The 138,871-nt window shown below is 55.0% G+C and overlaps 5 protein-coding genes across 8 annotated transcripts; 2 read left to right on the top strand and 3 right to left on the bottom strand.

Annotated features, from left to right (window-relative positions):
- Window positions 1–43,645: 43,645 nt before the first annotated feature.
- On the bottom strand, window positions 43,646–54,237 carry TSPAN17 (tetraspanin 17). 3 transcript variants are annotated; one of them, XM_058546448.1, is made up of 9 exons: window positions 54,060–54,237; window positions 50,613–50,663; window positions 50,379–50,525; window positions 49,390–49,560; window positions 47,477–47,602; window positions 46,662–46,709; window positions 45,919–46,035; window positions 45,757–45,819; window positions 43,646–45,258 (listed from the first exon to the last, which is right to left on the bottom strand). In XM_058546448.1, exons 1-9 carry the CDS (start codon window positions 54,144–54,146, stop codon window positions 45,028–45,030), a joined length of 1,041 nt encoding a protein of 346 aa, XP_058402431.1. In that variant the 5' UTR covers window positions 54,147–54,237; the 3' UTR covers window positions 43,646–45,027. The 3 variants fall into 3 exon arrangements, with proteins under 3 accessions (XP_058402431.1, XP_058402416.1, XP_058402424.1); XM_058546433.1 differs by having other exon boundaries at window positions 43,646–45,290; window positions 45,758–45,819; window positions 54,060–54,236; XM_058546441.1 differs by lacking the exon at window positions 45,919–46,035 and having other exon boundaries at window positions 43,646–45,290; window positions 45,758–45,819.
- A 1,637-nt stretch (window positions 54,238–55,874) lies between these two features.
- On the bottom strand, window positions 55,875–59,037 carry EIF4E1B (eukaryotic translation initiation factor 4E family member 1B). Its single transcript, XM_058546458.1, is given in 8 exon segments — window positions 55,875–55,986; window positions 55,989–56,047; window positions 56,387–56,526; window positions 56,665–56,778; window positions 57,530–57,593; window positions 58,309–58,404; window positions 58,670–58,863; window positions 58,941–59,037. Coding segments are annotated over 8 exon segments (738 nt in total). The 5' UTR covers window positions 58,959–59,037; the 3' UTR covers window positions 55,875–55,933.
- A 10,457-nt stretch (window positions 59,038–69,494) lies between these two features.
- Window positions 69,495–78,834, top strand: SNCB (synuclein beta). The gene is made up of 6 exons (XM_058546425.1): window positions 69,495–69,725; window positions 70,405–70,534; window positions 73,446–73,487; window positions 73,712–73,830; window positions 78,230–78,319; window positions 78,688–78,834. Exons 2-6 carry the CDS (start codon window positions 70,414–70,416, stop codon window positions 78,718–78,720), a joined length of 405 nt encoding a protein of 134 aa, XP_058402408.1. The 5' UTR covers window positions 69,495–69,725; window positions 70,405–70,413; the 3' UTR covers window positions 78,721–78,834.
- A 9,640-nt stretch (window positions 78,835–88,474) lies between these two features.
- On the top strand, window positions 88,475–100,395 carry GPRIN1 (G protein regulated inducer of neurite outgrowth 1). The gene is made up of 2 exons (XM_058546412.1): window positions 88,475–88,780; window positions 96,442–100,395. Exon 2 carries the CDS (start codon window positions 96,608–96,610, stop codon window positions 99,452–99,454), a length of 2,847 nt encoding a protein of 948 aa, XP_058402395.1. The 5' UTR covers window positions 88,475–88,780; window positions 96,442–96,607; the 3' UTR covers window positions 99,455–100,395.
- A 22-nt stretch (window positions 100,396–100,417) lies between these two features.
- CDHR2 (cadherin related family member 2) lies at window positions 100,418–137,459 on the bottom strand. 2 transcript variants are annotated; one of them, XM_058546389.1, is made up of 32 exons: window positions 137,196–137,459; window positions 126,729–126,795; window positions 126,391–126,462; window positions 121,578–121,717; window positions 121,375–121,428; window positions 120,285–120,374; window positions 118,362–118,451; window positions 117,596–117,721; window positions 117,378–117,524; window positions 117,223–117,298; window positions 117,002–117,117; window positions 116,654–116,887; window positions 115,521–115,676; window positions 115,277–115,438; window positions 114,948–115,009; window positions 114,439–114,682; window positions 111,609–111,848; window positions 109,675–109,744; window positions 108,921–109,526; window positions 108,012–108,083; window positions 107,540–107,589; window positions 106,043–106,194; window positions 105,785–105,893; window positions 105,607–105,695; window positions 105,084–105,149; window positions 104,906–104,983; window positions 104,751–104,811; window positions 104,541–104,665; window positions 103,909–104,022; window positions 103,747–103,827; window positions 103,301–103,358; window positions 100,418–100,709 (listed from the first exon to the last, which is right to left on the bottom strand). In XM_058546389.1, exons 1-32 carry the CDS (start codon window positions 137,322–137,324, stop codon window positions 100,578–100,580), a joined length of 4,068 nt encoding a protein of 1,355 aa, XP_058402372.1. In that variant the 5' UTR covers window positions 137,325–137,459; the 3' UTR covers window positions 100,418–100,577. The 2 variants fall into 2 exon arrangements, with proteins under 2 accessions (XP_058402372.1, XP_058402380.1); XM_058546397.1 differs by lacking the exon at window positions 137,196–137,459 and adding an exon at window positions 134,861–134,963.
- Between the last annotated feature and the right edge of the window lie 1,412 nt (window positions 137,460–138,871).

The raw sequence follows: 138,871 nt of genomic DNA, 5'->3' as shown, positions 1-138,871 counted from the left end.
TATTTGGCTACGTGAGCCAATGAAGTCCCTTTGGGTTTAATCCAATTTGGTTCACTTTCCTGTCAAGTGTAAAATTCCTTTCTACCTCCCACAGGACTCAAGGTTGAGCTCCCGTTTCCTGCCATCCCGCCTCCCAGAGGCCTAAGCCAGCATCTAATGCTCTGTCCTCCCAGTTTGTACCTTGTAGCCTCCAGGAAAGTATTTTGTTCTTCTCAGATTCTCAGGCCATCAGAATACAAGGGCCTCTGTGAGACCTTGGAACTGTGATTCCTGAAGGGGCCAGGGATCCATGGAAGCGGGTCTGCTGTGTAGGCTGGAGCAAGCCTGAGCCCCAGGTGCCCTGGGAAGGTAATAACTCATCCTGGGTCCTCTTCTGCCCTTCCACAGCGCAGTCTGGGCAAGGACAGCCATCAATCCCACTTATCAGGCCTCTTATTTCATCCTTTATCCAGCTGTCTCAGGTGTCACTCTGCATCCTTAACACAGAGTTATGAGAGATTGAGCACTCGGCCTGGGCTGGCTGAAGGATTCATGGGTCTGAGGCTGCCCGTTCATCAGGGATCAGTCTCAGTGATTTTGGGGGTTGGGGTAGAATAGGACTGACTGGGCCTTGGGTGGGGGCTTTGCTGTCAGCAACCAGAAACATCACAGTCACAGAGAGGAGGGCAGTGGGAACGGTGGTGACACTGGGTGAGGAGAAGACCCCCACGTTCCTGGGAAGACAGTTATGTTATGTCAGTTATGTTTCTCAGCCATACACTCAGTTTACTCAGTAATTGTGGGGCTTCCCAGGCAGGAGAACCCTAGAAGGTAAGGAGCCCAACTTGCCCCAAAGCAATCCAAAACATGTCTTAAAAACCTGGATCAGACCATGCTTCTACCCTGCTTAAAACCCCTCCAAATGGCTGCCCGTTACAGTTAAAATAAAATCCCAACCCCCGACCCCAGCTCACGAAGCCCTCCTTGGCACCACACCCCAGCATCTCCAGCCTCTGCCTGTTCTCCAAACACTGAAGCTCATTCTTGCCTCAGGACCTTTGCACTCACTGCCCCCTCCACCTGGACGCACTCTCACTGGGGTCTTGCATGCCTGGGTTCCTCTGTGCATTCAGGGCTCAGTGCAGACACATCTCCAGAGAGACCTCCCTGGCGCCCTCCTCAGTCTCCTGCTGCTGTGTGGCCTGTTTCACTCCCTTCTCGGAGTTTGGCACTGGCTGAAATGGTTTTGTTCCTTTTCCCTCTTCTTGAGTAGAAGCCAACTAGAACTGTAGGTCCTGAGGGCAGGTTCTATCTGTCTTCTCCATCGCCGGGTCCCCAGCCAGCACTGTGCAGGACTGGACGTCACAGGCCCTGGATAAATATACATTACAATGAATAAACTGCCATCCAGCCACATCCTCCATAGCGAAGCCCTAGGACAAGGCGAGTCAGAGAAGGGGCTGCCGGCCGGACTGCAGTCTTCCGTTCAGGGTGCTGAGGGCTCTGCGGGGCACCACTGCTATGGCTTCTCCAGGAGGCAGGAAGAAGGCTGTCCATTTTGGGAGGAATGGCTGTTTAGTGTCGCCAGGAGGTTGCCATGGGAACGCCTTCCTGTGCAGCAAAGACCCCCCTTAAAGTTAGAGATGAGGAGATATGAAGCGATTGCAGGAGTCGATGAGGTATTGGCCAGTAGCCGGGGGGCCCTTGGCCATGGGCGGGTAAGTACCTTTGGGTCACCCCACCTGCCCTCAGCTTCCTCCTGCAACTCCTTTCCCTGCCCTTCGCTTAGCTTCACCCATCCCCAGCCCACTCCCATCTGGGTGGCCGAGCTCCTGCCCAGGGGCCACAAGAGAGAAGTGAAGAGCTGAAGGAGGCCAAGGGTCATGCCAAGGTCATCCCAGGCATCTGTGCCCAACAGAGTAGCAATCACAGAAGTCGCAGATGAGGTGTGACAGCCCACATGTAGGGAGCACTTACGTATGTAAGTCAGACTCGGTGCTTAGACCGCACCTTCAGATCCACAGATTAGCAGACTGAATCCTCACACAGCCCCAGAGGGAATAGTTAATGTGATCCCCATTTCACAGATGAAGAAACTAAGGCTCAGAGAGGTTACATGAAATTTTTGGAAATTCTCATCTAGTAAGAGGCAGTTCCAGGATTTTAACCCAAGGAATCCAAATCCAGACTTCAAGCTCTTAACCACATGGTCATCTCCACAATTCAAAACACAAACAACTGTCATGACTTCTATCTGTTGAATGATTACCCCGGGCCAGGATTCTGTTAGGTACGTACCTCTGTTATTGCAGACGGGGAAACAGGATTGCAGGGGTAAGGTCGTCCATCCAAGCAGTGGAGTGGTGGACTCTGCCCGCCTGTCTAGGGCCCAAGTTCGTTTTCCAACATCAGTGGAGTCCAGGGAAGACCCTCCAGTCTGGCAACCCTGGACTCCAGGAGGGGCTGCTGATCCCCCCACCACCCTGGCCAGTTCCAAAGTTTAAGGAAAAGCAACGACCCCTTTCTTCAAACCTGCCATGACTTGGGCCCAGGGAGGACACCAAGGATGCACAACAGCCTGACCACAACAGATGTCCCTGGGTGGGCTGAGGGTGTCGTGGGACCACAGCCCAGACGAGGACAGCACCCATCACTGCTGATACGGGCAAGGCCCTTACCTTCTCTGAGCCTGGCTTTCCTTGCTGGATCTGTGGAATAACTCTCCCCCTCCGCACAGACTCACAGAGGTGTTGAGGCCAGATGTGACAGTGCTTCCTAACCTGTCACATGGCGAACATGGCTGCTGCAGCGTGGGCAAGCCCACTGTTAGGAAACCAGGTAAATTTGAGAATCACTACCTACCATTGAGAAGCTTCCCCCACTCCCCACCCTCCAACTGGCTTCTCTAAAAAGCATTTCAAATGGAGATTAAATTATAAAATTTTAATCTAAATGCCATTTTCTAGGAATATGCCAACTGCATGCGGTAGCTAAGAGCCGAGCAGCTGCATTGGGGCCAAAACTAGCCCTGAGCAGAGGTTGCCCTGAGCTTGCTGTGAGGACATCTCCCCAGGGCTCTGCCTTCATCCATCACCAGGAAACAGGCATCAGAGGTGGGGCTGGGGTGGGCTGGGCTGGGATCTCATTGTTCTCTTAGGCCATGTTCTGGCACCTTCCCCAAAAAAGAAACCTCTTTCTCCCAGGGCCCCCGGCAAGAAAAGGCATGAGACATCCTGACAGAGGGAAGGTCAGACATCCTTCTAGATCCCAGAGAGCAAAGGGGCTTTTCTGGGGGAATCCTCTAATTTCCTCTCTGATACTGCCTTCCTCCCTCTGCACATCCAAAATGTCAAAACTCTAACTAACCTAGCAACATATTTGTATTGCATTAGTCAGCGATTGCTGCTATAATGCTGTGTAACAGCATTAAAATCTCAGTGACATAAAACCACAAAGATTTGTTTTTCTTGTCCACTGTCTAAGGGTCAGCTGAGTGGCTCTGCTTTGGGCCCCAGGTCGGGTTCAGCTCTGCTCCACGTGTCTCACATGACCAGTGGCATCCAGGGATGCTCTTCTCACGGCAGCTGGAAGAAGTGCAAGAGGGCAATCTAAGCCATACGAACAGATGTGAAGCCTCTGCTCACGTCGTATCCCCTGACATTCCGTTGGCCAAAGCGAGTCATGCAGCCAAGCTCAGCATCAACAGGGTGGGGAAGCGTCCTCAGCCCATTCGAGTGGGAGTCACTGCAAAGCCACGTGGCGCTCCAAAGTCTAAGCCTCTATGTTAAATAAACAGCAAAGAACCGAAAAGAAGAAAGAAAAAGCAGAGTGGCAGGGGGTGTGGCTGTGTAACTGCATTACAGGAGGGAGTGGTTGCAATAGGGCGCAGTGAATTTAGGTTGGTCACTGCCTTTAAGTCCCTGTTCCTTTGGGAGGATTAATCTCTCCCCATTTGGAGCAGCCTTGTTTGTAGATTGAATGGGACTAACCCCACTGCCAGCTCTACAGGTGGTCTTGGACTGGCTCAAGATAATCTGACAGCCCATCCCACGGCTGTAGTCATTGATTCAAGGATAGGCATGTGACCTAAGTCAGGCCAATGAGAGATGCTAAATCTCAGAAAAGAATCCAAAAAATTCCTCCCTTTCTCACTGGAAAGAACAAAGAAACATGGACTCTGAGGAGCTTCTGGCAACCAACTTGTGATCCTGAGGGCACCCAGCCTTGGAATGAAGCTGTGGAAAACAGTGCAGAGAGCTGGAAAGAAATCAGCTCCTAGGGTGATGTAATTCAGCTGGATCAAGCATTACCTGAAACCTGACCTACCACTTGACTTTTCACTTACAAGAGCAAATACATCCCAGTTTTTGTTTAAGCCAGTTGGAGTTTCATCCTCCATCATTTGCAACCCAAATATTCCTAAGTGATAGAGATGCTATCAGAGAAGAGACAGAAGAAGAGAACTAAGGTTCTCCAGCTACTGTCACCCCAAACACACCTCTGCACAAGCACACTGGGCCTAAGAGCATCATGGGATTTGGTCAGCGTGGCTTAGAACATTCAGAGCCAGCCAGTCCCCCTGGCACCTCACTGCACCCACCGTGGGCCTCCAGAGCCCAAAAAATCACCTTCCACATCCAGACCTGTTCACCTTCTTGATGTGGCCTTGGGTCTCTCGCCGGCCCCAAAGCCCCGGGAGTCTGGAGCTGCTGCCTCATACATGAAAGAGGATTTTGCATGGAGGGAAAAATGTAGGTCATTTTTCAATGTGTGTGGCTATCTTCGAGTAACTCTGAATGCCAGAAGTGGGGCTGGGAGGCCGGGCTGGATAAATGGGCGTGGTCTCAGACAGGGCCGCCTGTACCAGCCAGTCTCCCCATCCAAGGTGGGCGGGGGTGGAGGGAGCTGGGAAAGGGGCTGGGACATGTGTTCCCACGTCCAACACACTACAGACTGGGATGAGCTTGTCTCTGTCTGGACCCCAAGCACTGTCCCCAACCCTTAGCCACTGAGAGAGGAGAGAACTTCCCTTGTTATTGTTGTTGTTTTTAAATCCTGTTTTGTGAACGAGAGGAAGGAAAAAGGCAAGTCTATTGAGTCATTTAGTCCTAACACTCCAGCCATCACAAGCTGCTGGAGCTTGAAGAAAAATCAAGAAAATTAGTGATTGTGAAAGAGAAAGAGCTACAGTGTTGGCTGGGCCCTGGGCGTCACAGTGCGGGCGGAGGAGGGGCATGCAGCCCTGCGCCCTGCCCAGCCCCTCCCTGAAGCCCGGCCTCTGCTCACCTCACCCGCTCAGCTCCTTCCTCGCTGTCCTTCCCCCTCCCCGCCCAGCTCCTGCCTGCCGCTCAGCACAGCCCCCCTCCCAGTGCCAGGCCATCCCCCCCCACCTCTGCCCAGCTCCTGCCTACCCCTCAGCACAGCCCCCCTCCCAGTGCCAGGCCATCCCCCCCCACCTCTGCCCAGCTCCTGCCTACCCCTCAGCACAGCCCCCCTCCCAGTGCCAGGCCATCCCCCCCACCTCTGCCCAGCTCCTGCCTACCCCTCAGCACAGCCCCCCTCCCAGTGCCAGGCCATCCCCCCCTCCCCGCTGGAAATCGGTGCTCTGCCCACTGTCAGTTCCACAGCCTGGATGGACAGTGCCCCCCTCAGGCCACACTCAGCCCTGGGCTGTGGGCACCTGCATGACAAAGACAAACACCCCCGGGGGCTTAGGAGGAAGACAGGTGAAACTTCACCGGTGACCCCAATTCCAGATTCGAACCCAGGTCTCCAGAGGTGAGTGTGAAGAAAATGCCTAAATTAAAATGCTAATTACCGTCTTCAGCAATTCGTTACCAGACAGTCGCTTGTATCTATTATTAACAGCTTCCCGCCACAGCCTGGCTCTCCAGGAGACACGGATGATTTAAAGATTCAGGTGCAAGAGAAAATAACAGAAAGCCGTGCCTGTGCTGTGAGGCTCAGCCTGCAGAGATGTCACCCCCTCTCCCCACCCTGCAAAGAGGTGACAAAATGAGAAGCCCCTCAGAGGGCGGCACGACAGCACGACCACACGGCTCCTGGAGGCCCCCGGGGCTCCCCCAGGTGGGAACCTGGGAAGTGGTAAGATCAGCCCGCTGCACAGGATATCCTAAACCCTCGTGTTTAAAAATATCTGCAGAGCCCTTTACGGCCCATGAAGTACCTCCACATTTTCTTGATTAAACACCAGGGTTTGGAGAGGGCAGGAGTTTGAGCTCCGATGGCCAGGTAGGAAGAGGCCCAGGTAAGATGGCACCCGGGCATTAAGGTCGACCCTGCCTGCTCCTGGAATCCGGGAGGGTTTACTGCTGGGAGAAGACGGCCCATGAGCCGCTGGCTCCCAGGTTGAAGCACGCACTGGCTCTTTGGAGAGCCACGGCACCACGTCTCGGCTCCCTGTCTCACTGACCTCCAGAAGTAAGCCAGAGCTGGTCTCAAGGGATGCCTTGGGGCCTTGGCAATGCCCATGGAGGGTTGCCCAGGCCGAGGGCTTAGGCCGCCCGGAGAGAGGAGGCAAGAAATAAACGAGTGTGTGATACAGAGTAGAGAACTGCAGAACGACAGAGCCCGTGAAGCCCGAGAGCTCACCCTCCTGTCTGTTGATGATGCGATGCGCAGAGAGGGGCTGAGCTGCCCAAGGTCACAAGGAACTGCCCAGTCAGGGCAGAGGTGGGTTCAAATCTCCTTCCTAGACTCACAGTCTAGACACCAGAGTGACGATGTACAGAGGCTTTGAGGCCATGTCCGCCTGCACACCACCCTGTGAAGTCCCCATCACAGTAACTCCATCCCACTCTGAGATGATCCTGTCCCATATCCGTGTGTTCACAGAAACAGGGACTGGGTCTGCCCAGTGTCCCTGGAACATGGCTCTGGACATACAGGGGGCCCCATAATTTCTCACGAACCAATGAATAAAGAAATTTGATGCTGTACGTAAACAGCTTCACACACAGGGCGTTCTGGGGCCAGCTCCTACTGGCTCCTAGGAACCAGTTGTTAAATATTCAAGATTCATGAGCTGGTTGTTAAATGATTGGCAGCTTGAAATCAGCCATGGTGAGTATTTACACCACAGCAATCAGCAAATGCTACAAATCAGGGCTTTTTTCCCTACTCCACCGCTACCCCCAGCAAAACACCAATAACCAATCTTCTCAATCTGGGTTAATCTTCTTAATCTCCAAATCTTCTGAATACAGGAAAAGCTGAAATGCCTCCTGCATTTTATCCCCTCGTTCTGTTTTCTTTGGAGCACTAGTCCCCTACGTTCTCAGCGCCCTCCTGACAAGCCCCCGCACCTCTCCTCTACGTCACAAGACCAGGCCCCCTTCTGGGCACAGTGCCAGAAGAGTTAACTCCCCATCACCTCCCACTCCCTCTCAATGTACCACCTGCTATGCCGGGTCTGGCCCCAGGTGGGTATAAACATGCCCGGTGATGAATGGCCCCGAAACAGCACACTGGAGCCCTCTGCTCCCTCCACCACCTGTTCTGTCCCAGCTGGAGGGAGGGGAGAGGAAGAGGGGCTTCCCTCTGAGTCAGAACCATCCATCCTAAGTAATTTGCTGCCAAATAAAATACAAACTCACAAATGGGAGCAGAGGTCCCCCCACCAGCTTCTCTAAACTCCTCCTGCCCCAGGCTTGCCCCGGAGGCTGCTGGGAGGGCCAGAAACCTGAGGAGGCCAGGAAACCATCTGCCAGGGCACAGGGTCTCTTTGCAGATCAAAAGCTAAGACACTTCTTTCAAGACCTCCCCTGTTGGGCCCTGCTGAGCCCAGCCCACCTCTTCCCTCTCAGGGCTGGTGCTCTGGCCTCTACCCTTTCCTCAGCCGGGGAAGGCAAAGTTGGTTTGGCAGACACCATTGGTCGCCTGCCGTGTCCATTTTCTTCTTACCTGATACTGTTCAGGCTGACTCTTGGTGGCCCCATGGCCTGTGTCCCCGATTTGTTCAGGGGGAGCAGGAGTGCAGTCCAGCACAGCCAAGGCCACAGGAAGGGAGGTCAGCCCTTCCGCCTCTTCCTCCTGCGCCCCGGTGAGCAGGTATCATCCCAGACCACAGCACCGTGCCCCCCCACATGGATGGTCAGTGTGACCAGCCCCTTTGCTGGGCCTGGAACCCCCTCCAGGGCCCAGGGCAATTGTCATTTAGTGGCACTGAGGGCTCGGGCAATCGCTTTCCCCAAGTTTCTCTGAACACATCACCCACGTTATTTTTCACTCTGTACCCATCGAGAAACTCTTGAGAGAGCTGAAGGACGTGGCTCAGTCCTGGTTTACAGATGGGCTGTGCAAACGGAAAGGTGGGCACATTTTTCAGGTGCCCACAGTGACAGGGCCCATGTTTGCCAGAGCCTACGGCAGCATCAATAACAAATGGGCACAGTCCGAGGAGGATTTGTAGGCCTTGTGCAGAGACAAGCCTGCAGGGTTGGGCCATGCCAGGGAACAGGCACCACAGAGCCATGGGTGGCCCAGGTTGCCAGTGACCTGAACCCCCAGACACGACAGAAGAGACCCTGCTCCTTGAGAATAATGAAGGGGAACTGAGGACTATGTTCTGGGTCCAGGGCAGAAGCAAGGAAGTCAGCAAAGGAAGGAGAGAAGGAGAACAGAGGGCATGCTGGGCAAATCTTTCAGTCTCTCCCTGCCTCAACCTCCTCACCTGTAACATGGGAAACACAAGTTCCCTCTCCCGGGGCAGCTGGTGACATCGTGGATATGAAGGCATTTAGGGAGGCGGAGCATAGACTGCTAGTTGTCCCCCGATATCCATTCTCCCCTCTTCTGACCTTTAAGGGAGCCCACGGCTGCCTGGAATGGAGACTCTTCCTGGCCTCCCTTTTGGCCATTTTGGCCACATGATTCCAGTCTGACATAAGGCTGTAAGCACAAGGGTAGCGTGCAGCTCTGGGAGTGTCTTTAAAGGGAGGACACACACTTTGTCGCTTTCTCCTCTTGGGGGCTGGAACCAAACAGCCATTGTGGACCATGAAGTGGAAGCCACTTAAAGAAGACAGCTGAGCAGCAAGAAAGAATGATTGATGTTGACTTTGAGAAACTTCTCCTCCAGCCTCTAGGCTCTTGATGGCTCGACAGAGAAATAAACTTCTACCTTTTTGGCACTGTTTTTCTCTTTGGGGTGGTGTCTGTCACTCACAGTGGAACTTAATCCTGGTCCCTACAGACTAGAGCCTACATCTGTCTGTCCCCAAAGCCCAGGCCCATCCACTGGAGACCCCACTGCTCCATCCTAAGTCCTGACGGAAGGCTGTAGAGCTCCGACTGGCTGGGTACCACTAGGGACATGCCAGTGAGAGGCCCAATAGAGCAGACGGACCCCGGCTCCAGGTGACCCTTCAACGTTGAGTTCCAGCTAGAAGGTGCCAGTGGCCGGCCCCGTGGGGTTTCCAAAATGGCTGGAGGTTTGGTTTTTGAGAAGGGCAGGAAAAGAGCTTAAAGAATGGGGTGGCTGAGGACAGAGGACTGGCTGGAAATTACCGACCTCATCCTCAGAGGGGCTGTGAGCGACTCCCTGCACCCACCACGCAGAAAGGACCCACATGGCTCCCCTTCCACCACCTGCCAAGACAAAGTGCCACAGCCCACTGGTGGCCACACAGTGGCTGTCTGTGTTCCAGAAGCCCTGCACCTGTGCACCCTTCTCAGAGCTAACAGCACCCAGCGCTCCCCTGGGCATCCCCACCCTCCTTTCAGCCCACTGGCTTCAAACGGAGCTGACTCCACCCGAGGGTCCAAGGACACCATGGGCCTCAGACCTGGCTGATCAGAGTGCCTATATTCCCCCAGCCATCCTGGTTGGTCCAGGAGGACCACTGACCCAGTAGACGAAATGAGACTCGGGATTTGCCGAGTCTGTTGAGACAAGAGCAGACTTTCTTTCCCGTGAATTGAACCTAGGTGGGTGTAACCCTGGGGCTCCTCAAAGCCATTTTGCTAGCGCATGGAGCCTCAGGGTGAAGCAGAGATGGGCAGAGCCAAGCGACAGGCATCCTAGTCCTAGCTGGATTCTGTCCTGAAGCGCATCACCCGTCACATTTATAGACACCTATAAATTTCTTCTCCCATCACCATCCAGAACTACTTACTTGCGCACATGCTGGTCTCTCTAACTAGAATATCATTTCTTCTCCAGTTGGCAAAATCTCCCCCTCCAGCGGCTCAAGGCCTGCTTAAACCACCCTTCCCCTGAGGAGGCCAGCTCTCATCCTCTGCCCTGGTTGAGCACGGGACACACCAAACGCACCATTTCCACGTCTGCTCCATCCCAGCGCAGGAGTTCCTCAAGGACAGGACCTGCATCTCCTCTAACTTCGTGTCCAACGCCCGGCATCCGGTAGGCGCTCACTAAATGGTAGTTGAATAAATAAATGAATGACTGCAGAGAAGCAAGCTAATCGTTCATCAAGTTTATGGATGACATGAAATTGGGAGCAGTTTCTAGCCAGAGGTTAGAATCGTAAAGCAGATTGGCTTTCACAAATGAGAGTATGATTTCTGCAGTCAGGTTTCAGAGACTGGGGTTGCTGCACCTGGAAGGAAAAGAGAGAGCAAACCATTTCCTCAATGGGCTTTATTGAGGGGCACCTCCCACCCCAGAGTGGGGAAGGTGCCCCAGAAGGGGAGCGATGGACAAGGAGGCGATGGCAGCCCGCCCTGGAATCGGAATTGGATGACGTTCATTAAGTAACTACTTTGAAGAAGCCGTCACCAGAAGTCTGTGAGAGCTGAGGATGTAATGGTTTCTGTGCTCATTCTAAGACAAGCTGTGGGTGGCAGACGGGGTGGAGTGAAAGAAGCTGGCCTTGGAGGGCTGGTCTCCCCGTCGAGGTCAGTTCGTGGGCTTGCGACAAACAAGACCCAGGCAAGTCCTTCTGCCTCCAGAAAGGTCCTCCTAGCTCTGTATATGGGGAGACATAGAAGATGCAGGGAAGCAAGAAAAAAGCATTTAAAATAGTGAAAGGAAAGACGAATGGGATTTCTGCAGTCGGCTTTCAGAGACTGGGGTTGCTGCACCTGGAAGGAAAAGAGAGAGCAAACCATTTCCTCAATGGGCTTTATTGTGGGGCACCCCCCACCCCAGAGTGGGGAAGGCGCCCCAGAAGGGGAGCGATGGGCAAGGAGGCGATGGCAGCCCGCCCTGCCCCCACTGCAGCCTCCAGAGCTGCCGCCACCCCTGCTGTTCACGCTTTTATCGTTTGCAATGAAAGACGATGATGTGTGTGCGCAGTATTGATTGTGCCTCTTAGATTTTTATGTCACTCTGAAAAGCAGCAATTATGCTCCCAGCTCTGGAGGGAGCAAATGGCCGGGGGGGGGGGGGGGGGGGGAGGACGGCGCAGGGCCAGGAGAACTCAGAAGGCAGCAGGAGGGGTCCAGCTCAGGAGCTGGGGGCGTGAGGCAGGTAGGACAGGGGAAGGGGCTGGTTGAGCCTGAGAGGGGACAGGAATCTCACCAGTGGATGCACCATCTATCCTAGGCCATAGACATTTATTAAGCACCTATGGTGTGCAAGGTACTCAAGTCATTGTCCCACACTCCTCTGAAAGCCCTCCAGTGGCTTCTCTTTTGCATTTAGAATAAATCCATCCTGCCTATCAAGACGTATGTCAACTGACCCCCGCCCACCTCTCTGGAATCTCCTCCATCCTCTCCCCTCCTCCCTCACTGCCATCTAGCCATCTGGCCTTCTTCCTAGTCTGCCCACTCACCAAGCTTGGCCCTACCTCTGCCTAGAACGCTGTTCCTCATACTCTCTCCTGTCATTTTCTTCCCCTTCAAGGCTCAGCTCAAATATCACTTCCTCACAGAGTCCCATCTTGTGGACCCAATGTCATGTCCACTCCAGTCTCTCTCTGTCACATTGCCTTCTTTTCTTTGCTTCTTTCTGAGCTTATATCTGAGCACTTTTCACGCTCATATATAATCTTGTTTATTTATGGATTCACTGTCTGTCTCTCCCACCAAAAAGTAAATGCAAAAAGAATAGGGACCTTATCTCTTCTTCACCGCTTTGCCACCAGCACCTAGAGGAGTTCTTGGTACATGACATGAGTGTAATGAATACTGACAAATATTAGCTCCAGTTACCAGTAGAGGAAACTGAGGCTTAGAGAGTTTATTCATTAGGACTGTGTTTGACTGTAAGTAACAGAATATCCAACTAATACCCAGAGGTGGGTAATTGCTGACACTGGTCCAGTTGCTCAGTGATGTCCTCATAGGCTGAGGAACTTTCTGTCTTTGCCCAGTTTTTCTCAGGCCATTACTCTTAGCTTGCCCCTCATGGTCACAAAGTAGCTGCTGCTGCTCCTGACATAATTTGGCATTCAAAGCAGGAAGGAGAGTAGAAGGCAAAATTCTGATCCAGCCAAGTATGTCTTCCTTTTTATTGTACCTTTTCCATTTCCAGAACACCTCTCACTAGGATTCTACTCCCAGGTCATTGGCCTGATCTGTGTCACTTGCTGCAAGGGATATTGGGAAACTGAGCTCTTTGTGGTCCGTGATAGAGGAAGGCAAAGGAGAGGTGGGTTGGACAGGAGTGTTGAGTGAGTCAGCCTCAGTGATGGTGACAGAGAGGTGAGGGAACTTGCTCACAGCCACAACTATCAACAGAAGCACTGGGATTTGAGCCCCCGTCTGTCTGACCCCAGGGTCCATGCCCTATTTGTCACACCCTTGTGCTTCCCTCCCAGCATCTGGGACAGAGAGCAAAGGCACTAGAGCAGATTCCAGAAGTGCCATCGGGTCTTTAGCCTAGGACACGCAGTTCTGCCAAAGATGGCCTTTATCCCAACATGTCTCCTTCCTCCCACAACTCACCCACTGCTCCAGCCACAATGACCCACTCAGGGCTCCCTAACCCCCTCCAGTCTTCTCTCCTCTGTCCCTTTGCACATGCTGCTCTTTGCCCAGAGCACCTGCTACCCCTGCACCACTCTGCTCATCCTTCAAAGACAGCTCAAGTGTCACCTCCTCTAACTCTTCCCCTTTCTCACTCAGTCATGTGCCAGAGAGGAGTGGAGGAGACAGACAGCAAACAAAATAAATAAGACCACTTTTGGAGGAATGGATGTGGTGACACAAACAAAACAGGGTGACTTGTCAGAGAGCCACTGGGAGGTGTTCCCCAGTTGATTTTGAATAATGCCGTCCCCCAAAGATTTTGCTGTCTTAGTCCCCGGAACCTGTGAATAAGTTAGGGTATGTGCCAGAGGGGAATTAAGGTTGCAGATGGGATTAAGGTTGTGTATAATAAGGATGTGTCTGGACTTTGTCCCTGGTTCCTGGGAGGTACCCTCTAAATGTTTGGAATTTTGGAGTGAAAGGGTGTCTTTGTTATTTGTGGTGCCCCCTGGACCACACCTGATAGTTTATTCTAATGAGGTGACTCAGGGTGGGGGCTGGTCATGCCAGAAAGACCAGCCACATGATTAGAGTTGGAGTTTTGAGCCACAAGGTATTGGCCTGACCTCCGTGGAGGAGAGGGGGGCTGGACTTTGAGTTCAACCATGTGGCCAATGATTCCATCAGTTCAATCAATCACGCCTGTGCAGTGAAACTCCAGTAGAAACTCTGGACACCAAAGCTCCAGTGAGCCTCCTGGTTGGCCATGCGTTGTGTATTGTCGCACACTGATGTACAGGGCAGGTGACATGTCTTGACTCCACGGGGAGAGGACAGGAAGCCCCAGGTCTGCAGGCCTCCCAGACCTTGTCCTTTGCGTCTGTCTCTTTGGCTGGTTCTGATCTGTATCCTTTTGTCATCAATCACAAGTATAGTGCTGTCCTATGATTTCTGTGAGTTATTCTATCAAATTATAGAACCTGAGGGGGAGGGAGAACCCCTGAATTGGTAGCCAGCTGGTCAGAATTGAGAGTGTCCTGGGGACCACTGAACTTGCGGTTGGTGTCTGAAGTGAGGGCAGCGGCCTTCACTGTGAAGTTTGGCCTAATTCCAGGCAGTGGTGTCATTGCAGTTGCTAGTCACCTGAGGTTGAGTTGGGGAGATGATCCTGGATTATCCAGTGGGCCCAATAACAAGGGTCCTTAAAAGTGGAGGAGAGAGGTGGAAGAGAGAGGACCAGAGAGACAGCAGCGTGAGCCCAATGTTGCTGGCTTTGAAGATGGAGGAAAGGGCCATGAGGATGGAGGAATGAGGGCAGCCTCACGAAGCTGGAAAAAAGGCAAGGAAACAGGTTCTCCCCGAGAGCCCCCCGAAGGAATGTGGTCCTGCTGACACTTTGATTTTAGCCCAGTGAGACCCAATTTGGACTTCTGACCTCCAGAACCAGTAAGATTAAAAAAGTGTTTTTTTTTCTTTTTTAATTCTTTTATTGAGGTCACATTGGTTTATAACATTGTGTAATTTCAGGTGTACTTTATTATATATCAGTTTCTGTATAGACTGCATTGTGCTCACCACCAACAGTTTGGTTTTTATCCGTCACCATACATATGTGCCCCTTTACCCCTCTGGTAACAACTAATCTGTTCTCTTTATCCATATGTTTATCTTCCACATGAGTGAAATCATATGGTATTTGTCTTTCTCTGTATGGCTTGTTTTGCTTAACATAACAGCCTCACGGTCCATCCATGTTGTTGCAAATGGGACGATTTTGTCTTTTTTTATGGATGAGTAGTATTCCGTTATATATATATCTGATATATATGTATATCACATCTTCTTTATACATTCATAAGTTGATGGGCACTTGGTTAGCTTCCACATCTTAGCTATTGTGAATGAATACATGCAATGAACATAGCGGTGCATAAATCTCTTTGTATTGTTGATTTCATGTTCTTTGGATAAATACCCAGTAGTGGGATAGCTGGATCATATGGTACTTCTTTTTTTTTTTTTTTGCTGAGGAAGGTTGGCCCTGGGCTAACATCCATGCCCATCTTCCTCTACTTTATATGGGACGCCGCCACAGCATGGCTTGACAAGCAGTGCATTGGTGCCCGCCCAGGATCCGAACCTGCGAACCCCGGGCCGATGAAAGTGGAGTGCACGCACTTAACCTCTACACCACCAGGCCGGCCCCTGGTACTTCTATTTTCAATTTTTTGAGAAATCTCCATGCTGTTTTCCATAGTGGCTGCACCAATTTGTATTCCCACCAGCAGTGTATGAGGGTTCTCTTTTCTCCACATCCTCTCCAACATTTGTTATTTTTTGTCTTGTTAATTAAAGCCATTCTGACAGGTGTAAGGTGACATCTCAGTGTAGTTTTGATTTACATTTCCCTAATAATTAGTGGTGTTGAACATCTTTTCATGTGCCTGTTGGCCATCTGTATATCTTCTTTGGAAAAATGTCTGTTCATATCCTCTGCCTATTTTTTGATTGGGTTGTTTGTTTTGTTGTTGTTGAGTTGTATGTGTTCTTTGTATATTTTGGAGATTAACCCCTTTTCAGATATATGATTTGCAAATATCTTCTCCCAGTTGGTGGGTTGTCTTTTCATCTTGTTCATAGTTTCCTTTGCCCTGCAGAAGCTTTTTAGTCTGATGTAGTCCCATTTGTTTATTTTTTCATTTGTTTCCCTTGTGTAAGTAGACATGGTATTCAAAAAGATGTTGCTAAGACTGACGACAAAGAGTACACTGCCTATATTTTCTTCTAGGAGTTTTATGGTTTCAGGTCTTACATTCAAGTCTTTAATCCATTTTGAATTAATTTTGTGTATGGCGAAAGATAATGGTCTACTTTCATTCTTTTGCATGTGTCTGTCTAGTTTTCCCAACACCATTTATTAAAGAGACTTTCCTTTCTCCATTGTATGTTCTTGGCTCTTTTCTCAAAGATTAGCTGTCCGTAGATGTGTGGTTTTATTTCTGGGCTTTCAATTCTGTTCCATTAATCTGTGTGTCTGTTTTTGTGCCAGTACCATGCTGTTTTGATTACTATAGCTTTGTATATATTTTGAAGTCAGGGATTGTGATGTCTCCGGTTTGTTCTTTTTTTCTCAGGATTGCTTTGGCTATTTTGGGTCTTTTGTTGTTCCATACAGCTTTTAGGATTCTTTGTTCTATTTCCATGGAGAATGTCATTGGGGTTGCATCAAATCTGTAGATTGCTCTAGGTAATATGGACATTTTAACTGTGTTTATTCTTACAATCCATGAGCACAGAATATCTTTCCATTTCTTTATGTCTTCTTCAATTTCTTTCAATAATGTCATAGTTTTCAGTGTATAGGTCTTTCCCCTCCTTGGTTAAATTTATTCCTAGATATTTTATTCTTTTTGTTGTGATTGTAAACGGGATTGTATTCTTGGCTTCTCTTTCTGCTAGTTCATTGTTAGTGTATAGAAATGCAACTGATTTTTGTAAGTTGATTTTGTACCCTGCAACTTTGCTGTGGTTGTTGATTATTTCTAATAGCTTTCTGGTGGATTCTTTAGGGTTTTCTATATATAGAATCATGTCGTCTGCAAACAGCAAATAGTGAGAATTTTACTTCTTCCTTTCCAATTTGGATACCTTTTATTTCTTTTTCTTGCCTAATTGCTTTGGCCAAAACCTCCAATACTATGTTGAATAGGAGTGGCAAGAGTGGGCACCTTGTCTTGTTCCTGTTCTCAGAGGGATAGCTTTCAGTTTTTCACTGTTGTGTATGATGTTGGCTGTGGGTTTGTCATATATGGCCTTTATTATGTTGAGGTACTTTCCTTCTATACCCACTTTATTGAGAGTTTTCATCATAAATGGATGTTGGATCTTGTCAAATGTTTTCTCTGCATCTATTGAGATGATCATGTGATTTTTATTCCTCATTTTGTTAATGTGGTGTATCACATTGATTGATTTGCAAATGTTGAACCATTGCTGTGTCCCTGGTATAAATCCCACTTGATCATGCTGTGTGATTCTTTTAATGTATTGCTGTGTTCGGTGTGCCAATATTTTGTTGAGGATTTTTGCATCTATGTTCATCAGCATTGTTGGCCTGTAATTTTCCTTCTTTGTGTTGTCCTTGTCTGGTTTTGCTATCAGGGTAATGGGCCTCATAGAATGAGTTAGGAAGTGTTCTGTCTTCTTCAATTTTTTGGAATAGTTTGAGAAGGATAGGTATTAGATCTTTGAATATTTGGTAGAATTCTCCAGAGAAGCCATCTGGTCCTGGACTTCTATTTTTTGGGAGGTTTTTGATTACTGTTTCAATCTCTTTACTTGTGATCGGTCTATTCAGATTCTCTATTTCTTCTCGATTCAGTTTTGGGAGGTTGTATGAGTCTAAGAGTTTATCCATTTCTTCTAGATTGCCCAATTCGTTGGCATATAGTTTTTCATAGTATTCTCTTATAATCCTTTGTATTTCTGTGGTATCCATTGTGATTTCTCCTCTTTCATTTCTAATTTTATTTGAGCCTTCTTTCTTTTTTCTTAGTGAATCTGGCTAAGGGTTTGTCAATTTTGTTTATTTTCTCAAAGAACCAGCTCTTAGTTTCATTGATCCTTTCTATTGTTTTTTTAGTCTCTACTTCACTTATTTCTGCTCTAATTTTTATTATTTCCCTCCTTCTGCTGACTTTGGGCTTTGTTTTTTCTTCTTTTTCTAGTTCTTTTAGGTGTAGTTTAAGATTACTTATTCAAGATTTTTCTTGTTTGTCAAGGTAGGCTTGTATTGCTATAAATTTCTCTCTTAGTACCACTTTTGCTGCATCCCATAAGAGTTGGCATATTGCGTTTTCATTTTCATTTGTCTCCTTTTGATTTCCCCTTTGATTTCTTCATTGATCCAATGGTTGTTCAAAAGCATGCTGCTTAGTCTCCACATATTTGTGACTTTCCCAGATTTTTTCTTGTAGTTGATTTTCAGTTTCATAGCATTGTGGTTGGAAAAGATGCTTGATATGATTTCAATCTTCTTAAATTTATTGAGGCTTGCCTTGTTTCCCAACATATGGTCTATCTTAGAGAATGTTCCATGTACACTTGAGAAGAATGTGTATTCTGCTGTTTTTGGATGGAATGTTCCATATACATATCTATTAAGTCCATCCGGTCTAGTGTTTCACTTAAGGCCACTGTTTCCTTTTTGACTTTCTGTCTGGATGATCTATCCATTAATGTAAGTGAGGTGTTGAGGTCCCCTACTATTATTGTGTTGCTGTCAATTTCTCCCTTTAGGTCTGTTAATAGTTGCTTTATATACTTTGGTGCTCCTGTGTTAGATGCATATATATTCATAGCTGTTATGTCCTCTGGGTGGAATGTCCCTTTAATCATTATGTACTGCCCCTCTTTGTCTCATTGTCTTTTTTATCGTGAAGTCTACTTTGTATCATATAAGTATGGCAACACCTGCTTTCATTTGTTTGCCATTTGCTTGGAGTATCATCTTCCATCCCTTCGCTCTGATCCTGTGTTTGTCTTTAGAGCTGAGATGTGTTTCCTGGAGGCGGCATATTGTTGAGTCTTGTTTTTTAATCCATCTAGCCACTCTGTGTGTTTTCATTGGAGAATTCAATCCATTTTCCCTTAGAGTGATTATTGATATATGAGGGCTTAATACTGCCATTTTGTCTCTTGTTTTCTGGTTTTTCTATATTTCCGTTGTTTCTTTTCCCCTGTATTTCTCACTGCCATTTCAGTTTGGTGGTTTTCTGTGATGGTTTTCTCAGTTTTCTCCTTATTCATGATTTGTGGCTCTGCCCTGATATTTTGTTTAGTAGTTACCATGAGATTTGTATAAAAGATCTCATAGATGAGATAGTCCATTTTCTAATAGCCTCTTATCTCCATTGGCCTAAGCAGATTCCATCCCTTTCCTCTTCCTCTTCTGAGTTATTCTTGTTGTAAATTATTCTTATTTGTGTTGTGAGTTTGTGACTAAATTGAAGTATTTATAGTTATTTTTGAGGCTTTCCTTCTCTTTATCTTTTATGTTATAATTAAGTGTTTGCTAACCTGCTCTGATATAGAGCTGCAGTTTTCTGATTCTGTCTGTCTATCTTCTTGCTCAAAGCTTTGTCAATCTTTGCCTTTTTGTGTTAAGTAGGAGAGCTCCCTTCATCATTTTTTGTAAGGCAGGTCTGGGGTGATGAACTCCCTCAGCTTTTGTTTATCTGGGAATGCTTTATTTCTCCGTCATATCTGAAAGATAGTTTCATTGGATAGAGTATTCTTGGCTGAAAGTTTTGGTCTTTCAGTATTTTGAATACATCATTCTATTCTCTCCTAGCCTGTAAGGTTTCTGCTGAGAAATCCACTGAAAGCCTGATAGGGGTTCCTTTGTTGATTATTTTCTTTTGCCTTACTGTCCCTAATATTTTTTCTTTGTCATTGACTTTTGCCAGTTTTAATATTATATACCTTGGAGAAGGTCTTTTTGCGTTGATGTAATTAGGAGTTCTATCAACTTCATGTACTTGTAAGTCCAGTTCCTTCCCCAGGTTTGGGAATTTCTTAGCTATTATTTCTTTGAACAAGCTCTCTGCTCCTTTCTCCCTCTCTTCTCCCTCTGGAATACCTATAAAACTTATGTTGTTTTTCCTAATTGAGTTGGATATTACTTGAAGAATTTCTTCATTTTTTAAAAATCTTAGTTCTCTCTCCTCCTCCACCTGAAGCATTTCTAGATTTCTATCTTCTAGTTCACTTATTCTCTCCTCCATAAGGTCAGCTCTATTTTTTATGGTTTCTAGATTATTTTTTACCTCATTAATTGTGTTCTTCATATCCAGAATTTCTGTTTGTTTGTTTGTTTTTCTTAGAGTTTCAGTCTCTTTGGTGAAGTATTCCTCCTGCTCATTAATTTTATTATCCTGAGCTCATTGAACTGTCTTTCTGAGTTTTCTTGTAACTGCTTGTGTTTCTTTATGATAACTATTTTGAATTCTCTGTCTTTTAGCTTGTAAATTTCTGTGACTTCAGGATTGGTTTCTGGAGACTTGGCATTGTCCTTCTGCTCTGAAGTGTTATTGTAGTTCTTCATAATGTCCGAGGAACTGATCCTTTGATGGCACATTTGTGGTAGTATCAGGTTGCAGATTCCACCTGCCACCCATCTGCTGGAAATTGTGCCTGTAGGGCTGCTCTGTGTCTGTGTGGGCTGGCTGCAGACACTCAGTGGGTTGCTCTCATGGGGATGGGGTTACTGCATTCAGCAGGGGACTGGCTGAGCTGCTGTGCTAGGTGGAGGGGTGCTTTCTTTCATGTGGGCTGGCTCTGGGCTTTCTGGTGGTTCAGCTGAGCTGCTGTGCTTGGTGGGTGAGGCTGCTTTGTTGGGGCTGAGCCACTGGCACTCAGTGGAGAGTGATCCTATGGGTGGGGCTGCCACAGCACACTAGGCACTCCTGCAGGCGAGGCTACCACTCTGCAAGCCTTCTTGCATGGGCTGGGCTGCTCCTGCCTCCTCTTACAGTTGCCCTGGCCACTGTGTGAGGATCCCCATCTTGGACCACTGTCACTGGGGAGGGGGAGGGGGAGGGGGTCCACTCACTTAGTTCCACTGCTTCCTGGGGATCCAGTCCACCCACCTTCACATGTATGGCCACATGGATCTCTCAAAAGTCCTGTTGTGCTGTGTAGGGAATCCTCTGCTGGTTAATAAATGTCTCTTTAGTTGTAACTTACTGGGGAGAGACAAAGGGAACAACTCACTCTACCATGATGCTGACGTCACTCCTCTATATGTATAAAAAGTGTGTTGTTTTAAACCTCTAAGTTTGCAGTAATTTGTTACAGCAGCAATGGGAAACTACTATAGGAGTACTGCTTTTGGGGGGGGGTGTCAGGGAAGGCCTGTCTGAGAAGGTGACAATTAAGGTGAAATCTTCTGTCACATTGTTACTGGCTTTGTTTGCAAGAACCTCAAAAATGTAAGCCTTACCTGGCTCAACTTTGTACTGAATCCCTCACCGGAGACCCAGCAGGGATGAACTCCTTAGGAATTTTTCCTCACAGCATTTTTGTTTTGTTTTATTTGTTTATTTCTAAAATGCAGTAAAATGGCCTTTTTGTGTGTATGTGTATAGTCTATGAATTTTAAAACATGTGTAGATTGTGCAACAACCATAATCAGGATATAGAAGAGTTCCATCACCCCTATCATCACTAAAGCTTTGTTTTTTCAAGAGTGTCACATAAGTGGATTCACACAGTATGTAACTTTTTGCAACTGGCTTCTTTCACTTTTACTATCTAATCACAGGAGTTTAAAAAACCCACAGATGGGCCGGCCCCGTGGCTTAGCGGTTAAGTGCATGCGTTCCACTGCTGGTGGCCCCGGTTCGATCCTGGGCGCGCACCAACACACCGCTTCTCCAGCCATGCTGAGGCCGCGTCCTGCATACAGCAACTAGAAGGAAGTGCAGCTATGACATACAACTATCTACTGGGGCTTTGGGGGAAGAAAATAAATAAATAAAATTTAAATTAAAAAAAAAGAAACCCACAGAGACTGGGGACCCACCCAGACCCACAAATCAGACTCTCCAAGGGAGGGGGGGCAATCTGTGTTTTAAAAGTGTCCCCCCCAGGTGCGGGGGACATAGAGCCTCAACAGGCCAGGAAGTGACCATCAGTGCCACAGGTCAGTTGTCATGTCCAACCCCCTTCCTGCCCCCACCCTACTGGGGCTGCGTGACTCTCTAAAGCCACTGGTCACCCTTCTGAATGGTGGTCAGGCCCTGTGTGTCCATCTTAGCCACTCACCACATTTTCAGTAAGTTTTGGAAGGAAGGAAAAGTATGAAATGACTGTGTCTGTTTTGCCCAAGCAAATCCATTTGTAAAGTACAGCACTTGTTTAAGAAAAAAACAACAGTTATTGACAAAATATAAGAAAATAAATTAAAGCAGCAGCTCCTTAAAAGGACCCTGTCCAATAATTTGATTTTTCCCCCTTCTTCCCTCAAAGGCCAGAACGACACAATCGATTTTGCCATTCTATAGGCTGTCTCGTTACAGCTTTTTCTTAAGTGGAGAAAAAAAAATGGAAAGAAAATGAGGTGCTGTCTGCAGCACCGTGACCTCCCACCCCAAGATGGCTCATACTTAGTCCTCCTGTTTCCCCTGCCCCAGCCTTCTTGTCCCGCTGGCACCCTGCCCTGGCCCTCACCCTGCCCCAGCTGTACCCTCCAGATGGGACCAGCATGCCCGGTCAGCTCAGGGATTCTCCTGCCAACCCCATGACCCACAGCCCCTGTGGGGACCCTGTCTTGTCCCCCAGCCCAACGAGTGGGTTCTGAAACAGATTTCTCATCCTGACAGCCGCATCCAAATGACTGATGCTTTTATTTATTCAGCACCTTTATATGCCAGGCACTGGGCTTGGCATTACAATGAGGAATATACAGAGATTCAGAGAGAGAAAGAGAGAGGGTCCTTGCCCTCCAGAAACCCACAGAATCGCGGAGAGGGAAGGAGAGAGCTCTGACTTGCTGGCCTCTGCTGTGCCACACTCAGAGCAGGGGTCTCAAACCCAGCGGTCCCTCGAGGTGGGCAGACCCCTAGGTGAGTGAGGAGGTGGGCAGGCCCCTTCCAAATGGGCTGCAGCCCAAGTTTGCCTGTCGGAGGCAGCTCAGTGTTGACAACTAGTTTCTCAGGAGAAGCTAGAAATCCAGGTATTTATATGAAATCTCCTGGTTTTTAAATACAACTCTGGTTTTCTTTAAATTCACCCTCCCTGGGAGCCGCACAAACCCACCTGCCCCCACCCCCACCCCCCAGGACTAGGTCTCGGGTCTCAAACCGTCTTGGAGCCCATCTCCTGCTTGGGGGCGGAGGGTGGAGAGGGAGGGCCTAGACTGTCCCCCCACTGCAGGGGCCACCCTGGGTGGTGATGCCTGACCAAATAGCTTGAGCTGGAACCGGGCTCACGCCCCTGGGCCTCCAGCTCGGCTAAGATGCCTCCCGGGGGCATCCGTACCCAGAGCCGTTCCCCTCAGGCTGCTGCAGGGGGCCTAGCCAAGGTAGGTCTCTTTTCTCAGCCACAGCGTCTCCCAGGAAGGCCACTTCACCCCAGTTGCTCTGTGGACTTAAATAGTAAATTGCAGCAGAGAGAGGGAATTAAGCAATGCAAGGTGGGGACGTGGGGGCTGGAGGCTGGAGGCTGAGATGCAAAATCCGATGAGGAGTCAGTGAAGTGAAAAGGTGCGGGCGGCGGGGGCCTCCACCGCGGGCTGCGGGGTGGGCAGGGGGCATGTCTCCCAGCCGCCCCATCCCCTGAGCTTAGGCCTGGAGCAGAGCCGCAATGCAGCCTCCATCTGTCAAAACCAGGAATCCTTAAAGCAGGATGAAGCCCACTGCTGGGCCCTCACCCCCTCAGAACACCCTCTTCTGTACGACCCTTGCTCCCACAGGCTGGGCACCCAGGACCCCTTAGATTCCTCCCCCTCGTGGTCTGTCCTGACAGTAGGAGTGGAGGTGCCCCAGGCAGCTTTCTTTCTTTCACCCCTTGCTCTCCCTTTCTCTCCGCAATCCCCCTTCTCTGAGGACCCCCGGGAGCTCTGAAGGGCCTAAGGCTAACATTCATGCCAGAGCAACAGATCAGAGCCGGTTGGGTCACCGCTCTCCAGAGGAAGACCCCAGGCGGGGCGAGCCCAGGAGCGAGATGAGAGGGGGGTTCTGCACCTCCCAGCAGGCAGCGGAGAGAGAGCTAGCACGGGCCTGTGTGGAGTCTGGGGGTCCCAGGGCAGCAGGACTGCACCTCACTGCTGAGGCGAGGCCCAGAGAGAAGTGAGGCCCACAGAGACCCCTCCCACCCGACCCCTAGCCAGCAAGACATAAGAAACTCTCTTAGGTGGGGTCAGGACACACAGGCTTGGGGCAGCTCAGAGGGTCCCCATGTGCCCCACGGAGGCAGAATGCTTGTCTTGGAGTGAGACGGTCACCAGAGTGGCCCTGGAACGTGACCGGGGACTCCAGTGGCCAGGATGGACCCTGGCACAGACAGGACTGGACACCTGGGTAGGAGCCAGTGTGGAGAGCGGAGAGCTCTGGGAATACGGATGCAGCATGGATGCTGGCACAGACACGGGAGGAGCCAGGCCCCATTCAAGGCCTTGACCCTTTGCAGGCCCCTCCCCAACATTCAACACAACCCTAGTCAGGGGGAGAGACTTGAAAGTGACTGAGAAGACCCAGATTTGACCAAGAACACCCAGAATTGACTACATTGATACCAAATTTACTATAACGGAGGCTAAGATAGAAATCAGGTTCAGCTTAGGAAACCTGAGAGCCACTTTTGTTCTCCTGGGTTTTTAACCCTAGAGACTGCCCGGTGCCTGGCACAGAGTCCTCAAGAGGCATTTGGTGTCCCGTCAGGGACTTTACTGAGGGTCTGCTCCATCCTGGGCCCGGGGAGCAGCAGTGAGCACAGCGAGGTCCCAGCCCACAGGCGCCGATATGGGAGGAGGAAGAGCCAGTGGATACAGAAGTGACGGTGACCACGTGCGTTCATCTCGGACGGTGGCGAGTACCATCAGGAGCCTCAGCACAGGGCCCTGTGGTCAGGCTTCAGGACTGCCGTGGTAGGGCCCCAGGAGGGCCTCTCTGAGGAGGGGACACTGGGCTGAGTCTCCAGTGGGGAGAAGGAGCTGAAGGTGGAGGTCGTGGAGAAGGCATTCCAGGCGGAGGGGCCGCAGGTGCAGGGCACCAGGGTAGGACTAGGTGTACTGGAGAACAGTAAGGCGGGGCCCCATGGGCTGCAGCGTGGTGTGGGCAGTGGCAGTGGGCCCAGGAAGGCACCTGCCCTTCACGCTGTGCCACAGGACGTTGGGGCGGGGGAGGAGAAGCGGGAAAGAGGCCTGATCTGATTTACTTCTTTAAAGGATCGCTCTGGGGAAAGGGACAGTCTGCAGTGAAGCACAGGGCCGGCTGCAGCGGGGTCCCTGGCCCTCGTGGACGCACCAGCTTCGTGGGCTCCCTGGCCCAGCCTGCAGCCCCTAGCCCGCTCCATGGGCTTCACCTCAGGAACTTAATTTGCTGGGAACCAAACGTTTCCAACACTAAGTCCTGGCTTCTTTTCTCTCTTCTCACTTTCCTTCCAGATAACCTTCCTGTAGTCCCTTTACCACTCCTGAGGCCTTCCCTCCCTCTCCTGATTTGCCTTTCCTTGTCTTCTCCCCATTCTCTCCTGACTGCTTCCCCCTTCTCACATTAAACATTTGTGCTTTCTCTCCAGGGACTGAGTGGACACTTCTTCCGCACATGCTGTGTGCTAAGCACATACAACATATAACATCCATGACAATTGTCACAGGACTCTCTCGGTTGCAAGTTGCAGAAACCCAAGCCAAGTTGGCCTGGAATGGAAGGGCTTATGTAACTGAAAAGTCCATGAGTTCTGGCTTCAGGTGTAGCTGGATCCAGGGGTGCAAACCATGTTTCTAGGACTCTGTTATGGACTGAATGTTTGTGTCCCCGCATATCAATGTGTTGAAGCCTCAACCCCCAGTGTGACTGTATTTGGAAATAGGGCCTTTATGGAGGTAATCAAGGTTAAATGAGGTCATAAATGAGGCGCTGATTCAATAGGATTAACGTCCTTATAGGAAGAGAAGTGAGAGCACACACTCTTTCTCCCCCTGCCCTGCCCTATGAGGACACGTGGTGTCCATAGATGGCCACCATAGAAGGTGGCCATCTACAAGCCAAGAGAAGAGGCCACGGCGTGACACCTACCTTGCCAGTATTGTGATCTTGGACTTCGCAATTTCCAGAGCTGTGAGTTTTAACCTCTGCTGTTTAAGCCACTCAGTCTGTGGTATTTGTTATGGCAGCCTGAGCTGACTGAGATAGACTCCACTTCTTTCATTTCTCAGCTCTGCTTTCCTCTGACTGGAGTCATTCTCAGACAAACCCGCCCTTCATGGGGGCCCCCAGCAGCTCCAAGCCACCCACTCCCTGCTCACCGCTCTGGAAAGCCAGCTTCTCTTGGCCAATAGTTCCCACAAAGGTGCCAGAATATAGTCTTGTCAGCCAGGCCTGGACCACCTACCCACGCCTGAAGCCAGAGGCCGGGGTCACCTCGGCCTGAACTCCTGGGAGATGAAGGTTTCCCAGATGAGAACCATGAAGTGGGAAAGATGTGGGTCAGGCGGAAACAGCAGAGCCCACCCTGTTTGGGGTGAGGACCTGAGGGCTCAGAGAGCTTAGAACTCGCCCAGGATCCCAGAGCTGGGTCATGCGCCCAAGTCTGCTGATTCCTGGCCCCGAGCCTACATGAGGACATCTCCCCCATCCCAGGAGCCTCTCTGATGACCGTCAGGTCACCCAGCTCCCCTGCCTGCCTCCTGCCTCCCTCCTCATCTCAGCTCCTGTCAGTGTCACTCACCAGACAGACTCCCAGGGCGCCAGAAGGTGGACGGTTCTGCTCACCACTCACTCGCCCCTCTTTACTCCGCTGGAACCTGCATGCAGCCAGACAGATGGGTCCCGAGGAGGGAGAGTAGGGAGGGCACGTGCAAGTCCATGCCAGCGTCCCTCTGCGTGGCCCAGGGTTGGGGGAGTGCCCTGCCATGCCGCCCTGTGACCCCCATGAGAATCCCCAGTCACTGTCTTGCATTAAGCTGCGGGTTGTGGGTATGAATGTTCAGGCCACTAACCCAAGTGTACCAGAATCAGCAGCGTATGTTCCCGCTGTCAGTATTCTTCTTCATTTTGAATCCCTGCTTTTACCCAGCAGCAGCAATAAGTCTTAGTCAGTTCAGTGATGAGGGTTGAAACTCAGTTGATTCAGCGTCCCCCGCCATCTCCTTGTCCCCAGATTCCTGTGAATATGGTGTGTCAGAACATGGTGGGGGGCAGTGGCAGATGGGTCATAGGATGGTGTCGTCCCTGCTGTCACCCCCAAGACATACACAGGGACATCTGGTTCTTGGCTGTCATCTCCCTGCAGCATTGGCAGCCGATGAGGTAGGTGTCTGTGTCCCCATCTGGTCCCTGCTCGTAAGGGCCAAGACAGTGTAGGCTGTGGCCTCCCCTCATCACAACTGGGAGGCCCCTCCAGGCCCTCCTGGGGAGTGTAGAAGCTCCCTCAGTGTTCTGGGGCTAGGAAGCTCACCATGCTGTCTCGGGCCCTCAGTGCAAGCCAACTGTCACCTCCTGTCTACTGTCACCACAGCTTGTCAGGGCACGGGGTACCAGGAAGCTCACTCAGCCAGGAGATCAGACTCGGTTGCCCCCTCAGTCAGATCCCCAACTCCCCCAGGTTAATCTTCCATAGCCCCCAGGGATTCCCACCCGCCCCCACACACACAGGCGAGCCCAGCAGGGCCCGGCTCACTCATCTCACCCCCCGTTGCTCCTCTCTTTCCTGGCCACACAGAAGTTGTGACCTCGTCTGTCTGTGCTGAGGACAAAAAGCATGCTGGGCAGGCAGCGTTCCTATTCATGAGGGGACCTTTGGAAGCTCAAAAGCTGAGCTTTAGCTACTTTTGTTTCTCTTTGCTTCTCTGTGTAGTCTGCATCCCCCAGGCCAGGGTCTGGTTGCTGTGGGAGTGGGGTAGGATAGGGTAGAGAGGGCGTTGCAGGCATCACCGGCCCACAGTGGGGAGGACTTCAGTGTCCCCCACCCCAGGCTGGCTGGGGTGAAGCCACCACTCTGGGATGACAAGGCCACTTCTGGTGACACTGTGTGCTGAGAGCTACACACGAGGTGGGGGGCAGCTACAGAGCGGGTCCCTCCTTCTGGGGCAGGTCCATCAAGGCATCAAGCTGGCCGGTGGGGCGTTCCCAGCAGAAGCCAGGACAGCTGTCCTGCCTGCCCTGCGGAGGCTCGGTGGACGGGGAAATGGAGAGCAGCAGCCAGCGGGTGGTGGACAAGGCCCAGGGCGGTCGGCAGGACAGAGAGAGAGCCCCCGAGGGAGAGAGGGAAACCCAGGCAGCAGCGGTCCAGGTTTAGTTAACGGCAGCAGAGGTCCCTGGCAGGGCTCCCAACACAGAGGAAGGACTGCAACCTCCAGACAACAGCTCGTTGGCCTGGTCTCTTCAGGCAGCATCTCCCGGCCTGGACTCTGAGCCCCTCAGAAGTACCGACGGCATCAGTCAAGGATTTTTCCATTCCAAGAGGCCAAAGCCCCACTGTGCCCGCCAATCATAAGAGGAAATACCCTGACTCACAACTGAAGGTAAAGAGGTGGTCGAGCTGACCACTGAGAGCCTCTGTGAAGGTTAATTTTACTTCTCAACTTGACTGGGCCACGGTGCCCAGGTATTTGTTCAAACATTATTCTGGGTGTTTCTGTGAGGGTGTTTCTAGATGAGATTACCATTTGAACTGATAGATTAAGTAAAGCAGATTACTCTCCCCAATGTGAGTGGGCCTCATCCAATCAGTTGAGGGTCTGAATAGAACAAAACAGCTGACCTCCCCTGAGTAGGAGAGAATTCCTGCTGCCTGACTGCTTTCAGATTGGGACATCAGCTTTTTCCTGACTACAGAGCTGCACTGAAACATCGGCTCCTCCTGGGTCCCTAGCCTGCCGACTCACCCTGCAGATCTTGAGACTCGTCAGCCTGCGTACTCGCGTGAGCCAATTCCTTACCATAAATCTCTCTCTCTATATATATACCTCCTATTGGTTCTGTTTCTCTGGAGAACCATGACTAATACAGCCTCCCTGGGGCCTTTGAGGTCAGGAAGGGGCCTGAAGCTGCCTCACGTGGCCAGGGTCTGGGGATGAGAGAGACCTGGAGAAGCTCCAGAGGGCTCTGGAGCCCAGGGCTTCCCCAAGCTCGTGCCACCAGCTTCTGAAGTTGCCTCAGAAAGCAACTCCTCCCACTGGGATAGCTCGAATCAAAAAGTCAGATGATAACAAGTGGAGAAAAGTAGAGCAATCAGAGCCCTCATGCACTGCAGATGGGAACGTGACGTGGCACGGCTGCCGCAGAAGGAGAAGGGTCTGGCAGTCCCTGCGCAGAGTCACCGCACAGTCCGGCAACTCCACTCCCAGGTCGGGGCCCAAGAGAAATGAAACATACGTCCACACCGAAATGCGTGCACGAATGTTTACAGCATCATTCATAATAGTCAGAAAAAGGTGGAAACAACCCAAATGTCCGTCGATGGATGAATGGATAAACAAAATACGGTCTATCCATATAATGGAACATTATTCAGCCATAAAGGGAATGAAGTTCTGACACACGCTGCAACACAGATGATCCTTGAAAACAAGCTAAGGGCATTAAGCCAGACACAAAAGGCCACATCGTGTATGATTCCATTCACATGAAATGTCCAGACAGGGAGATCTATAGAGATAGAAAGTAGAGTAGTGGCTGCCTAGGGTTGGGGGATGGAGGGCTGTTAGCTAGAGGGTTTCTTTTGGAGGTGATGAAAATGTCTTAAATTGACTATGATGATGGTTACATGTATCTGTGAATATACTAAAAACCATTGAATGGTACACTTTAAATAGGTGAAATGTGTGGTTATGTGAATTATATCTCAATAAAGCTGTTTTGGTTTTTTTTTTTTTAAAGCAACTCTTTCTTGTAATCCTTGCAACTTGACTCCCTGGAGAGTTCTAGAGTCTTTCTCCCAGGATAGAGAAACTCATCTCCACCAGGCCGCTGCCCCTGTTCCCCTAACTCCTCCTCCCCCACATCCCTGAGAGCCAGGCCCCAAATACTGTCCCACGCATGGGGTTTCAGCAGCCCATGGGCCTGGGTTAAGCCTCCTATGCTCAGCTGAACCCTTCGGTGCGTGTGCTGCCGGGGGATCCAGGGCCCCTGGAGGACCCCCACGCCCAGGTGCTCCACCCCCTACCCTGTGCTGGCACCATCCACAGACATGGGCATTGCCTTAGCCCTCCTCTTTGGCCCTGCAGACCAGCTACCCTGCCAGCTGTACAGTGCCCTCTGATTCTGCCCTCACCCTCACAGCCCTTGCCTGTGGCGCCACCGTCACATCCAGGATCATGCCTGTCGGCCCTTTGCCTACCTCGCTGGAACGCGGCCCGCACCTTGTGGGGTCACGCCTGGAGCTCTTGGGGCCCCTCGAAGGGCCAGGTCCCCTCCTTCCACTCTGATGCCTTGTCCATCCAGCTGTTCGCTGCTCCCCTCTGCCACCTCCTTGGGCAGGAACCCAGGTGCGAAGCTTAGTGCAGACTTCCACCTGCAGTCCCTGGGTGGTAGGCTGTGGTGGGGCTGCTGAAGGCTGTTGGCTGGAGCTCCCTAGCAGAGACACTGGGCAGCAGTTGGACAGCATCTCCTCCACCTGAAAATGCATGCCCCTCGCCCTCAGTGGGTCACTGCTCACCTGCCCTCCAGACCCGGGACAGGGGCCCGGGAAGAAGACCAGGATCCGTGCAGCGTGGTCTGTAATTGTGAAATGCTGGAAGCACCCAAGTGTTCATCAGGGGGACACTGGGAGGCTAAACACGGGCCCGTCCTGGAAGAGAGAACCACAGGGCACCACACGGCAGTTCCAGGAAGGATCGAGAGCCCTGTGGATCTACGCACACAGAGCTTGAAAACATTGAGCGCAGAAAAAAGAAGCTGAATGATACAGTACGATACCTTTTAAGAAAGGAAAAAATGCATAAAAGTACTACCTCTTTTAAGGTATCTTTATATTTTTGTAAAATCAAGAGGGAAAAAAATCTTAATAGCAGTTACCTCTGGGGAAGGGGAAGAAGAGGTGTGGTTGGGGCTGGTGGCCACAGGGGGCTTTACCTGGAATGTTCTAATTGTTTCAAAAGGAGAATGGATCCTTGTATGACATGTGTAATTTATCACAACTGAAGAAAGACAAAGAATTCCAACAGAACTGGAACATAGGAGGGGCTCCTATGTTCCAATGCTCCTATGGAACAGAATTCCAACCACGTGCCCCTGGTGCCAGCCCTGCTCTGCCCCCTTGCCCCCCTCTCCCTCACTCCCCCCACCTTGTCCCCCCACCCCTCAGGCCTTCCTTCAGTCCCGCGCCTCTCACCTCTCGCTGGACCCAGAGCTGGAGGCTGTTAGGTCTTCCGTTTAAAACCCCTCATCCGCACTGCACTGGGAGTTTCTTATTCCCTTTCAGATGTAACTGTCTGTCACCAATAATAGTCTTTTTCGATTTCATTTCCTTCAGCTCCTGCCAGCCACTCCGAGAGCCTCCTTCCCATCCCTGCTGCCCCCCCAGCCCCAAGTCAGGAAAAAAAATAGATTTTTGCCCTTACTATGATGTATGCGATCCCATAAAATAGTGAAACAGATATGAAAGGTTGAGAGAAGGTAGATAAATGGCTCCTATTATTCTACCAATCAAATGAAATACCTCTCCACGTCCTCATTTGAATGATAATAAAACTCGGAAAGGCTGCTGGTTTGCTGTTGTCATCACTGGCAGCAGCCGGAGCCACCGAGCCACAGGCCAAGGTAACCTTGGGCTGTCCTCTGCAGCAAGCAGGGCCTACAGCCCCTGTCTCCTCGGCTCTCCCCATACCCGGGGCTCCCCCTCCTCCCCCCTGCATCCTCCTTTCCCAGCCCCGCCACCCCCACCCCCAGCTCACCCACCGGACAGCTATGCGCCTGTCTGCCCAGCCCCCAGCTCCCTCTGTGGCCAACAGGGCAGAGGCAGGGCCCCAGAATAAAAAGCCAGGGTCCTCCTGGAATGCCCTCTCTCTCCACCACAGCCTCTCCCCACCCTTCTCAGCCTTCCTGACCCAGACCTCCTCTGAAGGCCCCTGACCTCCTGTCTTGGCTGACCGCCCGTCCTGGGCATTCCCATGGCACTGGCACATGCCTCAGTGATGGGGAGGTGACCTGTGCCTTGTTCTGTCTCTAGTCCAGGGCCTGTCTGTCTCCCCTGCTCAGCTCAATCCTGGAAGGCAGGGGCCACATGGAATGGGCGTGGCGGTGCCCTCATGGCCTAAGCTCGTGTGCAGAGTTAAGTTCATTCCCACTTTGCGGAGCCCCTCCTATGTTCCAAGCTGCATCAAGGAAAGAACAGGTGGGAAGCTGTTCCTGAGGGCGGCCAACTCTGCAGCTGTGGGGCGCAGGTGAGGCCATCTCCCCTCCTGAGCCCGGCAGTGCCCCAGCCTTACTCATTGACAGTCCAGCTTCTTGCACATCTGCGGGGCCTCCCATGAGTCTTTGCCTGATGACCAGGGGACACGCGTGGCTTTTGCCTTCTCTGCATTTCCTCCACTTTGCAGGGAGCAGCACCTGAGGACTCACCCCTGCCCCACAACAGGCAGTCTTGGCAGGCTGTCAATCACGAGAACCTGTACCCTGCTGGGTACTGACACAGCCCGTGAGGCCAGGCAGGTCACTCTCTGCAATTTTGACTCTTCAGCAGAGTTCCTCATCCTGATGGCCACCCCTTAAAGAGGGTTTTCTTTAAGTTCTTACTACTTAGATCCCTGGTGCTGCCCTGATTTCTGCCCTTTCCTTCCAATAAATTTCCCTTTGCTTAAGGTGGCCAAGGTAATTTCTGGCCCAAGGACTAACCGAGGTCTGGACAATGCCCCCAAGCTGGCCTCCAGGGCACTGGGACTTGCTCTGTCATCTTGCTCAACTGTGACATCTCATTGTCTGCCCCCCTCCAGGGCCAGGGCCCTTCTGAGGCGTCTCCTCCCTCTGTCTCCTCGCATCAGGGACAGTGCCTGCCCATAGGAGGTGGTCAGTCATGGTGAATGAAAGAGGGTAAGTGTGCCCATTTTAGAGAGGAGGAAGATGAGCCCCAGAGGGCGAACTAAGTCAGGACCCAAATCCGTGTCTTCTCTCCCCAAGCCTGGGACCCCTCCCTCTGCACCAGTTGCTCCCAAATACCAGACTCTCCCTCTCCTGGGTTTCTTCAAACCAAGGAAAGTCCAGAGGAAGTGACTGGAGGAGATGAGCCGGCTCTGAGGCCTCGGGCCCACGTGGGAGGGAAATACCAAGTGTGGTATGCAGGGTTAACTGACTGCCAGCAACAGAAAGCTCCTGGAATGCACTGGAAGGTTGTCAGGCAGCTTACTGAATCAACAGCAGGCAGAACATTCAGGTCTGGAAAGGGCCAGAAGCGTCAGGTCTCCCTCTGCTGGGGACACAAAACCCTGGGACGGAGACAGGCACGGCACCCTCCTTTGGCCAGGGTAAGGCCTGCTGGACAGTCCCCGCTAGGCTGCACGTGAGGGAAGAGGAGGATCCCCAAGAAAGAAACTGCTACTTCCCACAAGGGGCGTGCACTTGGGCAGCTGCAGCCCTGCAAGTGGACAAGCCAGGCTGCCCAGACTCTGTCATTCCTGGTTCCCGCCTGGCTCGGCCTCCCCAGGGCTGTTTTGGGCCTGGCCCCATTGCTCAGGCTTCCAGCAGATGTAAGATCACAGACTCGGAGAGCCAAGGACTCCTTGGAGGGGACTGAAACTGCACATTTCGTAGCTGGGGAACCGAAGGCCCGTGGAGAGACAGTGACAGAGCCAAGATCCTTCCCACGCCAGCCTGGGGCTGAGCCCCACTAGGGACCCTCGGGTGTCCACCAGGGAAGAGGCAGTGCAGCTGGGGGCAGGAGCTGCAAGCCGCAGGACCCTCTGCAGGCCACCGCAGCTCTGAGCCCCCATCTCTTCATGTATAATTGAGGCTGCTTGGAGGGCTATTGTAAGGATTGAACAAACGTGAAATTTATCTGCTCTTATGAAAATATCTGAAATGGAAATGAAAACACATGTCCACACAAAGGCTTGTGCATGAAAGTTCAGAGTAGCTTCACTCATAATCGCCGAACACTGGACACAATCCAAACGCTCTGTCGACTGATGAATGAACAAAGAAACTGTGGTGTCCACGCGTTGGAATACTACTCAGCCGTGAAAAGAACAGACTACCGATGTGCCCAATGACGTGGACAAATCTCAAAAGCGTTTTGCTGAGAGGCAGAGCAGCCTCAAAAGGCTGCGTCTGAATGATCCCATGCCCAGTCGATTCTCGTCATTTGTGGTTGTCATGTTCTATGAAGTCACTGCACACGCTGAGTTTGTGGACACTGAACCACCCCTCCTAGGGGAACACAGGGTTCGGTTCCCACGAGCCTCTGGTCACAGCATTTTCATCAACAGATCAATACATAACTTTGTTGTATGTGTGATTCTGTTCAAAGATACCTTGTTTAATACATATTGTTGATTCATTAACACTGAGCCCATGGCCAACAGTACTGTAACTCGTCTGAATCAAGCTTATCTGACACACGCATTTTCTCCGCAAGGCACACCCCAGCCTCCACACAGCACTGCAGCACTATGCTTGGGGGCCATTTCAAACAGCAAAACCACCAACAAAAAACACAAAAATGTGGAAAGCGTGGCACTAACTAGGCTACAAAAGGACGCTTATTTACAGGATGAGCTGAAACAAGAAGGCAGGATGTTGCCTTGGTCAGCCTCAGCTGGGAACGTGTGCATCAGATGAATTCAAGTTTTCACCACTCTGTGCACATCCACGAATGACCACAAAAGCATGGCAAATATTGATATGGGCGTTACAAATGAACTTTAGCAAGTAGGCAAGTTCGCAAATACAGAATCTGCAAATACTGAGGCTTGACTGTACGTGAAACTCTAAAGAAAAAATCTAACCCAGGGTGACAGAAAGTAGATCAGTGGTTGACGAGGAAGGCCACAGGGCACCTTCTCGCTGATGGAAATATCCTCTGTCTTAGTTGTTGTGGGGGTTACACAGGGGAATAAATTTTTAAAACTCATTGAAATACACATTTTAAATGGGTACATTTTATCATTTGTAAATCATACCTCAGTGAAGTTGACTTTACAAAAAGAACTCAGCATGATGTCTGATCATCCTTCCGTTCCTCTTGGGATCTTGGGCCAGCCCCCTTGGGAGTCAGCACAGGATGAAGGAAGTGGCAAGGAGTGCCGACGTGGGCTCTGTTTGGAGGCTGTTGGTCCCCGCACCAGGAGACGGCATGTGTGACCGAGACCCTCAGCTTCTCCCACCAGCTTCTCCCGCTCGTTCCCACTGTGTCAGTCAGAGCTCCTTTAGTTGCAGACGACAGAAACCCGATTCGAAGCAGCTTATACAAAAAAAAAAGAGAAGGGAGTATTTATTGCTTGTGTCATTGGGAAGAGCAGGAAAGCTCTGCCATCAGACGTGACTAGATCCAGGGCTCACGTGTGGTCACCAGGCCAAGGCTGGTCACCCTCTCCTGACTCTGTTTCCCTGCGTCAGCTTCACTTCCAAGGCAGGAAGGTGCTCACCAGCAGCCCCGTGTCCAAGGAGTGGGAGCTGCTCTGTCTCAGCAAACTCAGGAGCAGGTGTCTTCTGTCCAACTCTCCACAGCCAAGGGGATGGAACGTCCTGGCTGGTCAGGCCTGGGTCGGGTTCCCCTTGAAGAACATGGACTTTTGAAGAACATGGATTTCTCCCCAAAAGAAAACCCAGGTGCCATTTCCAGAAGACGGGGGAAGAGACGGGGACCAGGCAGAGACAGTAGGTGCCCAACACCCAGTTTGCTTGAGCAGGGCTGCTTTCTCTGAGCATATCATAGATACACCAAGAGCCCGAATCTGGCAGGGAATGGATGGGAAGTGGGAATTAAACTCAATATTCTAGGACCCCACAGAAAACAGCAGGATATTCTGACTCTAAGTATCCCAGGAGAAAGAGCAGAAGGATTTCCTGGAGCCCACGCCTCTTATCCCTGCAGCTCCCCTTGGCTGGAAGATACTTCCTGGCTTTGCTGCCCCAGCTGCCAGCTCCCAATGCAGAATCCAAGTGCGTCTACTCCTCTTGCCAAAAAGATTCCACTGACCAAAACATGTCATCCATGTTTTGGGACCAACACCAATTATTTTGAAAACTAAGTCTTTTCCTGGCATCTTAAGAGCTCCCTCATTCAGTTCTGGTCTTAGGGAAACACTGTGCTTCTCTCTTTTTTGCAGGACTGTGATCATGGACCCTCTGGAGCACCAGTAAATTTTCTCAGACTCTTGCTTTTAGAGGATCAATTCTGCCTCCGCCTCCTTCAAGAACCTTCTTTAAGGATGTACTGAATTTTTCTTCAACTTAGTAAACATTTATTAAGCATCTGCTTAATTGGAAACAAGACGAAAGTGATGGTCCGTGCCCTTGTCTCTTCCTGTCTAATCTTTATAGTTATTTACTTTCTTGTGTTATAGCATTGGCTAGGGCTCCAATACAATGAGGAATGGTAGCACTGATAGCATCCTTGTCCTATGACTGCTACTAATGTTTCACCATTAAGAATAAAGTTTGTTCTGTACGTCTGGTAGATGCCATTTATCAGGTTAAAGAAATGTCCTTTTATTTCTAGTTGATAAGAGATTGTGATTTTTAAAAAATCATAAATTGATGTTAAAATTTATCAAATGCTTTTCCTAGATCATATTTTACTGGGATCTATAATCCAAAGGCTGTACTACACTGAGCTCTAGTAGACGGTCAGCAGGAGCCTCGAGGAGGGGGCGAGAAGGATCAGGGACGGCCAGGGACGTGGAGGAACATTTGAGTAGGTCCTTCAAGGATGTGAGGAAAATGACCAGCATCAATGAGGGGGATGGCATTGTGGGTAGGGGGACAATCTAAGCAAGGGTATGGGGGTGTGAACATGCCTTCAGAGAATGGGGACTCACCTGGGTGGTCCTTTCATGTGAGACCCCTTCTCTAGTTTGCAAACGCCTGCCCACTGTGGGTCTGGGACACACCTCAGCCCCGCAGGAACAGCAACTTGGGCATTCCACAGTGAAGTCAGCACATGTGGCAAAAATCAAGAGAACAGTCAACATTACTCTTGGAAATTGCTTAAATTGCCCATAAAAAACATATGTGGGTTTTATGTCTAAAACCCTGTAAGAAGCCTAGAGGGCTCCTGCTTGCCTGCCAGGCTGACTCCAACCCCCTTCCCTATGAAGCTTTATCCTATAACGTTAACACTCGTTAGTAGATTTGTTGGTCGCTGGGACGATTACCTGAGTTGTATCTCAAGTCGGTTAGAAGTTACACGATGCAGGATGTCACTGTGCCATGCAGGCAGCAGGGACCAGACGCCTTCTGCCAGAATGGCCAAGAAGGCCTCTGAGTCTCCTTGAAGGCAGGCTGAGGCTGGCCCAGACACCCTGGGCCCGCCCCCAGCCTGCGGCACAGCGACCAGACAGTGATGGGAGGCTTCCACGGGGAACTCCGGCCCAGCCAACCCAGGCAGGACCTTACTCTCTGCCTTTGTGTGGGGCCAACAGCACCTCAGGAAAAGTGTGCCGTCCACCAGGACCCCACAGACCTGGCAACTGGCCTTCTGGCCTTGACCACGACCCTCTTTGCTTTATTGCCGCCAAGTTCTCAGCTCATCTCCTCCTCGTGGGCCACACTCCAGCCACACTGGCCACTTCTTTTTCCTCAAACCCCCCAAACATTCCACTCCAGGACTTTGGCACTGCCTGTTCCCTTTTCCCTCTCACTGCTCAGGTCTCAGTCACATGCTGCCTCCTCAGAGAGGCCTCCCAGGCCCCTTCCTAAAGGAGCACCTCCATTCAGTCACCCTATCACAGAACTCTGTTTATTTTCTTCTGAGCATTTATCACCATTTATTACCATCTTAAGTATTTCCTAGTTACTGTCTATCTTGCCCCACCCATGGAAGGATCTTTACTGTCTTGATCACCTCCCAGCTACCCAGTGCCTGGCACACAGTGAGCACTTAAATATTTGTTGACTGACTGTACGACGGAATCCTTGTTTCTGGCCCCATGACTACCTGATCCAGCTTTGGAGTGCCTCCCTCCCTCCCCAACACATGACTAAGCGGGGACACCGCCTGCCTTACCTTGGGGCCCCGATGCTCATAGCTTTCCTGCGATGCCGTCCCGGAACGCTGGTCGCACTTCCTGGACTGGGCCCTGCCCCACTCCAGCAGGCAGCTGAATCCCAGAGCCCCTCTGCCCATGTGTGTGCTTGTCCTGCCCCAGGGCCCAGGTTGGGGCCAGATGGCAGCCTTGGGGGGCCCGGGCAGGGGCAGCTTCAGACTCTCCAGCTGAATTGAGGGCCCGCCAGGCGCATCTCCATCTCCTGCCCACCTCTCTGCCCTGTGCGGGCCTCCAGGTGAGCATCCCTTGGCGGCACCTCCCGCCCCATTCATCCCCATTAGCCGCTGTCCACACTGGGCTGGAGGGAGATCAATTACCAGCACTGACCACTGAACCGTGCTAATGAGGATGTACGCTTGCCCGGCTGGTGGTGGGGATGGGTGGGAGGGGCAGAGGAGGCAGAGGGGCAGAGAGGGGAGATGGGGTCTACCTAACTGAAGGCTTGGAGGGTGGGACTCCTCTGGGGGCCATGGAAGAAGCCTCCTGCCGAGCAGGGACCCTCAGGAATGGAGGTTTAGCTCAAGCTGTGAGAGGGAGCAGAGGAAACAGCTGGCTGGGGATTAGGGACTCCAGGAGCAGGGGTGACACTGGAGGACATGAGCGTCCTCAGGCCTGGCCAGTCCAGCTGCCCCCTGCCTGAGCAAATGCCTTCCCCTCTGCCAAGAATGCCCTCCCTGCGTCCACCCCACACCCCAAGGGCCAGCTCGGAGGTCACCACCCACAAGGCTCCTAGACCGCCTCCACCTCAGCCCAGACGGAAGAACCACTCCAGCCTCGCGGCTCCCCAGGCCCTTTGGACCTGGCTCTGTGCGATTCTGACTACACCAGAGCACGCCGATCTGTACGAAAAGACACGGGCCTTTCTCACAAGAGCAGCCCGTGGAAAACCAGGGAGAGGCGGTTCTCCTCTACCAGATCGGCAGAGATGGAAAGACCGATAAAGGCAGTGGTAGCTCTGGCTGTGGAGCGAGAAGGGCAGGTGCCCCTTACTAACTGGGTGGGACCTCTCAGAGGGCAGTTTGGCAATAGCTTTCTAAACTAAAAACGCACACACTCTTTAACCCAGGCATCCACTTCCAAGCATTTATCCTCCGAGATACAAGTGTCCAAAGATAAAAGTACAAGGTGCTCACTGCCTGGAAACACCCTCCATGTTCACCAGGAGCGGCTGTGAAAGCCAATCAGGCCGCAACACACCCGGCCCCCTGGCTGTCAGGTGAGATGAGCGAGTGCCCATCGCCGAGCTGCGGGAGGGAGGAGGTCAGTTAATATAAAGGAAGTGCTTAGAGGAGCATCTGGCACACAGTGAGCATAAGTTCTGGCTATTATTATCAGTTGGCTGTTGTTGAAAAGAATTGGGTGGATCTATACACACTGAGGTGTAATGGTTGTTGTTAGTGCCGTGGAGTCAATCTGACTCCTAGCGCCCCTGTGTCCAGCAGAGCGGAACCCTGCCGGGTCTTTCTGTGCCATCCTCTCACCTTCCAGTGCTATATCAGACAATGCTCCACTGCTATCCATAGGGTTTTCATGGCCAATGTTTTGGAAGTGAGTGGCTAGGTCCTTCTTCCTAGTCTGTCTTAGTCTGGAAGATCTGCTGAAACCTGTTCACCATGGGTGACCCTGCTGGTATTTGAAATACCAGTGGCAGAGCTTTCAGCATCATGCAGCCGCCACAACACGACAAGCGGCAGACGGGTGGTGTGGTTCCCTGACTGGGAAACAAGCCCCAGCCATGGTGGTGAGGGCACTGAATCTCACCCACTAGACCACCGGGGCCAGGATATGCAATTATCTCCCAGAAATGCTGGTCAGTGAAAAACGCCAACAAAAGAGTGTGTGTAGAGGCCGTCGTGGTGCAGTGCGTGAGTTGGGTTCTGGCTCGCTTTGTTTCTGGAGGAGATCTGCTTTTGAAAGCACCGGCTGTCTCCGGGAGGATGCAGACAGGACCGACAACAGTGGCTGCCTCTGGGGGAGGGGAAAGAGACCAGGAGACAGGGGTGAAAGGGAGATTTGACACATCCTTCCATGCAGTTTCCAGTTTTTAACCACATGCCTGCACCATCTAGTCAAACAAATAAATCTCTTGTAAAGACTGATGATTCACTTGTGTGCGTCTCACAGACCACGAGCCCCCTGAGGACAGGAACTGTGTTGGAGCTGCTGCCGAATTCCCGGTGTCCAGCACAGCCTGGCACATGAAGATACCGGGCAAATGGTGGCTGATAGGCAAGCGGGCTGGGATTCCACACGGCCCCTCTGCCGGGAACAACCCCCGCACCCCTGGCCCCGGGCGTGGTTCCCATGAGACTCCTACAGATTGGGGGTGGAGCATACTGGAGCAGCCTGGGGAGGGTCTGGCCTGCGGGGAGGCAGACCTGGAGAACTAATTTCCAGAGAGGGTTATCCCCGGAAGCAGGACCGAGGTGTCAGGTGTGTCCAGGCTTCGGGGTGGCCAAGGCAGCCCCCCATCAAGGGCTGGATGCACCAGCCATAGGGGATGCCCTCTGTATGCAGGGTCCCCATCTGTCTGCAGAGCTGCACAAGGGACCAGGGAGGCATTACCGTGGCAACAGCCTTGGCGGTGGCAAGGGGCTAATTGTGTGGCTATCACACCTCTGAGGGGCTGCATTCCAGGCCTCCAGTTCTGTGGTAATACTGCCCATCAGACCAATGCCTGGGCTGAGGAGCAGAAATGAGGCCCCTGGGCCCAGAAAGGGACCTGCTGGGACCACCTCTGCCATCAGCCGCAACTTGGGGCCACCTCACCTGTGGCCCTTGTCCTCCCACGCAGAGAAGCACAGTTGCTCCCGCCGGAACCCCAGGAGAGATGGCTTGGCCGTGCCTCCAACAGAGCCTTGGGGTGAAAAGAGCCCCAAAGTGGAAAGGGCTTGACTGTCCACCGTCCACTGGGGAAGGGACAGAGAGGCAAAACACCACAGCTCATCCCTGTAGGGAACCACCCCACGGTCACGCGAAATGGAGCAGTTTCACATGCATGGACGTGATTAGGTCTTCAAACACATCCTGGGGGGCGGAAAAGCAAGACGCAGCAAGATGGGGACAGCACCCCCCACACTTAAAGCAGACACAAAATGATACTGGACATTTTCTACAGCTACATAACATGAGTGCAAAATTTTAAAAATGTAGAATGTCTGGAAGGATCTATAGCTCCCAGCAGTGATGACGCTGGGGGGGGAAATGGGAGGGGAACTGAACAGGGTGGTGAGGGGACCTTAGTTTCTTCCATTTTTAAAGTAGATTGGGTTCCTATTTTACCTGTGTTATCAAAATAATTTAAAATTAAGTCTCTGCTCCATCTCTCTTTCTCAGCGAGGTCCCCTCTGACCGCCCCATTTAACCTCGAGGCAGGCCCCGCCCCCCCCAAAGCCCCCTGCCTCTGATATTTCCACAGCACCCACCCTCCCCCAGGGGAGTGCTCATTATGAGGCCGCTGTGTGGGGTCTTCTCCCTTCCTGGGGGGAAGGGGGCGGCAACTCCAGCCCAACAGGCGAATCCAGCCACTGCGTTTTTATATAGCTCCAGAGCTAAGAATGGTTTTGTTTTTTAATGGTTGAAAAGCAAAAGAGGGATAATATTCTGTGACACGTGATAATTACGTGAACCTCAAATTTCAGTGTCCAGAACATTTTACTGGAACACTGCCACGGCCGTTTGTCTGAGAGCTGCTTTCTGCCATAAAGGCAGAACTGAGTGCTTGTATGGCCCAAAAACCTTAATATTTACTCTTTGGCCCTTTGCAGACAAAGGTGGCTGACTTCCAGTCTGGACTATGAGCCCCAGGAGGGTGGGGGTCTTCACGTTGTCCCTTTTGTATCCCAAGTGCCTACGACTGTGTCTGGCATGCAGTAGGTGTCCAGACAATCTGGCTGGCTGAGGGAATGGAGGCGTGTGTGGTGCAACATCTTGCTCTGGCCACCTCGAGACAGTGAGTCCCAGCTCTGGCTGGCAGACGTCACTGCCTGGGCCGGGTCTCCCTGAGCACGGGGAGAGGCATCTGTGGGGCAGGCAGTGTCATTTGCTCCAAGTCCCCGGAGGAGAGAGGGCAGAGGGTGGCAAGGCCTGGATTTGACACCAACAGGGTGGGCCCCTAGGTCTCTGGAACAGTGGCATGTCCTTGCTCAGCCATATGGGCCTCCCCCCAGTGACCCCCACACCCACAACCCCTCCCTGCCTGAGGCTGATCCTGCTGTGCTGTGCAGGCTGCACTCTGGTGCTCTCTGGTGGTCACCGGAGTGGCTCCCTCCTAGGCCTGGGCTGCCTTAGCCTCATCAGCCATCCTCTGAGGTGACCCTGGCCCAGCCTCCCTCGCCTATCTGACTTCCTAACCTAGAGTTCCAAGGGCTCACCAGCACAGCCTCTGTCGGTTCCTTCAGGTCCCTCCCTCTGGCTCTCTCTCTGGGGTAGCCTGATGACACAGGATGTCCTCCCTACAAGGGATGGGGGAGCTGCTGGCAGCCTCTCCTCTTAGACTAGGTTAGACTAGGCTAGACTAGGCAGGCCCACGGCTCCTGGGGGCTCCCAGGCTGCTGGACAATGCCCATCCATGCCATCACCAGTATGCACCCCTTCCTGACAGAGGGTGGGAGTGTGACCTTGCTCCCCATGGCCCAGGGACCCACCTAGAAGGATAGGCAGGGGGCAGCCTTAGGAGCTTCCTTGTGTTTTCTCCACATCTGGAGATGTCCCCATCTGGGTAAGGGCTCCTCGGTGCAAGGAAAAGAACTGCTCTAAGTTCTACTCTGGGGACAAGAAATGTGTCTCTAATTAGCGTGAAACACCACCCAGCAGTGGTCACCACGTGCTTGTTACCAGGTACACGCTGCACCACTCGCAACTGTTCATCTGCCTCTGCCAAGAGATCGTGCGCTCCAGGAGGGCAAGGGCACATCTGAGCTGCCCTGCCTCCAGCCAGGGCCTACCTGAGTGGACGACAGTGGATGGGGGATAAATGGATGGATGGTTGAATGAATGTATAGATGAGCAGGTGGATGGGTGGATGGATGGATGGATGGACGGATGGACGGACGGACAGACAGATGGATGGATGGACGGACGGGTGGATGAGTGGATGGATGGATGGGTGGACAGATGGGTGGGTGGACGGATGGGCGGGCAGGCGGATGGGTGGGTGGATGTCCTGTAGCAGAACCAAGCTTTGGAGAACTCTGGGTTCCCAGCCAGGGTCACGACCACTCCTATCGGTCATTCCTATCGCATCTCATCAATCCTATTTCCAAACACATCCTGGTTCTACCACTTCCGTCTGTCTGTGCCCTCTGCCCCCCACCTCTCCAGCACTCCAGGCTCCTGGGCCTCTAGGGCAGCTGGTACCAAACCTGGAACACCGTTCCCCTGGAGCTTCCCAGAGATGGCACCCCCTCGCCTGGCCACCCTATCAAGGGGACCCTTTTCCCAGGCCCCCTGGCTGTCATATCTAGCCCATCACTCCGACTTTCTTCATCGCATTTATTACTAACCCAAATGCTCATTTGCTTGCTTGGTTTTGTGTCTCCCCTGTGAGAACGCAGCACAAAAGCTGGGCCCTTGTCCTCCTCTCTCCTCATCACCCGAGTGGTGGGCACTTGGGGCACAGGTTTCTCCCGGATGGAGCAGAAGGGCAGGACAGGTGTGGCGCAAAACTCCACCCAGAGGGGTCAGATCTGTGCGGCCCCTCCCGCTGCGTGCTCTGGGCAGCTCCCTCCCCTCTCTGAGCCGGCAGTTTCATGAGGAAAAGGATCTCCACCTCACAAGGGGGTTTTGAGGTTTGAAGGGGAAAATGAAAGCGAAAGCGTTTGAAATTAGAAAACGCAAGACATGTAACATCGTGAGCCGCATTTATTGTAGCGCATATACACCGCCCACGGCCGGCGCCTATCAGGGACCCCAGGGACATCCAGCCTGTGTCTGGGAGCCAGTGGGTGCGTGCCCCCAACCCTGCCCCCCAGCAGCAGCTCCCAGCATCCCTGAATGGCAGAGCAGCCAGGGCCCCGGAGTGACTGACCCAAAGGGATCTATGGGAGCACAGGGGCCCAAGCTGGCCCTCAAGCCTTTTGTTCAGCTTGCAAGGTTTTTAAAATTTTTTAATTAGTTGCCAACAACTTAAAAATCAGGATATTTCACACAAAAATCTGGATTTCTGGTTTCTCTAGACTTCTGCCATTAGCCCTGCATTCCCACTTTACAGCAATTAGCTACAACTGAATGACAGCCACCAACTTCAGATGGGGATCTATGTTTTGCCATAGTCCCCACCACACCCTATCGTCTCTCAAGGCCAACTGCCATTCTCAACTCAATTGTGCAAATATTTCTCCTGTCACAAAAGCAAGGTCTCTCTGTGTCCCATCTCCAGCAACAGCAAGAAAGTCCAAGTTGCACTGCAAAGGCCTCACAACTCAGAGGCCTACTTCATTCATTTCTATAACCTGCCTGGCCCCGAGGTCATCTGAGTTGGAAATCTGGGAACTAGTTCAGACCCCTCCTTTCATCCACAAGGCACAGCCCAGGGAGGGGTGCAGCAGAGTCATTCCATACACACCCCTTCATGCAGCTAAGAGGCAAAGCTGAGAGCAGCAGTGATATTTTCCAAGTCTGAGCCAATTTGCTCCCTTAGAAGTTTTCAAATTCCCCAAACCCCAAAGCACTAGTAAGCAGGATGGACACACCAGGCGCTCAGCCGTACCAGGATGAGGTTGCTGCAGGAAAGAAGCCAGGCCCAGGGAATGCTGTGCTGGCGTGCCCTCTGGTGGCCACGAGGCAGCTCTGCAGGCCACCAGGAAGATGCTAAACTTGGTTCCAAGCAAGAGTCCAGGAGTCAACCACCGATGGCGCCCACATCAGGCTCCTCCCAACCCCACGGGTGCCAAGCCCTGGGGTTCCAGCTACTTCCTTCCCAAAGCCTTCCTGATCTCCAGCCCACTCCACAGCCACTCTCCTGGGCACGCTGGCACCCTCTCAGTCCCCAGGAGGACCAGGCCCCTCCCAGGCTGCCTCTTCAGGGCAAGGTCTAGCCTCCCATTCTTCACATCCCGTGCCTCGCTCCAGGCGTGGCCCACAGGAGCCTCGTGGTGTCGGCAGGGAGTAACCCCAAGGGGCGGGGGAGGCCAACTCCAGCCTATAGGGGTGGGCAGGGCACTTGGGTGAGCAGAATGGGCCAGGGGCCCTCAGGGCACAGGACAGGCATGTCCCAGGAGACACTGTCACTGAAGAGTTGCTGCGGCCAGACAGCCAGCCTTCTTGAGAAGCCGGGGATCTGGACTTTTATGCAAAATATACGAAATTTTAAAGGTTGGCTCAAATGTATACACTACCCGGGCCAGGAAAACACGCTGGCAGGGTGCGTCCAGGTGGAGAGCTCTGCTGAAGACCTGCGCTGACAGAACCTCTGAGATGGTGGGTGGAAGCCAGTGGTTTTCAAGGTTTTGTTTATTTGAGTAGTTTGTAGCCATCATCATGTTTGATCCTGAGAGGCAAGCAAGGGAGAGAAAATTCTTGGACCCATTTTAGAGTCTGAGACACTGAGGCCAAAGTGGGTTCCTGGTAGGGTCAAGGTCACAGCTAGTAGACAAGAGAGCTCTGAAGCTACATGAGACCCTGTCCTGGGCAACAGCAGGCCCCCAGGCCGCCCCAAACAGCCATGCACGGAGAAGTGTGTCCCAGCCTGCACTGTTCCTAGTCCCCTGGAGAGCCCACCACCCTACGGCAGCCGAGACAGGGGCCCCCTGTGCACACCCCGCCAACACACCCCCCCTCCACGCACACAGCTCAGGACAGGCGGGCCAGGCAGAGGCATGCAGCCTCTGGGCACACAGCAGACACACATGTGAGCCCCTGTGCGGCTCAGATCCAAGCAGCAACACCTCCTGCAGCCCCACGGGGGCCCCCCTGCGTAGGCCAAGCGGGCCACCGTGGCCGGCGTGGCAGCCTCACCAGCTGGCTTTCACTGCCTTGATGTCACTCACGAGGTTCTGCGCCAGGCAGATACCGAAGATCTGTAAGACAGAGGGAAGGCGAGGGAGAGGCTGCCAGCAGGGCGGCAGGGCCGGAGCAGGGCCGGGGCAGGGCCGGGGCATGCAGGGCCGTGGCAGTACCTGGAGAAGGGCAACGCCCACAAAGACCCCAGCCACGACAGTCAGGTTGTCCTGCAGCCACTTCTCGAACTGGCCCACGCAGCCTTTGGTATGGATGGAGCCCTGCTGCTCCAGCTCCTGGGGACACACAGGCACTGGGCTTGGCGCACCCACCCCTGCAGGCCTCACCTCCGTCCAGCTTGCCAAGCTCAGCCCTGCCCCAGGGCCTCACACCTTGGCACCTGCTGCCTGGAGCTCTACCACAGGACCTTTGCATGGCTGGCTCCCTCTCATCACTGGGGTCTCAGCACAGACGCTCCCACCTCCAAGAGGCCTTCCTGACCTCCCAGCCCCAACCCCATCACCCTTATTTTATGTTCTTCCAAGCTCTTAGCTGAAAATGTCACATTACTGTTCATATTTATTTATCCACGTCTGTCTGTCTCCCTCCACAGAGTGGGAGCTCCTTGAGAGCAGGGCCTCTGTCTGTCTGTCTGATAGCATGAATCGCCAGTGTCGAGGGCAACGCCAGGCACCCAGCGGATGCTCAGCAGAGCTGGAACGGGCACATGCACACGTGCCCATGTCCACAGGCCCACTGCCCCTGTGTCTGGCAGTACCGAGCCCCACATGCCTCCATGGTCCCTGGGACTCGGCACCCCTCCCCACAGACTCCCTGAGGCCTTTCAGAGGAGCTTAGGGGAGGCCCCCCTTCCCATCCCAGTGCCCCCAGCAGCCCCCAGCGCTGTCCCCACCCCTCTTACCAGTTTGAGCCGGACATCGTAGCCGCACTGGGTGTTGAGGACATCTTCCTAAGGAGAAACAGGCCAATGAGTGGCTCGGTGAGGGGCGCCCAGCACTGCAATGGTCCTTGCTTCTCAGGGGAAGCAGACGGAACCGTGGATCCTGCACGTCCACTGCTCCCACGCGACGCTCGCCAAGGCCCGTGCACCTCTTCCCTTGGCGCCAGGGCACACGGCTGCACACGCCAGCATGAGCTGCCTCCTGTTTAGGAACCCTGCCTGCTTGAGTTTTATAAGAACAGGAAGAAACTTGGCCCTCAGTGTGCTGGGTGGGATGTCATGGCAAAAAGTTTCGGCTCTGAAGAGAGCCAGAAAGGGATCAGAACCCTCACCCCCTGCCACCCCAGCATGGCGGCCCAGCAGGGTGGCCACTGACTGGGCACTCACGACTTGAGGGAAAGCGACCTAATCCCCGGCCCTCAGACCACCGCCCGGCTGGCCAGGAGCAGACCCCGCCTGGAGCTGCACTTAGTCGGGCACACAGGGTGTGTGAGCCCTCTGGGCCAGGCCCTGGGCCGGGCCCTGCCGTTTCCATCTCGCTACCATCAAAGAGATAGGTTTTGCTGAAGAGGTGCAGCCCCCACTCCAGCAGGCCTCAGTGTGGCCCATGGACACAAATATCCCAGACTAGCAGGGGCGGCCCTATGTAAAATGACTGCCCCAGACACCCACGGCCCCCAGAGCGGAGCCGAGCCGAGTGAGCCCTGCGGTGGGTTTTTCCCAGACTGGACTGCATACCACAATACTCTCGCCCCTCCTCACCAGGCCCCACTCACCGCAGGGTCCCTGACGCAGCAAGAGAAGGGCACCCCGCAGCGCTCCCGGCTCGGGTTCACGTCAGTGCAGTTGAAATAGATATTGAGGTTCCAGTCGTTGGGCCCTCGGGCTCCGCAGCAAGACCACTAGGGGGCGGGAGGAGAGCTGCAGGTGAGCCAGGCCCACCCCAGGAGTCCCATCCTGTTTGGGGACAGGCCCTAGCTGAGGGAGACAGGGCTGGGCTGGGAGGGGTCCTAGAAACAGCCAGGTAGGCAGGCACCTCCTCACTCCACTCCCAGGAGACAAAGGGGCCTGGGTCCAGGGCCATCAGGGCAGCTCTGGACTGCCCCCTGGGTTGGTGGGGGTAGGGGGAAAGGGGGGAGTGGGAGGGGGCTCCTGAACTTGTCCCTCTAACACAGGAGCGGCTGAAAAAGGAAGAGAGGAGGCACGGATGTTGGCCCAAAGACCATGGCTTCCTCCAGGCCACCCTGAGGAACAGGAGTCTCGCCAAACCCTGTGGGGAGAGGCGCCACCGAACCTGTCTCTGCTGGGTCTCCACACACCCGCCCCAGGGATTTTACAAAGCCCTTCTCTCTTCGTCTCTGCAGGGACAGGGGGGCAATTCTGCCACCCTCATAATCCTGCCATTTCACTTCATAAACGCTGCTGTCAGCAGCCCCATCCCCATCACCCCATCCCAGACATCGTGGGCTGCCTCCCTAAGCGCGGCCATGGCGTGTGGGGCTGCGATGAAGCAAGAGCTCATGACCCAGCAGAAGAGACGCGAGCATGCAGCCTTGACTCCCTGACACGGCACAGGCTGCTGGAAAGCCGGCCCACAAGGCACCAGCTCAGCGGTGGACGCAGGCAGGCCCCGGGGGCCGAGCAGGGGGAGTGAGGCACGGCCGCGCGGCTCTGCGTGCACGCAGCCTGGCCCCCGCCTGCCCCCTCGCGCACTGTTCAGCACCTGCTGCTTCATGGCCCGCTCTTCCCCTGCTCCGGTGTCGCCCCCGAGGCCTTCCCCCTCTCTACCCTTCCCCATGTCAGCCCTACCACGATGTATAATTTTACACACACACACGCACACACACACACGCTCATTTCTGTATCATCTGTCTCTTTCCCCAGACTGCTATCCCCACGAGGACAGGCCCCGGCCTTTTTCACCACCGAATCCCCGCACCCAGCCCAGGGCCTGGCACGTGACAGGCCTGTAACAATTCTGTGTTGAATGAACAAATAAATCGCATCCTAACCACCTGGTTGGATGTCTGCCTCTACGCCAGGTTGAGACCTGCTCAAAGCAAGGACCAGCTCTGGTTCATCTCTGGATCCCAGAGCAGACTCTTGGCGTGGGTGGCGTCAAGGGTGTGTGACTGTGTAAGTGGGTGTGACTGGGTGTGACTGAATGCATGACTGCTTCTTCACAGGGATTAGGTTTGCAAGCTTGAAGGCAGAGCTTCCCTCGGGAGTCTCACACTCTAATATGTTCAGAAACCAAACAAACAATACAAACAAGAGAAGAGGGCCGACAGGTGTAATAAAATAGAGGGGCGGGGACAGTGGCAAGCAGAGAGCCCCTGTACCAGCAAAGGGGACAGTGGCAATGCAGCCCTGGCCGATACTGTGGGCCCAGAGTTCAGTAGAGGGGAAATCTGTATTTTTATGCCAAATTTCCTCCTTTAAGTGTGTTGTAAGCCCTGGCCTAGGATTCCGGTTTGGAGCCTCTGTCCTCTGTTCCCCAACCCCGTGTCCCTGCAGGGACCACCAGAAGCTGGCTTCCCCTGGGACAAGGGGACTCCTGGCTCTCTTCCCTGGGGCCTGCCCGGCCTGAGTGGGCCGGGGAATGGTCCCAGCACACAGGGAACTTGCTCCCTCACTCGCCTGCCTGGCAGGTGTTTCGTGTGTGGCCCCTATTGGACGCTAGACTCACGTATTCCTGAGCAAAGTCAATGAGGTTCTGGAGGTCAATGTCGTCCCGATAGGCCTTGACGTTGTTGTTGATGAAGAGGTTGAGCTGGTCTCGAATCCAGTCCTTGAAGACAAAGGCCAGGATCCCTGCAGCCAGCTCCAGGAAGAAGATGAGGCCGAGGAACACAGAGAACTGGGGTGGGGGGCATACAGACGTGGGGGTCAAAGACACAGGGCCTAGGGGTGCCATGGGGCAGAGCGCTCCCTCCCACCGCAACGCCAGACAGCCCAGGCCCCACTTTCCGTTGTGTTACTATTGTTTTATGGTGGCGAAGGACGCACTGTTCTTACCTACTCACCCATCCCCCGCCTCTGGTAATCACGCCGTTTCCATACATATACTTTCAGTTTACACGGTTCAAGAGCAGCCACCTTCATCTTTTGCCCCATTCCCAGACAGATGACTGGGCATGCGCAGGAGCCCACCAATTAGAGCTCTACCTCCCCTGTGAGCTACAGGGATTGGTCCAGAGCTGGCCAATCAGAACCAAGGAGATGCAATTAAAGGGCTCTGGCAGAAGGGTTCGGAAGAGGGAGCCTCAGCCTCCAGGAGGAGTTCCTGGGAGGGCAGCATGAAACGATCACCCACCCATTCCTGGGCATCCTTCCACCCCGTGGGGAATGGAGCCAACCCAAAGGGACAGAGCCAACAAACAGAGACCCGGCCAAGTGACACTGTGGTGGGCCCTGGATCCAAACGTACAGGTGGCCAGCACACCCCTGGGCTGTTCTTCATGAGCCCTAAATACACGTTTATGCTTAGGCCACCAGGTTTCAATCACTTACAACATAAAGGATACTATAAATATTGATAATACGAATCTGATGATTATTGTTATAATAACATAATAACAAAACTACTGTTATTAAGCACAAACTCTACGCAAGTGGGTAGGAGGAGGTTGGGGTCCCCAGTGGATCTAGGCAGGGGTGGGGGTGAGGGACACTCACAAACTTGAGCAGGAAAGTGTTCTCCCGGAGAGCCCCTATGCAGCCAGCAAAGCCCAGCACCGACATGACGCCTCCAACCACTACAAACAGCCACACAGGGTCAAGGCCTCCCAGATCCGTCAGCGCCGAGATGTTGGAGAGAACGCCCTGTGCCAGGGGAGCAGAGGCAAGTGGGGGGCTGACCTCCCACCACCTCAACCCACGGCAGCTCCACACCCTACCCCACCACCTTACCTTCTCACCCCAGGCCCAGAGGCCAATGGCCAGGAACAGGGCTCCCAGCACCTGCAGGAGCAGCAGCAAAGAACTGAGGGCTAGGGAACCAGCATCTGTTCCCACTCCCAGCAGAGGCCCCTCCCCACTAGTACTCAGGGTCTATCAGGAAGCCAGGGGGAGAGAGGAAGAGGGGACAGGGCTGTAAATGGGATCCAGGGTCCTTTCCACCTTCCCAAGAACACATCTCAGTGCTCCTTCCCCATAGGACAGCCTGAAAGACTGAACCCTCCCTAGCCCTGGGACAGACATCAGGGGCCCTTCCTGAACTCAGAACTGGAGCAGAAGGCGGCTGAGACACTCCCAGCAAGCAGCAGCAGCAGGGTCCTGAGCCTCTACTCCCACCCCAGGACCATGCTGAGTTCCGGACCCTGGCCTCCTCTCTGCCTCGTCCCAAATCCAGCCCTCCTGCTGCCTGCAACTGTGACCGCCCACCCACCCAGTCACCCCACCCCCGTCCCACCATTTCAACCTCCATCTACAGAGTCCAACCAAAGACCCCTGAATGACAAGGAAACTTGATGCAGAGCAGGATCCAGCTGAGGGGCCCCAGCCTAGACCAGTGGCTGTGTCCTAGAAAACATCCTGCCACGGCTCTGCCTGGACCTTCTAAACACCACCCACCATGCTGCCTTAATTTCTTACTGGGAAGAGCCCTGGAGGTCCAGGCCAACTGCCTGACCCTGGGCAGATCCTTGGACGTTCAGGCTCAAAGGGAGAGCACCCCTCCTGCCCAAGCCCAGGGCCATGACCCCACCTGTTCAGCCCTCCCCCACCCACCTGCTTTCTCTACAGGCTCCTTGCCCTCAGCATGTGGCCTCAGTCACCTATGGTCACTTCCACCCGTGACCACTCACCTTTAAGGCCTTCCCCTCTCTGAACCCAGGCTCCTCCCACTGCTGTACTCTTTCTCTAGAAATGTCTTTTTTTCCCCCTTCTACACTGGATCTAGGATGTGAAACCAAATATCACTTCTGCCTCATCCCACTTGACCCATCCATGGCCTTTAGACAGGTGACCGGCCACCACTTTCTCCCCCCGAACCTCTCCGTGGTTAACTCAATGCCATTCCTCCCCGGCCGCTCCTCAGCCTCCCTCCTAGGACACTCTGCTCCACCTGCCCCATGCACACGGTCACTCCCCACCAGGTTCCACCCTCAGCCTCCTGCCCTTCCTCCTCCTCACACTCACTTTCCCCCACAGCAGAACACTGGCATCTCCCGGATCTCCACCCAAACCACCCAAACCTCTCCCCGGCTCCAGACTCCTATCCAGCTGCGTGCTGCAGACCCCTCCCGGTCAGGCTCTGTTCCACACGCTGGGAACACATCAGCGAATAGGACAGATGAGCTCCCAGCCCTCACGGAGTCTACACTCCAGTGGGGGAAACCCACAGTGAGTCAACAAGGCCATTTCAGATCCTTTAAGGAAAATCACACAGAGCGATGCAGGGGAGGCCTGTAAGTGGGAATGTGCTTTACAGGGTGTTAGCAAAGTGGTGACATTTTAGCTGAGGTTTGAACGATGAAAAGGTGCAGCAAGAAGAGAATGCCGGCAAAGGCCATGAGGTGAGATCATGTTCGGTGGTGCAAGGGACAAACTGAGGGCGGCAGGGCCAGACTCCGTAGGGTGCTGGAGGCCATGAGGAGGAGTCTAGACCATATTCTAGGATCAGTGAGAAACCACTGGAAGGGTCTGAGCAGGGCGACACCAGGATCTGCTTTACATTAAAACAAAAAAACCTCTGGGCTAGCTTCATAGGCACCTCCTGCAGGCCACCTTGACCCAAACTCGAAACCCTCCCTCCACCCGTGAGTGGCCCAGTCCTGTCAATCCAGCCTCATAACTTCCCCTGGAGCCTTCCTCGCCTTTCCCAGCCCCCACCACCCCAGCTTTGCCCAAGCCCTCCTCCCTGGTCTCCTCACCTCCAAGCCTGCCCCTCACCCACCCTCCCCAAGGCAGCAAGGCAGATCTGCCAGAACAGACCCACCCCTCTGCCTCGAAGCCCTCCCTGCTCCACACTACCCTTAACACAAACTCAAAGTCTCAGCCCAGCCCCGAGGGGCCATTCGTGCTCTGGCTCCCCACCCCCACTCCCCTGCCCAGGGGGCCCTGGAACAAGCCGGAGTCTCTCATGCCTGTCCTCCCCTTGGCATTCCGCGGCTCCCTCTCCTCAATGCTCTGCCTCACCTCCACCCACTGCCCACTAGGCTGTCACTTTGACTCTGTACTTACTGGCTGTGTGACCCCAGGTTAAATGACTTCACCTCTCTGTGCCTGTTCCCTCATCTATAAAATATAGACAATAATAAAGTAGATGCAAGAATACAGTAAGTTCATTTAACCTGCCTAACAACCCTGAGAGACAGGCTTCATTATCACCGCCTTGCAGGCAGGGGAGCTGAGGCCCTGAGAGAACTGACTAGCCCACAGCCTCACAGCGAGGCCTGCTACACCCAGACCGCCAGACTTCCCCCACCCTCCAGAGTGGAGTACTGCTGGGGCCAAAGGACACCCACACACGAGTGAGCACACCGGCCACACGCGGGGAGAGGCAATGCACTGAGCTCTGCTAGCAAAAATGACTAGGCCTGGCATTTTGGCCCAAGGCAGCAGGAGCCAAGACTGCAGAGGCAGCAAGCAGCCCTGGAGAGATGGGATGGGGGAGGGAGAAGAGAAAGATGACTTGGCAGGGCCCAGGGGCACAGATGCCACCCCCGGAGGGGCACCAGCAGCTCCCTTCTCCGGGCAGGGGCAGCCCCGCCCCGGAGCCTTGGTTTTGTCAGCTGTGAGATGTTGAATTCTGTTCCCCAGGGCCAGCTCCCGGCCTCTCAGCAGGGGAGATTCCCCGCCCCCGTTGAAGACTAGGGCTATGGGCCCTCCCTGCCAGAAAGCCGCTCAGCATGGGGCTGGGAGGGGGGCCTTATGACCAACCCCCTTTGCAGGAGCTTAAGGCGAGGCAGCAGGCCCAGGTGCCAGAGGGGCAAAGGGACGGGAGAGCAAACGCAGCCCTTCCCTTCGTAGCTCTCTCCTCCCTACGGGGTAAACCAGGGGTGGGGCTCCGCGTGCACCCCACACCCCAGGGTAGCAAGGGGGCTGGGCGGAAGCCGGGGCGACCCGCACCAAGCGTGCCCCTGGGGCCTTCAAGGAAACACCTCCCCTTTTTCCGCCAGGCCTTAGGAAGACACAGGGAACTCCCCTTCCCCACCCCACCCCCAAGCAATCCCCCTGCAATCCGGACCACTCCGTAGTTCCCTCGGGTGGTCCGGGTGGTCCTGGGGGTGGGAGGAAGAAGTGGGGGGACGATCCCAAGCCCTTGTGGCAGGGAATGGTCTCCCCCTAGTAGAGGACTGAACCTCCTTCTCCTGCCACCCCTAGCACAGGGCCCGGAACCCACCCTGCGCTCACCCAGAAGACAACGTTGAAGCCAAACAGGAAGTATTTCCCGCAGCAGCCGACCTCGGGTTCCTGGAAGTGCTGGTGCTTGCCAGACATGGTGAGCTGCCGCCCGCCGGCCCGGGAACCGGCGCCGGGGGCCAGGCCCAGCCCTCCGCGGGCCGCCCGGGGCCTAGCCCGGCGGCTGCGGCTTCATGGCCGCGGCCACACAGAGCGCCGGTCGGGCCCCGCCCCGCCCGCCCCGCAGGGACCGCCCCCGGCGCCCAGACGGCCCCGCTCGGCGCCCGCTGGGTCCCCTCGGAGCCCCGCGGCCTTTAGGCCTGCCTCCGCCCCGGCCCCAGGCTCCGCCCCCTCGGAGCCCCGCCTCTGGGTGACTCCGCCCCGCCCTGGGCTCTGCCCCCCGCGCTGGCAGCCGAAGCGAGCGTGGTTGGGATCTGCCTGTGACGCTTGCTGATGGCCCAGCAAACCCCAGGCACCAGGGACCCCTGGTTCCCCCCCGCCCCGCAAGGTTCAGTACCAGCGCCACCCCAATCCCCGGCCTTGCTGCGGAGCTCATCCCTGAAGAGGAGTAAGCTCTAAGCTGATGAGCGGATGGGGATGGCGATCTGGATCGTGTTTTTACCACACGTGCAGGACACTGTATTACGGTGGAGTAGAGTCAGATGCGCCTTTCACTCAACAGAAATCCAGCCCTGCGTATACTGGCTCAGACTCGGGCCAGACGGCACCTGGGTCTTCTGAGGGCCAGGCCTGCTGCTCCCTGCCCCTTCAGTCCTGCCAGGGGCATATACCCCACCCCCTGGCTCAAACCCCTTTGGTAGTTGAAGCCCCCAAGTCTTACCCCTCTCCCCACACCAGCTTAGGCCCTGCTCAGCCTCCTTGGAACCTGGGAGTCTCACATGAGCCCCTTTCAAGGCAGGACAAGAGCAGATCAAGGTTTTGGGGGGCCTGAATCTTACTCAATTTTAGAGCCCTCCTTAAAAGTCATTCCAGTTTTGTTCAAAGTGAGTATTTATTTAGAACAGGAATAAAGGGGCTAAGTTAATCCATCTCTAGCAGAACCATAGTGAGGCCTGACCACCACCCTCCTCTCCTGAGTCAGGGCCCCATCCACCCCCCTCCACTTCAGCCTGGTCCTGAGGCAGGCAAGGCTCAGACCCCTTGGCCACAGCTGAGGAAATGGCAAGAGGCCACGCAGGGCTCTCTCACTCCTCAGCCCCCACATATCCCTCTGTGAGACAGTGTGCACCTCTTGGCCGACCCCCCAACCCCAAGGGCTGGAGGGTTGGCCTACTCCAGGGAAGGGACAGGGTACAGGGTGGGCTCCTAGGCTACAAATCAGCTGAGAGGCAACCCACAAAGGTTTTTAAGCAGAGTGATCAAAGAGGAAAGGCCCCCCACTCCTGTCCCTGCACTCCAGCTCTCAGAGTGTCGGTGGCTTTGAGCCCCCCCTTCCCCAAAATAGAAGATTCTGGCCCTCAGGCCCCCTAGCCCCCTTCCCAGGTAGGCACAGAGTAAGTGCTGGACCAGAGGATCCTCTCCTGTCATCTTTCCACCTGTGGTTGAGCCCTCCTTCCCCCCATGACCCCCCCACCCCTGGGTGAAACAAGGAAATCTGGGGGTTTCCTCCACCTCTCCGCCACCCTGGGTCCTCAGGCTAGCCCCTCCACCACAGAGGTGCCCCTAGGCCTGGGCCCCAGTCGTGTTCGAGTGTCCATATTCTCTCCAGGACAGGTGAGAACCAGGTGATCTACCCTCCAGTCCTGCCCAGCTTCATCAGCATAGCCCGACACCCCCTCCACACACACACACACACACACACACACACACACACACAGCAGTGCAAGGCTCAGAGTGGCTGCGTGGGGATTGGTGCCAAGGCCCCCTCACACCACAAACTTGTTCTTGGCTAGGGAGTTGCTCTTGGTAGCCGTGTCTGGTGGGCCTGGTACCCAATGACAGTCTTTGTAGAGAGGCCCAGGCGTTCTTTGTAGACACGCCTGGGGGTGGGTGGGGGAGGAAATGAGACAGGCAGTCAGCAGCAGGTCCTGGAGATAACCTGGGACCCTGGGTCCTTGGCCCAGAGCTGCTACCCTGGTTCCAGATACAGTCACCCCTGTTTTGTGTGTCTTACCCATTTGGAAACCCAAAATATGCCTCTAAGGCAAAAGAAAAGCGTTCTGCTAGAAATAATTTGAAATCTAGATTCCAAACCCTTTATACGGGTGGGTAGGGAAGAATCAGGAGGTCTACCCTTGCAGACCAAGCCCCCCCCCCACATTTCACCTTCTCCCCTAGAAGAGACCCAGCCCCCACCCCGTGCCAGAGACGCCCCTCACCCAATGTGCAGCACGCCCGCCTGGTTCTCCGCCTCCCGCGTCCACACGGCGATCTTGTCCCCCTTGGTGCGGATGTTGACGACAGCCCCACACACCTCCCGGCTGTGCTCCTCAAAGCTCTCCCCGATCAGACACAGCAGCTGGGGCCAAAGAGGGGGACAGTGAGACCTCCAGCTGTGGCACACGGATTGCCATCCTTGAGACCACTGCCACCACGGGACTCATAGCAGCCCTACCCCTTCCCTTGGGGACCCTCCCCGCCCAGCTCCCACACTCACGGTCTCCAGCCACAGGCGGTCCAGCTCACTGTGGCGCTGCTGCTTGGTGAGGCTGACCAGCCAGCGGCCACCGCGCTTATTCCTGCTGTCTTCCCACATGGGCTCGATGCCGTCCTGGGAGGCGGGATGGCAAGTCAACTGCCTCCCTTTGTTCCAAGGGAAATGGGTCCCAGCCAGCTTCCAGGCCCAGCTCCAGCCCCTCCCCAGGCCTCCACAGGCCCCGTCCTCTCTTGCCTCCATCCCCTCTGTACAAGCAGTTTCCACCACTAGCCATTCAGCCCCCAGACCCTCCTCTGAGCTCCCACAGGCCCCTGAGTCTCAACATTTGTCACCTTTTATAGCCTTGTATGTGTGTGTGTTTGTCTCCTTTACTGAACCGAGTTCCTTGAGACAAGAGTTCAAATGGGGGTGATCAAGGACGCCTCTGGGGCACTCCCAGTGTGGGCAAGGGCAGACATCCCAGGCTTGGCCGGGCACAAGTCACCTGGGGAAATCTTTAAACACTGATGTCAGGGCTCCACTGCACATACCTCCAGGGAGGGGCCTGGACACTGATGATGAGTGTCCTCGGGCAAGTCTGATGTCTGTCCCCAGGTAAGGAGCCAGGCCGGAAACCTGGGCTCCTTCCTTGTTCCACCTTCTCCCCTCCCCTTCCAGACTCTTGAACGTCCTCCAGGATGCAGCTCAGGCCTGACACTCTGTCCAAGCTTCTGGACAGCATTTCCTCCCATCAGAAATATATCCAGGCTCTGAGGGAGGCTGTCCTCAGCACCCCACCCCCAGACCCCCTGTGAAGGAGGATGCAGCAGAAGCCAGGAAGCATCAGGCCCCCTGTGCTCCTGGGGGGCGGGGAAGCAGCGCTTACCTTGAACAGGGCGTAGTCACAGCCGGAAGAGAGCTTACTGGCCAACTGGATGTGACTGTACATCCTGGAGAGAGCCCCCACCCCAGGCTGGAAGTCCAGGCTTTTTAGGGCCTGCTTCTAGCTGGCCTCAGACCCCTCCACTTCTTGCCAGAGCCCACTGCTTTTCACCCACCTTCTGGCCTCCAAGCGTTTGCTTATACTGGTGCACCCTGCCTGGAATCCAGCACTACTTACCCAAACCCTCAAATCCCACCTCCTCTCTGGAGCCTCCCCTGACCATCCACGCCCCTGGAGAGGCGTTTAGCCCCCTGGTGCAGAGTCTGTTTCTGGCACCCCTCCAGCTGGAGCCTGGGGCTTCTCACCCGCCCCTAGGGTTTGCACAGCACCTTTCCGATCCCCTCACTTGATCACCCATGGACACTCAGGCAGCCTAATCCTCACTTTGTGGCTAAGACAAGCTCAGAGAGGGGAAGGAACTTGCCCAGAGTCACAAAGCATGGAGTAGCAGAGTCAGGGTCAACTCCTTGCTTCTCCCACCTCCCAGGCTCTCTCCCTAAGCCCCAAGAAGGCTTCACGGGGGCCTGTGCCCCAGCCCCAATGCCCCCCACCACCTCCCCACAGAACCCACCAAGCCCCAGCCCTCAGCAAACACTGCCAGACCCCAGGGAGTGCTGGGAAAGCTGTGTAGGAAGCAGCCCCCTGGAGGGGTGGAGTCTGGGGAGGATCTTGAGCCCAGAGCCCCCCCACCCTGGCCTCCTTCATGAGGGTCAGACACTCACGCCCAAAAGTCCTCCACGGTGTCAAACTTGGTGACCAGATGCAGGTTGTCTTGCCAGGCCCGGCTGCGATCATTCTTGAAGAACCACAGAGCCCACCTGAGGGGCAGGGGTGGCCAGGAGGAAGTAGAGAGCCACCCATGCCCACCCCCAGCAGCTCCTAGGCTGACAGGGAAGTCCTGCCCTTCAAGGACAAACAGGGGCCCCCAACGTGGCTGGAGTGGGTTACCCTGAGGGGAGGAGTGGGGGCCTGTAGCTTGGGCTCCAGCAGGGCCCAAGTCTGAGGCCAGCTCGGGCCTTCCACAGATGGGAACTGGGGCCGGAGAGGAAGGGGGTTCAGGGCCACAGAGGGGCCCTGCCCGACCTGTTCCGCAGCGGGTGCAGCTCCAGCTTGACCTCCACCGGGTCCTCATCCTGGGCCTTCTTCCTCGGGGCCCGCAGAGCCCAGGGCGAGCTCGCGGCCTCTTCTCCCGCCCATGCCCCCACTGCTGCCTCCTCTTCCTCTTCCTCCCTCTTCTCCTTCTCCCACTTTCGGATTCCACCCTTAGCCTCTCCAGCCTGACCAAAGAAAGGAGTCAGCGTGGGCTGTGAGCCCCAGCCTCAGCGCTGCAGGAGGGGTGGGCAGGTGGACTTACAGGGCTGGCGGTAGCCATATGGCTGTAGCTGGGCACCTAGCTTCCGACGAGGGTGGAGGGGAGGGTCCCCAGCTGCTGCCTTTTAACCCACTAGTGCCCCGCCCAGGTCCGGGAAGGGGGAGGAGCCAGCGTGGGGGAAGGGCTTAGAGGTGGAAGGGCGTCCACAGTTCCTTCCATCAGCAAGCCTTTAGTGAGCGCCTTCTGTATGCAGGCCTGGGGCTGGGGCCACAGCTGTGATCAGGCAGACCCAGCCCCACCCACGTGGTGCTGGCCCCGTGGGGGCCGAGACAAGAAAGTAAGGGTCAATATGAGGGGTCTGCCCTTAGTGAAACCGCATCCCACCCAGAGTGGGTCCTGGACTTAGAGCAGGCTGCCCCAGAGATGGCAGAAGCAGTGCCTGACATAGCGGGCCGTGGGCAGGTCAGAGACCTCATACGTGCATGTGGCGTCTGCTTGTTTGTCTCTGCTGCCATTCACCCCCTCGATTTGGCCACCAATGTCCTCTGACACAGGCATTTATCTGGGCTCTGGAAGAATCTGAGTTTTCCAAAAAATATAATCATTTAGAAACAGGAAGACTGTATATTAAAAATCCACATTTTTGATTATTCTGAAAAATTTTGGAAGGTCTGGCAAGACTGGGGCCTCCACCTCACAGGTCCACAATCTGCCGCAGCTGAGGCTGCCCTTTGGAAGGGCAAATGGGGTTCAACCCAGCTCTGCCAGCCTCCCCCCCAGCTCATGCTTCTCACCTCCTGGCTCATCGAGGGTTCTCCACCTGGGCATTGATGGTGAGGGGCAGTGCGACAGTCTCACAGCCTGGGTTCAAGTCTTCCCTGCCCTCACCTCAGCCCAGTACCTGAACCTCATTGAGTCTCAGTTTCCCCATCTGTAAAATGGGAATGTTAGTGACACACAGCTGAGAAGCTTATTGTATTAAATGATATAAAACATGTAAACCCCATAGAACAAGGCCTGGCTCAGTGGTCAATAGAAGTCAGCTGAGGGCTACTCCAGGGTGGGGAAGGGGTGGGGGGGAGGGGAGAGCGAGGGAAGGGGAGGGAAAGCTCTGGCCCTGGATACCCTTTCCCAGCCTTCTGAACAGCATCCTTTTCTGCAGGGGCTGAAGCCTCCTCAAGTTTCTTAAGGTTCCTCACCCTCCCCTCAGCCACTTTTAGGGCCCCAGGGCTGTAAGGGGACCAGTCCCTCCCCCTCCCCCACACCGAGGGAAGCCCATGACCACCTGGAGGCTGACAGTCAATATCTGTTCATCAGGCTCCGGGGACCTGCCAGCCACAGGGCTAGCTGCTGGGAGGCTCCTGTGCTCCAGTCTGTTGGGGAGCCGGACATCAGATAATCTCATAGAGACTGTGTGAGCACAAGAGTGGACCTCCGAAAGAAAGGGATTCGCAGATGGGAGAAGAGAGAGTCCATAACTTGAACTGGGGGCTTTAGAGCGGCAGTTCTCAAGTGCATGGGTCAGAATCACCTGCGGGGCTTGTTAGACTCAAACTGCTGGCCCTGCCCCAGAATTTCTGATTCCTTAGCACTGGGCTTGGGCCTGAGAACTGGCATTTCTAACAAGTTCCATGATGACGCTGGTCAAGGACCCCATTTCGAGAACCACTGGCTTAGAGGCAGTTCACAGAAGAGGTGATGTTTAAGCCAAGACCTGACGTGTGAGCAAGAGTTGACTAGGCCAGTGGAGGGAGGCATCTCGGGGAGTGGGAATAGCATGTGCAAAGGCTCTGGGGCCACGAGAACATGGAGTACTAGAGGAAGGGAAGAAAGACCAGTGTGACTGAAGCCCAGAGGAGAAAAGAATGGTCAATCTTGATCCTATGAGAATGGAGAGCCGCTGAGTAGTTCAAGTGGGTACAGATGGGCTGGGAAGGTAATCAGATGGGCTTTCCAGGGAGTTCTCTGGGCTACTATGTGGGAAACACATCCTGTGGCGGCAAGAGTGAGTGGAAGGAGATCTGTTACGATGCTAACACAGTTGTCCAGGTGACACATGGGGCGGCAGGGAAGATGGAGAGTTCATGATGGATTTCAAAGGTATTTAGAAGGGAGACCCGGTGGTTTTGGTGATGTGTAGGCTCTGGGGAGGTGGGGCATGGTGTCCAGCTACCTGTTGCTGTGTGACAAACCACCCCAAATTTCGTGGCTTAAAACAACAATAATCATTTCGTTTGCTCACAGATCTGCAATCTGGGTGGTGCTCAGCAGGCACAGCTCTTCTGTGCTCCACAGCGCTGCTGGGTGGGGTGGCTCACGGGCTGGGGCTGGAGTCGCCTGCTCGTGCCGATGCTGGTGCCAGGCGGGGCCGCGGCTAGGGGTGTGCCCGGGACAGCTCTAGCGGTCTCTCCATGTAGCTGCTTGGCTGCCTCACAGCACGGTGGCTGGGTTCCCAGAGCGAGCGTCCCCAGAGACAGGGCTCAGAAGCGGCCAGTTGAAGGCCCGGGCCTGCAACCTGGCACGTCACATCCCCTGCGTGCTGTGCCAGTCCCAGGGCTCACGTTCAAGGACGGGGGCACAGTGCCACCTCCCCGTGGGGAGTGTGGAAGAGTTTTGGACAGAGGAAGCCCTGGACGAGGGCCAGGCGTGGGGAGACATCATGAATCTCCATCTGATGGAGGAAAAGGGAGAAACGACCCTACTCAAGTGTCGGGCATGGTCTTAGCTGCCCTAGAGTCCGGGCCCAGAGCCTGGCATGGAATGACCCTGCCAGCCACAGCACCCCTTCCCACCATCTTCCACGTCTTCCAGCCTGGGATGATTAAGGAGAGACCCTAGGAGCAAACTCCCTGGCCCTACTGGGGTCCTGGTCCCTACCCAAGGCCCTCCCAAGTCTGTCTGTGGGGGACATCTTCACAGTGGGGTCAAACAAGCAGGGGCTCTTGAAGCCCCGTCCTGCCAGTCTGTTCCTAAAGTGTCTTGACTCTGCCCGTTCCTCTCCCTCCCATGCCCCACCCCAGGCGAGTCCTGCTGTTTCTGGCCTGGGCCACTGCCCGGGGCTCTCCCAACGCTCTCCTTGCTTCCACTCTTTCCTTCCTACAGAACATTCTCCATGTGTCTCAGAGGGATCATGCAAAATATTAACCTGATCACTTAACTCCCCTGTTTAAAACCCACCAGGACACCCAGAATGTGATTTAAAGTCCAGGTTCTGGGCCTGCAAATTCCTGCATGATCCAGCTTCACAGTGCCCCAAGCACACTGATCCTCCAACAGGCCAGATGCGTTCCTGCCTCAGGGTGTTTGCACATGCGTTCCCTCCACAACTCTTTACATGACTGACTTCTCCTTGTCCTTCAGGGCTTAGCTCAAATGTCTCCTTCTTAAGAGGCCTTCCTTGACCACCCTGTCTAAAGAAGACCACTCTCCCCCATGCACTCTTTAACTCATCACCCTGTTTTAGTTCCTTCTTAGCACTTAGCACCACTCACTCGTTCATTCACTCAGCTATTCATTCACAAATGCTAACCTAGCAGTTCTTTTGCACCAGGCACTGTTTAGGCACTGGGGGACACAGATGCGAACAAAACTGGTGGTTCCTCCTCTTTGCTTCAGAAGGCAACAGGACTCAGCCCTTGGGCCTCCTCACTGCTCTGTCAACTCTTGCTGTTTCACCATCTCATCCCGTCATGGGCGTGAAGTGCCACACACACAGTGACATCGCTGGCCTCGACCTGAAACCCAGAAGAGCATGTCCACCTGCGGGCTCCCAGCTCCACCCGGGTATCTAATGTGCGTCTCAGGCTTACTGCATCCAAAGGTGAATTCCTGACCTTCCCCTGTCCCCAGACCTGCTCCTCCCACAATCTTCTCCATCCTTCCAATTGTTCAGCCAAAAGTCCTGGAATGGTCCTGGACTCCTCTTTCCGACCCATCAACACATCCTGTCTTCAGCTCTACCTTCGAAATATATCCAGGATCCGACTACTTCCCTCCGTCTCCATGGCCACCACCCTAGCCCAAGTCACTGTCATCTTGCCTGTATTGTGGTGGTGGCGTCTGAACCAGTCCCCAGGTCCCACCCTTGCCCAAGGTCAGTCTCCTCCCTACACAGCGACCATTAAAAGTGAAAGTGAGATCGCAGAGCAAGGGTCTGCAAGGCCCCGTCAGCTCTGCCCTCCTCTCCTGTGCGCTCTGCTCCAGCCACACGGGCCTCCCCGCAGGTCCTCAAACACGCCAGGCCCGCTCCTGCCTTTGCCCTTTCCGCTGGCCGTCCCTCCATTGCTGGCTCCGGTGAGGCCTTCCCTGCCCCCTGTGTCTAACTGCTCAGGCCCGCAGCCCTGCTCCAGGCTCTCCACACTTCTCTTCTTCGTGTTCCCTCCTAGCGTTTATCACCTCCTGACACACCATAGACTTTACTTATTTATTTTACTCATCATCTGCCTTCTTAGAACATGAGGCCCCCAAGGCCTCTTTTGTTCACGGCTATGTTGTCCAGCGCCCAGAACAGGGCCTGGCTCATAGCAAGTACTCGGAGGTCAGAGTGAGGAGGGACAGTTGACCATTAGACAGCGAGGTGAGCGTCGCTGATGTTGACAAGAGCAAGACAATCTAAAGCATCTTATTTGGTCACTAGTTCATTTGTTAATTTGTTGCTTCCTACTAGAAAGGTACGTTCTGGAAGAGCAAGGACTTCATTGGTCTGGTTTTCTGCTGTCTCTCAGGTGCCTAGAATAGTGCCTGGCACACAGTTGGCGCTCCAGAAAACCTGATTGACAGAGCAGAGCCAATAGGACGTGCCCTCTCCGGGTGTCAGTTCCCTCCTCGGTAAAGTGGGAGGCCTGCCTTAAAGGACTGTTTCGAGTCCTTTGTGATATAATGGCTCTGGGGCCTGGCACCCAGTGGGTTCTCGGTAAATATCCCCCACTCCTCGCTCGGTTCCCAGCACCCTTCCTGCAGGCCTGGCTTCCTCCCCACACTGAGGCCCCTGGAGAGCAGGAATGTTGATGAATGTTGAGTCACATGTCAGGCACCACACACACAGTGAGAAAGACACAGCTGATCTTTGCAGGACCCAGGCAGGGCTGGGACTCCCAGAATCCTCTCAAGAGAACACCTTCTGCCCCAGCTGCTCCAGCTGGGACTTTCTCCCAACCCCTTCCCCACATTCTCCCCCCCTCCCCTGAAGCTTCAATAGCCAATCTCCTTTAGTACATTCTTAGGAGGGGGAGAGGGAAGAGAGGGATGGAAAGGCCCATTTTCCTGGGGGAGAGAGGACTCACAGGTCCAGGGTCTGTCCAGAAAGAGACCCAGGGCCTGGGCTCTGCTGTCCCAAGCCCTAAAGGGGGGCTGGCAGCATTACATGAGTACAGAATCCTTTGTGCTAGAAAGTGGTGGCCCAGTAACCATGCTGCCTTCTTCTGGGGACAGCATATATCGAGAGAGAGAAAGAAAAACGTAGCAAATGTTAACAATTGGTGAATCCAGGTGAAGGATATTCGGGTATTCGTTGTACTAATATTGCAACTTTTCTGGAGGTTTTGTTCATTGTACTATTCTTGCAACTTGTCTCTAGGTTTGAAATTTTTCTAAATAAAAAAGTTGGGGGAAAAAAATAGAGGTGCTAGTGGCCCACTCGGTAACCATTCTCCTCTTCTTGTACTTTGATTCTAGGCTAGCTAGATCTAGATTGATCTAGCCTAGCTAGATTACCATACTTTTCCAGCCTCCCTGCAGTTAGACATAGCCAATGAGACGTAAGCCCAAAAGTTGTTGGCTTCTGGGAAAACTCCTTATGAAAGAGACAGACAACTAGCAGGTGTTCTTTTTACCCTGCTTCCCCTCCTACTGCTTTCTGCATAGACATGATGGCTGGAGCTGCAGCAGCCACCTTGGGCCATGAGGTGGCCTTGAGGGTAGAATCCATGTACTGAGAATGGTGGAGCAGGAAGGTAAGAGTCTGGGTCCCTGATAACTGTGAAGTCATCACACCAACTGTGGACTGCCTACTGCTGGACTTCTTTAAGTGAGAGAATAGACACCTGCTTTGCCTAAGCTTCTGTACTAACAGCCAAATGAACTTCCCTCCTGATTCAGAGTTTATCCTGTTTTCTGTTCCCTCTACACTCTGGACTTTTCCACCTGCCAGATCCTCTGCTGGGAATGCTCACCACCACCTGTAAGATCCTTCTTACCTTTCAAAACGCAGCTCAAATGTCACTGTCTCCCAGAAGCTTTCCCTGGGTTCCCCTTCCCTTCTGACCTCCCATAGCCCCTGTGCTGCTGTTCAACTCCCCACAGCCACTAGCTGCCAACCCGAGGACTCTTCACTACTCACGGCTTTGGCCTTTCTGTAGCATTTATCCAGCAGTCCTCTGATCCCCTTGGAGTCCCTGCTGCCCCTCTCTCCAGCCTCTCCTCTCTGTGCTGCTCCTTCTCAGTCTTTTCCCAGGTTCCTCTGTCCCTGGCCATGCAGGAAGATTCCAGTGCCTCAGGATTCTGTTCTGACCCTCTCTTCTTTTCACCCTCTGTGTTCCCCTGGGCAGTCGTGTCCCCCCATGGCTCCAGCCATGTCCTCTATGTTAATGACTCCAAATCCAGTGGTGTACGGGGCTGGCTTGGACCAGCTCGTGAGAACAGTTATTAAAGTTTCAGGAATTTTGTGAGCCTATTGTTAAAGCCATTATTAAAAATTAAATTATATAAACTTATGATTATGTAAATTCTGTTAAAAACAAAGATGATAAACACTCAAAAGGTAACATCCTATTTTTTTACTATTATCTATGATCTTAAGATTATTTTTATCTATTTTATCTGTATGGTGAAGATATTATGTAAGGGTGCGCTCCCGTGCATCTCTTCCCAATTCTCCATTCAGTGACATCACATTGACAGCTTGAAATCAACCACAGTGGGAGAATTTACACCATGGGTATTGGCAAACTCGACAAATTGAGGTGTTTCTCCACTTGCAGAGCCGTGTATTAAAGATTTCCCAGTTCACCGTGGCCCAAATCTTATACCTGAAGCTATCGCGGAATGACTCAGGGGCTCTGGGCTCAGATATCCTACTCTCTGCAGGACATCCCCTCCAGTTTGTCTGCTAGGCACACACATTCAGCATGCCCCAAACAAGCTCACCGACACCCCCCAAAGCTGCTGCACACCCTCAATGTCTGTTTCATTTTGCAGCAGCATTGCTCACCCTGTTGCCCAAGCCAGAAACCTGACAATCGTCCTAGACCCATCCCTCCCCTCTTCCCCAACACCTAGTAAGTCATCTCCTAAATTATCCCCAGATCTCGCCCTCTGTCCTCTTCCCACCTCGCTGGGGCTTCCCTTGTGCAGGCTTCGCCATCCTTCCTGTGGATTCTGCCCAGGCCTCCTCACCATCTTGCTGTATCTAGCCCTGTCCCTCTCCAACCCACCTCCCTTGGCCCCCTAAAATGCAAATCTCATTTAGGTCTCTCTTGTGCTTAAAATCCTTCAGTGACTTCCAAGTTCCTACAATAGGAAGGGTGGACACCCTTCATATGTTCTTTCTCTCTTCCTCCTCTCCTCCCTCCTGTTCAGTCCTCCTTCATCACCTGCTCTGACATTCAGGGGTCTTAGTCGAGAGTCACAAAAATCACTTCTGGCTAATTTAGGTAGAGGAGTTTATTCACAAATATACCGGGCAGTGCAGAAGCTCTCTGGGAAGGCCAGAGATTCCTCCTTGGAGACCACGCAGCCTGGAATGAGGCCCCACATCACACACACGGCCTAGCAGGCTCAGGAAGGCTCCCAATGCCACAGCTGGCCTTGTCAGTGCCGGACGCTCCCAGCAGCAGGGTCACTGCTGCCCACGGTCCCTGGCAGGAGCTGCCACCACCACCACCACCCGTCCTCACCAGAGCTGCTTTCTTCCCTGCTGCTTCTGGCACTGGCTTCAGGTTCTAAGTCTGGGGCTGGAGTATCTGGGGGCTGAGGTCACATATCCTGGCTGCAAAGAAGGCTGGGAAAGCATTGTCAGCTCCTAGAGGGGACTGTGGGCTCTGCCTCAAGGGGGGAGATCCCCCAAACATAGGAAGGGGGCAGCTCCAATGCGGAGATGACAGATGTTCCCTCATGCTAGCATCTTAAATTATACAAGTACAAAAATACTATTCAAGGTAAAATAATCAAACAGCACAAGAAGGAAGGCGATGAAATGTGAAAGCTTCTCCCCCTGAAGCTCTCAGTCCCCTTTGCCAGGGGCGACTGCTGTTGACAGTTTTGTGGAAGTCCTTGCAGATGTGTTCCGTGTATACAGATGTAAGTACATATTTGTTAGAAAGGTGTCTATATAATGTGTACAGTATGTGATAAGTGTGTGTGTGTGCATAAATTTTCTGTGTATCAACAGTGGCCTGTCCCCCACATCACAGTTGGGCACCTTGCTTCTCTCCCTTCTCTCTGTATCCTGACAGGCCCACTTCAGCACAAGGTTTGTTTCTTTGGGTTTTTTTTTGTTTTTGTTTTTTGTGTGAGGAAGATCAGCCCTGAGCTAACATCCACGCTAATCCTCCTCTTTTTTTGCTGAGGAAGATGGGCTCTGAGCTAACATCTATTGCCAATCCTCCTCCTTTTTTGTTTCCCCCAAAGCCCCAGTAGATAGTTGTATGTCGTAGTTGCACATCCTTCTAGTTGCTGTATGTGGGACGCGGCCTCAGCATGGCCGGAGAAGCGGTGCGTCGGTGCGCGCCCGGGATCCGAACCCGGGCCGCCAGTAGCAGAGCGCACGCACTTAACCGCTAAGCCACGGGGCCGGCCCTGTCAGCACACGGTTTGGCTCATCATTTCTTTTTTTCCTTTTTTTTCTTTTTTTTTTTTTCTGAGGAAGATCAGCCCTGTGCTAACATCTGCCAATCCTCCTCTTTTTGCTGAGGAAGACTGGCCCTGGGCTAACATCCATGCCCATCCTCCTCCACTTTATATGGGACGCCGCCACAGCATGGCTTGACAAGCAGTGCGTCGGTGCGCGCCTGGGATCCGAACCGGCGAACCCAGGGCTGCCACAGCAGAGGGCACGCACTCAACCGCTTGCGCCACCGGGCCGGCCCCTGGCTCATCATTTCTAATGCCAGCGTAGCATTTCCCTGGGTGGCTGTGCCGTAATTAACTAGCCAGTCCTCTACAGATGAACGTTGAGATTATTTTCAGGTTTTTGCTACAATAAACCATGCTGCAGTGCACATTCTTGCACAAATGTCTCTGTGCACTTGTGTGAGTAGAGATCCAAGGGATAAATTCCTGGAAGGGGAACTGTTGGCTCGAAAGGAGCCAGCATTTACGTCTCCGGTAAACACTGCCAAGTTGCCTTCCAAAAACCACGCGCCAATTTGCAGCTCTACCAGCAGCCTGTGAACGTTTTTTCCCAGGCCCTGCACACTGTGGCTGCTAGCTGCACCCTCACATCACCACCCACCACTTACATGCCCTGCATTTCCGCCACAGGGACTTTGCCCATGCTATACCCACAGACTAAAATTCCTTTCCTCCCTTGTCTGCCAGATAGAATCTTACCTGTCCCACAAGGCCCAGCTCAGATGTCACCTTCTCCGTACAGCCTTCCCTGACCCGCCTAAGCGGTCAGAGTCTCCTTCCTCTGGGATCCCACAGCTTCTTGGGCATAATTCTGTCATAGCCCAGACTGAGGGCCTATGTGTGCCTGGCATTCTATGGCCATTTTCACAATCCCCACCATAACAACACAAGAAAAGGGTTTTATCCATCTTCTCTCTCCTCACTGGCTCGCCAGCTGCACCGTCTTCTATCTGTTCCTAAGCACGGTCCTGCCTCAGGGCCTTTGCACTCCCAGTTCCCTCTCTATGGATCTTGGCCTTGGTGCCTCTCTGGGGTCTCTGCTCCTGCTCCCCTCCTCACAGAGGCCTTCCCTGGCCACTTTGTCTCCAGCACCCCTCCTCTGGTCGCTCTGTTACATCACCATGTTATTATCTTCTTAACACTTCTCACAAGCTGAAACAACCTTGTTTGGTTTAAGTGTTGACACATGTATTTTCAGTCCTGTGTCCCATCACACACACATTGTGTGTCCCACAAACACACCATTGTAAACTCCCTGAAAGCAGGGACCTGTTTACCTTGCCCACTGTCTCCAGCCTCAGACCTGCCTGGCACCTGTCTAAGCGCTCAATCCACGTTCGTTGAATGAACCATTTGCATTTTACAGGAGAGGAAACTGACATTCAGAAAGGAGAGCTTGAGTAGCCCGAGGTCCCACAATTAACGCAAAGCACAGCCAAGATTCCAACCCATCTGAACTCCAAAGCCAATTGCAGTATTTCTTCCCTACTCTTAGCACCCCACATTGTCTCCCCCACAAGACTAGGTTCTCGGCGGCAGGACGCGAGTCTCACTCCCCGGGGTCCCCAGCGGCGCGTCAGGGGCCTGCCCGGGAGGCTAGAGGGCTCCGGGGAGATGTCACCCTCCCTGTCCCCTGTCAGTCAGGCTGAGGGGGCGGTGCGGCCGCCAGGGGGCCGCTGAGCTCAGAGCTGCCGCAGCGCCGGAGCCGGAGCCGGAGCCCGAGCGCGCGAGCGAGCACGGCGCAAGTCGCGAGCGGTGGCTGGCGACGCACCCAAGGCCGGGGCACTGCTGCGCCCGGCTCAGAGCCCGCGCCCCGCCTGCTGCAGACCGACCTGAGCGCCTGGCCACTGCCCGACCCCCCACTGGCCCCGAGCCCTCCTAGCCCGGCCTAGCCGAGCCCTTTCCTTCCGCCCACCGCAGCCGCAGCCGCAGCCGCAGCCGCCGCTGCCGCTCCATCCCCAGCCCGGGCCTCGCATCCAGGTGAGGCGGCCGCGCTCCAGGCGCCGGGGATGGGGAAAGCGCTGGGAATGGAGAGGGGACTGGGTGGGATGGGGAAGGGGCTGGGGTGGATGGGGAAGGGGCTGGGGTGGAGGGGAGACTGAGTGGGATGGGGAAGGGGCTGGAGAACAGAGAGAGGGCGCCGGTGGGTGCGTATCAGAGTGCGCCCCGGGATATGTGTGTCTGCTGCTCTGTATCTGCAACTGCCTGGGTGGCCTTGTGGACGTGCGTCCGCGCCCGTGTGTCTGTGTGTGTCGAAGTATCCGTGAGCGTTTGAACGTCTGCGTGTCCTGTATGTGCACATGAGCGTGTCCGTGGAGTATATTTGTGTGCATGGCTGTATGACTCTGTCGTGTGTGTACAGGCAGGCCCAGAGGCTTCGTGCCGAACCCAGCACTCCGGTTCCGCGGGGCTGCAGGTTGCAGGGCCCCGGATAACCGAGGCGGTGGCCCCTCCCGCGTTCCCAGCTTTCAAGGACGCTAGGACTCGCCGCGGCCCTGTGGCCTCGCGCTGGGGAGGGGGTAAGGCGGGAGGGGGTTCCGGGCCGGGAAGGGCGCCACAGTCTCAGGAGCGAGGGGAGGGGGCACCCGCATCCCTCGGGAAGGGCTGGGGTGCGGGTGCGGGGCCAGCGCCCCCGTGCCCGTGTGTTCCATCTCCCCAGGCCACCAGAATGGACGTGTTCATGAAGGGCCTGTCCATGGCCAAGGAGGGCGTCGTGGCCGCCGCGGAGAAAACCAAGCAGGGGGTCACCGAGGCGGCCGAGAAGACCAAGGAGGGCGTCCTCTACGTCGGTGGGCCAGGGGCGCGGCTTCTGGGGCTGCAGGGTTCTGGCATCCTCCGAGGGAGTGAGGCCAGGGTCCTTAGAAGGAGGTTGGGCAGGGGGCGGGGGGGTGGGGTCTGGGCAGGAGAATATGAGTCAGCAGATGCGATAGGGTCAGCAGGGGTCACTGGGGACGTGGCCAGCGGTGGAAGCCTGGGTCAGGGATGAGACAGAGGAGAGGAGGATGGGGAAAGTGTTGGCGAGGGTGGGGTTCATGGAAAGGCCAGGACCCATGCAGTGATCCAAGCAGAAAGCCTTCTCTTCCTTATTCTTTTCCGCATTATTAATAGTTGCCTGGTGTTGAGCCCTAACTCTGCCAAGTACTGCACCGTGCAGAGCGCCGGGGTGCCCACCGCCTAGTTACTGCTCCTGCCCGTTCCACAGCCGGGACGCTGGGGCTCCGCAGCTCTGACTGTCTTGTCCAAGGTCACACAGCCCGCAGAACCTGAGGCTGGAGTGTTCGCCAAGCTTTCTGGTCCCAAAGCACCACCTGTCCCCTTGTGGGACCTCCTTCCCGTGTTATTCGGGGCTCCCTTCCAGCCTTCTTCTTCAGCTACTTTCACCTCTAAGTTGCTCTCCAGGTCTCCCTGCCTCCCAATGCTGTGGTTCCACCATCATCATTTCTTCTCTCAGTCCACCCAGCTTTTGGACGCTGTCATTAGGAGAAAGACCAAGTGGTTAAAATTTCTCACCCTAAGTGTGGGAGAGGGAGCCTGCCGGGTCATTTGCATAAAGGGAGGAACAAAACCCATAAACTGACATTTACTGAATCCACATGGTGCTTGGGGCTTCTTTGTGTGCAGTGGGTAGAATTCTCCCCGATGCAGGCTGAAGGGGGCTGGTTCACTTGCCCGGTGTTGTGGTAGATTTGGGATTGTGGTAGTTTGAAAAATATTTATTGACCAGGTACCATGTGCTGGTTGGTGCCGGCTCTCCTGATAGTGGTACAGAGCATCCAATAGTGGAGTCTGACATCAAGTGGCTGGTGTGGGGACCACTTTGGTAGGGTAATCAAAGAGGTTGGCATTTGAGCTGAGCCCTGAAGAAGGGCAGGGGTGGGGGCTGGAGAGGGGAGGGCAGGAAACAGTGGTTGGAGATGAGATCAGACAGGGGGGCAAGAGCAGGTTCATGAGGGAGCCCTTGCTTGTAGGCCAGGGCACAGCATTACTATAATTGCCACGGGAGATTATAAGCTAGGGACTGACGTGATCTGACTTCAGTATAGAAAGACCCTTAGGCCTCTGGGGACACAGCAAACTGCAGGGAGGCCTGCTAGGAGGTCGTGAAGCCACCAGACAAGTGTGCTGGAACTAGGACAGGGTGATGAGACAGAGAAGGCTTGAGCCCACACCTGCCGGGCCCCAGCTCTGGTGTCCCTCCTGTCTCCCCCCCCCCGCCCTTTCACTCCTGTGGACCCCTGGCACCCCGACACGGTCTTCCTGCTATTAGTCTTGCCCCCCTTCTCCTTAGATTGGCCCCTCCTGCTCCTCCCATGCTCAGGAACTTCCGATGGCCCCTGGTTCCTACAGGTTAAAGCCTCAGCTCCCTGCAGCCTAGCATTCAATGCCCTGCATGGTCCTGCCTCAGTCCAGATCTCCATCGCTCCAGGCACACAGACTGCGGTGATGTGCTCCGTGCAGGCCACCTCCGTGAAAGGACACTTCTCTGTGCCTGCATGGTTCCCTGTGCCTGGAATACCCTCCCTGGTCTACTTTCTGCATATCCACCTGCTCCCCATTTGTCAAGGCCCAAGCAGTGCCCCCTTCCCCGTCACATACCCTCTGGAGCCTGGAAGTCCACTCCTCACTACTTGAGGTCCAGGGCACTGAATCTGCCCTCCTCTTACCCCATGCGACACTGAGCAGTTGGCCTGGGGGCCTGGCACAGAGCAGGTGCCCACAAATGTTTGTGGGAGGAATCAATGGGTGCACATGCAGCCCTGCCCCCCCATCTCTGGGTCTGCCTGGCCTTCGGCCTGAGACTCCTGTCTTCCCACGCCAGCCTCTCCTCCTCCCACCAGCCTCAGCCTGCCCAGACGCCCATTTCTGAGTCAACCAGCTGTTGTCTGGGTTGCCAAATCCTTAGAATGGGCGACTCGCCGTCTCAGATCAGGCCCCCAACCTTTCCCAGCAGCCCCACATTTTGATGTGACCAAGTAGCTGCTCTCCTGGGAAGGCCCAGCCAATGCTGCGGGTGTCAGGCACAATCTGCACATCACCCTTAGACCCATCCTGCACCCTAGACACTCTCCACCCCGACCAGAAGGAAGGATGGCACCCTTGTTAGGAGAAGAGAGTCTTCAGAAGAAATGGGGTGGGGGTGGTGGATGTGGGTGTCCAGAGGTGCGATGGGGGCACCAGGGGAACCTTTCAAATACACAGCCTTTTTGCATCCCCCGGCTTCACCCCACTCCCACCCCACCTGTTCCCATCCTGGGCTTCATAGAGTGGTAGCTGGAGTTTTGGAGTCAGACCTGAACTTGAATGTCAATTCAGCCACTTACTAGTTGTGGGAGCCTAACTGAGCTCTGTTTCCATCTGTGAGTCAGGGACGGTCACAGCACCTGCTCCCAGGGCTGGGAGAGGATCACGTGCAGTGGGGAGAGGAGTGCTGGTGCTCGGGCACCAGAGGGGTGCGGGTATCATATTGGGGGGGCGGGGGGAGACTGTGCAGAGAACTCAAAGTTCTGAGGATGTAGGTGTGGGGGGCTCAGTGCGGTGATGAGGGGGGCCCTTGGTCTTTGGGGGCCCAAGGAAGCAGTGATGGGGCCAGAATGCCCACTATTGACTGGGTCCCTCTGCTCGCTCTGTCCCCACCATGCTTCCAGAGTCTCGGTTCCTCAGCTCCGAGCCCTTAAATGTGCTCCTTTTTCCTCCCAACAGGAAGCAAGACCCGAGAGGGGGTGGTACAAGGAGTGGCCTCAGGTACCAGCCGAGCCCTGGCACAGCCCCCCTCCCTCACCCCAGCCTCTGAGCTGGCCAGATCCAGAGGGTGGGAGGAGGGGACGGTGGAAGAGGGCACCCCCAAGGCTTGGTGGGGGGGGAATGTTCCACAGGAAGGCAGGCCCTGGGACACTATGGGAAGGGGGGCATCTATGCCTCCTTCACCCTTGCCCCTAACCCCTTTCCCTACTCTCTCCCTGCTCCAGTGGCAGAGAAAACCAAGGAGCAGGCGTCACATCTGGGAGGAGCCGTGTTCTCTGGGGCTGGGAACATCGCAGCAGCCACGGGCCTCGTGAAGAAGGAGGAATTCCCCACCGACCTGAAGGTGAGCGGTCCTCCTACCACACACGTTCACGTGTGCATGCACATGCACACACATGCCAGAAACACCCATAAACCTGCCACTAGGCTCCCTGTGCCCTCAGCCCTGCACAAAGCTCCTTGCCTCATGGTCTGCAGGGCCCTGCTAGACTCAGCTGAGGATGAGTCTGCATGGAGGTGTGTATGGGCGTGGCACTCCCTGTGACAGTGATCCAGATCTGGCTGTATACATGTATCCTGCTTGTGAGTGTGGCCTGGACCACTTCTGGCCGCGTCTGCATGTGTCACTGATTATTCATTCATTTCTTTTCACTCAAGGAGTATTCATGCCAGAGAGGAATTGTTCTAGGGGTAACTGCAGTGAATAGGTTCCTGCATTTGTGGAGCTGACACTGTACTAGGAGAAGACAGTAAAAAGCCAACCAAGTAACAAGATGATTTCAGACAGGGATAAGTGCTCTGAAGAAAAGACAAGGGTGAAGGGATAGAGAGTCAAGGGGTGAGGGGGCTACTTTAGCTGAGAGGAGGTGATATTTGAGCTGACACCCAAGGGATGAGGCAAGCCACGTGGGAAATGTATTTCAGGCAATAGGAACAGCACATGCAAAGGCCCTGAGGCAGGCATAAGCAGGTGTGGGCCATGGGGTCGGGGTGAACTGTGTGTCACACGTTTATGTAGGCATGTTCCCCCAGGGGAGTGGTGGTGGCTATCCATGTGTACATGAAGACAGACACTTCCATTAAGACACGCTGTAGAATAAGATATGTGAGCTCTAGAGCCCCACAGAGCTGGGTTTGAATGCCAGCTCCACTACTTCCTGACTGTGTGACCCTGGGCAGGTCCCATCATGTCTCTGAGCCTGATTCTTTGCCTGTAAGGTGTGAGATGAACACAAAAGTGCTCTTATGTAGATTAGAGATAATACAGATGAGAGGTTCTCAAAACTGAAGTGTGCATCAGAATCACCAGGAGGCCAGGTTACAATACAGACTGTGGGCCCCATCCCTAGAGTTTCCGATGCAGTGGGCCTGAGAGGGGGCCCAAGAATTTGCATTTCTAACAAGTACCTAGCTGATGCTGATGCTGCAGGTCCAGGGACCACACTTTGAGAACCACTGATAAAAAGCCTGGCTTGCATACCGTGAGTGCTCAGTAAGAGACGGCGGCCCCATGATCATGTGAGCGGTCCACGTCTGCCCACAGGGGCTTGTGTGACCACAGGTGTGTGTGGAAATATACCACCGTGACGGTGCACTCTGTGGGCCTATAGGTCTGTACAGACATTCCTCTAATGGGGTGAGCCATGTCTGTCCGCGTACAAGTGCAGACTGCCTCCGTGGGGGTCGGGGCTCCTTCCCCAGCGTTTGGTCTGGGAGATGAGTGTGCATTCCACATGAGTGTATCCATTGGGCTGTGGGAGGAGACCCCACACCATCCTTCACGCCAGACATTTTGCACAGCTGGTTCCTTCCCCTGTCAGAAGTCTGAGACTCGACTCAGCAGTTCTGGGTCAAGTCCTTCCTGTGCATTTTACCAGCTGTGTGACTTTCCAGGTCTTATCATTACACTTCCAGTGGTCACTCCCATCATTGAGCTTCTGTATGGGCAGGCACTGTTCTAGACATTTTACATGGGGTAACTCATTGAGTCTTCACGGTGTCCCTAGGAAGAAGGCACCACAATTAGCCCATTTTACAGATAAAGGAACTAAGGCTCAGAGAGGTGAAGTGAATTGCCCGAGATCCCAATTCCTGCCTGCCTCCCTGAGAAGGTGGTTGGGAGGATAACCTGAGCATGTCTTCAGAGTTGCTTGGTGCTGACCTGGGGCCAGGCCCTGTGCTGAGAGCTGGTGTGCAGAGAGAGGCGGGTGTGGGCCTGAACCGTCAGCCTCCGTCAGCCTCCAGGCTGTCCTGAGGGGCCTTGCACAGAACCATCTCTCAGGCGCCTTCCTTCCCCACTTGGCACCTCAGCCTCCTCTCTCAAGGGAGCTCGAGGTCGTAGATTCACAAGCCAAACAGCAGCCCTTTGGGGCCCCCGGGCATGGGGGAATGTGTGCAAGCCCAGGCTGCACACTTCCGAGTGTCTCCACCTCCCAGCCTGCTCAGGGACAGCTGTCCCTTGGGATCTGCCGGGAATCGGTTCCAGGAGCCCCGCCCATACCAAAGGCGCGGATGCTCAAGTCCCTTCTATCAGATGGCGTAGTATTTGCATATAACCCACGCACACCCTTCCGTACCCTTTAAATCATCTCTAGATTACCTGTAATACTAATACAGTGTAAATGCTACGTAAATAGTTGCTATACTGTATTGTTTAGGGAAGAATGACAAGAATGAAGAGTCTGTACGTGTTCAGTACAGACGCAGCCACGGCAGGCCTTTCCACCTGCTGTTGGTTGAACTCTCCGATGCGCGACCCGCGGATGCGGAGGCCGACCGTACACTGTCAGGGAATCCTCCCCGTACTCTTACAAAGCAGAGAGCACCGTCCTCTTTCCCATCCTAGGCAGCTGAGCTCAGAGGTGGTGAATTGCCTGATCAAACAGCTAGTGAGTAGCCAGGAGGGGCTGTTTTTAAGTGAACTTTTTATTGAAGCCCAACACGCAGGCAGAGAGCAAGCAGCCCCACGAAATGTTCACAAAGGGAACCCCCCCCAGCAGCTGGCCTCAGACGCCTTTCCAGTCCCTAACCGCAGGGCCAAGACTAGGGTGAGATGAGTGAGGTGTCTGGGGCACATTCAAGGGGGCACTCATTCTGGGGTCTCATTTGCACGGCTCTGAGAGTGGGCACCTTACTCACCTCACCTCACCCTCCAAGGGTCGCTGCTTCCTGACTTCCATCACAGATGGGCTGGGTGTTTTTAACTCCAGTGAATGTCACCCTAAGTTCTGTACTCGGCTTCCTTCGCTCAACAGTGAGGGCGAGATTCCACCACGCGTGGTCTGTGCTGTCGTTCTCCGTTCTTGTGCGGCACCCGTTGTGTGCTCAGACCACAACGCACACATCACAGCACACATCACACCGCCGTTCTCCTGTTGTTGGGCATGTGAGTCGTTTCCAAACAATGTGCGGGGGCTGGGACCTTAACACTGTTTCTTTCCCGGGCTCTGGTCGTGGCTGGGTGACTGAGCAAACTAACATTTCCCCGCCTCCTGGGCCGTGGTGTGCCCCTCTGTGCACTGCGGCAAGTGAGCCAAGCTGGGAGCTGTGAACTCCTGAGCCTGGAGGGCCCACCTAGCCAGGTCACGTGAAGGAGCTGAAGCTGCCTGGATGGGCTGGGGCAACGAGGCAGAGGTGGTCAGGGCAGGCCTTTCAGCGCCGGCCCTCCAGGGTCTCAAGATTCGTCTCTCTGCCCAGTTGGGAGGGACAGAGGTTACCTGTGGAAGTGGGGGAGGTGGTGTGCCCCCGCCTACACATTGCCCCAAGGGTCCAGGCGTGTGCCAGTCCACATGTGGGCTTGTGCATGAACCCTAGGTTATTGTCTGTGCCCGTGTGTGCAACCAGCTCAGTCCCGTGTTTGTGCATATATATGTGCTCACCTGCAGGTGGCTGGCCATGTTTGGCAGCCCCCCACTTGCATGCCTACTGGTCTGCACCCCTCTGGGCAGCAGCTGCAGGGGGGAGGGGAAAGTCTTAGCTCACACATCCAAGCAACACCACGGAGCTGTTGCTTCCAGCTTATCTTAAAATAGCAACAGCTGAAGAAACCAGGCCACACAGGGCCCTGGGGGAGGGATGGGTGGAAAGTGGCAGGGGAATGGCCCAGAGCCTCTGCCCAGCCCTGTCCCTGAGTCTCCATCTCCCTCCAGCCCAAAGGAGCCTCCAGGGTTATCCCTGGGGTCCTGACGCCACGCACAGAGCCTGACACAAAGGGGGCAGAGATAAATGGGTGACAGTGTGCTGTCTCCCCATCCCATCCAGTCCAAATGATGGAAGTACAGGAGGCTGCCAGCTGCTGGGAGCCCCGCTTCCCCTCCCCACCCCAGCTTCAGCCTGATTTGGAGGGATCTCACTCCTCATACCTTCATCCCTCTTCCAAGGCACTCCAAATAATTTAATTAAAATTTCTGGTTACACTGCCAACAAAGGCTAGCCTTCCCCTAATCAGTCAGAAGCCTTCCAGGGCAGGAATTTGGGGGGGCCTCCCCAGCTGCCCTCACAGGCCCTGTTCCTTTTTTTTTTTATAATTTTATTTATTTATTTTTTCCCCCAAAGCCCCAGTAGATAGTTGTATGTCATAGCTGCACGTCCTGCTAGTTGCTGTATGTGGGACGCGGCCTCAGCGTGGCTGGACAAGCAGTGCGTCGGTGCGCGCCCGGGATCCGAACCTGGGCGCCAGTGGCGGAGCGCGTGCACTTAACCGCTAAGCCACGGGCCGGCCCCTGTTCCTCTTTTGCCCACAGCCAGAGGAAGTGGCCCAAGAAGCTGCTGAGGAGCCGCTCACCGAGCCCCTGATGGAGCCGGAAGGAGAGACTTATGAGGAACCGCCCCAGGTGAGAGGCGGCAGGGCTGGGTGGGGCCTTGGGCATCCCCAAAGATTGCTGCCGTCCAAGCTGGGGTGGGAGGTCTCTGGCAGCGTAGGGTTGGGCAGAGAGCTTCAGGCTTCCCTTTTCTAGGCCCCAGGCCCCAGAAGGCGGAAGCAGGGAGGGAGAACAGAAGGGGCCTAGCACTGGGTCTCAGGCACCCCTGCCCAGAGACGTCCAAGCTGTCCCCAACTTCCAGGTTTCTCCCTTGCCCAGGGGGAGGGGCATGCACTGTTCCTCCTTGAGGGGGAGGGGTCTCGGGCCGGGGCCTGGTCAGGTGGTCTGCAACCCCTTCCTCTTTTGCTCTTCTTCACTCTACCCCCATCCCTCTAATGCAGGAGGAGTATCAGGAGTATGAGCCAGAGGCGTAAGGGCCCAGGACGGCCCCCACCAGCAGCACAATCCCTTCCCCGCCCCCCCCTCCCCCGAGCCAGGGTTGTCCTTCTACCCTTGCCCCCCAAACACGAGATCTTCCTTCGCTCCGAGGCTACTCTCGGAGGCTGTGTTTGTGTCTGTCCATCTGTCTGTCCTACCTGCCCGCGTCCAACCCCGGGGGATGGACAGGGCCTGGGCTGCGGCCGCGGCTGGGAGCCTCGCCCCACCTATGTTGCCCTCTCACCGCTCCATCCCGTCCAGTGTCTGAGCGGATGTAGCATGTTCTGTGTGTTTTTAAACGAAGATCGGAAAGCGACGCCTTCCCCCCACCCCCGACAGAGGCTCTCCAGGGGCCCCCGGTCAGCCCCAGAGCTCCCCACCCCACTCTCACATCGACCCCAAGAACCTTTTTTTTTTAACCGAAACCAGGAGCCAGGCTGTGCCATGCCCCCTCCCCCAGCCGACCCCGTCTGAGCGGAGGCGTCGTGTGTCGTGATTGTGGCATGGAGAGTCCCCCACCCCCTGTGTGAGCGTGTCCCGGGCGAGCGGGCCCGACCGCCTCCCGCGTGTCCATGAATAAAGCCAATCTGTCTGTAGCCGGCGCCGCAGGGCAGGGCTGGGGTGGAGGGCAGGTGGGGTTGGCCGACGGGCTTCCAAGTCCCAGCCTGCTCCACTCCCCTCTTTGGGGCCCGGCATACTCAGCCCAGGTACACGACTGACCACCTCGGGCCTCAGCTTCTTCATCTCCTCCCCTCCCCGCAGGATGACCTGGGGGAAGGGGGTCCTCCCGGGCTGGGACACGCAGTTGGCTAGGAGGCGGAAGGTGGCCTCGGGCGCCATCTGCTGGACCGTAAAGCACCTGCTGGGGGTGCAGGGCGGAGGGGAGCCCCGCGCCGCCGCAGCGCAGGGTGGACCGGCTCACACCTTGCCGCACACGGAGCGCGGGCACGCGGGTGGCCACGCACGCGCGGACATGCGTGCACGTTCGCTGGTCCACGAGCGCCGCCCCGGGTGTCCGCACCGCAGGCCGAAACGTGCAGACCCGCGCGCGCACTCACAGTGGTACGCGCGCCGCGGAGAAACCCTCGGAAACCAGCAGCGCGGGCACTGAACGACGCTGTTACGCGCAGACATACCTCTCCCCTCAGGACGTTTACACCTGTAGCACACACCCCTGCGCACACCTGCCCAACGCAGAAAAACCCAGCCAAGGGGAGAGGGAATGGGTAGTTGCCTCAGAAGGAGGCAGAGCTCGGGCATCCTCCTCCTGGAATGGGGCCCGAAGGTTTGCGGCGGCCTCGGCTGAAGTCGGCGAGGGTCCGCACAAAGCTGGGAAGCTGGCCACGCGCCTCGAGCGGCTCGAGATCAGCACTAGAGGGCCCCCAACACCGCCTCGGTGTGGGGAAGAAGGGGGCGGAGACGCCGCGGTGCTGCGCAGAGCCTCCGCCTCCGTCACGGGCCAGGCGCTGTTCTTATTGGCACAGAAGCTCCCGCGCCGAGGCCCCGCCCCCATCGATGCGGCGCTCCTGCCCTGTGTTGCCGCAGCGGCCCTCAACCCCGGCTGGCACAGAAGCCCCGCCCCCGCCCCTGCGGGAGCCCCTCTATGCTTTGCTGCAGGGGCCACCAACCTCGCCTGCGCCAGACTCCACCCCTCCCCTGCTTCGGTCCGGCCTCCTTTCCGACTCTAGTCCCAGGGCTGGAAGGAGCTTACTCTCCTCAATCGACCCTCAAGTGTCAGCGCCTCCTCCTTCCCTGAATCGTTGGGGGGGAAGGTGGTGCCAGGCTCGGGAAGGCCTTGAACGCTGCGGGAGACCGGTCCACTCGGGTCACCTTGGCCTGCGGTGTAGGAGCCTTTATTCTGGAAGAAGGATGCAACTGCAGACGTGTGTGTAGGTAAAATAAACCGGTGGGCTTGGATTCTCTGCTTCCAACGTGCCGGTGCCAGGATCTGCAGATCCCTGTGGCTGAATTGACACTATTTACAACCCACAGTCTGCGGGCGTTGCAAACTCGTGGCCCTCACGTTGAATTTGGCCTGTAGAGACTTTTAATTTGCTAGCACAAAGTTTAAAATTGTTTTCATTTGATTTCGCTTAGCAACAGTCCTTTTCCCTCCCTCTTGTGTTCCTCCCATCCACTTCACTCATTTTCATGAACCGTTTGGCCTCTAAAGAATTTGAGAGCCACCTCCTCTCCAGCTATCAGCACCCAATCCCCATTTTTAGATGCCAAAACCAGGTTCACAATCTGGCTTGTAGAGAGGTTTGTTCCTCCTTCCCAGGTGCCAAGCCACGCACCTGGTTTTCTGCCCAGAGACTAATGTTCTCATCTGCCGGGGTCACTTTAAATATGTTCCAGGCACAGGCCCAGAAGCGTCAGCAGAAGGTGCCAGCCCTGTGTCCCACGGCAGTCCTGGCTGTACGTGTGTGTGTGAGAACACACGGCTCATGGGCTCCTTGCTCGTGACAGGGACAGAGCCATTTCCCAAGTGCCCAGTTGAGTCCCAAGCATCCAACACTTGTCTCCACTGTTTTCACTTGAAACCATCCTCAGGGATTCCTTGTTATCAGCCCCAGTTTACGGATGAGAGAATGGAGGCCAGAGGCAAACTTACCTGCCCTCGGTCACAGTGCTGGGAAATGGCCAAGGCCACACCAACCTCAAGCCTGACTCCAAAGCCCAGCTCCTTTGGAATTTTCCAAAAGAGAAAATTACTTACTTCCTTTAAGGGGAGACAAACAAACAAAAAAAAACACCAACAATAGGAAAACGTGGAGGCAGCGGAGCGGAGATGACAGGCTTGTGCAATTTCATGGAGACTGCAAGTGAGATTGTGGGGGGCGGTGAGCTGTGTGTGCACACTTACATACGTGATTTGGGTGTATCTATGCTCACGCATGTACAAGGGTGTCGTCCCTGTTTGTGGGTGCCTTTATGCAGTCATTCAACAGTGTGTGCTGCACACCTGCTCTGTTCTTATAAGTGAGGGCCTGTAGGGAACAGCCCTGCAGGTCGCTGCCCTGACAGAACTCACATCCCATGGATCAACAAACACACGAAACAGGATCATTTTGAGTTTTATGAAGAACAGAAAACAGATGTGATAGACTGTGACAGGGCGGGAGTGGTGACCAACATTAAAATGGGATGGTCTGGTCAGGCGTCTGAGCAGGCAAGGTTGGAGCTGAGACCTGAATGAAACGGAAGTGGCATGGAACATCTGGGAGACGAGCCTCACGGCAGAGGAAGAGCCCACCTCTCTGTGTCTGCGTGGATGTGGGGTGTGTGGTCAGCAAGGCTGAGGCCTGCCAGGCCTCCCGAGATCCGTGGGTCTAGCCCCACCTCGTCCAATCCACACCTTCCCTGCCTTTGCCTGTGCTCTGTCCTCCACCTGGAGGTCTGCCCACAACTCCACCTGCTGAGCTCTTTCCCTCTTCTGAGCTTTCTCTAGTCCTCCACCAGAAGTGGTTTCTCCTCATCACCCCCATCCCGCCCAGCTGTCCACACAGAGAGCCCTCCCTGGCCCCCCCCCCATATCAGCACTCTGCAGACCTTTGCGGGCTGGCTAACCTGAAAACCTCCCTTTCCCCTTGAGGAAGGGCTGGGGGCTGTCCCCGTGTCCCCACCATTCGCCCATCTCCCTCCCAGTATCCCCGCCCCCACCCCCTAGTAATGTGGCTCCACAGCTTTCTCTGGAACTTTATTTTTGTTGTCTCCTTTCCGTATTTATAGCTCTCTCCCCTCCGAACCATCCCTGCATCCATCCCGTTGCCTAGAAACCAGCTCTGGGCTGAGGGTGGGGGAAGGCCAGGCCGAGCCCAGGCAGGGGGAAGGCAGAGCTGTCACCCACTCCCCATCTCAGCACCGCCCCCAGGCTCCCAGAAGCCCACCCTGCCCTCTGCCCAGCATCCATGGGTGTTTTTAAAAGATAAAACATAATGTGAAAAACAGCAGCCTTTGTGAAGTCTTTCACGGCTTCTAAAGGGCATGATGCACGTGATTGCACTGGCACCTCTCAGTAGCCCGCCCTCCCAGAGGCCTGGACCTATTTTTTCAGATGGGGAAACTGAGTCTTCGGTCCTATAGCTCAAGTTTTCTCGGTAGAAACTGCACAGCTCTGGACTTGTTACCCTTGGGATATTGGCCTAAAACACTGGAAAGATTTAAAAGCGTAAATAATTCCATAATCCATTAGTTGCAGAAGGGTAAAAAGAAAAATGTTGTCATTATCCTGCCACATGCCAAGCCATCAGTCACACCCCCGCCATACACTCCGCCATGCCCTCCACCATGGCCCCACCACGCCACCCCACGTTCCCGATAACATGCCCCGCCACGCCCAACTGCAGCTCGACCCCTGGCCCCAGCGCTCTCCTTCCACAAACCGGACCAGGAAGCCTGAGCTTGCCTCCTGGCGCTGGCACTTCACGGTGTGACCCCGGAGAGTTCATGCGGCTTCCCCCACGCTCGGTTTCCTCCCTCAAAAGTAAGGATGCTAATTTCCACCCCACAGGACTGTAAAATAGTTAAGTGTGATCCTGATGAGAAAGTGCTTTGAAAACCGTAGAGTGCTGTGATGTGTTAGAACAGTTAATGTTGTTGTTGTTATTAGGGCCGAGAGGGGGTGCAGGGGAGCCGAAGTGGACCCTGGCCTTACAAGGGGAGCCCTGGCCCGTGTCCAGGCCCCTTTCTCTGGCAGAATGAGGGGCATGATGGGGGCTGCCTGAGAGCACCTGCAGGCCACTGAGGAGTGGAGGGCCCCAGAGGCACTCTTGTGCTGGACTCCTCATTCCCCACCAACCCCATCCTCTACTGCCCCGCTCGCTGTCCCCCACCCCAAGGCCCGCCTCTGCCTTCAAAATAGGCTCTCTGGGCAGAATGGGGGAGAGGGCTGCCAAGGAGCAGCTGGGCCATGATTCAGCCTGAGTCACCCATCCAAACCCCAGGGCCGCCCCCAGCTTGGCCTGGGCCTGCAGCTGCTGGGGGTGGGGATGTGGAGAGGGAGGGAGGGGCCTGTGTGGGCAGCAAGCTGTGCTCATGTGCCCAGGCCAGGGCACACATCAGGGCAGCACTGTAAGGGCCTGGGAGTGGTGTGTATGAGGAGGTTGGAGTTGGGAAGGTGACCCTATGGATGTCAGTTATCTGGGCTGACTGAGGAGGCAGGGTTTTTGTGTGTATGTGTGTGCGTGCACACCCACGCATGCATGGGGGTGTTGCAAGTATATCTGAGTAAATGAAGAAGGGTTAATAGTGTGGGCTGGAGTTTGGCTTCCAGCTTTGTCACTTTCCAGCTATGTGACCCTGGCAAGTTACTTAACCTCTCTGAACTTCTGTTTCCTCGCCCATAAAGTGGGAATAAGAGTAATATCAATCTCAGATGGTTTTCATTAAGGATTAAATGTAATGAGATGACGACTGTAAAACAATTAGGCAATCAGTAAATGGTACACCACCACCATTATCATCATCTAGGGTATATCGGGTTATATGCTGCATGCATGAAAACAGGTACATATCTGAATGTCTGTATTCAGGGGTTTATCTGTACAAGCCTCAGAGGCTAAGGGGTTTGGGTGAGTGTTTTCTGAAGGAGCTGGTGAATGCGTATTGTGTGTGCATCTCTGAAGCAAACACAAGAACTTTCCAGAAAGTTGGTTTTGTATGGCATTGCCTGCCATATGATCCGCACCTCACCCACACACACACATACACACACACCCCTTCCCTATGGGCTGTGATTTGCTGAAATTTGGCCTAGACCTGGACCAGTGTCCAGGCAAAGGGATCAGGAGCCATGGATGCCGTTGTATTGGGAATCTCAGACATTCTCAAAAGCCTCAAAAGCAAAGCTGGAATGGGGGTAACTGGCTCGGCCTCCAGGGTGGGTGTGCGTGGGTGGGAAAGGGGGACTGTGTTTGATGAAGTGGACATGAACATGACATGAATGTGAGAGAGCATGACATGTGTGTGCGTGTGTGTGTGTGCAGGGGTGGCGTTGGGGGGTGGCTGCCGTCTCTGCTCTGGTACAGTCTGCTTGTCTCCATGGCGCCTGTTGCCACACACGCTTGCCTTTCAGAAAGTGACTGGGATTGTTTATTCCGCCCCCAGCCTGGGCGCCAGCCAAGGAGCTGCGGGCACTTGTTTATCTTCTGGTGCGTACGAGTATGTATGGCTTCCCAGCAGCAGACCAGCCCAAGAGACACGCGCACACACACTCACACAGGTGTGGGTAACCATGCTGGTTGAGCTCGAACCCCAGGAAGAGCCACAGCCACAGCCCAGGCAGACTCGCCCCACTTGGGGAAAAAGATGACCCCCCAGCAGCTCCAGGAGGACACACTACCGATTTAGCAATGCCCAAAGCTCCAGGGAAGTGTGAGAGCCAGTTGCCCTGGCCAGTGCTCTGCACCCCCCACCCTTAGAACTAATCACCGCCACACCTGGGTCACTGCTCACCCCTAAAGCTGGCAGTGGGGTAAGTCCCACCCCACCACTTGGACTGGAGTTGGGAGGTGGTTCCCCAAGGGAAATGGAGGTGCTATGGTCAGAAAAGGATGTGCAGGGCGGGGCTGGCCATTGCCCTGGTGTCCACCATGAGTGCGGCGCTGTGCCTGGTCCTTTTGTGTTGTTGTTTGTATTTTCTCCCTACATCCTCCTCAGAGCTCTGAGAGCTAAGAGTTACAGATGATAATGTTGAGGCTCAGAGAGACCTCGATCAAGGCCACACAGCTAGTAACCGGCGAGGTTGGGATTGAACCCACACTGCTGCCTCTGTGCCCTTTTTAAGCTCCCACTCTGCCTTAGGAAGTGTTCTGTTTGCTTGTCTGGAAATTTTCATTTTTAAACATGTTTTTATCAACAAGTCTCCACAGAACAAGAGTGGTTGAAGAGTGTGGCAAAGGGCACAGATGGAAAGAGGCTCTGACTGTGCCCTCATAGCAGACATGGCCAGAGCTCTGACCACATCCCCTCAGATGACCTTACCATTCCTGTGCCCACAGCAGGACACCCAACAGCCAGTACCTGCATCTTTGTCAAAGAGCTGCCCCCGGGCTGTGGAACCCCCTTTGCCCACATGCACTGTGGGCCAGAAGTGCCTGGGAATTAACACACAGCCCCACGGGTCAGCTCTCCACCAATGTCTGCCAGGCACGGGGATATAAATACACCAGCTCCCTTGCCCTTGGCCAGGGAGTTCTGAGACATGCACTTACCCCATTTCCCAAGACTTCCTGCAGGATTAAGCTTCACTCACCCACTGTGGTAGCTGGCTTAATAACCACCTCTTATTGGATGCCTTCCCCTCCTGGGTCACCTTCCCACTCCCCTGCTGGTGTCCCTGTACCTCCCAAATAAGCCACATTCCCTCAATCTTCATTTCAGGGACTGTGAGCTGCCCCAGGGTGCTGGATGCCATCCTATCCTTCCACCATGAGCATCTGGGCCCAGCCATCATGCCCTCCCTTCCTGGCATCTCCCCTTTCCCTCTCTACAGGCCCCTCCCATCAGGATTCAAATACCTCCAAGTCTCCTCCTGTCCCCCTGTAGAGACGATCACATCTCTTTTCTCCTTCCAAGCCCAAACTTGTCGAGAGGGTCATCTTCTTGCCCTCTCCACTTCCTTACTCCCTTTTACTCATCATTTGTCCCCCCAAGTCCGGCTCAACCCCCACCACTCCATGGACTGCTTTCATCAAATTTCTGTTAACTTCCGTTCAAGTCCGGAGGACATCTCTCAGGCCACATCTTGTCTTCCTGATGTGGGTGTGCTGGACCTCCTTCTGGAACATTCTCTCCCCTTGGCTTCTGAGACATCACACTTGCCTGGGCTTCTTCTGGTTCCTCAGACCACTGTTTCTCATTCTTCTTTGCAGCCTCCTTTTCCCAGCTGGTCTCTTAATGTTGGTGTTCCTCGGGGTGTCCGGGGGCTCTCATCTCACCCTATTTGGCCTATACTCTCCCCTCACATACTGACACCCCTCTCGTGACTTCCATCACCAGCTCCCTGGTACCTCTTTAGCCTCGGCCACTCCAGAGCTCAGTTTTGGACCTGGATATCTCAGCGTGGCTGTCCCACAAGCCCCTTCTTTACCCAGGGCTCATCGGGTATCTGTCCTCCATCCACTTGACTCCCCAAGGCAGAACCTCAGAGAGGCTCCAAATCCTCTCTCCTCTCACAGCCACATTCGCCCCATGACCAAGGCCTGTTGACTTTACCCCTAAGTAGGTATCGAATCTGGCCCCTCCTCTCCATCCCAACAAACGCTGCCATGGTGCAGGCATCATCATCTCTCACCTGGACACCTGCCACGGCCTCTTCCTCATGCCCTGGCCCCGCTCCTGTCCACCCTCGCCCTGCCCCAGGGGGAGCTTTGTAGATTACACGTTGATTCTTGCCACTTTTCATGTCTTGTGAACCTCCCCAAGCCTCGATGTTTTCATCTGTATCATGGGGCCAATAATGTTTACCTTGAAGGGCTGTAGGGGGAATAAAATGAAACGATGAATGTCGACTAGGGTTTGTAAACTGTGAAGCGAAGTGCCCTTGTGGGCAGCGAAGGAGCAATTTTTAGCACCGGAAACATTAGGAAGCAGCTTTGATGCGGGTGTTGTCCGTGGTGCTGAAAATTTGTCCGGCACTCCGCGGTTTTCTGCTTCCGTGGGATGTTGGCGGCAGGCGCCGATCTGATAGATGGTCTTCATTTGCCATCCAGATTTTTAAAAGAATTTTATTTTAAAGATAATGGTGACTTATGGTTCACTAGGTAAGTGAGAGTTAAGCGCGAGATTTCAGGAGTTAGCTCCACCACTAACTAGCTGTGTAAGCACAGACAAGTGACCTATCAGCATCTCAGTTTTCTTATCTGAAAAATGGGGATATAATACATTAATATTGACTTGCTTCTAAGTGATTGGAAATAGAAATTAGATGAAACCTGTAAACTAAACTTGGCACGGTGTCTGCCCCTAAACAAGGTTACATTGCCATCAGTCATTACCATTTTTAGTAGGTGGTTTCACAGTACAGGCGACACGGTTTTATGGCCTCTCGGCAATCACAGAATTATTTTCTCTCCTCTGGGAAGTCGAAGAGGAGGGCACTATTTCTTTGCCGAGAAACGTCGGGGGAGGGCAGCAAGTCCCCACGTCCTTGGCAATTCAGATTCAACTGGAAGCCCCCGAACACCTACTTCAGGCTCCTCATCCTTCCAAGACCACTGTGAAGTGATTAATGTTAGTCCCATTTTATAGATAGGGAAACTGAGGCTCAGAGAGATGAAATGCCTTGCTCGAGGGAACCTAGGGGTAGGAGAACCGGGCTTGCACAGACTAGGGGGTAGGCGGGCACCCTGGCTAGAGAGGCAAGTAGCTGGGATATCGAAGGCGCCTCTCCCCAACCCTCTCCACTCGCGGGAGCGTGGGCGGCGGCGAGACAAAGGGACGGGGGCGGGGGAGGAGGCCGGAAGTGCGGCCAAGGCGGAGGCGGGAAATTTCCGCGCAGGGGGAGCTCAGAGATCGCGCCGACCTGGGTCCCCATCCAGGCGCTGCGTGTCCTCGGACAGGTGGCTTCCCCTCTCTAAGCCCCAATTTCCTCCTCGGTTAAACAAGGAGAGGGCATTCGCGGGGCTGGATTGAGTGAGATCCGAGACAGCGCGCCCCGCCCTCAACAGGCGCGCGGCAAATAGGCAGCCGCTCCGCCCCTCAGTCTCCTCGTCTGTGAAATGGGAACCCGGTCCAGGAGGGCGAGGAACCCAGGACCCCAGGGGCTGCGGTGAGGGGCGGCGCGAGGGGTCCCCTCCCTCCGGCCCCCGCTTCCCCGCCGGCACCGCCCCCTCCCTGGTTCCGAGGCCGCGAGTCGGCCAGCGCGCATGCCCGGGGCGGGGCGCGGGGCGGCAGCGCGGAGCCGGCGCGGGGGACGACGGCGCTGAGTCCGCGGGTCCGCCCGCCAGCCCCGCCGGAGGCAGCCGAGGCCGCTCGGGTGGCAGCAGCGGCGCAGCGGCGGCAGCAGGAGCCGGAGCGCAGCGCGCGGAGGAGCCAGAGCGACTGCACGGCCGGGTAAGCGCCGCGCCGCGCCCGCACCTGCTGCCCTCGCTGGGCGGGCGGCGTCGACCCCCTTCTTCCTCCCGCGGCCGCTCGGGAGCCGCTGTCCAGGGTCCTCGAACCGCCTAGGTGGCGGGGCTCGGGCTCCGCGCGCGGCGTGTCCGGCGTGCGCCCGGGTGTGTGTGCGCGCGCGGCCGGAGGCGGCGGGTGTCCATTTCCAGGCTCCTCGCCGGGGCGGGGCGGGGGTGGGTCCCGCAGTCCGAGCCAAGCAGCCGAGGGGCCCTGTGGGCCAGCCCGCCCTGTGTGTGTGTAGGACCTGGGCTCGCGCCCGGCTTCACCGCAGGCTGCCGCTTTGTTCTGCACGGCAGTTCGGGAGGGGGCGCTTCCCGCCACTGCAGGAAGGGGGTCCACCCGTATTGATTCATTTCCCCGTTGGAGCGAGCTCCTCGGCGCTCGAGTGGCTCTGTTGGCATCACTGAGCACACTCGCTGCCGCACGCTCAGTGTGGCACACACTCTGGGGCCCTGTCACATACTCACAGCGCGAGGCCATGGGCCTGCGCGCACACACACTATGGCCCTTGGTCATTCCATCAGACTCATACACACGGCCACCTGTGCACCCACCCAGTACACCAAGTGGTAGCCTTGTGTACACACCCAGGCATAGCTACGCACTCACACCAGCCATTGCCTATCAGAGCACACTCAACTCAACAATACTCCCTGATCACAACACACTGGCAGCCACCCTGCTCTGGCCTGGTTGTGCCTGTTCACACCTGCTCATCATGGTGTTCCTCATGTACCCCCAGACCCTGGAGTAGGTTGTCACATGTGCACAAGCTCCTTGTTGCACACTGTCTCTTAGCTTGTCAGCCCCCTGCCCACATTCAGCCCAAGTGTGCACACCCCCGCACGTCCACTCTTGTCCTCCTGTGGATGGATGGACCGATGGCCTGGGAGCCATTTCTGGAAGAAGGTCTGCCTATCACCCTTTGCTAGACACCTTCTTCTCTCCAGCCCCAGGCAGGAAGCTTTGCTGTTCTGAGGGTGCTAGGAGATGAGGGGACAGGAGGGCGAGGGGCAGCAGACCACGATTGTCAGACACACACACAGGCGCACATTCACGCCTGCCAAAGCCCCACAAGGCTTGTAGGTCTTGTCACCATGGGAGGAGATGTTTGCAGGTGCCTGGCAGCCCTGGCTCCAGTTGGGAAGAAATCCTGGAGAAAAAGGAACAGGCTGGCCAGGTCTCTGGGCTGGAGTGGGCATTCACCTGGACTACTCTGCTCTGGAACTGGGCACAAGCACCTATGCACACACCCAGGCCAGCTCCCCCATGAGTGAGTCTCTGAGGCCATGTGGCCACACATGGGCACACCGCAGGGTCCAAGTGGCCTCACAAGCACAAACACACAGGCTGTTCTGCACATACAGGTTGCACATGTGTGCACCAAGCTCGTGAGCAGGATGCAGGAGCCGGGTCCCGGCTCCCCGGGCTGGCCTTAGCTGGCGCAGACATCCACAAGCCATCTCCGTGCCCTTCTGCAGGCCAGGTGAGCCGGCCCACACACCTCGGGGCTCATCTCAATCAGGCTGCACACGTGTGCAGGCTCCTCTGTTCATAGGGGTGCCTGTTCCTGCAGAGGGGTGTGTGCACGTGGGGACACTCTTGCTTCCTCTCCTGGACACTCCCTGGCACTGTTGCCTGTTAGGACCAGGGGATCAAGACGACCCTTGGCCTGACCTCAAAGAGCAGAAAGGCGTTTGAAGACCCAAGCGTCAGTGTCCAAGATCTTAGCTGATACGAGTGAGGAGAACCCAGGCTTTGGGTTCAGACACAATAGGCTTTGAACCACAGCCCCCTCTCCCCCCGCTGCTGTGTGCCCTCGGTCAAGTCTTTTCTCACTCTGACCTCAGTGTCCTCATCTGTGAAATGGAATGATAATGCTCCGTCATGAGCTCGTGTGGAGGCCAGATGATAGGGTGAGCCTGAGAGTGCTGGCCTGGGGCTGAGCATCCAGGGAGTGAGTGATGGAGCTGGGTTCTAGTGGAAGGGTGGGGGTGAGGAGGTGCCACCCCAGGCCTGGGCTGCCTCTTGGAGAAGTGGCTGGAGGATCCTGAGGCTTCCTCAAGAGCCAGGAAGGGCTTGGCCGAACTGTGAGCAGCAGAGCCTCTGGGAATGGGCATCTCTGCAGATCTTAAACCCAGGGTGGGCCAGCTCTTTTAGATATAACTACATCCCCTTCTCCATTTCACAGATTGGGAAACTGAGGCCCAGAGTGTGGAGAAGCTCACCCAAAGTCATGGAGCAAGTCAATGCCTCAGCTGGGGCTTTACCCCTCATCTTTCTAACTCCCTGGCCAGGCCTTCTGTCCCTACACCAGACCTTGTCCCATGTCAGGAACTGCGAGCTGGGGACTGGAAAGCCGACCTCTTCTAGGAGGCTTCCAGAAGGCGCTTGTTCCCAGCTGGGCCATGCCTGCCTCTCAGAACCTCAGTTTCCTCCTCTGGAAAATAAGAACACAGCACCTGCCTGGCAGGTGTACGAGGTCTGCACACAGGAAACGTAGTAAGGGCTTGATGTGTGCGAGGTCACCTCCTACCTTCTTCAGCATCAGGGTCAAGGGTCAAAACTCAGGTGGCTACAGGCCAGGTGGATGACATTCATGAGGGGCTGGCTACAAGAAAAATGACCGTGCAACTTCAGTGATCAGAGGCAAGGGGCCATCAGCCTCCGTGTGCAGGACACCATAGGGAGGGCTGGAGACTGTGGCTAATCAGGGAGCGTGTCACTGTCTAAGGAGGCAGCCATTGCTCGGCTCCAGCTGACTGCTTCGTGCAGGAAGCGCGCTCAGATTGCCAAATTTTAGTTTTCCAAGAGAAGCTGGAAATCTGATTTGCACATGAAATCTTCTTATTTTTAAATGTTAATAGTTAATTTCTTTTTTTTTTTCAATTTTTCCTCTTTTTTTTTCAGCCCTCTGGGTCAAACAAGCTTGTCTGAGGGCGAGGTTTTGCCAGTTTGTGCCTCTGCTGCCTGCCGCCTGGCCCGGCCCGGCCCCCTCCTGGGAGCACAGCTGGGCTCTGACAGGCTGAGCAGATAAAAACAGGCCTTCCATGTACACAGCCCGGCCCTAACGTGAGCAGAGCCGCACACCCTCATCTCCTCTAATTCTTACAAGCTTGCGGGGGCAGGGGGTGGGTCTGTCAGGGTCCCCCGTGAGGAGAAGGGACTTGCCTGAGGTCTCAGAGCTGGTCAGTGGGGAGCTGTCCTGACTTCCTGCACAGGCCACACCCGGGGGGGGCTTGTTGGAGGGGCTGGTGTGAGGGGACCCAGGGCTGGGCTACCAGGGTAAAAGGCGGGGTGGTGGAGACTCAGCGCATCCCTCCCACTGCCCTGCTGACTCCTTCCCGCTCCAGCCCCAGCTCCCTGTGCACCTGCCAGGCAGCTGTTGAATGCCTGTTTTCCAGAGGAAGAGCCCGAGGTTCTGAGAGGCAGGCGTGGCAGGCAGATCTGAGTCCTCACTAGAACCTGGGCCCTTTCTCTTGCGCATCTACCCAGTCAATCTGGCTTATAGCATCCTTTTCCACCGCGCCAAGAACCAGATGGATCAGAGGTCGCAAACAAATGATCTGGGGGTCAGAGTTGGCCCACAAAAGTGATTTCTTCAGCCTGTGTGGTATTTTAAAAATTAGCCAAAATTTAAAATATAGAAAATCCAAGTTTATGACTTTGCTCGAAAAATTAGGAGACCTGGCTACACAGGAGCCACATTTACTTCCCTGCTTAAAACACTGCAGGAGTTTCCCAGTACCCTTAGGATGAGCCCCTGCTCCTCCCCCTGGCCCTGCATGACCGGCCCCCACCTCCTCTCCCCCCTACTCCTCCCTCTCCTCCTTCAGACTCCACTCCAGCCACTGAGGCCTTTCCATGGCTGGCGCAGGTGTTACCTCCTCAGAGGGGCCTTCCTTGACTATGTGTCTAAGCCAGCCGTCCACTCCTTTGTCTTCACAGCATCTATTATTATTTGAAATTAAATTATTTATTTATTTACTTGTTTGCTACTCTCCCCCCAGTCTTTCCACACCTGGAAGGCAGGGACCATGCATTTCTTATTCACTGCTGTATCCCCAGTACCAAGAACAGTGTTTAGAACATTGCACATGTGCTCAATAAATGTTCAGTTAATGGATGAACTCCTAATTGGCCACAGTCAGTGGAAACTGAGTGCACCTGCCCCTTTAGAAGGGGACAGTGCTCTCCAGTTTGCCACAGTCTCCACTACTCCCTCTTGTCTCCCTCACTCTGAGGATGTCAGGAGTCGTCAATCATCTCCCTTGCTCTGTAGTTTTTCTTATGGGAGAAAGATACTTATCTGTGTCCATATCACCATCAAAAGGCAAAAAATGAAGACGGACCCAGTCCATACCACTCAAACCTGATGCCTGCCTGACCTCTGTAGGCCAGTGACCTTCCAGCTCCTCATTTTTATGCTGCTGAAAACGAGATCCAAAGAATTCCAGCCAGACCGCCCCGGTCCTTCAAACCTGTCTCCCGGCTGCCTCCCGGATGTCCCCTCTGTAAGTCCCACAGGCTCCTCATTTCAACTTCCCTACCGTCCTCTGCAAAACTGCCCCTCTCTCCATGTCCCCATCAAGTCCCATAGGCCCAAAGCCTGGGGGACCCAGTGGTGAGCAGTGTCAGCTGAGTCCCCATCAGGGAATCAAGGTCTCAGCAGGGACCCAGAGATGTAAAGGGCTCCATGCAGAGTGACGAGTCTAGTTAGAGGAAGAACGAGAGGCCATGGGAACCCCGAGGAAGCTGGTGGGCAGAGAAGGCTCCCTGGAGGAGGAGGTGTCTAAACTGCAGCCTAAAGGTTAGTGAGAGCCAGGCAGGAGGTGTGCAGAGGCCGGGATGGGAGAGGATATGAAGCCATGGAGGAACCTGAAGGGGCCGTGCACGTGTCTGTGTGTGTGTGCGCGTGCGCGCTGTGGGAGAGGGAGTGTGTAATGGAATATAAAGCCCAGCAGGTGAGTAAGCACACGGGGGCTTGGAAGCACATTATAGAGGTGGACTTGACCCTAAAGGTAATAGGGAATCATTAAAGGTTTCTTTTTGTCCTGTTTTAAAAAAAGGTAATAGGTGCACACATAACCAAAATTCAGACACCACAAAGGGGCAGGTAAAAAAATCTCTTCCACCTCTAGATCCCCAGTCTCACTCCCCAGAGGCAGTTGCTGTTAAAAGTTTCATTGGTTTCCTTCTAGAAATGTTCTCTTTATAACTAGCCCGTAGATGTGTGTCTGTCCTTTTCCTTGGCTACGTGCAGGGGATCCCACTAGCCATGTTGGCCTCTGGCTTTTTTCACTTCATTTACCTTGGGCATTGTTCCTCATCACCCCCACACATTCTCACAGCTGCAGGGGCCCCGTGTGGTTGTCCTGCATTTCATGAACCCGCTTCCTGGTTTTCTTCTCATCACTGGCCATGTTCTCGCGCACCCTTGGTGCACCATCATTCTATCTTGAAGACCATCCCTGGAGCTGGGCTTGCTGGCCCAGATGCCGTGTGCATTGGAAACTCTGATAGAAGCTGATAAATGTCCTTCCCAAAAGATTACAACCAATTTACTTCCCCCAAAAGAGTGAAGAGGGTTTTGAGTCAAGGAGTGGTTGGACCAACATCTTAGAAAGATCATTCAGCCATTCATTTAACGAATATTTATTGGGAGCTGCTTGCTTACTACCTGCCAGTCATTGTTCTCCATCCTGAGGATACATCACAACAAAGTCCCCACCCTCCTGGAGCTGACCTTCTAGTGGGAGAGACAAGTCATAAACAATAAACAACTGTATGTAATATGTCAGATGGTGACAGGTACTGTGAAGAAAAAGTGAGCAGGGCAAGGCGGATGGAGAGCGCTAGCCAGTGTTGGGGAGGAGGCTGTTTTATATAGGATATTTTATCAGAGAAAGCCCCAGGGAGCAGACCTGGCAGAGATGGGGAGGGAAAGCATTCAAGGCGGAGGAAACAGCCAGTGCAAAGGCCCCAAGGCAGGGGGTGTGACTGAAACAGCCTAATCCGGCAACAGTAATGGGAGACAGGCCAAGAGAGGTGACATGCCAGAAAATGCGGGGACCTGTGGGCCATCGTAGGGAGTTTACTTTTGCTTGGCATGAGACAGGGAGACACTGGGTGGTTCTGAGCAGAGGAAGGACGAGATTTGCCTTGGGTTTTACTCAGATCCCTCTGGCTGCTGGGTTAAGAAGAAACTGAGTGGAGTGAAGGAAAAAGCAGGGAGAATCCAGATGGGAGATGTTGGGGGTCTGGCTCGAGGTAGTGGCCAGATTCTGGATATATTTTGAAGGTCAATTCATCATGTTGTGCTGATGTGTAGGACGTGAGGGTGAGAAGGTCAAGGGTGACTCCACGGATTTGGGCCTGAGCACTAAGGAGACGTTGTGGAGAAGATGGTGGGAGGGGCAGGTTTGGGGGAGTGGGGAGCTCTGCTCGCGCTGGCGGCTGAGCGTGTAATGGAACAGAGTTTCTCGTAGATGCAGCTGCCTGCCAGACCCTCTCCCTGCACGTCCCTCAGGCACCACACACTCGGCTTGTCCAAAAGGCAACTCCCCCTTTCCCCAGATCTCCTGCCCCGCATGCCCCCCACAAGCCAGAATCCTGTGGGCCACCCCCACCGTCACCCCCTACAGCTGCTGGTTCCTGTCAGTTTTCCCTCAGGTCTCTCAGTCCTGCTGCCTCCATCCCCAGGGCCTTTGCTGTACCATCTCTCTTCTAGACTATTGCAGAGAAGGGGTTGGGTGAATGAATGAAGAATTGGCTGAATGAGAGATTGAATGAATGATTGATGGGCTTCCTCATAGGTCTTGGCCAGCCCCCGGCCTCCAGCCCAGCCTCAACATCATCCCAGAGCAATCTTTGAAAACACACATATCGGACTATGTCCCTTCCTCGACTGTGAACTATTCATGGCTCCCCAGGACCTACACGCACATAAACTGGTGGCCCACAGACAGATTTTATTTGGCCCACATAAGTGGTGGTGGTTTTTTTTTTCATCTTGAATTAACTAGGATATTTTACATTAAAGCTCTGCATTTCCCACTTCTCGCTGGTACTACCAGGTTGCATTTCTCCAGAGTGGTACTTGGCTGGTGGAGCAGCGGATCCCCCTTAGACAGGGCGTGCACTCTCTGGTTTGCCACAATCCCCAGCACTCCCTATTGTTTTATACCCAGCCTGCTTCCCTCACTTAAATTACCTACCTGGCCCCTATGGCATCAGAGTTTGTGACCCGTGGCCTAGAGGACAAAACCATAACTTCTGGGTAGCATGCTGCATGGGGAGGGCTAACAAGGGAGGGGTGATGGTAGGAGACGTTGAAAGTTAGACTGTGGCCAAGTTGTGAAGGGTCCTGAATGCCATGTTAAAAGTCTGACCTTTATCCAGAGGTCCACTGGGAACAGGGGAGTGACATGGTTGGGTTTGTGTTTTTAGCCCAGGCCCTCTGGACAGGAGGGACCCAGACAGGGGCAAAGAAGCAGGTGAGGAGGCCTGGAGGCTGGAAAGAGGGTGAGAGGGAAGAGCCCCGGAAGGGGGCTTCTCCCTGCTGGGTCTCCCTTGAGTCTGAGTCTGCTCTCTCTGTGTTTCAGAACCAGACAGCAGCCTGGGGCCCAAGCATGGTCAGGAGGGCCGTTGGGCAGTGCTGAAGACCCAGCCTGGCTCCAGCTGCTTCGAAAGGACTCCAGCCCCCCAGGACCCCAGCCCACAGCCCTCTGCTGCCCACAGGATGGGAGCCTGGGCGCTAGGAGCCTGGCCATGAGGGACTGCTGCCCCTCCCAGAAAAAGGCCAGCCCTGCACCCCCCAGGCACACCCCTGCCCAAAGCCCAGGAATGGACTCTAGACACAGCAGCCCCAGTGGAGCTGGGGATGGGGCCTCCTGCTCTGAGGGCCCTGGCGGGAGCTTGGCCTACCCCTCCCTGACCTGCATCCCTTCCCAAGAGGCATTGGGGGCACATGGAGCCTCGATCTCAGGGACACCAGAAACCACCTTCTCTGGGAGGCCAGAGCCTGTGTCCTCAGTGAAAACTGATCCCTCATCCTCGGAGAACAGAAATCCTGTGGAGAAAATGGATTCCAAGTCTTCAAAGCAGGCAGATTCCACTTCCATAGAAAAGGAAGGTGCTGGGTCCTTGAGAAAGGCAGATCCCACCTTTATAGGAAAGACAGAGCCTACAGTCTCAGGAAAGGGGCATCCTGTGGCTTCTGGAAGGATGGATCCTGTGAGCTCAAGAAAGGAAGATAGTGGATCCTTGGTAAAGGTAGAGCCTACGTGCTCTGGCAAGGTGGATACAGTGTCCCCAAGGAAGGAGGATCCTGGATCCTCGGCCAAAGTGGATCCTGCATTTCCAAACGAGGAGGAGCTTCCTCTGTCCTCAGAAGAGGTGGGTCCTGCATCTCCCAGAAAGGCAGATCTTGTGTCCCTGGGAAAGAGAGATCCTGGGCCCTCAGGAAAGGTGGATTCCATGTCCTTGGAAAACATGGATTCTGCATCTGCAGGAAAGACAGATCCCAGGTCCTTAGGAACACTGACTCCAGGCTTATCAGGCAAAACAGAGCCTGTATCCTCTGGAACAGTGGCTCTGGGGTTATCAGGAAGGGTGGATCCTACATGGCTGGAGATGACAGATCTTGCATCCATGGGAAATGCAGAAACTGTGTCCTCTGCAAAAGAGCACGCTCAGTTCCTGGGGAAGATAGATCCTGCCTCCTCAGGAAAGGGAGATCCTGTGTCTATGAGAATGATAAGAACTGTGTCTGCTGGACACGTGGATCCTGTGTTTTCAGGAAAGATGGATCCCACATCTTTGAAAAATGTGGATCCCATGTCTTCAGACAGGGTGGGTCCAGTCCCTTTGGGAAAGGTAGATGCTGTGTCCTCAGGAAAGCCAGAGCCCTTGTCTCCTGGGCAGGCAGAACCGGCGTCTATGGGCAAGACAGAAACTGTATCCTCAGGAAAGGAGGACCCGGTGTCCTCCAGAAAGGTGGATCCCATTTCTGTGAGAAACGCAAAAACATCATCTTCTGGAAAAGTGAATCCTGAATCTTCAGGAAAGATAGACCCTGTGCCCTCAGGTCCAGGGAATCCCGAGTTCTTGGGGACAGTGGGACTCTCCTCCTCTGTAAAACCTGAGGCAGTGCCTGGGGGGAAAGCAGATCCGCTCTCCCTGGAGAAGGCAGGTCCTGTGGCCTCTGGAAAGGTGGGTCCCACAGCCTCAGGGAAGGCTGATCTGGCCACCTTGAGCAAGGAGGATCCTGTGAGCAGGGAGAAGGCAGAAATTGTTCCCCCTGGAGAAGTGGACTCCGTGTCTTCAGGAAAGCTGGCCCCTGTGACCCTAGGAAAAACAGTCCTGGCATCCTGGGGAACAGCAGAAGCTGTCCCTGAGGGAAAGGTGGATCCTCTGCCTCTAGAGAAGGGGAATCCTATGAACTCCACAAAGGTGGATCCCAGGGCATCAAGGAAAGCAGAACCCAAGCCTGAGGGCAGAGCCGAAACAAAGCCCCCTGGGCAGGAGGATCCTGCTTCATCAGAAAAAGCAGAGGCTGCATATCTGCAGAAGCCACTGGCCTTGGACAAGGGGGATCCTCGATCATCAGGAAAAGCAGACCCTGTTGCCTCTGGGAAGGTGGAGCCTGTGGCCCTGGGGAAGGCCGACTCTGCCCCTCCGAGAAAAGCAGAGCCCACACCCTCGGGGAAGGTAGCCCCCCTGACTCTGGAGGAGACGGAGGCCCCCTCCATCAGGCAGTCAGATGGTAAACCCTGCGGCTCAGCCGCCTCTCCCGCGGGTGCTGGGAGTGGCGGGGGCCGCGTGGAGCCAGCGTACAGCAAGGAGGCCCCTAGCCTCGGCCAGAAAGCCCCGGCGGCCTCTGGGGCCGGGAGAAGCCCTGGCCCCGAGGCTGCAGCGCCCCCGCCAGGGCCGCGGACTCGCGACAACTTCACTAAGGCGCCGTCGTGGGAGGCGAGCGCCCCGCCGCCGCGCGAGGACGCGGGCACACAGGCGGGCGCGCAGGCCTGCGTGTCGGTGGCCGTGAGCCCCATGTCTCCGCAGGACGGCGCGAGTGGCCCGGCCTTCAGCTTTCAGGCGGCGCCGCGCGCGCCCAGCCCGGCGCCCAGGCCGCCCTCGCGCCGTGATGCGGGCCTGCAGGTGTCGCTGGGCGCCGCCGAGACGCGCTCCGTGGCCACCGGGCCCATGACGCCGCAGGCCGCAGCGCCGCCCCCCGCGCCGCCCGCCTTCCCCGAAGTGCGTGTGCGGCCCGGCTCCGCGCTGGCGGCCGCCGCGGCGCCCCCGGAGGCGGCCGAGCCCGTGCGCGACGTGAGCTGGGACGAAAAGGGCATGACGTGGGAGGTGTACGGCGCCGCCATGGAGGTGGAGGTGCTGGGCATGGCCATCCAGAAGCATCTGGAGCGACAGATAGAGGAGCACGGCCGCCAAGGGGCGCCCGTGCCGCCGCCCGCCGCGCGCCCGGGCCCGGGTCGTGCGGGCTCAGTGCGCGCCGCGCCCCCCGAGAGCGCGGCCAAGCGCCCGCCCGGCCTCTTCCGCGCGCTGCTGCAGAGCGTGCGCCGACCGCGGTGCTGCTCGCGGGCCGGCCCCACGGCCGAGTGAGCTGCTCCCCTTTTGTACGCCGCGTTTCCAACCTTCTCAGGCTCCCTCCTTGATCCCGGGCTCCTAGAAGGGATTCCTTCCACGCGCGACAGGCCTCCGAGGGGTGGGCAGCCTCTAGGGCCTTCTCATCCCCTTCTTTTCAGCCCCCGTTTTCCAAATACACAAATGAACCCCCTCTACCCAGCTCCCTCGTGGTCATGAGCCCACGAACCCAGCCCTGGCACCCCACTGTCCCCTCACAGCCCTCAGCTCCACCCCCTGCCAGTCACACCGGGTGACCTCGGAGACCTGCTCAGCACCCCCACCCCCAGCCATGAGAGCTGAGGCAGGCTCCCAAGAGGTCCAGACTGGCGTGCGGGGACTCCAGTGGCAGCCAGGTCCCGAGAACGGGAGAGACTGTACAAAAGCTCCGAGTGTGCAAGGATTGGTGTGTGAGACCCCTGAGTGTGCAAGCCTCTGAATGTGAGGCCTTGGGCGTGTGTGAGTGCATGTCCATGTGGCGGGCTGGCCCCTGTGGCCCAGGCATCTCTTGCATGCTGGTAGTCGTCCCCAATTCCTGTCTCCCATCACCTGGCCCCACCTCCAGCCCTATCTCCGCCCTCACTGGCCGCTGGTTCCCAATCCCCAGACAGGGAGGGCAGCTGCGGGAGTCGCCTGGGGGGCAGCTGAAAGGAGAGGTCCAGAAAGGTCAGAGGCTCACAGAAGGTCTTGGGCCCAAGCAGGCTGGGTGACAGCTGGTCGTGGGTGGTGGGGCAGGACTGAGAGCCCATTCACAACACAGTTGTCCTTTAAAAGCCAGCCTCTCCAGCCCCTCGTCCCCTGTGTGCTGTGAGCCCCACAAGTTCCTTGTGACCACTCAGTACCCCTGTCCCATGTCCCCGCCCTTCCAGCCACAGTTTTTGGCTACAAACTGTCACAATATACATTGATAATAAAATTTTCCCCCAACTCTTGTCAGCTGTCATTGGCTATAAGCAGACAGGGGCAGAGCAACAGGAATGTATTATTACTTTCCAGGAGAGATAGGTACAGTGTGAGGGTGACAAGGCCTCTTCGGAGGTGGACCGGAAGAGTGGGAGCCCACATGGGGCTCTGTGGCAAGGGTCCAGTGGCAGGGGCCCCGTCACAGGTCTGTGGTGTTGAGGCCCGCCTCGGTGAAGGACAGCTCCTGTCCACCTGTGCCTGGCTTCCTTCCTGCCAGCACCACGCTCAAGGGCTCTGGATCTGGCTCCGTCGGACTGTGCAGGGGTTTCTTCTGTGGGGAGAGGGAGGTGTGAAGGGCAAGGGCAAGGCGGGGTGAGTTCCCTGGTCCTTAGGGGAATGGGTGGGCCTTCAAGCCCATGACCAGATGGCTCCTTGGCTGGGTCCCACCTGCTCCTCCTGGGGCCTCAGTTTCCTGGCTGTGTCCCAGAGGTGGCTGTGGGCACTGGTGGTGCAGATGGGCTCAGGTGAAGGGGTGGGCCTAGGGGGAGTCTACTCACTTTTGCCCCACCCACAGACACAGCGGAACTTTGGTGTTCTGCCCAGTCCTTAATAATGCCCGAGCCTCTGTCCCATGCCACGGAGCCAGTCCAGCACAATTCCTGCCACTTGCACTCCACGGCAGGCACCGTGCTGGGCGCAGTCCATCCATTACCTGAAGTATCCACAGGAGCCCCCTGAGGCAGGGATCATGTCCCCCATTTTATAGATGTGTAAACTGAGGCTCAGAGGGCTCTCATGGCCAGGAAGGGGCAGAGCAGGGTTTGGACCACTGCTCTCGCTGGCTCTAAAGCCTCTCCACAGCACAGTGCTGCCCACGGTTGAATTTGGCATCTCCTGCCACCCTCAGAGGGACATGTCACCCCAGAGTCCCACCTGCAGTTCATCATGGTGCACACTCATCTCCCTGCCTTTCCTCTTCGCCCTCCTCCTGTGACCTGCCACACAGCACCTCACAAGTACGCCCTCCTGCGGACCAGCCAGGTCCCCAGGCTCAGCTACTCCCACAGACACCCCCCGGGGGAACCCTGCTGCCACCAGCCTCCCCAGGGCACTCCAAGGAGTTTTTCCAGATCGGGGCTGTTCTGGTGCCTGGTAAACAGTGGAACATCTCAGGGGCCCCAGGAGGGACTCAACATTCTGCCCCTGCTCCCCAGAGCCCTCGCCACAGACCCCCAGCGGGAGCTGTTGGCACAGCGCAACCCAGGAACATGCGACCTGGGCTGGGAGACAGGAGACCTGGGTTCTGGTCTGCTCTTGCCTTGCAAACTTTCTGACCTTGGGCAAGTCAGCACCCCTCTCTGGCCTTGGTTGATTGAGAAGGTTGGATTGGATGACCCTCAGGTCTGTCACACCTTCCACACAAACATTTACGGAAGTGTTGGGTGAGTCAGGGCACAAGGGATCCACAGAAAAAGGCCACACCTGTGTTCCCCACCTGGAGACCCAAGGCCCGCCTACTGCTGCAGGAGAGAGGGTGGAGCCTGGGGCAGCTTCTCAAGTTGTAACATCCCCCTGCTGTTCCAGGACAGTCTTGGCTCTTTCCTGGCTTTGAAGGCTCTCAGTGGTCTGGCCCCCCTCCCTCTCCAAAATCTCCTCTCAGAGCTCCCTGCCCCTCCCCAGCCCACAGGTCCACCACTGGGGACCCTGACTCTACTCCCCTCTGGGGGTCAGCTTTAGCCTCCACCAGGGGTCACCTGCCTGGCCACAAGCTCTGGCAGGCAGGACTGTTCCCTTCTGCCTCAGTTCCCCCCAGACATGTTCATTGGAGTTTTTGCCTCAAACCATCTTCAACCAGAGATGAGCCGTCCACTTAGGGGCCTCCACCACTGCCTGGTGGCGTGGATTACCACCCATAACCTCTGTCCTCGGGGGCCCGTTTGGTGACCTCCATGTTACAGCCAGGTCCCTGTGCAACATTCTGGTATTTTAACAGCCACGAGAGGCTGTGGTTGACCAAATCTTTCCAAGAAAGGGGTCCTCAGGGGAAAATAAGTCCTGAAGCATGACAGAAGGCTGGGAGCCCTGGAAGGCGGGCCCCAGAGAGTGGGGGAGAAAGTAGACGGTGGGTGGATACCCACCCACACACACAGAACTGCAGACTTGAAAGCTCGATGGGCCTTAGAGCTTCTACTCCAGTGGGGGTTTTCAGAGCGGGGAGGAGAGAGGGTGGTTCCTCCTGGTTCTGGCGCCCTCCCTCTGGGGAGAGGACCCATCCCCCACTCCACCTGTTGGCCTGTACATTAGAACCCCCAGGAGCTTTAACAACATATTCATGCCCAGGCTCACCTGGCTATCGGCTCAGAATCTCTGGGCTGTCACCTGGCATAGGTATGTCTAAAGAGCTCCCCGCGTGATTCCGATCAGCCCCAGGCTGTGTGAACTCTTGATCTAATTGAACCAACTAACCTATTGAACAAATGATGATACTGTTGCTTACTTGAGCCTACCTTCTGTCCTTTGCTAGATGATGTTCAGCTCCAGCTCTCTTCCCCCACCCTGCCAGCTTTTATGTAAAGGATATAAAGGGAAGGAACCAGATTCTTGAGCACTTGCTCTGTGCCAGGTGGTTTCTATACCCGTTCTCATGTCTTCCTCACCACAGCCCTGCATGGTTGGTGTTCTGATCCCCGTTTACAGATGAGAAAACCGAGAACCAGAGGGAAGAAGTCACCCACCCAGGGTCACAGTGAACGAGTAGAGGAGCAAAGATTAGACCTCATTCCAACGCCTAGGGCTTCCCAGGGCCCAGCGCAGAGATGTGCCAAAGTCAGCAGCAGGTCCTTCAGCTCTGTCCTGAACCCACCCCTTCAGAGAAGGACCCCAAGTCAGGAATCCCAGGCACCAACTCATCCCCCATCTTGCCTTGATTTTCTGCTTGTCCTTTTCCAGGTCCACGGAGTTGTCATCCAGGGAGCTGAAGCTGTGGGGTAGATGTTGGAGCTCAGATAGTTGGCAGGCCCTGTCTTCCCTGTCTGTGACCAAGAACCACCACTGCCTCCACCACCATCACCACTACACCATCACCATCACCACTATCACCACCACCATCACCACCACCATCACCACTGCCACCGCCACCGCCATCGCCACCACCGCCACCACCGCCATCACCACCAACAACAACACCATCACCAACACCATCGCCATCACCACCGCCATCACCACCACCATCACTATCATCATCACCACCATCACTATCACCACCACCATCACCAACACCATTGCCATCACCACCACCATCACCACCACCACCACCACCATCACCACCACCACCACCATCCAGCCTGGCTTTGAGGAGCACTGCTCACCTGATCTGGTCCAGGTCACTGGAGGAGGCTTGGGACTCGAAGCCTAGGTCCTTGGTGGCGAGGTTCAGCATGGGATTGGCCCTGGAGAGAAGGCCCAGTCAAGTGGCCGTGGACCTCAGCTGCCCCATGGGGCCTGTTACCCACTCTCTGACCCCCACTTACCGCTCAGTGGTGTACATGTTAGTTCCGGGGATGGCGGAGACTGAGGGCATCACCCCTGCCACTGTCCTCCGGGCCTCCTGGGCAGCCTTCATAGCCCAAAGCTTCCGGTGGTAGCTGTGGGGAACCAGGAGGGGGGTCACTCCTTTCCCTGCACACACTGTGTGCCCCAGGCAGGCCCTGAGAGTGGAACTTCACCACGACACCGGCAGGTGAGAGTGTCAGCTCCATTTTACAGAAGGTACAAGTGAGAGCCAGAGAAGGGAAGTGATTTGCCAAAGGCCACACAGCTGGCCAGTGGCAAAGCCTAGACTCAGGCCCAGGTGTGGCTGCTGACTCCACACGTATTGGAAAGGAGAAAGAAACAGAATCCATCCAACGCATAGTATGTGTCAAACATCACGCTGATGTGAGATTCTGTTGCTTCCCGAGTGCTTTGAGGAAGCTAGTGTCATGCCTATTCTGCAAACGAGGATACTGAGGCTCGGGAGAAGAGAGGACCTTCCCAGAATGTCACAACAGGTCACTGGGAACTGAGTACAGATACACCTGACGCCGAACCTCATGTCTTCCACCCCCAGCTGTCTTGGGTGGTGGGAGAGCAGAGGTTGGAGACGGAGTGATGGGAGCCGCACCTCTTCCGGGCACACACGAGGGCCGCGCTCATGATCACGATGACCAGCAGCAAAACCACTACCAGTCCTATGATGACGCCACTGAGCACTGTTGGCGTGTCTGACTCCTGGCTCTCCTGGGAGCCCTGGAGGAGGAGGAGTGTGAGGGAGGCTGTGGGCCAGCATGCTCCCTTCCCACGCCCCCGTCACCTTCGCCCTGCCGCCACTCACCAGCACCACCAGCCCCAGCTGCAGCAGCCGCGTCAGTGAGTCCTGGTCGCTCCGGATCGTCCTGGCCACAGAGCCCAGCTCAGGCCCGAGGGACACTGGCGTTCCCCGGGCTTCCTGCTCACCCCGCTCCCCTCTCCAAGGGCAGCCCTACTCACACACTCAGCTCGTTAACTGTCAGGGCTGTCCCATTGGGGAAGACAAAGTAGGCATCGAGGTAGGAACGGCCCCGGACCCTGGAGTGGGGCAGGCGAAGGGTCAGCAGCCAGAACCAGCCACAGGCACTTCCTGCTGCTGCCCCTCTTCCACGCCCGACGCCGGGCCCGCAGCACTCACTGAGTGGATTCTGCATCCTGGATGCTCACAGTGTAGACAGTGGTCCTGGTCGCCTGCGCAAGAGCCCTGCAAAGGGGACAGGTGTCACAGACGCCTGGGGTAGGGGCCTTAACCCGGGCCTGTGGCCAGGGCTTTGCCCATGGGATTAGGAATTGTGTGAATTAGAAAGGGACACCTCTTCTGGACAATGCCATTGGCTAAGCAGGTAGCACCTCTGTGCAAATTAGACAAAGAAACCCCTTCCCCTGGCACTGGGTTTACAGCTTAGCAAGCAGGGTGCCCTTGTGCAGTCCACAGCCTTCACAACTGTACATGGCAGCCCTGTTTGGGCCTCTCTCTGCCCAGCCATCCGTAAGCTTCTGGGGACATGCAGAAAGGAAGTGCAGGTACAGGGTCAAAGATGGGACAAGGTCAAGTGTGGGTCAGGGACAGGGTTGAGAGGCGTTTCATCCAGATCTTGTCAGGGACCAGACTCACAGGCCCTGTTCTTCCCCACAGTCCCTCCGAGGGTCCCCAGACCTACGTCGTAATCTCCTCCAGGTTGGCGCCCACCTCCTCCTTGTTCGTGGAGAACTGTAGCCTCACACGGTAACTCTGGTCCACAGTGAAGAGCTGCGGGTGGAGGGCATAGGAACAGATGAGACACGAGGCACCAGGGGCTGGCAGAGGGCCCTGGGGGCTGGAGGCAGGCTGACACTCACATTCAGGGCGATTTGGGCTTCCTGGGCAGGACCTACGGAAGGACTGTCCTGGGCCTGGACTGTCACGTGGTAGGTGCCTTGAAGAGTGGAATCAAGGCTGGTCACCAGCCTATGGAAGGTAGGAGCGCACAACTCAGACCTAGAAGCCAAGCTGGAGTCCTCTGGAACCCACTCTCACACCTTCCAGGATGGGGAACTCACTGCCTTGAGGCCCCCTTTGACTCCCCCCACCTCCATCTAGGGGCGGCCCACAGTTACTCAATGTTGCCAATGAACACGTTGTCCTCCGAGGAGGTGGAGATCCGGAAGAAGCCCTGGAAAGGGGTCCTAGCTCCATCCTTAACGATGAAATCCACTTGGAGGATGGAGAACAGGATGGCCCCGTTGTCCCCTGAGTCATTGTCTCTGGCCTGAGGGCAAGAGTGGACAGTGTCTGGGGGCCAAGCCAGGCACTCCTCCACTCCCAGCAGGAATCAGAGGCTAGAGTGGCCTGGGGGGCTGGTCCGCATCATCCCCATCAGCCTTCCCAGGGCCACCCCAACTAAGCAAGTGTGTCGGACAGCATGCTGGCTCTGCAAATCCAGCATTGGACAAGTCCCTGCCTCTGGCCCTCTGGCTCAACAGGTCACTGCTCAAAGTCCCTTCCATGTGGAAATCCTGCCCTGCTCCTCCCCACCCGGCCCGCTACACACACACACACAAGCACGGGGACGCCTCAGACTTCCTGAGCACCTACTGTGTGCCAGGCACCTTCGCTTAGATCCGTCGTTTCAGTGCTTACTGACATAAGTACGAATTCCCCAGTGGACCATGAAATGACTGGGGGAGAGGGCACGAACATTTTTATTCATTCTGGTGCCTCTTAGAGAAAAATACAGCCAGCACTCAGAGCCACAAGTCCACTGACATCAGTGTTCAAGATGAGGCCACAACTGGTGTTTAAGCTTCAAAAAGGAGTTGATTTAAAGAAAATTGTTCAAAGCCGTGGCCAGACTCATGACACTGGAATGCAACAGCCTGGGATTGGGAAATTGACTGTTTAAGGCTTGAAAGAATCTAGAGAGGGAGAATTACTATCCCATTTTATAAGAGGAAACTGGGGCTCCAAGAGAGACCCTGTCCACCAAAGAGGCAGCCCTAAGTGGGGAAGGCGGCCCGCCAGCCTCCTACACCGTGCCCTTTCCAGGCACAGGAGTGCCACCCAGAAACCTCCCTCCTCTTAACCCTAAGAGGTGACTGTCAGGGACGGCCACTTCTTGTGCAGCAGGGGAAGTGAGTGTCAGAGAGGCGGATAAGAGGCGCCCAGGCCTGGCCCAGGCTATGTGGGAGGCCTCACCCCCGCCCCCAGAGTCACCACCCTCTAGTAAACACACCCACGTCCAACACCATAAAGGACTGAAAGTATTTTTATAATTTTGCTGTGGAAATTATTTAACTACAAGTAACTCATCTAATTTACAGCTGCTGTGATTTCTCTGTAATACTCAACAATTCTGGCATAGTGAGAAAAATCTAGCCAGCAAGTGGTTTTTATGGTCATGAAATGTTTATGAATACTAAATTTAACAATTAATGAAGTTTAATCATATCAATCATATCAATTTCCATTCTGGGGTTTTCTTTTCATATGTTGGAGCCAATAAATTTCCTTTCTAGTGTTAGAACATTTTGAGGGAGGCTGCAAGGCCTGAAGGCTTTGGCCCTGGGTCTCCTGGGGCTAATGTGACTGGACAGAGGCTGGAGCCGAGGACTTACCCGGACAGAAGCCACTTGCTGGTTGGGCATCACAAGTTCTGGGATGATCACTACAAGTGTGGACAGGAAGGGGTCAGCGGGGGCAGGGCCATTGCCCACCTGGCCTCATGCTGGCCACAAGCCCAGCTCAGAGCTCATCCCCCCAAACTGCCCTCAACCTCTCTACCACCAGCGACTCCCTTACAACCACCCCTGAGCCATTAGTTAGCAGCTCATCCACACCCATCGTGCAGACAGTGAAACTGAGGCCCAGAGAGGGAGGGCCTGGCCCAGGATCAGATATGAGTTGGGGCAGAGCTGGGGTGAAAACTCAGGCTTCCCTCTCATTGAAACCCTGGGGGAGAGGCAGGATTAGAGGCCTTGCTCCCTTTCTAGGGGCCCACCTGGGGCCTGAGGAGGGTCTCTGGGAGTTGCCAAAAGGTAGTCCGGGCAGAGTATGGTGCAGGTGGGGAGCGAGAGGCTCACTGCTTACCAAAAGTCTTATTCTCAGGCAGAAAGTAGGGTGCGTTGTCATTCACGTCCTCGATGGTGATGGGGAGGCTGCCTAGGGGGACAAGGTGGCTGGCTCTGGTCTCTAGGCAAAGGCCTGACCCAGAAAGCCTGGGCCTCAGCCATGCTCCCAGCAGCCTCCCTCCCATGCGTCACCCATGCTCAGTCCCCTCCCCTGCTCCCGACCTGGGACGCCCACTCAGTCTCCCCCGCCTTTGTGAGAGGGAGTATCCTCCCCAGACCTCAGAGAGGGTGGATAACTTGTCCAAAGTCACATAGCAAGAGCGGTGGGCCAAGATTGAGCCCAGCCCACTGTGTCCCACCTGCCCAAGACATTGTACTGACACTTGCTAGCTGCATAAGCCCGGTTATTGACCACCCCTCTGTGCCTCAGTTTCCTCATCTATAAAATTGGGTAGAGGTCCCCTACCTCATGGGCTGTGTGAGGCTAAAATGAAGAAGTGCTCGCAAGGTGCCTAGCCTAGCTCTTGGCTGTAGTAGGGACTCACCCTATGCTAGCTCTTAATATGGTTATTGTTGCTACTTGGTGTCAGAGGTGGGACACGCGTACACATCTGACCCTGAAGTGTGCTCTCTCCTCTACAGTGCCTCACAGAATAGTGGCATTAATTCAGTGCTGACTGTGCCAAGCACTGCGCTAAACACCCTACATGCATGTTCTCATTCAATCTTCACAGCCAACTTCCTACCCAACTCCACTTCAAAGATGGGGAAACTGAAGCTTGGGGAGGTGTCACGACCTTCCCGGTGACACAGCTGATAAGGGCTGGAGCCAGGATTTGAACCCAGACTTTGTGGGTTCCAGCCCAGTGCTCTTTCCCACACCCCTTCTGCTGCAGCCTGCCGAGCCCTGCAGGCCAGGCCTCCTCACCATTGTCGCTGTAGGCCTGGAAGCGGGGGTCCGTCGTGAGGTCATAGGCCCTCACGACCAGCGTGACCAGGTCACAGGTCTCATAGTCGATGGCCTCACTCTGGTTGATGAACACAGAGCCATTGGCCAGCACAGAGAACCAGCCGTGGCACAGGCTGCCCACGTTGACTCCTGCCTTGGTACAGATGACGTTCACAAGCTGTACCTCCAGCTGGGCCATGGTGTCCACATCTCGGGCGACCACCTCAGCCACCAGGCCATGCTGCGAGCCGTTCTCAGCCACACGGATGCCCTGGAGTGAGGCCAAGTCCAGGGTGGGTGGCTCATCATTCACGTCCTCCACAGTCACGAGGATTTCTGCCGTGGCCTCGGCCCCCTGGGGGTCTGGGTTCTCGGCATTCACTGTCAGCGTGAAAGAGGCCTGTGTCTCGTAGTCCAGGCTCACGTCCGCGGGCAGCGAGAGGCGGCCCTCAGCCCACCCAGACCCCAGCACGGTGCCCCGGAGCATGAAGTTGTTGATGCCATTGCCCGACAGGCTGAAGCTGATGCGGTTGTTAGCTTCTGTCTGGTCTGCATCCGAGGCCGCCACCACGCCCACCAGCACCCCTGTGGACGAGGGCCAGAGTTCCGAAGGGCCCCTGGCCTGGCCACTGGAGGCTTCCTCTGCCCTCAACTCCCTCGGGCGCTCCAGGCCCACCCTGGGCAGGGTCGGGTGCCCCAGCCCGGGTGCCCAGCCTGCCCAGGGAGGACTTACCTGGGTCCCTCTCCTTCACCAGGAACGAGTAGATGGACTGGTTGAAGATGGGCAGATTGTCGTTGATGTCCTGCAAGCAGAGGCAGCTCTGAGCGCAGGGACTGCAGAAGCCCCCAGGGTTGAGCCTCCCCAGAGCCACTCTGAGCCAATACTTCCTCTGGCCCAAGGCACAGACTCCGTCCTGCCTCCTCAGACATCACTGCCGCTTCAGAGATGAGGATGGCCTTTGAGAGGACGGAACTAGCCAGGTCACACAGCTGGGGCTCAGAGGCCTGTGCTGGGACTCTGAAGTCAGTTAGACACTTTCCGAGAGCCCCCCTCCTCCCTGTTTCTCTGACCATAGTTCAGAGCTGTCTTAGACCCTGCTTTCTGGAAGGATGGTTCCCGGTCCCCATCTGTGTCCCTGTCTGGCCCAGCTTGGCTCCTCATCTCGCAGATTTGTTACGTTGGAACCAACAGCACAATGTTTCTGCGAAGGCCCTGCGGCCCGCGCTTTCCCTCGCCCCCTCTGCTCTCCTGCCCCTCTTGCCCTCAGCCGACCCCACGGCACTTGCTCTGTGTTCGGGCAGAGCTGGGCTCAGGGCACCTGCTGGGCCTGAGACCTGGTCCTGCCCTCAGATGCCCGCTGTCGCCTGTTCTCGCAGCCTGTCCACACCAGCTGCCCACACAGGGGCTGCTGCACTGTCAGCACGGGTCGCCCACACCGCCTCCGCCGTCTCCCTAACACCGGCTGTGCTGGCGACGCCCTTGGCTTTCCCAGCCCTTCCCTGGGACGGGCCACAGGTGTCTGCCTTTGCTTTCAGCTTTTTCTAAATAACAGTGGAATGGACATCTTTGAAAACAAAGCCCTCTCCCCGTTAACGAGATGTATTTTCAGATGCAGATTTCCTGGCTCAATGCACACGCGCCAGCTACGTCCTCAGGGTTGGCCTGACTCACAGGAGTGGCTTCGAGCTCGGCTCTGAGTTAAATCTGGCTCCGCCTTGGCCTCACGTGTGACTTGGATCTCTCTGGGCCTCACTGTCTTCACCTGCAAAATGCGCTTGTAGTTCCTACTTGTGGGGCCATTGTGATGACTAGCTCACGGGTGTGAAAGGACCCTGCTCACTCAGTAAATGCCATTCTGCTTTCTTGCTTCTTTGTGGCCCACTTCCACCCCAGGGACAGCTGACAAGTCCTAATTCAGCTTCTGTTTCTCCATTTTCCCTGAAGTCTCACTCTGATCCTTGTAGGAAAGCAGCACACCCCAACCCAGTGGGAAACAGGGCTGCTGTGTGGGGTGGTGCAGGCTGTGCACTGCACAACCCTAGAGGGCACCATCCACACACGGACATTGTAGAGGTGCATATTTGTCACCACACTTTTCTAGAGGAAGGTACCTTGTGGACTGATGGTTGCCTTAGAACCGGACAGACTGGGTTCAAAACCCCATTCTGCCACCCTAGGCAAGCTACTGAACCTGTCTGTGCCTCAGTTTCTTGCTCAATAAAATGGTAATAACCATTCATACCTTGCAGGGCCAGTTGTGCAGGAGACACTGTAAATGCTGATCTTTGCCCTTGAATGGTGGTGGGGAGCTAGGAGGGTTTCAGGCAGGACTTTGTGACTGGTAATTAGAGCCGAAGTTCACTGAGTGCCCTCCGTGGGTCAGACACTCTTCTTCAAAGCACTTTCCATTTGTTAACTCACTTTATGTTATTTTCATTCCCATTTACAGATGATGAACTAGAGGGCACAGGGAGGTTGGGTAATTGCCTAGGGCCACACAGCCAGGGAGCCAGGATTCTAACCCAGGCAGCCTGCTCCAGAACTTCCTACCCAGCGTCCTGCAAAGGGCAGAAGTGTGACTCTCGGGGGAGGGGGAGCTGGCCATCTGCTCAAGGCCCTAACACAGGGCCCGTCCCGGCACCTGCCCCTGCTGAGCCGGGCCTCACCTCCACCGTGATGGTGACGTTGACCTCAGTGCTGAGGACAGGCACGCCACAGTCAGCCACACGCACGGTCAGCACAATGCGGCCCCCCAGGCCGGGGTCGATGGCCTCTCTGTCCAGGGGCACCAGGTTTCTGAGGGTCCCATCGTCGGGGTCCACTGAGAAGTTGTGGCTGTAGGGGCCGGCCAGCAGGCTGAAGTGCAGGAGGCTGTTGTTGGTTTCCGGCTGGTCGTTGTCCTGAGCCTGTGCGGATGAGCAGGGTGGGGCATTGGCCATCAGCTGCCCCTCGTCCCTCCCTTGCGGCCTGGCCTCCCTCTCTAGCACTCCCTTCTCCCGCCACAGCCCGCACTAGGGCAGTAACTGGGCCTGAAGCCAAGGGGACCCTGGCCCATCTCCCAGCCTCAGCCTCCCATCTAAGAGGGTCAGATCAACAGCTTGCCAGAGCTTCTGAGGTCGTAAGCACTGAGGTCATTCATTCAGCCCACAATGTTGACTGCTTACCTACCATGTGCCCTGCCCTGTTCCAGGCACTGGAAATAGAGCTGTGATCAAGACGGTTCCCCTATGGAGCTGGTATTCTAGGGGGAGGGGGCGTGGGGGCAGCATATCATAGACATGCAAAATTTTAAAAAACAAACCAACATAAGTGTGAAGTCCAACAGGATGCTGATTTTCCCATGATGACTACTTCAGTGTTGTATTTTTTTTTTTATAATTTTATTTACTTATTTATTTTTCCCCCCAAAGCCCCAGTAGATAGTTGCATGTCACAGCTGCACATCCTTCCAGCCGCTGCTTGTGGGACGCGGCCTCAGCATGGCCGGAGAAGCGGTGCGTCGGTGCGCGCCCGGGATCCGAACCCAGGCCGCCAGCAGCAGAGCACGCGCACTCAACCGCTAAGCCATGGGGCCGGCCCAGTGTTGTATTTTTAAAATAGCTGATTCTTTACCCAGTTTCTGTCCTGTCAGGGTCCTGAACACTTGCTTGGTTTGCCTTCGGGGTGATACAACATGGAGAACACAACAGGTTCTCCACGCTACTGAGCCTTTGCTCATGCTGTTCCCTCACCCTAAATGCCCTCTACGCCTTCTCTGCCTGACTCCAAGGCAGACTAGTGTCTCCCTGGGCCTCCACACCCCTGTACCACCATCAACACAGCACAAGTGACACCCTTGGGTGGCTGTCTGGTGCCCTCTCCCTAACTGAGAGTCACCTGGAGGCAGGAATTATGGTGGATTCATCTCCGGGACCCGGGGCCCAGCAAAGGGCCTGGTGCATGGCGGGTGCTCAGCAAATGTGGCTTTGAATCCCGAGCTGGGCTCCTCTGACTCAGAACCAGTTCTTTCCGCTCCCTCCCTGTCCACTCCCACCTCAGCCGTTTCATTTCAGCTCTGTGGGGATCTTGTTTATTAAATGCCTCCTTTGTAGCAGCCAGAGATGGTGTTTCCCAAAGTCTGACCCTGTCTGTTCACCCTCGGCACTCAACTCAGGCCAGTGAATTCACAAGTGCTTGTGGGGCTCACACCGTAACCACGGTTACAGCAGCAGATGTGAAATGCTCCTGCCCCCAGGAGCTCTCAGAGCGGAGTGAGGGTATCAAGGAGCAAGGAGAAAGGCCCAGGGTTCAGGGCAGAGAGCTCTGGGCTCCAGCCCCAGCGCTGCTGTTCACTAGCTGTGCAACCACAGAAAGTTGCTTAACCTCTTTGAGCCTCAGTTTTCTCCTTCTGTGAAATGGGGACAACTAGAGTATCTCTTCAGAAGTTGGTCCAGAGATCAGGGATGGGAATGTGCTCTGGAAACCACACAGCCCCAGAGAGATGGGAGGGCTCCGTGACCTCGTGACTGTCATTCTGATGACCTGTTCCTCACTTCTCACAAGACTCTCTTTCAGCTTACTCAGAGAAGCTTCTCTCTGGTGTTTCTCGGGAGCCAATGCTGGGTTTTTATCTCATAGATTGTGAACCTGGCCACTGATCTCATTTTGTTTTTCGCTTTGGCCGTTAGGAAGCTCGGAAGTGAATTTTCAGCCCAATCTTAGCAACTGTGTGGCTCTAACAGTTGGGTTCTAACTATACATTTGTGCCCTTTAACAATACCATCCTTATTTTCTCTTTTCTCTTATTTCTTCCATATTTTTATCTTACTTTTTAATCTAAGCCACCTGAAATCCTTTTTAGAATAAGGCAGGAGCTTGAATTAAAAGGAGCACTATGTTGGGCCGGCCCTGGGGCTTAGCGGTTAAGTGCTCACGCTCTGCTACTGGCGGCCCGGGTTCGGATCCCGGGCGCGCACCGACGCACCGCTTCTCCGGCCATGCTGAGGCCGCGTCCCACATACAGCAACTAGAAGGATGTGAAACTATGACATACAACTATCTACTGGGGCTTTGGGGAAAAAAAAGGAGGAGGATTGGCAATAGATGTTAGCTCAGAGCCGGTCTTCCTCAGCAAAATGAGGAGGATTAGCATGGATGTTAGCTCAGAGCTGATCTTCCTCAGCAAAAAGAGGAGGATTAGCATGGATGTTAGCTCAGAGCTGATCTTCCTCACAAAAAAAAAAAAAAAAAAGAGCAATATGTTTTTGAGGGCTTGTTCTGTGCTAGGCCTTACCCTGAGCACTTTATATCCATTATCTTATTATTCTCCAATGACCCTGGGAATAAGTACTATGACTGACCTTATTTTCCAAAGAGGAAATAGAGGTGCAGAGAGACTGAGTGACTTTCTCAGGGCCACACAGCAGAGCCCAGATTCCAACCCAGGGCCAGCATGACTACAGAGCCAGGCTTGGTCCCCTTCTCCATACCACCCACCAGGTCCAGGCTGGCTCGCACCTGGATGGTCACGGAGACATTGTCCTTCTCCTCCTGGACGAAGATGCTATAGGAGCCGCTGACCACGGGCTCATTGTCGTTGACGTCCAGCAGGAAGATCTGCAGTGTGGTGGAGCCGGACAGGCCCCCGCCGTCTGTGGCCTGCAGCGTGAGGTAGTACACGGCCTGCTTCTCCCGGTCCAGCAGTTCGCTGTCTCTCACTGTCACCGTCCCCGAGTCTGGATCCACCTCAAAGACGTCTACCCTGTGCAGGGGGGCCGGATTTAGCAAATAAAAATACAGGATGCCCACTTGAATTTGAATTTCAGATAAACGATGAAAAATATTTTAATATATCCCATGGAATATTTGCAACCTACTTATACTAAAGAAAATTATTCATTGTTTATCCAGAATGGAAATGTAAGTGGGTGCCCTATATTTTACCTGGCTACCCTAGCCCCGCGGCAAGGCAGAGGCAGGCCTGGGCCCTGCTCGCCCCCCCGGCGCCCGCCCACCCAAGACCTTACCCATTCCCTGGAAGCAGGCTGTAGGTGATGCGGCCCCCCTCGCCCGTGTCTGGGTCCAAGGCCTGTGCGGCAGAGAGATGGATAATGGGACACTGTTCGGAAGTGACACTGTCAGCCATGCAATTGATGGGGACAGGGCTGTCCTGCTTCCTGACACACTCAGATTCACACATAGACACTCACACCCCACACGCACTCACGCACACACACACATGCATGTACACTTGCTGGGACCTGGGAACGTCCGGCGGTATAGACACTTGGGCAGGGTCCTAGTCCCAGGTCTGCCCTTCTCCGTGTCTCTCCCAGCCCCGCCCCTCAGCACTCACATGGATGCTGTCGGTGACCACAAAGCCCTTTGTGCTGTGCTCAAAGACACTGAGGTTGTACACGCTGTGGGGGAATGTGGGCGTGTGGTCATTAATGTCTCTGAGGTGGATGGTCACCGAGGCCACGGAGGCATTCCCGCTGACCGAGTCAGTAGCCACGACCTGAGGACAGGGAAAGAGGCAACAGATGGAGACCAGAGCACCCCCTGACCCGCGCTCCCCGGCGCCCCAGGGTGCCCCTCACCTGAACCAGCATCACCGTCTGCGTCTCGTAGTCCACCAGCGACGGCGCCCTCACCAGCACCTGCACGTCGGCTGAGCCCGCCGCCCGCGAGGGGGAGACACTGAAGGCTTCGGCGTCAGGGCCCCCCAGGGACAACAGGAAGGTGCCGTTGCTGCCCTGCAGAGGTGGGCTGTATGATAGGGACCCCACCCCTGCAACGCACCCACCTACATCTTTCCCCCAATCCCTGGCCACAGGCCCCTGCCTGCTGGGGTCCTATGAGAGTCTCAAAAGACTGAGGCAAGAGGGCCCTGGGAGGGTGGGCTGGTCCCTAGTCCCTGTGGGGGGCTCATTAGAAGACTTCCCTTAGTACTGTGGGCCCCAGGCCTGGGCCACAGAGACAGAGCGTGGACACAGACCCCTCACTCCCATAAAGTATTACCGGGAGCCTTCCTACCTCTCACCACCGTCCACCCCCCACACCAACACCAAACCGCGCGACACCCAGCATCACCCATTACCCATAGCCCCCACTCCACACCACCCTTCCCTCAGCACCAACTACCAACTCAACACACCCACCCACTTACCACTGCTCAATACCATCCTCCACTCTATATTCTGTACCAACTCAGTGTCACCGGATACTACCAAACCCCACCCACAGGTATTCATCACTCCACACCACCCCTCGCCACCACGCAGTACTCACCTCCACTTAAGAATACCCTCCAATTCGACACACACTCAGACCACTCTGTGCCCCACGCTGCCCAGTCCCCCAGCGTCCAGTACTACTCAACCCTCCCCTTCACCATCCATCCATCACCACCCTCTACTCAGCCCCACAGAAGATCACATCCCACTCCATATTACCCACAGCCAGCACCAGCCTTCACTCAGCACGGCCTGTCTGTTCACCACCACCCAGCACCGCCCTGAACACAAGACCACCCACCAGCTCGTCATAACCCAACGCTTCCAAATATCTCCCCCCACTCTGAGTCTCACTACCACGCACGATCCGCATCCACTGCTCACCTCCCCAGCACGCACCTTGGTGCCGCGCTCTCCCAGTGACTCCCCATCTCCCTCCCCCAGCCTCCTCCCGCCGTCAATGCCGCCCCCACCACCCCTTGTCTGGGGGCACCTGCCTTGTCTGGGTCGTAGACCACCATGGTGAGGTCGTCAATGGGGATGCGGGTGGAAGCGTGCTCCTCCACGTAGCCAGTGAAGTTGTCTTGGGCTTCTTGGGGGGTGAAGGTGCAGGCTGAGAGGCTGCAGTTGTAAAACTCAGGTTTGTGGTCATTGACGTCTGTCACCCTCAGGGTGACCCATATGCTCACCTTGGCCTCCTGTCCATAGATGTTGGGGTGCATCTCCGTGGCCTGAAAGCAGAGCAAAGGCCGGAGGGCAGAGGTCAGAGAAGCAGCACTCAGAGAGAGCTGAGATCAAAGGTCAGAGGTGGGGGGTACAAAGGGGGCGGTGGACCCCTCACTCACCGTGACCTGCACCTGCACCTCCTCATCCTCCTCCAGCAGCTGTTCACGGTCCAGGGAGCCGTTGACTCTGATCACCCCGTCTGACCCAATGTCAAACCAGCCGGGCCTTGTGGAGTCTGGCAAGAGGCAGCAGGAGCAGCTGCTTCCAGTGGCTCTGACAGAGCCCCCACCCTCCCCTTGCCCCAGCCCCAGCCCCAGCCTGGGGACGCCCCGGTTCTTACTGGAGATGCTGTATGTCACGGGGTCGTTGATGCCTTTGTCGCTATCCACAGCCTCCACCTTCAGCACTGAGGCTCCCTGCAAGGAGGCCTGGTCAGTGGCCCAGACCCTTTCCGGCCTCTCACCTCCGCCCAGACCCCTCAGGGGCCCCGCACACCTGGGGTGCGTCCTCAGCCACAGAGGCCAAGTAAGACACCCTGACAAACTGGGGGTCCAGGTCCGGCTGGTCAACCACAGAGATAGACAGGAAGACAGGCGAGGAGCACTGGATGACGAAGTTGTTGTTGTACAGGCCGCCCGAGTCCTGCGGAGAGATGGGGTCCATGAGCCCAGCCCGGGCCCGGGGCCCCCGCCCCCGCCTGCGCCCCTACTCACACAGGCCTTCAGCTCCAGCTGGTAGAAGGCGCTCTTGTTGTTGTAGCTGAGGCTGCCGTTGAGAATGATGGAGCCGTTGGCCAGGATCTCGAAGAGGTGCCTGCTGTCCCCGGTGCTCGGGATGACCTGAGGCGCAGCGCGGTCAGACTAGGCCCCCGACAGCCCCGCCCCTGAGAGACCTGGGGTCCAATTCCAGCTCTGCCCTGGACCAGCCCTGTGACCCTCACCAGGTCACACGACCTCTCTGAGCCTCGGTCTCCACCTCTGGGCAGTGGGTTCGGATATCGCCTCAGTGGGCTGAAAGGAGGGTCAAGTGAGCTAAGGTAGGTGCCCGGCACGGGGTGGGTGCTCAGTAGGCGGGACCTATGGCCAGCAAATTTGTCTTCATGAGGACTGGGGTCACACCCCCTATTGTCTGTGTGACCTTGGACAACACCCTGGACCTCTCTGAGCCTCGGTTTTCTCTCCTGTGAAGCCAGGAGTGCATCAGCCATCAGGTGGTGTGACACGAACTTGGCAAGGACCCTAACAGTGCCCAGGACAAGAAGGAGGGCAGAAGGGTCCAGTCCACCCTCCTTAGGCAGCTGGGCCAAGTGAGGTCCGGAGGGGGCCAGCGGAAGGCTTAGAGACCAGGGCTGGGCCAGGACAGAGCCGCCGTGCTCGCCCCAGCCCCCAAGGTCCCTGCAGGTTGTGTGGGAGATGCTGCCCCCTGGTGGCCGTGAGGAGCAGTGGGGCCCACACTGCCCGCGTACTCGCATACGCTCACCTCCTCTATGGAGTACACCACTGCACCCGCGGACCCCGTGTCTTTGTCCTCGGCCAGCACGGAGAACACCACGGAGCCGACCGGCAAGGTCTGCAACGAGGGACTTGTCACTTATGAGCTCCAATCCATCTCCGCCACGCCCGCGCACATCATGCCCCCTCCCTGAGCTTCAGTGCCCCAACCGTACCACGGAGACAATGATGGCAACTTCCAGGGCCTGAGACCCAGCGTTCCACAGATGCCCCCCCTTTCCTTCCCACCTGGGCTAGGCCTCTGGAGGCAGCTGGGGGTGGGGCCTCTGCTCCTGCCCTCACTCAGCCTCGCCACCGCGTGAGCTGGCTGCTGATTTACAGAGCCCCTCGGGACCAGGAGGGGGCGTCATTCCATAACCCAGACATGCCACTCCCCTGCTCAAACATCCCTGTGGACTCCCCGTACCTTACAAAGTGGCTTCCAGGTAGCCCCTTGCAGAGCTGGAAGGTTCTGTGGGGAGGCCCTTGCCCCCTGGGACCTGGCCCTGTGAATCCTGTCCCCACCCTCACTATCTCCACATGGTGGCCAAAGAGATCTTTGAAAATCATGAATCAGACCACATCACTCTCGTGCTAAAAACCCTCCAATGACTCCCCCAGTCCCCCCAGAATACGGTCTAGACTGCCTCCATGGCCCTCCGCTGTCAGGCCACTGCCCCACCTCTCTGACCTCACCTCTTCCTCACCCTCAGCCTCGGTCCACACTGGCTTTCTGGCTATGCCTAGAACACTCCAAGCTCATCTCCACCTCAGAGCCTTTGGATCTGCTGTTCCCCTGCCTGGAGCGTGCTTTTCCTGGAGCATCCCAGGCTGGCTCCTTCTTGCCGTATAGGTCTCTGCTCAGATGTCACCTACTCAGAGAAGCCTTTCCTGACCGCTCAACCTGAAGCAGCCCCCCCCCAGTCACTGTCACTCACTTTGCCCTGTTTATGCTCTTCGTGGAGCTCAACCCCATCTGAAATATCCTGCTTATTTAATGTTTCTTTGATAATTGTGCTCTTCATTAGGAGGTGAGCTGCTGAGGGTGGCGACCAGGTCTATCTTGTCACCAGATGTCCTCAGCACCGAGGCCCTGGCTCTTAGTAGGCACTCCATCAGAGCCTGTCCTGTGGCACTCTGGACCTCACCAGCCTTGTGTCTGGCCCAGATGGGGCCCCACACCTCGAGGGTCTCCGAAGCCACATGGTAATGAAGGTTCAGGAGTGGTGTTGTGTTTGCCGCTCAGGGACCTTTGGGAACATTCTCCCCTCCATGCAGTTCAAGCTCCCCTTACTTGCTAGAGGGGAAGGCCCATGATGCGGACCTAGCCAATCGGAGCGTTCCATACCCCTGATTGATGGGCACATGACCCAAAATGGGCCAGTGAAGTTACCCCTGGGGTTTTGGCTGGGACCACTGAGAAAGAGACAGTCTGTGTTGAAGTTGCAAAGCTGGTGGGTCGTGAGCCTGGAGCTGCTAGGGGCCACTTTTATCACCACAAGGGAGAACTGCCGCCCACCTCAGGATGGAGGCAATGAGAGAAGTAGAGCTGAGAGGTGAAAAGAAATCTCTTCTTGATGACGTGGTTTGAGTACCTGGACCCAGCCGTGTCTGAAGTTAAATATACCTCTAGATTTTTTTCAGATGCATGGGAGAATCAATTCCTCCTTTTTTTAAAAAAATTTTTATTAACTGAAAAAATGTCAATCCAATCTGATTGATTCCAAATTGTTGCCGTAACTCTTGTTCGTGGGGTTACATCCCCTGAAAGTGGTTCCTGAGCTGCCCCTTCTAGGAGGTGCTTCTCCCCATCCTGATAGACCCCTGCTGGCTGTCTCTGGTCCTTCTCCCTTGGAGAGGAGACTCTGGGATGCCCACCTCCTGCACACACCCCTGTTAAGGCAGACATTACCTCGCTGATGCTGGTGGAGAAGCCAGTGTTCTGGAAGACGGGGGCGTTGTCATTTCTGTCCTCCACAATCACCTGCATGTCCTTCTGCACCTGCAGGGGAGAGAGCATGGGTGAGCGCTGGAGAAGACAGGGAGGGGTGTCTGGGCGGGAGCAGGTTGGCCTGGCTTTTCAGGCAGACCACTGGGCAACGTTTGGGGTCACTTTTTACTGGATCCCATTTCAAACGCCAGAAAAGGTGCAAGGATAGTGCAAAGAACCCGCTATCTCCTTCGTCCAGGGGTCCCCACTGTTTGGTTTCTCTCTCTGTAAACGTTTACTGAACCATTTGAGAGTAAGTTACCGACATAATTAGGTCATTTTTTAAAAATCTCAAATGTGCCTGTCCTAGTACAAGAATGCTCATTTAGCTTTGTTTACCATGGTGTAGAGCTGTGGGCAACCTGAGTGTCCGTCGGAGGAGGCCAGCTAAAGCACCACGGGTGTCCCCATGCAGGACTACAAATGGTACAAGGACGGGGGCTTGAGCGCAGACCCAGACCAGAGCCGATGGTTGAGTGGACAAGACGATGAGTACAGTAGAATCCCATGTGGGTCTCAGAAAATGCACAAAACACTATGCTCTTTCTTCCGTGGATACACATACGTGAACGCTTAGTGAGGGATGCGAAGGACACAGTGACAGCGAAACTTCAGCAGGGAGTGGGCTGGGAAGGGCTGCCCATGGGGACTGGAGCTTCTGCAATTTTTTTTTTCGGCGTGGGTGAGGAAGATGGTCCCCGAGCTAACATCTGTGCCCATCTTCCTCTGTTTTGTATATGGGACACTGCCACAGCATGGCTTGAGAAGTGGTGTGTATGTCTGTACCCGGGATCCAAACCCACGAACCCCGGGCCGCCAGAGCAGAGCACGTGAACTTAACCACTACGCCATGGGGCCGGCCTGATAAGTATAATTTTGATAAAAATAAACATTAAATTTGTTTTTTGTTAACTGGGCCTCTCTGCTTATTTGAGGTGGGGGACACAGTCGGGAGTGGCCCCCAGTCCCCTGCTCTCCAATCCCTGGACCCTCCCCTCCCACTTCAACTCACTGGGTTGTTGTGACCGTCGCTCACAGAGATGACGATGGTTAACCAGTACTGTGTCTGCAGTGGACAGAGAGAAGGGGCCCGTGGTGAGCTCCTGCTCCAGGTGGGAGCACAGGCAGCGCGCCCGCCACTGGGACGCTGGCTCCCAGAGCCCTCCCTTCCTGCCCATCCCTTTCACAGGGCATTCCCAGGCTGCTGCCCTTTACCTCGTAGTCCAGAGGGCTGGCCAACTTCACCTCCCCAGTGGCTGCAGTGACAGTGAAGAAGTAGGCGTTGGAGCCACTAATCCCATAGGTCAGAGCGTCCTGGTCCAGGTCCTGAGCTGCCAACCAGAAGGCCTCGGCACCTGGAGACGGGACAGGGAATGCCCAGGGTCTGCGCCACCTCTTTCGGCGCTGGCCTGGCCGAGCCGCCCACGAGGCTGGGCTGGGGGCCTGACTTCTCTGTGCAGGAAATCTGGAAGCTCCCCAGCCCCAGGGCTCCAGCTCCTGTGTCCTAGACATCAGGTCTGGCTGTCGTCACTCAGCACCCACTCCGAGGCCTTTTGATAACAGCATGCTGATTTCCCTTGGGGGACGGCCCCAGCCGTCCCAGACGCTGTGGGGAAGCTGTTACTCAGGCGTCTCCTCGCCCCTGGCCCGGCCCCTGGACCCGCCCTCCTGGAATTCGTTGAGAGAAGACCAAAGATGGTTGGCATTAAGGTACGCGCTGCAGCAGCTGGGTGCATCCGAGGGGGGGGCTGCTGAAGACCCTCTGGAGGTGCCTGGGCCTCCTCTCAGCCTTCCCTTCTCCCCGAGAGCTTTTCCAGGGCCTGCTACGACACTCTCTCTCGGCCCAAGAGAGCCAAAGTGGTGTCTGCTGCTGGCCTCCCAAGAGCCCCGGTTTTCACTGTGCCCCCTGGGCAGAGCAGAGGTGAGGACATGCTGGGGTCTTGAAAATTCCAAGGTCATCGACTCTCCAATGTGAAAGAAACTTTTTACAGATTCATCAAACCCACGCCTGCTCCCCCACCTCACCTCCTTCACCACATCCAGCCTCTGCTCGGCCACCTCCAGTGCCCCCTTCCGTTGTGCGACAGCTGTGCACAGCAAGGGCTTTCTCCAGTTCATAAAATGTGCTTCCCGGAATTCCCACCCACGGTCCCCCAGGGCCTCATCCGTTCTGCCCAGGAGGTGCAGTGCCCAGGGCCCATGGTAATTTTAGGGGCCCAAGAATGTTTATTTTCTTTTAAAATCAGAAGAGCCAAAACATGGAAACAACCTAAATGTCTACCAACAGATTAATGGATAAAGAAGATGTAGTACACACACACACACAGACACACACACACACAGACACACACACACATACACACACACACAGACACACACACACAGACACACACACAGACACACACACACAGACACACACACACACAGACACACACACACAGACACACACACACACACACACACACAGGAATATTATTCAGGCTTCAGAAAGAAGGAAATCCTGTCATTTGCGACAACGTGGATGGACCTTGAGGGCATTATGTTAAGTGAAGTAAATCAGAGAAAGACAAGTACGGTAAGATCTCACTTATATGTGGAATCTAAAAAAAAAAAACCCGAGCTCACGGATGCAGAGAACAGATTGGTGGTTGCCAGAGGCGGGGGTGGGGGTGGGGAAATGGGTGAAGGGTTCAAAAGGTACAAACTTCAACTTATAAAATGAATAAGCCCTGGGGATATAAGGTACAGCATGGAGACTATGGTTAATACTATATTGCATATTGGAAAGTTGCTAAGAGAGTAGATCTTAAAAGTTCTCATCACAAGAAAAAGAATACATAACTATGTGTGGTAATGGATGTTAACCAGACTTACTGTGGTGATCATTTCACAATATATACAAATACCAAGTTATTATGCTGTACACCTGAAACTAATATAGTGTTATATGTCAATTATAACTCAATAAAACAAAGGTAGGCCTGGCCCCGTGGCTTAGCGGTTAAGTGCGCGCGCTCCGCTGCTGGCGGCTCGGGTTAGGATCCCGGGCGTGCACTGACGCACTGCTTGTCAGGCCATGTTGAGGCCACGTCCCACATACAGCAACTAGAAGGATGTGCAACTATGACATACAACTATCTACTGGGGCTTTGGGGAGAAACAGGGGAAAAAAAAAGGTAAAAAAATCAGAAGGAAAAAATGATTATAATCCAGCCTGCTGGATGATATTTGTCTTTACACCAATGCAGTCATAAAATACACTTTTAACATATTTTTCGTGAGGAAGGGCCCACGAAGGCTAAAGTACCACAACAGTCGCACATGGTCATGGGGCCCAGCGCCAACCTGAGGGTCTCAGAGAACCAGCCGGTCCCTCCCGCCCACCACCACCCTTCAGGGATAGGCTCAGCAGCAGGCCAGAGACTGCTCTTCTGTGATCAAACCATCCCAGCTCCTCCAACAACTCCTTGGAAAGCTTGGTCGCAGTCCCTCCCCACCGAGCCCCCTTCCTCCAGGAAGACCACTGGGCCAATGTCCTGCTAAAAAGACAGCGGTGTCTGCGTTGTTTCCTTGGTTGTGAGAGACACTGTCAATTTCATGGCTGTTTTGGGGCAGAGGCGGGTCACTCTGTGTTAAGTGACTCTCTCAATTGTGAGACACACCCTGACTCAGAACTGTCAGAATGCAAACAGACATGGCCCTTCTACGGGAGGCGAGTGGGTGTGTGTCTTCGTCTGTACACATTTGTCCATGGGCATAGAGCAGGGAAGAAATGATTTTTAAAAAGTTTGTCTGAAAAAAATTTAAGTGTGACAAATAAACCAATAAGAGCCACAAAAATAAAGGACATATTAAGCCTCCATATATTAAGAATTGTACGTTTGCCACTAAACTCAAACTTGATATTTAAAACACCATAATAATATACATTTTAAAAAGTCTGCCTGATAAAACTAGACTACTGTACGGTGTTAGCATCAGGAAAACAGGTCCTGTGCAGGGGAGAAAGGGCGGGGTGAGACTAGAAGGGGCGAGAGGGGAGGGGGTGTTGGCGAAGGCCTGTTTCCTGGTGGTTACATGTGATAATTCAGTGCGCTGTTCTGTACATATATTATACTTCAAAATAAAAAGTCTAAATAACATATTTTTAAAAATCTGACTGAAAATGCTTTCACATCTCAAGAGAGCAGTAGAATTCATCTCTGGAAGGAGGAAATTGCTCTTTGGTTCAAGAATGCCCATAGCGGGGCCGTGTGGTTACGAAAGAGACGACCCTCATTTGGTCTGGCTGAGACTAAACCTGACATTAAAGGGTTACCCAGGAGGATGGAGATCTTGAAGGCATTTGGGTTACATATATTTGTGACATTTATTTGGAGGGGTGTGTGTGTGTGTGTGTGTGTGTGTGTGTGTGTGTGTGTGTTTATCTAGGACCAAACAGCTATGAAACTACATATGTAAAACATCATTAACATGAATATGCTACTTCTCTGTTCTACAAAGAATATTCATAGATATCAAATAGTTTACCCTCAGCTCAGTCCTCCAGAGGAGATTCTGCCATCTCAGAATGTAGTGAGACTATCACCTCCCTCATCCTGGGCTCTAAACCTTTATGAATACAACCCTTAATGGACTTTGCTGTCCGGGCAACCACATCCAAATGGATGTGACCTTTGTGGCAGCAAAGCCCACCCTCATCCTTTCCTAGTGTACTCAGACCTGGGCTCCTGATCCTGGAGCACACTCTGGGTTTCACCTTCTTTGATGCAGTCTCTTGCTTCATCTGGTAGCATTAGATATCTGGGATCCCAATCCTGACGCTGCAACACAGACTGTAAATTGTCCCCCAATATTCACATCCCCCTTTGTCTCAGGCTAATTAAGCCTGGATTTTGAGCTGGGCACATGGCCCATCAGAATAAAGACCTCATTTCTCAGGTTCCCTTGCAGCTGGGTGTGGACATGTGGCTCAGTTCTGGCTGCTGAGATGTGAGCAGAAGTAATGAGCATGAACTCTGGAGCCTGTCCTTATGGGAAAAGGACGAGCCCCCTCGGCCCCTTCCTTCCGCTTGCTGGAGTAGGGTGTGGCAGCAGCCATCTTGGAGCACCTCACCCTGGGGAAGTCAGCACCTGGAGAGGGAAGGAGGGTGCCTGACACCAGAAACAGAGAGCAGGGAACAGCCTGATGGAACAGAGCCCCTGACAGCCCTGGACTCACTGCTCTAGACGGCTATGTGAGAGAATAAACCTTGACCTCGTCTACATCTCTGTTATTTGGGGTCTCTGTATGCATAGCTGACCCCATACCCCAGTGAGGACAGCTGTCTGTGGTTTCTGCTTCCCCAGCCCATATCTTCCTGCTGGGAATTTGGTATCCACTCCCTATGGCTGCACCCAGAACGATGCTCCCAAACGTGTTCACTCCTGAACACACCGACGATCTTCACCACATCCATGTCTCCTTACTTACGGCCCTGCTTTCAATCGACTCCCTGTCTCATGTAAATACATTTATTTTAAAAGCAAGCTTTAGATCGCTGCTGTGGATGGAACCCACCTCACTTGCCACAGATAGGAGGTAACTCTACAACAGAGACGACACAAGAAAAGGGAAGGTGTTAACTTCTGGTGAGACGTGTGTGGAAGGCCCCCAGCCTCAGCCTGCACTCTCTTTGTTTGAAGAAGGAAAAAAGCAGAGGCAGAGGGAGATTAGCAAGGGTGAGAGGTGAAGAGAGACAATGGTACCAAATGGACACTTTCTCCTCCGGGAAATCAGAAAGACTGAAAGAGATGGGAGACAGGACGAATGTCCTCATGGTGTGAGTTATTTGACGCTGTGTGAGGGCCCTTGACCCAAAAGCTGAAGAGCAGAAAAGAATCTTCCGGAACAAACTCTCTTCAGGTCACTTTTGCTCCACGTTGAGCCACGGAGCTGCAGGGACAAGGAGCAAGCCCACATGGGATCCCCTGGGAGACTCTTGTGGGTAAGGACTTGGCACGCTCTGGGCAAGGAATGGGTACTCACCCACTGGTAGGTCCTCGGGCAGGGTCACTGCCGTCATGTTGCTCAGGAATGTCGGGGCCACGTTGGCTGTCACTGTAGGGACACAGAGTGCTGGAACATCTGGATGGCCCTGCAAAACCCTACCCCCAGGGGAACCCACACCAGTCCCACGAGCCAACTTTCAGCCCAGCTCACCCACTGGGCCTGATTCCTCCCCAGACCTCTTCAGGTCAGCCAAGCCCAGGGCTGGGCCATAGGAGCCGGGCGTTTGCTGATGAGGCAGCATCCCTCCCTTCTAGAGGGTCCTGCCAAGGGTCCCCAGGCTAGTGCTGCTCTGGTGGGGGAGGGGAGGCACCCACCAGACACCACGAGGGCAGGAAGCAGGAGGCAGGACAGCCATGGCCACACCATCATGTCTGGAGGGACCTAAAAGAAGAGGTGTCAGGGAAGGGCCCTATACCCCTTCCTCCTTTGGCAGACGCGCATCTGTCCGGGTCTGACCCAGGCCCACCCACCACTGCCACTCAGGGCTCTCCCCCGGGGCACCTATCAAACTCTGCCCATTTTCTAGATGTTCCAGGGTAGGGGGGGTCAGGGGGAGCCGGGGGGGCAGGTAGGGTGGCTGAGCCTGGTCCAGAACTCCTGCCTGAATGACCCCGAAACTGACCCCAGGTTAGCACCCACTGTATGGCAGCACTGATCCCAACACATCAGACGCGTAAACCTCGTTATCCCTACAACTGTGAGGTGGCTGCTAAGAAACCAAGGCTGAGAGACTAAGATACTTGCCTGAGGCCACTGGGAGAGTCAATGAAAGACCGCCCCCTTAACACAGGTCTTTTGGACTCCAGAATTCATTCCCTCAACCACCATACTTCCCTCCCTGTTTAAAGTGCCTAAGCTAATAGCGGGCCTTCAAAATCAGGGGCCTGGAGAGGGACCATCAAGAGACTATGGGTGGGCAGTGTTCTTTGTTCCACTTGCTGACACATTTAACAGCTACCTTTGCAGCCTTTTTCAAAGCGTGCTTCCGGGAACCCTGGCCTTGCAAGATGCCCCACAGCAGAAGGGTTCCCTGGGCAAGTCAGTTTGGCAAGGGCTCTGTGCTCCTCTTGTTGATTGAGAGCTGGGCAGGGACCCTCAGAAAACTCTGCCTGGCCCAGTCTTCTTGATCATCCTATGTTGCAAGCTGTCCTTTATCCAGGAAAAGGGGGAAAAGGGGACTTTGATTCACTGTCACCAAGAGATACCCAAAACCCCGAGGCTTTTTGTCCCAAAAGACAACTGATATGTGACACCAAAGAAAGGAGGAGAGCAGGAGTCCTGCAAATGTCTCATTTCTTGCTGTCTGTCAAGAAGGTGTTCTACGTGCTCGTCTCTCTGCCATCATTCTGTAAGACAGGACTTTTTCCTGCGTGCTCTTTGTGTACCTTTTGGATTTTGTGCTAAGTGAACTTATTAACTTTTCCAAAGATAAATTAAATTCAAGATCTAAAGCATACACAAGAACACAGTCGTGGCCCGGCACCTCACCCCGTCCTGGGCAGCTCCCCATCCACGCCTCTTCCCCTCCTGCCCCAGCACGTCTGAGGCAGGCCGCCGTTTTCCAGAGGAGCATGGCTCCAAAGCTGTGGGAGAACTGAGAGGGAACGACCTCAGCCCACGGCAGACCCTGTGAGATGGGGCCCTGGCGGGGGAGAGAAAGGAGGAGGAGAGAGAATGGCTTCCAGAGCCTTGACAGTGAAACAGCATCAAAAACCAGAAGAACGCTCTCTAGCACCACCTACCCCTCCTCCCGCGTTCCTGCCACAGAGACGCGCCCACTTCCCCAGGTCACACACACAGACTGACTCTCAGTCTCCAGAAGGCCCACATCGGCCCATGTTGCCTCCTACATTTCTCTCTGGTTTGCCCGCATCTCTCCATCCCACAGCAGCCACCCTGTCTGCCCCCCGCTCAGCCCTCCTCAAGGTCTCCCCCACTTCAGGGTCTCTAATCCAGTCTGCTCAGCCAAAATACAAAATAATCTTTCCTCACTCCATCAGATAACCTCCCTCTCCTGCTCAAAACCTGTCGATGGCTCCCCATTGCCAGAGTTTGAACTCCATGGACGCGCTTCCCACAGACCTTTGGTGCCCTGACCTCCGCCTCCCTCTGCAGCTTCATCTCTAACCACGTCCTCCTTCACGCTCCTCATGCCTCGCACGTCCACAGGCTCTCTCTGCTTTCACTCGCTGCTGGGCCTTTGCACATGCAGTTCCCTCTTTCTGGGATGCCCGTCCCCGCCTTGCAGCCTGGTGAGCAGCTCCAGCGTCACCTTCTCTCAGAGCCCCCTCGATGTTCCTGGAGGTGGAGCCGACTCCTATGCCATCCGTGGTGACCCGGCAGGACCTCGCTCAGAGTCTAGCGTAACCTCTGTAGCTCTCAGTGCCGATGACCGCTTTGCAGATCGGCCTCTCCCACCAGCCCAGGAGAGTTGTGAGGGCAAGGTCTGAACCTGATTCATCTCTGTGACCCCAGGACCAAGCCCAGCACTGAGCCCAGGGCAGGCTCATTTCTGAAATGAATGAATGAATAAAAGAGCCAGTGAATCACTGTAACCCCAGTGGCCTGACGTGGAACCCCTGTGAAACTGGGCAGAGTGTCACGGACAAGTGTGTGGGCCAGAGAGCCTGGGTGCAGATCCAGTGTAATCTCGGGCAAGTAACTTACCCTCTCTGGGCCTCAGTTTCCCCATCTGTATAATGAGAACAATAATAGCACCTACACCACAGGGTTTGTGTGAGGCTTAAACAGCGCCTGACTCATAGTCAATGAGTAATAAATGTTGGCAATTATTATGATGGAGGAAAGAATGTTCTGTCTCCTGCCCCCTTCATGGTTGGAGTCCCCACACCTGGCCTCTCTCTTCTCCCAGACTCTGCCCTGACCAGCCTTGGTCCCCTCACAGGCCTCCTCTTGGTCAGTGTCCACTGGCTCCAATCTGGCCCCTTGCCTCTTGGGCTTGGCCTGCATCCATCTGCACAGAAGCTCCAGCATGAGCCTTCCCCCTTTTAACTCAGAGTTGTCCCTTCCCTGGTTTCCCCAGACCTGCTGGGGAAACACCGGGCTGTCAGGAGGGTTGGTGACTTTCAACATCCGCTGACATCTCCTGAGCACCTGCCACGTGCTGAGTACCCTGATTCACTTGGTCATTCCTGAATGAATATTTCCTGGGTGTCTACGATCCACTGTGGGCCAGATCTTGTTCCCAGCACTGTGGATACAACGGTGAGCAAGAGAGTCCAGGTACAGCCATCACCGAGCTCGCGGCTTCGTGAATAAGACAGATTCTAAACGAGTAAGCAGAGCGCTATCTCACTGCTGAAGGAGGAGAATGTGGGGATGGTGAGTGTGCAAAGACGGACACAACTCTAGGCAGTGTGGCAGAAGAAGAGGGCTACAAACTTTTGACACTCCTCCCAGCAAGAGATGAGGACTGCTCCCCTAGAATCCGGTGCATTCATCATGTTTTTTATTATCTGTATTTTACGACGCTTTGACACCTCGGAGGCCTTGCTGGCTGGGGAGAGACTGCCCCTCCCACGGTTAGCTAATTCCTAGAGACAGCGAACAACTGGCCTGCAAACACTCCTCTCAAATGCAAACCAACAGATCCAAAGCCCGTACCACCCCCCACCCCCTTCATCTCACTCTCACACACCCAGGCGATATGCCTCTGCCCTCCATCACCCCAGGGCCAGGCACTGGACGGTAAGGATGACCCCTGTAGCCTGCCAAGATCAGTCTACTGTCCAGTCCTAAGCTTGCTCCACTGCTTAACCTGCAGCTTCCTTCCTGCAGAAAACGCAAAAAAGGCTGTCAGCCGGACACCCCTCGCCCCCTCCGCTCCCTGACCAAACCGCGCGTGGTCCTGCCTGGTGTGGCGTGCCCCCTCCCCTAGGAAACTGTGAGTAATAAACATCTTCTTTCAGCGGCCTGAGGCTCTCTACATCATAACTCAGCCATCTCCGTTACATGCTCTACAAGTCAGATGGTTTACAGTTAAGACGTCTGGGCAGGCCCTGCGACTGATCAATAGGACATGGCACCAGAGATGCCGGGTCAGCTTCCAGTCCTAGGCCTTGAGACACTGGCGGTTTCCTCTTCCTGTCTCTTGGAACGCAGCAGCCACGTTGTAAGGAAGCCCAAGCAGCTCCTTGAAGAAGTTCACGCAGAGAGGAACGAAAGCCCCCAGCCCACAGCCCAGCTGAGCTCCCAGCTGACAGCCAACACCCACCCCGTGAGTCAGCCGCGTGCACAAGCCATACCAAAATGGGCCCTCTGCCTCCAGGTGAGCCATTCCTGCCAAGCCCTGCCCAAATGGTAGATTGCTAAGCATAATAAATGATCGTTGTTGCTGTTTGCCGGTAAGTCGTGGGGAAGTTTGTTATGCAGCCATGGATAGTGGGAACAGAGAGGTGGCATCTCTGAGGAGGTGACAAGTCAGCAGAGATCTGAGGATGAGTAGAGGGCCTCGTGTGAGGGGTGGAGGAGGGAGATAAATGTTAAACATGGACGATTCAACATTTATCTCCACTTCTTCTCTCTTAAAACCCCACCAAAATGACAGTAAAGATTTTAGAAATTGGAAAGAAATGATGGGAGAGGATCAACTTACCAAGATAATGATAGTTAAAACCAGAGTAGGGATGGGGGAGGGAGCACCCACAGGAGGCAAGCTCAAAACCCCAACAAGGCTGAAGGATTAAAGGTTTTAGAACCCTCTGAAAGCAGAAGGTGGGGTGGCCTGAAAGCAGTAAAACCGGTTGATAGTTTGCATGAGAAGCAGTTAGACTCCCAGACCCCTCTTCCCTACCCAACCCCACCTCCCCCCAAGAGAGCACAGGGAGGGGGAGCACTTCCTGGAGAGACGGAGTCAGAGAGAGATGGACTTGGGGACATCAGCCGGTGGCGGTGCGGGTACCACAGCAGGCCAGGGGGCTAAGTGACAGACTGCACACTCAGCCCTCTCCCTCAGTCCAAGAGCACTGGCAGATGACATGAGACCTCCCCCACAACCACAAATAAAAAAATGGAGGAAACTGACTCACCCAAGAGAAAAACCCCACAGATTCTGAAATGTGGGTCCTCCAATGGGTCACTTTATGGTGCGGCCTCCGGGAGACAAGCCTGCCGCCCCCAACACACACACAACCCAGGGCCCCAAGTCAGGTTTTTAGAGCCTCGTTCTTCATTATGAACAGCCAGCTGGACATCATAAGACAGTGATGGGAAGGCAGACATGGTAGCATGCTGGGGCTGCTACTGAAAAGTGCCGGAGTGTCAGGAACTCTGCAAGCTGGTTGGTGTTATGTTGCCCAGAAATGGGCAAACAGCAGATCATGGAAAGCTGCACACCGACGACCGACAGTGAGAAACCAAAACCAAACAGATGCATGGTGAAAAGCTGCTCAGAGGCTGGTTTTGTTATAAACCTTATAGTATTATTTGATAATTTTGCATCAAATATCCACACAACTTTGATAGCGTGAGCCTTGTTACGAGTGGGTTCCAGGTAGCACGGACGATACGAGAGACAGCCTCAGACAGGTAAGAACCACTGTGCTCCAGGAACTGAAGGAGGGTCTGTGTGGCTGAGCATGCGGTGCGGGGGGCGGGGGGTGGGGCGCAGATGCGGACACGACAAGGTAGGCAGGGCCAGACCATGCCCGGCCCTGTAAGACACGACACGGTGAGGATGGTTTCTTCTATCCGAAGAAAAATAGAAGGTCATTTCAGCGTTTGAGCAGAGGAGTGTCAGGGAGTAATCTACTTTTCTAAAAGATCTTTCCAGCTGCTGTGTGCTGTGTCAGCACCACTGGAATGAGGGCAGCAGGGCTGGAGAGAAGAGGTAAGAACAGAGGTATATTTTGGAGGCAGGAAGTTTGAAATTCACATAATTTAATCTCTGCAGCAACCCATCTTGCAGATGGGGAAACTGGGGCTCCAAGTGATCTGCCGAGGATTTCACAACTGGAAGTGCGTGACATTCAATCCCAGACCCCCAGGCCCAGGCTCTGGTCTCTCCCGTGCACAGAGAGAAGGGTGCAGCCCTCGCCTTCCCCCAGGGCTCCAGCAGGAGAGGAAAACCCCGGTTCAGCTGTGGACCCAAAACTTTCAACACATTTGCCCTCTTTGACCCAGTAACCCAACTAACCTAAAATAAGGAAACTCTTTTTGTAGAACATTGTTCATCACAGGTTATTTATAATCACGGAAAATGGAAGTAACCTAAACCTGGGACACAGGGGATGGTGAAGGAAGATGCAGCCAAGCCCCTGGTGGAAGGTTTGGCAGCCGGTAGACATCATGGTGACGAACAGCAATAGTTGCCAAGTAAGAAACCCCTCCTGCATGCCCGACATCGAGCTGGGTGCTGTTCAACACCCACAAGAAGCCTTCAAGGTAGGAGCCACCATACCCACCTTATAGATAGGCAACCTATAGGTCAGAGAGGTTAAGAGCCTTGCTGCATTTACAGAGTTGAGAAGCAGCAGAGTCTTGCTGAGCAACTCACCGCCCTTCTCTGAGCATGTTTCCTCATCTTAAGACAGGAGTGCTAACTCTGATAAGTGATGAGCATTGGGGCAGTGAATGAGAACAGACTGTGCCAGGTCAGCGCCTGGCAAAACAGTAGGTGCTCAGCAAATGCAAATCCCTTCCTTTGGCATCGTGTGGGGTCATCTTTACCTCACGATGGCTACTCCCGGTGCAGTCACCATGGAAACTGCTCCCGTCTCTCCCCTGTGCCCATCATCACGTCCATGCTCTGAGATTGAATGTAGAGGGCAGGGCAGGGTGGGGCTGTGTGTGGATGAAGCCAGGGACTGTATTTCTGGTCACTACCTGCAGTGTGACTCCAGCCAGGGCCCCTTGGGAGGCGGCCGTGAAAACTGCTGGCTTGTAAAGGTCCCCAGAGATGATAGCTGGGGACAGCCCACATGCTGGACAGCAGGGCTACACTCAGCCAGGTTGGGAAACGCAGGTGGACTGGCTGCTCGGGAGGAATTAATACATCCTCAGTGCTCATTATCACATGTGCTGAGCCACAGTCCTGAGACGGAGGTTATGCTGTGGAGACAGCGATGCTGTGGGAAGCGCTGGTGTGATGGGCTTGGGGTCAAGTGTGACCGAGGCGGCCCTGGAGCTGGTCGTGGATGCGGGGTGAGCAGTTCGGTGGGGGTAGGGCTGACCATGGGGATGGCTGTGGCGATGAGGTGGGGACGGACACACTGGTAACGTCTGTGACGGCGAGGGTGGGGGTGCAGAGGGAGCTGGTGGGGGTGGGCTGTGGGGTGGAGCTGATGGCAGCTGCGGGCTCACAGTGGAGATGCTGATGGAGTGGGGCAGGGGTGGCGGCGGGAGGCTGCCGGCATGACCACGGGCGCAAAATCCAGGGCCCTTCAACACTGGCTGGGGCAGCTAGTCCTGGCCCTCCCTTAGGCTGTGGTCCTGGACCTAACCCTCGACCTCTTTTGTTCTCTCACTGCCCCTCCTTTGGAGGTGAGTCAGCAGCCACAGGACAGTTAGCCATTGAGTGTGCAGCCGCGGGGACGAAAGGTGTGCTTCTCACGGTGACAAAGTTCGCCTCGGCGCCACTGCGGAGACAAGGGACTCCTTCCCTCCGACCAGTCCCGAGGGGAGGGGAGCTGGCGCTTTGCACCTGTTACCACTTAGTCCTCAGCACACGGAGGTCCCCGGGGGAAGAGATGCGACCCAGTCAGTAACAGGTCAGCACCCAGAACAGGAAGTCTGTGCTCTCTCTCTAGGCATCTGGTTTTCTCCTCCTCATCAGCCAGACTTCTGCACAGGCTGTGGAGAGCCCCCAGGGTGGAGGTGTGGGGAGAGTGGCCTCACGCAGGAGCTTCATTCTGCAGGGTCCCACCACCTCCCGCCCCTTCCTACACCCAGCGACACTCCTCAGTCATCGAAGTTTCTTCCAACTTCCCCCCTCCATTCTCCGGGGCCGCAGGAAGCTTGCTGGCCCTCGCTCCGAGGAGCAGCACGATGATGGCCCCTTACATTTGCATGAGGCACACACAAAGTCCCTCCCCTGCATCTGGTCCTCACCATCTCCCCGGAAGGAAGCGATGGCTCCGCAGCCCCCTTTATGCCTGAGTCCCAGGGAAGCTAAGGCTCCTGCCCACCATCCCAAGCCAGTCAGGGTGGAGCCAGGACCCACCCCTCAGACTCCCTGTCCAGTGCTCTTTATTGCTGGGTCCTGCCTCTCTTCCCTCCTGCACTGCCTCAGCCTGGGTTTCACGCAATCTTCCCTCCTCCCTGTCACAGTGACTTTTACAAACACACGCTCATTTGATCATAATGCGGTCAAAGTTCTACAGCCCAGAGCATCATCCTCCTGATTCAGTCACCTGAGAAAAATGTACAGAGCCTAAGGGAGTGGGGGAAGCCGCCAGGATGACCCTGCCCCATCAGTGAGCCTTCTCACCTCACTGGGCACAGCCACTCCCAAGCTCAAACCTCCGCCTTGGCTCCCACTGGCTGCAGGACACACTTCCTGCCCCTCAGCTTGGCAGGCCAGGTCCTCACAGGTACACGTCTCTCTTCCCACTCAAGCTGGCCTCCTTCCCCCTCCCACAACCCAAGGGCATTGCGTGCTGCTGCTCTTGTACACACCCGATGTTTTTCTTCCTCCCAGCATTTGCATCTGCTGTCACCTCTGCCCAGAACGCCTTCCCTTGCCTCCTGCGTATATGCAAATTCTCTCCATCCTCTAAGGTCAGGTCAGGTGCGGAGCCACCTTCCGGCATTGGTGGCCCCTAAGCTCCTAGTACCCAGCAGGGGCAGGGGGACAGACTAGGTGCAAATGAATAAGATGTGAATGGAGTTGCCCATGGGTGGGGACTCCAGGCCAGGCCACTCCCCAGGCCTCCGCTGTGCCAGGCGGCCATGGCTTGGGAGTGAAGGACGCATGGTCTCACTCCAGGCCCCAGTCACCGCACAGCCAGACCCAGGGTTTCTTCTTTCCTCCTCTCTGCCTCTCAGTTTGCCTTCTAAAAAATGGGATTATCAACATTCTAGAGATTACAGCTTCCTTTCCCCCAACCCCTACTCAACCTCCCTCTACCTCCACCCACCCGCTCTCTTTCCCTACTCTCAAACAGTGCTGGGGGAAGGGTCAAAAAGGACACAGAGGAGAAACAGGGTGGCTTCTGGACCCCTACCCCATGAAACACTCCCATGGGAGTCCCTTCTGGCTTGGAAGGGACACACCCATCCCGGGCCGGGAAGCGCCAGCTCCTCACCCTCAGTGGGAGGAGGCATCAGCCACAGCTCTCAACAGCCCATGGCTCCAAGACTTCCTAGGGCTTGGAGCCACTGGGAGTGGGGACCTCAGGCCTGCCCAGGGCGTCCAGGAGGACCAGAGAGGGAGGTGGACCTCCTCATCCATTGGCCCCCAGCGGGCGGGCTCAGCCACCACCACCTCCAGCTCACCACATGCTTTCACTTCCGCTTTCTTGTTTATTTCTCACAGCTGTTCCCCAGCTGTAGGAATCACCACTCCTGGGTTCAGGTGAGAAACGAAGCTCAGAGATGCTCAGAGAGGGATGCCCAAGAGCAAGGTGCAGAGCATTGGACCCAGACTGGCTCCACATCCAGGAGTCCGTGAGCAAGCCTTGCTCTGGGCTCCGCTTGACTCCATGGGAGCCGTACCAGCACCCACAGGTCAGACACCAGCCCAACCAGGGTGCCCTGGTGCAAGGATGTGGACCCCAAGGGCATGGGCTTCCTGCATGGAGCCCCTCCAGCACCTGTCCCTCAGGCTGCTTTGGCGGCAGACAGATATGAAGTCAAATGGCCCTGGTTCAGATTCCAGCCTTTCACTTACTTGCTGTGCCACCCCAAGCAAGCCCTTACCCTCTCTGGGCCTCAGTTTCCCTGCTGAGAAATGGAGTGAGGATAAGAACCATAAAGTCCACACATGGGTCATGTCCTGTTTCCATCAGTGGGATCCCAATGTTCCCTGAGCCCCGCTTTGTGCCTGGTGCCCCAATCCCACAGTCCTGCTCAGGGAAGAGGCCCAGGCCTGGCCCTGGCTCTCAGCTGAGTCTCCACCTGGAACACCAGGGCAAAGAGATGTGTCAGGGCCTGGGAATGAGCCAGAGCTGAGGGCCAGGCTGTGGTTAGTCGCAGCCGGACCCTTCCTAGTGGGGGCTGAGGTGGCACCGGAGTCCATCACCGACCACAGGCCCAACTCTGCTCCAGGCCTTCTCCAGCTTCTTTCCTGCACTACTACTGTCCCATTCCACAGATGAGGAAACTGAGGCCCGAAGACTTACAGAGCCCACCCAAAGTCAGGATGGAGCTGGGATCTGAACTCAAGCAGTTGGTTCGGAGCCCAGTTCTTTCTCCTCAAGCTCTGGGGCCCCCCAGCTCAGCCACTCTGTCTTCACTCCCTCAAGCCTCTGTGAAAGGGGCCTAGGAGGGTTAACTCATTTCCCTGGGGGACCTGCCTCCCCTCCATCCTGTGAAGAACCGTCAGTAGGTCCAAATTACCCAAGGACTTGGAAGGGAGAGGAGCCATCAGAACCCTGGGTATAGGCATTATTAGCCCCACGGAAGAACCTGAGGCCTTGCAGCCCGGCTGGGCCTCAGCTCCAGGTTCCCCCAACCCAGCGCCAGTGCCCGCTTTCTCTGCCCAGCACTCCCACCCAGCTGGGTGGACCCCCAAAGCTCGCCCTGGCCCCAACGACCCCACTCTGTTCCTACCCCTGGCCAGGAGGCCCCACATCCCCACCACAGCCGAGCTGTGCAGCCCCTACCTGTGCCCCGGCAGGGGCCACGGAGGTGGCGGATGGACCCTGGCAGCAGGCAGAGGTGGGCACCGTCTGGGCCTGCAGTGGCGCCGCCAGCAGACTTTGGCACCATCTCCGCCTCCTCTGAGCAATCATTAACCCTGCCAGGGACCGCACCTCCCGGGATGGGGACAAGTCCTCAGCAAGTGCTGATCACAGCCGGGGAGGGGGCAGGAGGGCAGGATCAAGGTGACGGGCAACAGTGCTCCCGGGACTGGAGGCCAGGCCACTGGAGAAAGGGCCTAGGAGAGCCCGAGCCCGGGGGACCCGGGAACCAGGCCCAGCAGCTGGGGCAGGCAGGGGCGGGAAGGGTGACAGTCGACAGTTCCCTCCCCACTACAAGAGTCCTCAGTGACAGGGGACCCGTGGAGAAGGTGAGAGGGGTTAGGTCAGGGGAGGGAACTAGTAAAAGAGCATCACAATCCAACGTGAGTTATCCCCCCAGGAGTGCGGTGAACTTGACCTTGGATCCGCAGCCCCCACCTAGCGCTGCCTCACTCCCCTCTGCTGAGGCCCTCAGAGGTGCCTGCCCCTCCCTGGGGCCTCATCCACCTGCAGGCTGGCTTTCAAGACCAGCGGGGTGCCCGTGGCCTCCCAGCAGGGTCCAAGCCCCCAACTCCTCCTCCAACCACACAGGCCCCAACATCCCCATCTTGACAAGGAGAAAGGGGGCCTCAAGTTCTTCTGGCTGGGTGTCCTGGGGAAGTTACTGCCCCTCTCGGAACCACGCTGCTTGTGTCTGCACCATGGGGCAGCGAGTCCTGTGTGGGTGGATGGGAAGACACCCAGCCCAGGACGGGCACTCAGTAAGGCCAGGGGCAGCAGAAAGAGATCATGAGATGCAAATACGCTCTCAGCTCCAAGGAAGTCCTGGGGGAGGATGTCCTGGTGCCTCCCAAGAGGAGTTGGAATTGGCCTTTATTGAGCACCTACTGTACGCTTGACATCATGGTCTCCCTGATGCCTGACATCACCTGGGAGAGGAGGTACTGTTATAACCACGCCCACTCTGCAGAGCGGGAACCTGGGGCTCTGAGCGGGAGGGGCCCACACACACGTTCCCCAGAGAGCACATGGCCAGCTGAGCCAGGAACCAACTCCAAGCACAGCACCCAGGCCGGTGAAGGGGGAAGTGTGCTCCCCTCGCTCGCTCAGCCCTCCCCATTTCTCCTCGGCCAGGCTAGGGGGCCTCCTCCACACTTCCCCTCTCACTCCAGGACGCCTTTCCTGTGCCAGCGCCCAGTAGCTCTCTCGGCTCCCCTTGGTAACAACACCCAATTTTCCTTTGGGGAACCTCTTCACCCACCCTCCCCTCACCCCGTGGGGGGCATGTGATAAGGCCTGGCCAGTCAGAGCACAGCACCCCCCTACACAGACACACACAGCTCCTGGTTCAGGTTTGGGCATGTGACCAAAGCTGGGGCAATAAGAACCAAGAGGACTCAAATCAAGGACTTTTGTTGGGACTGTTGAGAAGGAGAACATTTTCCTCCCCACTGGGACATCTAAACTGTAAGAAAGTGACTTCCAACAGCTGTCTAATTACTACCATAATGGTAAAGTCTACTGAGAAAGAATCTAAGACTGAGTTAAGCAGAGCTAAGAAATGCAGACAAACAGATTCCTCATCACTTTGTGTGAGC

The sequence above is a fragment of the Diceros bicornis genome, chromosome 1, assembly GCF_020826845.1.
Source record: "Diceros bicornis minor isolate mBicDic1 chromosome 1, mDicBic1.mat.cur, whole genome shotgun sequence".
NCBI lineage: Eukaryota > Metazoa > Chordata > Mammalia > Perissodactyla > Rhinocerotidae > Diceros > Diceros bicornis.
The sequence above is the reverse complement of the archived record's forward strand: the minus strand, read 5'-3'. Positions and strand labels throughout refer to the sequence as shown.

Coding starts and splice junctions, on each gene's coding strand:
- SNCB (XM_058546425.1), top strand. CDS start 70,414: ATGGACGTGTTCATGAAGGGCCTGTCCATGGCCAAGGAGGGCGTCGTG. Junction 73,488..73,711: donor GGTACAAGGAGTGGCCTCAG/GTACCAGCCGAG, acceptor TCCCTGCTCCAG/TGGCAGAGAAAACCAAGGAG. Junction 73,831..78,229: donor AATTCCCCACCGACCTGAAG/GTGAGCGGTCCT, acceptor TTTTGCCCACAG/CCAGAGGAAGTGGCCCAAGA.
- TSPAN17 (XM_058546448.1), bottom strand. CDS start 54,146: ATGTCTGGCAAGCACCAGCACTTCCAGGAACCCGAGGTCGGCTGCTGC. Junction 50,526..50,612: donor TCTGGGCCTGGGGTGAGAAG/GTAAGGTGGTGG, acceptor CCCCTGGCACAG/GGCGTTCTCTCCAACATCTC. Junction 46,036..46,661: donor ACGATGTCCGGCTCAAACTG/GTAAGAGGGGTG, acceptor GTGTGTCCCCAG/GAGCTGGAGCAGCAGGGCTC.
- GPRIN1 (XM_058546412.1), top strand. CDS start 96,608: ATGAGGGACTGCTGCCCCTCCCAGAAAAAGGCCAGCCCTGCACCCCCC.
- CDHR2 (XM_058546389.1), bottom strand. CDS start 137,324: ATGATTGCTCAGAGGAGGCGGAGATGGTGCCAAAGTCTGCTGGCGGCG. Junction 114,683..114,947: donor AGCCTGCTTCCAGGGAATGG/GTAAGGTCTTGG, acceptor CCCCCTGCACAG/GGTAGACGTCTTTGAGGTGG. Junction 104,023..104,540: donor CTCGTGTGTGCCCGGAAGAG/GTGCGGCTCCCA, acceptor GGTTCCCCACAG/CTACCACCGGAAGCTTTGGG.